General features: G+C 38.6%; 2 protein-coding genes and 2 long non-coding RNA genes across 4 annotated transcripts in view; all 4 read left to right on the top strand.

Annotated features, from left to right (window-relative positions):
- Positions 1-1,564, top strand: part of LOC127539104 (uncharacterized) — a 1,914-nt gene extending 350 nt beyond the window's left edge. Inside the window, exon 2 of the long non-coding RNA XR_007947831.1 lies at positions 929-1,564. This is a non-coding gene — a long non-coding RNA (uncharacterized LOC127539104). The remainder of the gene's footprint in view (positions 1-928) is intronic.
- Positions 1,565-47,850: 46,286 nt separating this feature from the next.
- CD163 (CD163 molecule) lies at positions 47,851-100,902 on the top strand. The gene is made up of 17 exons (XM_051963110.1): positions 47,851-48,164; positions 51,128-51,217; positions 54,535-54,855; positions 59,258-59,572; positions 67,716-68,036; positions 71,225-71,545; positions 74,112-74,426; positions 74,508-74,822; positions 75,125-75,187; positions 75,918-76,232; positions 81,279-81,599; positions 87,496-87,801; positions 88,125-88,160; positions 88,757-88,867; positions 89,438-89,524; positions 97,626-97,775; positions 100,177-100,902. Exons 1-17 carry the CDS (start codon positions 48,119-48,121, stop codon positions 100,215-100,217), a joined length of 3,474 nt encoding a protein of 1,157 aa, XP_051819070.1. The 5' UTR covers positions 47,851-48,118; the 3' UTR covers positions 100,218-100,902.
- Positions 100,903-111,272: 10,370 nt separating this feature from the next.
- Positions 111,273-114,448, top strand: LOC127537870 (uncharacterized). The gene is made up of 3 exons (XR_007947629.1): positions 111,273-111,517; positions 111,632-111,878; positions 113,593-114,448. It is a non-coding gene; the product is annotated as an uncharacterized LOC127537870 (long non-coding RNA).
- An 18,556-nt stretch (positions 114,449-133,004) lies between these two features.
- On the top strand, positions 133,005-133,955 carry LOC127538799 (olfactory receptor 1D2-like). Its single transcript, XM_051962540.1, has one exon. The coding sequence runs from the start codon at positions 133,005-133,007 to the stop codon at positions 133,953-133,955; it is 951 nt and encodes a 316-aa protein (XP_051818500.1).
- The last annotated feature ends 10,224 nt before the right edge of the window (positions 133,956-144,179 follow it).

Below are 144,179 nucleotides of genomic sequence, written 5' to 3'. Positions count from 1 at the left end.
TTTTACTGATTTATTGACGGATTGATTTTTTTTTTTTTTTTTTTTTAAGGGTAACAAGGGCCCGGGGGAGAGAGAGACACAGAGAAAGAGACAGAGAGAAAGGGGGAGTGTGTTTGGGGGGAGCGGATTAAAGGGAGTTTCGAACCCGGCTCCAGGTCCCAGAGAGTTTTGCAAAAGCCCCGCTGAAAAGGACCCAGCTTGGCCCACCCAGACACACCTGGCTTTCTTTCCATCCGGGTCCCTGGAAGCTCAGGAAGAGGCCTGGTGCTTTCTAGGGGTGTTGAGAAAGACAGGGGACCCCACTAGAGCTTTTTCCAAAGTTCTCCTCAGGGCCACAAACCTGATGACCGCCACATAGAGCCAGACCCTTGGCCTGTGTAGTTTTTTAAAATTTTACTGATTTATTGACGGATTGATTTTTTTTTTTTTTTTTAAGGGTAACAAGGGCCCGGGGGAGAGAGAGACACAGAGAAAGAGAGAGAGAGAAAGGGGGATTGTGTTTGGGGGGAGCGGATTAAAGGGAGTTTTGAACCCGGCTCCAGGTCCCAGAGAGTTTTGCAAAAGCCCCGCTGAAAAGGACCCAGCTTGGCCCACCCAGACACACCTGGCTTTCTTTCCATCCGGGTCCCTGGAAGCTCAGGAAGAGGCCTGGTGCTTTCTAGGGGTGTTGAGAAAGACAGGGGACCCCACTAGAGCTTTTCCAAAGTTCTCCTCAGGGCCACAAACCTGATGACCGCCACATAGAGCCAGACCCTTGGCCTGTGTAGTTTTTTAAAATTTTACTGATTTATTGACGGATTGATTTTTTTTTTTTTTTTTAAGGGTAACAAGGGCCCAGGGGAGAGAGAGACACAGAGAAAGAGAGAGAGAGAAAGGGGGATTGTGTTTGGGGGGAGCGGATTAAAGGGAGTTTCGAACCCGGCTCCAGGTCCCAGAGAGTTTTGCAAAAGCCCCGCTGAAAAGGACCCAGCTTGGCCCACCCAGACACACCTGGCTTTCTTTCCATCCGGGTCCCTGGAAGCTCAGGAAGAGGCCTGGTGCTTTCTAGGGGTGTTGAGAAAGACAGGGGACCCCACTAGAGCTTTTCCAAAGTTCTCCTCAGGGCCACAAACCTGATGACCGCCACATAGAGCCAGACCCTTGGCCTGTGTAGTTTTTTAAAATTTTACTGATTTATTGACGGATTGATTTTTTTTTTTTTTTTTTTTAAGGGTAACAAGGGCCCGGGGGAGAGAGAGACACAGAGAAAGAGACAGAGAGAAAGGGGGAGTGTGTTTGGGGGGAGCGGATTAAAGGGAGTTTTGAACCCGGCTCCAGGTCCCAGAGAGTTTTGCAAAAGCCCCGCTGAAAAGGACCCAGTTTGGCCCACCCAGACACACCTGGCTTTCTTTCCATCCGGGTCCCTGGAAGCTCAGGAAGAGGCCTGGTGCTTTCTAGGGGTGTTGAGAAAGACAGGGGACCCCACTAGAGCTTTTCCAAAGTTCTCCTCAGGGCCACAAACCTGATGACCGCCACATAGAGCCAGACCCTTGGCCTGCGTAATTTTTTTAAATTTTACTGATTTATTGACGGATTGATTTTTTTTTTTTTTTTTTAAGGGTAACAAGGGCCCGGGGGAGAGAGAGACACAGAGAAAGAGACAGAGAGAAAGGGGGAGTGTGTTTGAGGGGAGCGGATTAAAGGGAGTTTTGAACCCGGCTCCAGGTCCCAGAGAGTTTTGCAAAAGCCCCGCTGAAAAGGACCCAGCTTGGCCCACCCAGACACACCTGGCTTTCTTTCCATCCGGGTCCCTGGAAGCTCAGGAAGAGGCCTGGTGCTTTCTAGGGGTGTTGAGAAAGACAGGGGACCCCACTAGAGCTTTTCCAAAGTTCTCCTCAGGGCCACAAACTGATGACCGCCACATAGAGCCAGACCCTTGCCTGTGTAGTTTTTTAAAATTTTACTGATTTATTGACGGATTGATTTTTTTTTTTTTTTTTTTAAGGGTAACAAGGGCCCGGGGGAGAGAGAGACACAGAGAAAGAGACAGAGAGAAAGGGGGAGTGTATTTGGGGGGAGCGGATTAAAGGGAGTTTTGAACCGGCTCCAGGTCCCAGAGAGTTTACTGCCCCCCCCCCAATCCTTTTTTTTTTTTTAATCCCCTGCAGTCAGGCGCAGAAATAACTCTCTAACTAACACACACACACACACACACACACACACACACACACACACACACACACACACATCCGCCCTGGGGGGGAAAAATTGTAAGTTTACGGCCCCCCCCCCCCCCCCAGTCCTTTTTTTTTTTTTTTAATCCCCTGCAGTCAGGCGTAGAAATAACTCTCTAACTAACACACACACACATCCGCCCAGGGGGGAAAAAAAATTGTAAGTTTACTGATTCCCCCCCCCTCCCCCCCCCCCCCCCCCCCCCCCCCCCGCATCCTTTTTTGTTTTGGTTTTAACCGTGCAGTCAGGCACACAAATAATTTTCTACCCTCGGCCAGGAGGGAGAAAACACACACACACACACACACACACACACACACCAAAAAAAAAAAAAATACCTTGTAAGTTTACTTTCTTCCCTCACCGCCCCCCCAATCCTTTTTCTTTTTCTTCTTTTATTATTTTTTTTTAATCCCCTGCAGTCAGGCGCAGAAATAACTCTCTAACACACACACACACACACATACACACACACGCACACACACACGCACACACACACAACACACCCACACCCACACCCACACCCACGCACGCACGCATCCGCCCTGGGGGGGAAAAATTGTAAGTTTACTGAACTCACCCCACCCCTCATCCCACCAAGGTGAAACCTAAAACAAAATGCTATACAATGTTTCAAATTATGTATGCATGTTTTGAAAATTAAAAAAAAAAGTTTTAAAAATAAATTGAAAGCAAACGGGAAAAAAAATTATCCACCCTGTTTTCAGGAAAGAACCTGAAAAATTTATCTCCCACCCATTTTTAAATTTTTGGTAAATAGATTTCATCTTCCCCATTACATTTAAAGAGCTTTCCTCATTCATTTTCCGGACCTGTTTCAAAATTCTCCCACCCACAGTGTATCTACGTTCATTTGGCATTGCATGGGTATGCATTTACCTCCGTTTGCCCGTGTCTATATATACACGTGTGGGCTTGCAGCTCAGTGTTTGAGTGTGCATCTTCAGAAGTTTCCTCCGATGTAAGGTGTTGTCTTCAACGCTCGGTGGCAGCATTGTATAGAGAATAAAGGTATTCAGCCAAGACCAATTATCCAGAGTTGTAGCCTTAGACTCTAACTAGCTCTGTGAGGTATGGGGACTTATTTAAACATATTTCCTTCTGTTCCCTTGTCGACAACATGAATTGGAGCAACACACGGCATCCCTCTACATTACTTCGAGCAGAAAACCATAAATAGTGTCAGGAAGCATTCATTGGTAAAGGCGTGGACCTCTCTTTCTAGCAGGAGCAGGAACAGCAAAAATACCTTCTCGTCACTATACAAACCTAGAAAGCTTTCTTCTAGATTTTCTAATTTTTTCAGAATGTCTTGGACAGTTTGGAAAAGCAGGGAAGTACGTTTCAAGCAAGTCTTTCATTCCTGTCTCTTTCTTCCTACTAATAGTTAATTTTTTTCCCGTTCCTGGAGGAACCATTTGCTGTCAGCACTCTCTGCTCTTCTTTTAGAACCCTGTTCCATAATATGCTCATGGAAGAGCAGAATACAAAAACTAAAAGACTGAAAATTTTATTCAACTTTCATTTAGGGATCACTAGACAGCAGGTAGAGATAGGAGAGGGGATAAATCAGAAGCATATGGAGATGATCACTCGCCCTTGTGTATGTGTGTAACCTTTAGACACTGTTATATACTGATCTATTTTCCTATCAAGTGATGCCAGCAGGATGAAAAAAGGATGTCTTATCACCACTATTATATTATATTCCTATTAATAATATTAGTTTTAGAAATCAAAACTTTTTTCCCCTTTTTGATCTGTTTTTCTTATGCTGCATAATGTTTGTGGAAATATGTATAGAAGAATCAGATGTTTAACATATTAGTATCAAGGAGAGAAGGGTGAATTTGGAAGGCAAGGTTTTACAAGGGTGAATGTAGAAAATTATACATATATATTTGGAAAATAAAAAGCTTCAATTAAAAATGTTTTTTAAATTATCATTTACTTTTTCCTCATGGTTATCACAATCTCATTAGACACATCTAAGAAAACTCTCAAAGTAGTGTAGATTATTTTCCTATACTACAGGATAAATTAGACTCAAATGTCTTAAAAATGCGTCCAAACTCAATAAATATAATTCAATTAAAATACTATCAATATTTTGAGTATCTTTGACCACCACCAAATAAAAAGGCAATCTTTCTCATACTTAAAAAGGTAGCTTTCATGAGTTTTAATCATTCAAGTAATGTCTCTGGGAGCAATCTTTGATTTATGACCTTCTAACATGGAGGAGGCCATGCCTCAATCAACAATAGTTTGAATTTTCAGATGATGGAAATTTAAGTCATTTATAGTTCTTTGAAAAAATGCTCCAAATCACTATTATTTAGAGATATGAAAATTAAAACAAGATATGACCTCATACCTCTCAAATTGTCTAAGATGACAGGAAAGAATAATGATAAATGTTGGGGAGATGTGGGAAAATTGGGACAGAAATGCATTGTTGAAGTAGTGAAATGATTCAACCATTCTGGTAAGCAATGAGGAACTATGCTCCAAGGGTTACAAAACTGCATACCCTTTGATCCAGCAATGATATTATTGGGTCTGTATCCCAAGGATAAAGGAGAGAAAAGGACCCTCATGTTCCAAAATATTTATAGCAGCTCTTTCTATGGTAGCCAAGAATTAGAAAATGAATGGATGCCCATCACTTAGGGAATGGCTGAAGAAGTTGAATTGATGTGAGGATCATGGCATATTATCGCTCTATAACAAAAGATGAGTGAGCTGATTTTAGAAAGGCCTGGAAAGATTTCATTAATCAATGTTGAGTGAAACAAGCAGACCCAGAAATACATTGTACACAATAACAAAAATGTGTGATGATCAACTATGAAAGGCTTGGTTCTTCTCAGTAGTGCGGTGATGTAAACCAATTCCAATAGATTTGTGACCGAAAATACCATCTGCATTCATAAAAAAGAATTAAGGAGACAATGCAAATCAACACATCCTATGTTCACTTATTTTTCCTGTTTTTTTTTTTCCTCTTTCCCATGCTTTTCCCTTTCACTGTCTGTCACTTTCTGTCACAACATGATTCAGAGCAAAGTGTATTAAAAATAAATAAATTTACAAAGAGAAAAGAGAGGAAAAGAACATTAGGTATGATTGCATTAAAAAAAAGTAGTACTTTTTAAAATGCCCGAGATAAAAAAAGAGGCTTAATACAGTTTCCCTTTTAAGCAATATGTGAAAATAAAAAAGAATCAATACCCTATATATATTTCCCCCCGATGTCGGTCTCAGAAGTTTTTTATGGTCATCTTTCACTACATCATTAATTTAGCCATATAAAAAATCAGAGAAACCATCTAACCCAACACCCTGACTCACACAGAAGATTTTCAATTCACAGAAACTATAGGATCATCATGCAATCATTTCTCTGCTTCTCTTTACTCTATCATTGGAAGAAACAGAAAAAGTCAGTCAATTATTCTGTATTTTCTTATCTCTGGTTAAATTATATAGGCATGGAATTTAAATCTTTTGCCAAAAACAAGGTAGAAAATCATCCATCAACTCAGTCAGGTCATTTTCCCCCATTGTTTTATAAGATATTTTGGCAATTAAGAATGATAACTGTGCATTTAAGCTTATGAGAGTGCTAGGACTCTCTCACTGAGAAAATAAATTCTTTCATATAAGATTTAGCATTCTCTATCAAGTACACAGATCACTTAAGAGAAAACCAATGGACATTACTGCAGTTTACATAAAGAAGATTATTCAACTGGTTTCTATCAAGTAGTTTCTCTTTTTAGCTTGAAGTGACTGAGAAATATGAAGACTAACAAGATTGAGGGTAATCTTTCATTACAAATAGAGGTATAATTGTATCAAAAGAATATGCAAGAACTTGCAGAAAGCATAGACAAAGTAATGACGATTTTTAAAGAGGTTTCTATTGTGAAATGATATCTACATCTAAACAATCTTATACTGCTTCTTGTCATACAGGTAAATTCTAGTTCTCAAAAGTACTGCCAAATGAATTTGAGCTCTATTATTTTCAACCAGGCTTTTAAGCAGGGTCCCCAAAATTCTCAAGGGTTTTGAGGAATTCCTCAAAACATATACAAGTTGTTTACTTAAAGATGATTTTCTTTATAATATCAGTGGGATCAGGAATGACTATATTTTCCTCCCATTCATTATCACAGATACGGACTGTCCAGAGATATATTATCTCTCAAACTTACGTCACTTCCAAAATGAACCTTCTTTGTGCATGTTTAATAACTGTTTTTCCTTTTTTCCTTTTCTCACTGCCATTTTTACTTGCATCCATAGGACAATTTGGTCACAATTTAAAATTCTTTGTGCTATATTGCTGTAATTTCCTAGATAGTATTTTATTTAGGATTTTTATATCAATATTCATTTATGACATTAGCATATAGTCAAGAAGTTTCTTGACTGTCACATCCAACAGCCTGCATATAGACTGAATGCATATAGATAGCCTGTAATTTCCCCTAAATGTATTCAATTTTTAGACCTTTGAAGACAATGTTGATGTTTTCCCTTTAACAAATAGTCCCCCAGTTGACAAACTGTTGACATAAGTCTTTTTCCTTATTCTGAAGACATCCCATTTTCAAGAACATCCAGATGTCTCCTTTGAAGGAAGGCTGAAATTTCTCAGCAACTTTATTGTTTCCTTTTATTATTTTGCATCCTGATGGATTAGCATGAATTATTTTCCCTTATGTCACCATTCTGTTACAAACAGAAAAAAAAAATTAATTCTTCACTAATGAACTCAATCTTTCAGAGAAAGAAATGAACCCAATGAACATAAGGCTTCTTTTCAGTGCAAATCCTCTGATATGAAGAGATGCTCTCTTGCTGAAGCCCTTCCCATGTTATTTCTACATACATCTTATATGCCAAGTAAATTTTATGCTAAAAAATCCTGGACTCCATTTGAATGCCTTTCCTCATTCATGACAGTTGTAACATTTCTATCTACTATGAATTCTCTGATGGGAATTTAAAACTGACATTCACTTGAAGCTTTATCACACTGGTCACATTCATAAAGTTTCACTCCAGTATGGATTCTTTGATGGCAAGCAAGATCGGAGCTCTGTGTGAATGTCTTCCTGCATTGATTACGTTCATAAGGTTTCTTGGCAATGTGGATTCTCTGCTGTATAGTAACATTGGCGGCACCTGAAAGCTTTTCCACATTGGTTACATTTAGGAAGTTTTTGTCCATCGGAGATTTGCTCATGTAAAGCAAGATAGGAGCTCTGTGAGAAAGTTTTTTTGTTTGTTTTTTTAATTTATTATGTTCCTAAGGCTTCTCCTCAATGTCTATTGTGATAAGCAACACAGATTTCTATCCAAGTGAAATTACAAGGACCATCACTCATGAATCTTTGCTTGTGAGTTTCTAAAACAGCAAATCTTAGCTTTGGAGGAATCTTTCATTTTAAGCCTGATCTCTTTTTCTGAAAGAGATAGACAAAACATACACACATACATATGTACATAATACATACTGTTCTCTCCTCCTTCCCTTTCCTTTCATGGGCAGAATATAAATTGATTTATAGCCTATTTCCCTGTATAAAGAAAAAAGTCCTCAAACTGAAATGGATACAAAATCAATTATTTCAAAATTAGCTCACATGCCAATTTCAGACAAAATCACACTGAAGCCTCACATTGAACCTGTGACACATGGAAGGCCAGTATTCTCATTACATTCACAACTTGGGCAGACTGTGAACTCAGAAGGGTTCACAGTGACTTAACACAATTTCCAAGTGACTGGGAGTGTTCTGTCCATAGTACTATGCAAATTATCTTCACTTTCAATCTTTCCTTCTTTATCACTTTCCTTGACTGCACATTCAAATTTTTTTTCCCATCTTGTACCATTTGGGGAGTAAATTTTCATATTGGTTCAAGATCTTTAATACCTGTAAACACAATGTAATTTCCCTGAGGATCACTTTCTTTTTTTTTTTTTTTTAAATTTTAATATCTTTTTATTGATAGAACACATGTCAGGGTAATTTTTTACAGCATTATCCCTTTCATTCACTTCTGTTCCAATTTTTCCCCTCCCTCCACCCCTTCCCCCAGATGGCAAGCAGTCCTTTACATGTTGAATAGGTTACAGTATATTCTGGATACAATATATGTGTGCAGAACCGAATAGTTTTCTTGTTGCACAGGGAGAATTGAATTCAGAAGGTATAAATAACCCGGGAAGAAAAACAAAAATGCAAGCAGTTTATATTCATTTCCCAGTGTTCTTTCTCTGGGTGTAGCTGCTTCAGTCCATCTTTGATCAATTAAGGCTCTCTTTATCGAAGAGATCCACTTCCATCAGAATACATCCTCAAACAATATCGTTGTTGAGGTATATAATGATCTCCTGGTCCTGCTCATTTCACTCAGCATCAGTTCATGTAAGTCTCGCCAGTCCTCTCTGTATTCATCCTGCTGGTCATTCCTTACAGAACAATAATATTCCATTACATTTGAGGACCACTTTCAATCTTATTTTTTTTTCCTAATACAATATCTGAGATCACATGACTATTTGTTTCTTGGGACTTACCTGAGGCATAAGATATTTTGGTCCATTATTTTTAGGGGACAGCAATTATCTCTCTCTTTTTAAAAATACTTTATAATTACCCTACTCAATAAAATAAAAATAACATTTTTGTAATAAACACAATTTTAACAGCTTTTCCCATGTCTGAAAATGTGTCTCATACAAGAACTTGAGTTTGCAATCTTTTTTGTGAGGAAATAGCATGCTTCTCTATCAGCCCTCTTTGAGCACTTCCCCTTTATTTAGTCACTCGCAAACCCAATGGAACTTTGAGACAATGGGCCAAGAGATTCGAATTAAAACTTTCTTCATGGCACATTGACAAATAATTACTCAATTTGGTAACAAAAATATTTTCCCTACGGGACAACAAACATGTGCATATTTCAACTCTAACAAACAGGTTTCTTTCTGCAATGATTTCAAACTATCATCAGTTTGTATGATCAGGCATTGGGGACAAACTGTGTAATGATTACATCAAACTGACTGCTAATAAGTGCAACATTCTGTTTCTTGAATTGAAGTCAAATTGTTTCCAAAATTCCCAGAATGCTAAACATTCAATATATTCAACAAAAGTTCCAGAAGGCTACACATTAATCATGTGTGTAGACTCTCACTAACTCGCATTCCTGGGTTACTTTGTAATTGTGCCTCATCAGAGCTATAATCAATCACCAGAGTAAGCTGTTACTCTTGTAGCAGGGATAGCAGGTTCTTTACAAACTATTATCACTGGATATGCACAGTAGAGGCCAAATTCAAAACTATTTCATTAAACAGTTATCAAGTTGCCACTCATTGCAATGTGAAGATTATTTTCTTATTTGAAATTATTCTCCGTTTTGGCTACTATTTTATTTTGGAGACTTACAAAGGATTTGACTGACAATACAGGTTAATCATTCAGCACAATTTCAGTGAGAGTATGACCAGTTTTCTACTGGTACAAAAAAAGAAATTTCTGTTTAAGAAATACTATCATTACAAGGGTGGTTTTAGATATAAAGATTGCAACAATAACAACAAAATCCCAAATAGCCATGTGAGCAATTAACAAAATACATCTCTCATTTGTTACACTACCAATAGAAAAATCCATTTTCTACTTAATATATATGTGAACATTTCACATTATTCTGTTCAGAAATCAGAATACAGCTGATGGTACAAGTGGATAGAATGCTAGGCTTAAAGTTGGATTCACCTGAGTTCAAATCCTACTTCAGAAACATGTATACTGTGACTGGGAGCAAATCCCACTGTTTGCCTCAGCTTCTTACATCTGTAATGTGGCAATAATAATAGTACCTAACTGCTGGGATTCTTAAAAGGATCAAATGAAATCATATTTATATGTAAAGTGTGTGGCACATACTGTGTTCTATCAATGTCAGCTATAATTTTTATCATTATTACTTTGATTTTGTCTATTCCCTCCCCATTTCTGTTCTGCTTTTTAAACTTTTATTATTCTCTCTTTCTATTCCCTCATTGTTCTGTTGAACTAAACGTTTCCATTCCAAAACACAGTATTTTCACTATATCAGCTAAGAATAAGGTTTGACAACTGGGACTATCCTTGATCCTCCTGTATACCTTTAGAGTTTAGGACAGGTATTTAGTCTAACTAAAAAGGTGCTTATTCAATATTTCTTGGCCAACTAGGCCCAAGGCCCCAGCATCACTGTACTGCCTTCATTCTGGTATAGTTTCTAGTTGCAAGCAATCACTCATGTTAAAAATGTACAATTCTTCTAAACACATTTCTACTGCACAAGAAAAGATCAAAAAAGGTGAAAGGAAAAAAATAATAAAAGATGAAATGAAAATATTATGCTTTAAAAATCATCCTTCTATTTGCTAAAACAAATCCTTTTGGCTATGCAAATAATCCCATTCCATCCCCTTATCTATGTAATTATATCCTGGCCTCTGGTGTCCCTATTTTCCCCCACTAATTTTCATTCTCTCCTATACTAATAAATCCTTTCCTATTGCCACAAATAAGACCCTTTCTTTCTAATCCTCAAAACACCTTCATTTGATCCATGCATCCCCTTGAGATAGTATCCAATATCTATCTTTCCTTCTTTAAGGCTGAATAGCTAAAAATAGCCATTTACAACCAATACATTCATCCTTTCCCAGACTTTCTTTGAAACACTTCAGTCTGACTCCCAACTTCTTTGATCAACTGAAACTTTTCACAAAAATTACAAATAATCATGAAAATGCTTAATTTGATGGCCATTTCTTCATCCACATTCTTCTTGACTTCTCTGCAGGTGTTCATAGTGTTAATCAACCTCTTTTCTTCCTACTCTCCTCCCTAGGTTTTAATGACAGTATTCTCCTTTGGTTCTCCTTCTACTATATCCAAAAATAAATTCATTCTCTTTTCTTCATCTCCCCTGTCTTCTTACTTTCCTAACACTATCCGGGGCATTCTTTCAATAATACAGGTTCCTATATGAAGCACCATACCAACCTCACTGATTTTCACACATTCAACCTCCTGACCCCCAAGTTCGAGCTGTTGAAAAGTCCTGTTGGTTCCACTTTGGGGGCAGTTCTCACATACCTCCTTGTCAATTTCTTGGTTCAAACTTCAATTACCTCATGCCTAAACTATTCCAAGAGCCTGCTGGCTGGTTCAGATGCTTCAAATCTCTTCCCAGTACAGTCAGTCCCCCAACTAGCTGTCAAGTTCACCTTCATAAAGCTCTATCCAACCATGTCACCTATTCAACAACTTCATTACCTATCCCTCACTTTTTTTTTTTTCAGAGTACAGTATTGCCTTTATTTATCTGGGTCAGAATATTCTCAAACATCAAGATTTATTTGATTAAAATGATGAGGGAACTCAGAAGCTGCTAAATGAAAAATGAGAACTCCGCATGGGATAGATAACCAGCAGGATAGTCCATCCATCTTGAAGAATGCAGTATTTACATTTTTGCCTGCTGTATTGGGGAGGAGGGCAATAAAAGAAGGAAGAAGAAAAAAATTAGGACTCAAAATCTTACAAAAATGAATGTTGAAACTCATGTTTACTTGTTGTAGAATGTCAGAACTCTGAAAAGGCATACTTAAAACTCAGTATGATTGATGAGATAATGATTCTCTAGCTAAGCACATACTTAGTGTGGTACTTAATATGATGTAATGATGTAATATGCTCAAGTTGGTGTAATGATGTGATCATACTGAAGTATTTAAAGGCTGGGACAACTGGGAACTCTTTCTCATCGACAGACACAAGAGAAGACCCAGATTCCAGACTCCATCTTTGATCAGCCATGTGGTAGCTCTCCTGCCTCCTTCATTCCCTCATTAAGACCAAGGACTTGGGTTGATCTTGAGGTCCTCCAGAGAGTTAGTCCAGACTTTACAACTTGTAATTGGAAAAATAATATACCATTAAAATAAAATGTAAAGAGTACAAAAAAAGCTTAGAGAGATGCAGGATTCATGGTCCAGTTTTATGCTGATATTAATAATTCAAAGTACTTTCATGATGGCCTGACGCTATTTGGGGCTGAAAACATTTGTTGCATTTCAACTACTCAGAGCTAATGGAGCCACATTGATTCCATAGTGTTCTCTCCAGGTCATCATCAATCAATGCTGAAGCCATTGACTATATACCTCAGGTAGAAGTCAATCTTTGTTTAGACAGATTTCAAACTGAAGAAGAGGTTTTGAATATGATTAAGCTCCTTTTCTGTGACAAAGTATCTGGTACTGACTGCATTCTAGGAGAGTTTTACAAGATAGAAAGAAGGTTCCATTGCTTATACAAAAGGTTACTGAAATCTTCTGGGGAACATGGTAAGAGAAAATTGTCCTCCAGGAGTTCAGAAACACCTCAATTGTTCATCTCTGGAAGATGATCATCTATCTGAGAGTGAGTGTGATTTCTGAAAGAGTTGAGATATGGTTGATATGGTGCTGCTTGACAACTCCAAGAGAAATACCAGGAGATGAACTGATGCAAAATGAGCAGATGTTAAGTCCAGGCTAGCTCCCTGGAAGGCCTCAGAGTCAGCCAGAGTCAGGATAAGTAAAAGTCCTTGGTTTTTAGGAGGATAAGTGAAAGAAACAGGCAAACTGCCACGAGGCTTGCCAAAGATATATCCTCAATTCTTGAATCCCTACCTCTCACCTTTTATTCCACTCTTCTTTCACCATGTTTTTCTCTAGCCCCCACTTTACCCCCATACTCCACTAAATATGCTATAATCCAGTAATAAGGACTTCCTTTCTGTTCTGTGAATAGGACACTATCTCCTGACTGAATTTTCCTCACTATTCCTGTTGCTAGAATGCTCCCCCTGCCTTTCATGAAGCCACAGCTAAAATCCAGCTCCCACAATTAGGTTTTTCCAATCAGATTTAGTTTGACGGCTTTCAGCCTCTAAAAGAGCTACAAATTATCCTTTCTAGAGTATGTTTTTTAAAACATCAAGAGATGTAATCTTTAGCTAATTTAATTATTTTATTAATAAAGCCAGCATTTTTTTTAAATAAAAGGATGATCATTTGGCAGTCTCTTAGACCAAAGTTCCCACAATGAATTGGTCTCAGTTTATATACCCTTGGAAGAGCAGGTTTCTCAGAATAGCAATCAACACTAACTACATAAGAGATTACAGTGAGAAAGTAGGGTATATTACAATGAAGGTCTTGGGGTATTTTGAGTCACCAAATCTTCATCAAAGAGAATTATCAATCGCCATATCACCTGTGCGACAAAAGAAAGAATCAATACTTCACATCTGAGCAATGTCCAATGAGCAGTAATGCACTCATTAGCCTAACCTTAGAATTTTCTCTTAGAATTTGGAGAGATTTCCCACAACGATCAGTTTCTGGATGAGCAAGTAAAATGAAGCAAGATGGACCTAAAATTCCAAGAGAGAAATAATCACTTCTCACAATAGCATATTTCTGCATAGTTGATTTGCTATCTGTCCTACTGACTGTGAACTCCACAGGATCAGGGCAAGTCCATTACACCTCTTTATGTCTCTAGTGCTTAGCACAGGGTATGGCACATAGCAGATTTTTAAATATTTGTTGACTTGAAGGTCTAAGAAATATCTTGAAAAGCCTAACCACTTTTTACACTTCAAGAGAATTTCATGCACCCTAAATTACAAGCAATGACTCTTACAGGATTATAGATTGATCCCTGGAAGGGAGCTGACAGGCCCTGGAATCCAGCTCTCTCATTTTACATATGTTGAAACTGAGGCTCATTGATTCATCAATGTCTGGGTCAGAAAGCCATTGCAAATAATTATAAAAATAATAAATATTTTAGAAAATCAGAGAAAGAATTCAATCAGGTTTTCCTGACTCCAAAAGTAACACATGTTTTATCACAATATACAGAAGACTTATAATCACAGTTCTCATTTACCTGCTTTCACCTCAGTGACCTGGATAGCAGCTCCTTAGACCTTTTTGCTCCAGTTTCATGGTGTTTTTTTTGTTGTTGTTCAAAGTAAGATCACATCTTCTCTGGTAACTGGAAGTCCTGGCTTTGGGGAATTCGTAAGGAATGAGTTGGAAAGAAACGAATACAGATCTTGAGCTGTTTCATTTTGAGAATCACTCCATTATGGTTTATACATGAATCTATACTCACCCATCAATGCTTTGTAATGCAAGTAAGCCAAAATAAGCTGTGCCACATTATCTTCTTGTACAACCTCTGAGAAATGGCTAAACCTTCCTCCCCCAAGTCCAGACAATTTTCAAAGACATTAAAATCATTTCTAAGTCATATGAAAAATGTTCTAAAGCACTATTGAGTAGAATAAAGGCAAATTAAAACAACTCTAAGGTCAAACTTCTCACCTCTCAAATTAGCTAAGATGACATGAAAAAATATGTGGGGAAACTAGGACACTAATAAATTGTTAGTGGAGTTGTGAACTGATTCAACCATTCTGGAGAACAATTTGGAACTATCTTCAAAGGGCTATCAAATTGTTCATAGCCCTTCATCCAGCAGTGTCTCTACCGAGTCTGTATCCCAAAAAGATCATAAAAAAAGAGAAAAGTACTCATATGTGCCAAAACGTTTGTAGCAGCCCTCTTTGTAGTGGCAATGAAACAAGAAAATGAATGGATGTCCATCATTTGGAGAATGGCTGAATAAATAATGGCATATGAATGTTATGGAATATTATTTTCTATATGAAATTGTGAGGGATGTAGAAGACCCTTACAAAAAATGACTACTAAGATCACTCAGTGGAAAGCAGAAAAGTTGTTTATTAAAACCTCCAGAGGATGAGCCATCCCATCACGATATAAGAAAGAGAAAGCTTGTGGTAGGAGGGCTAAAGAAGTAGTAAAATACATAGCTTACACACAATAGATTACATCACAAGTATGAGAGCATTGAGAAGGGAAGAGGGAGGCATCTAATTGGTTGTTGCTACTCGGAGAGATTGGAATGGAAGGATTCTGTTTCCCCAAAATCAACCCGATTTCTAGGAAACAGAAAATCAGGCCTTCAGGTTTAATCAAGCAGATAGTGGTCAAGCTAATAGACTAACTATCAATAAATGTCAAGTACTGATCGTCAGCTCTGGTTAAGTAAATATGTTTATAACTGGCCAAGCTCAAGTAAATATGGGCCTGCACATATTATACAGGTCATAGGGGAAACACAAATAATAAAAATAAAATACAGAAAAAGAATTCATACATTCCTCTAAGTTTTTCCCCTAATCTCTCTATTCCACATAAAATGATCAGGTTGATAATTTCTAAGAGGCCTGGAGAGACTGATGTGAACTGATGCTAAGTGAAGTGAGTAGAACCAGAACATTGTAAACAGCAACAAGATTATGATAGTCAATTCTGATGGACTTAGCTCTTTTCAGCAATGAGGCGATTCGGGCCAATTCCAATAGTAGACTTGCGAAATAGAGAGCCTTCTGCAAGCAGAGAGAGGGCTATGAGAACTGAGTAGGGATCACAACATTGTATTTTCACTTTTTTTGGTGTTGTTTTTCTTGTCTCACATATCATTTTCCTTTCTTTTTGGATATGTCTCTTCTACAGCATAATCGTGCAAATACATATAGAATAATTACATATGTTTAATTTATGTTGGATTACTCACTGTCTAGGGGAGGGGAGGGGAGAAAGGAGGTAGAAAAAATTGCAACAAGGTTTTGCAAGGGTGAATGTTTAAAACTATTTGATATTATTAAATTAAAAAAAGAAAGAAAATTTGCTCTTAGTATACCTTCACAGGATGAACAAAGTTTCTATTATATAGAAATTAAAAGCAGCTGGTAGTGCAGTGGAGGGAGCCCTGGACCTAGAGGAGAGGGTGGGAAACATGCAGCCCTTGGGCTGTATAAATCTCATGAAATCATTTGGTTTGGCCCTACCATGGCAATTAGCAGGCAAAGAGATGATGAAAGCTAGTCAAAACAGCCTCCCACTGCTTGAGTTTAAGTTGTCCTTAAATGAGATTATAGATATCCAAAAGATCCTTGGTAGAAAAAGGATCGCCACCTCTGGCCTAGAATCAGCATTGCCCATGTTTAACATCTGTCCTCAAACAGTGACCAACTGTGTTGCTCTGGACAAGTTAACAGGGTTAACCTCCGTTTCCTTTATTTTCCTCAATTGTTAAATGGAGATAATAATATCACAGAACTTGGAAGGTGATTGTGAGAATAAAGTAACATAATATTGTAAAGCAAGTACTGAGCCCAGGACCTGGTAAATTGTAGGTAAAAGTAAAAGCTTATTCCCTTCCTTTCCTTTCCCATCATCTGTGCTAAAATTTTAGGGCAACAGGAAGGAAAATTAAGAACAAATGTACCACACCAAATGGGGACTACCAATTGATGTTTGTTAAAAAGAAAAATATTCCTTTGAGATTACTTTCACATCTGAAATGCTTCATTAATTTGATCTTTAACCTGAAGCTACCTGGAATGGTAAGAGACGGCTTCCGGAGCAAAAAAGAAAATCCTCAGGTTTCTATCATGCAGTGCCAAGGTCTTTCTAGGAAAGCCATGTGTCTTGGACAAAAGACACCAGCACTTTTCCCTTTCTATAAATTGGTAAGTCCTCCAAACTTTCTATAAATTGGTAAGTCAAGAATTACCAGGAAGAGCAGGTTCTAGGCATTTTCCAGCATGACCTCTTTGGACAACTCTTTCTGAAGATGGTCCAAGAGGGTCCGGTGCTCCTCCCAGCTGAACTCCACAGCCATGTCCTTGAATGTCACCATTTCCCAACTCACAGAATGTAGAACTAAAAAATACTTGCAAATTAAATATTCTAGCCATCATCAATTTACAAGGAGAAACTTAAGCACAGAGAAGGAATTTTTCCAAAGATCATAACCTTTATGAATGTCTTAAAACCATAATCAAGAACCCAAATGAGTTTTGAGAAAGGGACTTATATGATTTGTTATAATAATTCTGAAAAAAAAAAGGTTTCATTATGGAATATCTCCCTCTGTAATCAGGCATGAGATAGGAATATGTGTGAGGTAGGTGAATCTGTGGAGGAGATTGATATAAATTTTTTTTCCCTTATCAGAACTGTTATGAGTGATATGCGTTCAATAAAATTCTTTGCTGAGTTTCTGAGAAGCTGCCAAGGATATTCTAGAAAAAAAAGTTTAATGTTCTCTTTTAAGTGAACACAAAGTTAAGGATAAGATATAGTTTGTATCCTGAAATAAAATCTCATCTAGATGAAACAGCTATCTATCAGCATTTGGACTACATTGAATAGAATAGGACCGTTTCCATCGAAGTGAGGCATATTTGTTACACTGAGGGCTTGAGGTCACTCTGGAGATAGTGTGTCATAGCAATCATTAAACAAAGGCATAAGATGTTTTGACTTTCAGTTCTCTATGGCATATATTCCTTTATTATATTTCATTACATAGAAATAAAAATAAATACGGTGGAGAAAAGAGGGTTCTTTCATTGATTAAAAAAGCAACATTAATTACCATGGGGCTTGAGCTAATTAGTGAGGGGACTGTTGCCAGCTTCCTTATGAGAAATAAACAAGTTCCTAGAAATCTAAAAATTTGAGAGACCTTGAGTCAAGAGAATGAGTTAAGAGGCCTACTGATGGGCCATGTATAGAAATTGGCCAGATTTGAACACCCTAACGCTTGGGAGTAATCAATATTTCCAACCTGCTACATGCAAAATATGTGTCTGACCAAAGCACTTGGAATCTGATGATCTTCCATTTAATTTTTTTCCCCCATCTCTATCATAAGTGATGAGGTCTTCAGTGTTGGTTGTGGTTAGCAGAAGAATTGACAAAAATTATCCTTGAGGCAGGCTGGAAGAAGCCTCAGATAAATATCAATTTAGATTTTTAGTCCCACCCTCTGGGGATGTTGTGCAGTCAAAAATCCAAGTCAGTCCCAAAAGTTGGGGTTTGGTGATGTGAAGAATCTGCAATAGCCACTGTCTTTGGCAAAAGGTAGATTTGTTTAGGGAAATAGGTTACAGTCAAAATGAAAAGTAACAATAAACAGGAATAGTAAATATGAAATTGAGTGTGAGAGCATATGAAAGAGAACTCACAATTACCCAGTAGAAAGGGAGCACCCCATGAGATTGGGGCATGTCTTTGGCTAGCAGGCTAAATAATGACAGGGAATGAGTTAGTTGTAAGGAGAAGAGGGGTCAGAATTGATACCAGAAAGCATAGCCTGGATTAGGAGAGATCATGTGACATGAAGGGCTGAGGAAGGGTGGAGTGCCATGGCAGACTGACCCAAATGAGGGCCGCACTGAAGTCACGACCCATGTGTAAATTTTATAGGGAAAATTTAACCTCAGGGAAATGACTGGGACTTCTAAAAAGGTGAAGAGCTTGAGACCCCTACAGAAGGTGAGTGTCAGTGGATTGATGTACCTTGGATTTCTGACTGGATAAACTTCCCAGAGGGTGGGACCATTGAGTTCTATGACAGGCTTTTTATCAATTCCTCTGCTAACCACACCTAACTTCCAAGAATTCTCCACAATAACCCAACATTTGGTGCCTAATATCATTTGGAACCTATACCCAAATCAAGGAGCAAGCTCATCTTAAACATCTCATTTCTAACTAGGCTGAGAAGGCATTGTATTCTTAGCCAAACAAAAAATAAAGGAAGTTACAAAAATAAAACAGAAATGTTTGATTACTTGAAACTGAAAAACTTCTGCAGCGACAATATTAATACATCCAGGATAAGAAAAAATGGTTAAATGGGGAAAAGCCTTTGAGAGAAATGGTTTTCATTATATTAAGAATTAATTGTTCAATTAGGATTAAAGTTTTTTATTGTTCTTTATTTCATCATTTAGGAACCAGTCCTATAAGTCAGTCAGTCTCGGAAGAACAATGGCATTGCCAGATCCTCTGGGAACTTATTCCTCCAGGTGGAATTGATGTTGTGATTTTGAGGTCCCCTGACCTTGGAGCTTCTGTTCTGAGTCTTTAATGTTCTGGCTTTGGAATCTGCCTCAGGAAACTGATTACATTCAATCTATCTAAAAACCACTCAATTCATTTGGAGATTACTTCCTAGCCCTACCCTTGAGCTATAGACTTAACATGTGTGACTGAAAGCTGTTTATCTTCTTAGTACTGTCTCTTCACTGAATTTGCTTAGAATTCAGTCCGCTCAATAATGCCATCACATTGCTTTTAATCAGCTTTATCCCTTTGCTAAGAGTTAGGTTCAAGACTGCAAATTCTTTTGAAACACTTCTCGACACCATTCTGGGACTGTTGGGATCTCCCATCTCGAACTCAACAGAATCCCATCCAACCGGGAGAATTTTTTTCTGTTTAGGTTGTAAACAGAATCTAAGTGAATTCTAGTACCAAAAAAATGAGCCCAAGTCCCAGCACCCTTCCATTAAAGTCTAGGGTAATTCAACTCACTAACGAGTTAACCAAAATCAGCTGAGTTTCATGATCAAAGCCTATTCTGAGTACACCTCCTCCTTAATCATTTATCTACCAAAACACCCTAATATCCATGATCAGGTCTTTAATTACCAGGAGAGAACACTGACCTTTAATTTGTTGATTATCAGCTAAGTTAATAAATAAACTGATTATTAATTACCCGGAAACTGTCTGGTTTTTCACACTTCTCATCTTGACATCAAATTTTCCAGATCAGAGTTTGGTGTCAAAGGTATATAAACATAATTCAAAGATTATGAATAAAAAGTTCTCAAGAGATGCCAATTGTTCAAGTGCTCCAAAATACTAATACAAGAAATGCAACTCAAAACAACACTGAAGTTCCATCACAATCTGCAAATGGGCAAAAATGACAAAAAATAGCAATCGTTAATGTTGAATTGTGAGAAGATAGGCACACTAAAGGCGCTGTTGACGGAGCTAAGCAATTGTAGAATATGAAGATATGAGTTCAAATCCAACCTCAGAAATTTACTATGTGAGCCCAGAAAGTCATTTAACTTTTGTTTGCCTCAGTTTCCAGAATTGGGGAACAAAGATTAGATAAGAACACTTAACCCATAAGGGTTTTTGTAAAGATGGTTGAAATTGGATTTTTGAAAAACTTAAGTCACTCCATTGTGTCTGAATGATTTTAGAGTATGAAGCCTCTTTGACAAGTAGCAAATGCCTGCTTCAGTTCCTCCCTTTTTGAAAAAGCAAACACACATGCTAATCACCCATCTGTGGAATGCAAGTCACTGGTCTCCATCCCATACTCAGGACTTGTGTTGCTATCGGAGTGGATGCATCCTGCGCTACCTGACTCAGGTTACGACTAGCAAGAATCATAATTCTTGTAACAGGAGAAAATGAAACAAAATGTCTAAGATGCTTGGCAATGTGTAGGAGTGATAGGGTAAAGCTTCTAGGTGAAATATAGCAATAATTTTAAGATCCCCTGATCTTACAGTGCTTTTATTACCTCAAGTTTCAGCTAAAATTTCTACTTCTGAAATAATTGTTTTCCTGGTCCTTCAAATTGTTATATTTTCCCCGTGTACTGCAGAGAGCTTGTTGGGCACACTTGGTGACATGATGTTTCCCTGTTAGACTGGCAGTTCTTGGAAGGCAACAACTGTTTTCTCCTTACCTTATAGCCAGGAAAATTTTGAACAGCACTTGGCACAGAGTAGCTCCTTTCTAATTGCTTGTTATCTAAGAACTGGTAAAGGAAAGAGATTCCCAGACATCGGGGAAGACGTGATGAGCTGAGGCAGAACGTGAGCAGCACCTGACCTGCTCTCATGAAAACCTTGCAAAGGACAAGGCTCTTTGAAGGCTCTGCCCCAGACCTACCCAGACAACTCAGTGTGAAGGGGGCCCCAAGGGAGACCCTGGACACCCAACAAAGAGGAGGGGAGCAGTTATGTGGAGGGGTGTTAGGCAGACACAGAGAGCAAAAACATTATCCCCATGGAAGAGAAGCAGTCAGGAAGATGTAATGAGGAGGAACTTAAAAACAGGCGCAGCCTTTGGGAGGAGGGAGAGGCTTAATGACTGAAATGCCAAAATGACAATGAATCTGAAACAGAGGACAGGGCAATGTAATTAGTACTCTATTCAATTTCATGCCTATTGTTGTGAAGAAATGAGCTATAAATAATGTATTCCTAGCTTCACTGACAATCCTCCCTATGTCTATGGAAATAGCCTGGATGTTGGTGAAGTTTATGGACTGAGGGCTTTCACACCGGCTGGGGGGAAGTGCTGCTCGAGGGCTCGAGCTCGCGCTCTCTCTCTCTGTCTCTGTCTCTGTCTCTCTCTCTCTCTCTCTCTCTCTCTCTCTCTCTGTGTGTGTCTCTGTGTGTGTGTGTCTCTCTGTCTCTCTCTCTCTCTCTGTCTCTCTCTCTCTCTCTCTCTCTCTTCTCTCTCTCTCTCCTTGTCTGTGTGTGTGTGTGTCTGTCTCTGTCTCTGTCTTTCTCTCCTTGTCTCTGTCTCTGTCTGTCTGTCTTTCTCTCTCTCTCTCGGTCACACCCCCCCCCCCTCTCTGTCTCTGTCTCTGTCTCTGTCTCTGTCTCTCTCTCTGTGTCTCTCTTCTCTGTTTCTCTCTGTCTCTCTGTCTCTGTTTCTGTCTCTGTTTCTGTCTCTGTCTCTGTCTCTCTCTCTCTCTCGGTCTCCACCCCCATCTCGGTCTCTCTCTCTGTGTCCCCCCCACTCCCGCCCCGTCTCTCTCTCTCTCTCCTTCTCCTTGTGTGTGTGTGTGTGTGTGTGTCTGTGTGTGTGTTTCTCTCTCTCTCTGTGTCTCTCTCCCCTCTCTTCCCCCTTCTTTTCCCTCCTCTCCCTCCCCCACCCCGGAACCCAGACCCTGTATAGGTAACAAAGTAACCAAAACTCCATTTTCTAAAAATTCTATCTTAGCCGTGGGCCTTCTCTGCTTTTTCCACCTGAAATGTAAAAACAGGCAAGTTCTTGATAACAGAAGTCACAATTAAACATGGAATTCTTTAATTCTAGTTTTCTGATAACTATAAGATGGCCTGGAGCCAATGTCCCTCCTTTCTTTATCTCAGCACAGAAAAAACATCTCCCCCAACATGAAATTCAAGTGGATCGCCTTTGGGTTCATATTCTGTGTAATTGCTATTTATTGAATCTTGTAATGAAACTGTTCTAATTTTCTTCCAGCTTTGGTGTTTGACCTTATCCCTGCTTGGGCCAAGCCTTGGTCCTCAGCAGAGTGACCTGGAGAAGAGGACACCAAATGGGAAGAAGCTAGGCAGGAACTTGACCTAAGAGATTTACAAAAGTGGGGTCCCAAAGGGGTTACAAAGGCCCAGGCAGAGAAGAGAATCCAACATATACTGGGAGGGTCAGATTTGGAAGCGCAGAATTCTTCCCTCTTTCTTACTCTTTCTTCTGACCCACCTCCCCTTCCTCATTCTCCTAGAGAAACTGCAAAGGCAGAAGGCTTGGGACACCAAATAAGATGAGAGGCTCCTGGATCAGAACTCTCCCTCCCACTGGTGCTCTGCTCTTTCTGCATCCCTCCCTTCCCAACTAACACATATGTACTTTCTGAACAATAGACTGACTGCTTGTTCCGAATGGGAGAAAAGGTGACGACATGAAGGGCTCTGAAATGACCAGGGGAAACCTGAGATTGGAAGACAAAATTCAGACTGGGATTCAGTCCCTGGCATGGGATCTGAGAGCTCTGAAAGAAGAAGTGGGCAGGGAATGGGAGGGAGTATGGAGGAGGTATGGAAGGGGATCAGAAGGAGTGTCTGAGAAGGAAGACATCCTAAAAGCTGGTAGCAGAGAAGTTAGGGATGCTGGTGTGACAGAAATGCTCCAGGTGGATGCTGGGCCTGGAAAAGTGGGATAATTGTGTCCTGGTGTCTAACTAGATGCTCGGGAGGACTCCTGGGACTCTAGTACAGCTTGGAATCTTTCAGGAGAAAGTAGAGACAGGGAGCCCCAAAGCCACATAAATTCGATAAGAGAGACCAGGAAAGAGCTTTGGTTTCTGCATCCAAGATGGGGTCCTCAGAGCATGAAAAGAGAACTTATGAATACTTATATATGAAGGCATGAGAATCAAATTTCTAACAGGAGTTGGAGGCAGGGAGATGGGACAGACACCTGGGTCCCCATGAGAAGGTTAAAAGTGGAATTTCTGGATCCCTACGGGTAAAATTTGCCATCTGGGGAAGAATGACTCAGTGGTAAATGTGGGGAGAGGGACCCCATGTTTGGGAAGTGGGTGGAATTTGGAAAAGAATTAGAGGCAGGTAGCTCATCCATAAGGGAGGTATGCTCCTATCAGACCTGGAAAACATGTGCCATGCATTTAACAGACTAGATCCAATGGCAATAGCAGCCAGCAGAAGCCAGGGCCTGTTTGGGGGCCTGGCTTAAATATACCTGTGATCTGCACCCATAGAAATGTTTTCCAGAAGGCAGAGAGATGTCAAGTGAAGTAGCAGCGGATTGAGCTCAGTTTCAGTGGAAAGGGAGAATGATCTCAGCTTCAAGACTTCCCCTTACAAGCCACCCCATTCTGGGAGGGTCCTCCTAGCCTCTGGAGCACTGCCCTGTCCTGCCCTAAGGCCTGCTAGGATAAGCTCTTTTCTCCAATCACACCTAGGGCCAGAACCTTAGGATCTCATTTGCCTCTTCTTCTCCTCAGTCCCGTCTTCCATCCCATGGAACGCTTCCCTACTGTAGAAATTCCTATATCTGATCATCATTCTCCCAGGCCTCCAGTCTCCACGCCAGGCCCATATTCCACCTGGGTCATCATCTCTGGGAGCACCTCCTCCCCAATCACTCCAACTCCTCTGTCCCTTTTACTTTTAAAGTCCCTTGCTTTGAGACTCTTCTCCTTTCTGACTGCCAAGATTACATTTGGGTACCAGACAGCAAATAACTCTTGGAAAAATTCAGATTTTATGTAGTATTTGTAACTATAATTCAAGATTAGATTCACCCGAGTTTCTCCTAATCTAAGTTACAATGTGAACTCTGAAGTCAGCTGGGTTTTTCAACAGAAATGCTATTATTATCTGTCCTTTCTTCTCAAAGACAGCCATGACATTAGGGAGATAATGCCATGACATGCAAGTGAATTGGATTTAAGTGAGGGAGGAATGTGCAAGATCTAGATTCAGTGGTCAGATAAAGATGAAGATGACTGGAGAAGGCCATGGATGTAGTGGGAGACCTAGATGACTGGGATGTTTGATGCTCTACAAATATATCAGAACTTAATGGAAAATATACTTAAAGTTTGGCATTAAAGAGATAAGATTAGGAGTTTTAAGAATAAGAATCAAGTGAAATTGGATCATAATTACTCTATTCTATTCCAAATACAATCAGCCTAGTGTCAAATGGATAGATGCATTTAGTGATTTTTCTATGGAAGAAAATTCAGAAATGCAATGAATTGATGTCATCTGATCAATGATTATGTTATTATTATGTTTCTGATTTTTCTCATTGGGATTTTTGGGAAATCATTGGAAAAGAAATGCTGTTAGTTGGAAAAATAAAATGGATGCAACTGCATTCTTATAAAATGAATTCCTCTTTTGATATGAGGGCTGTAAAGTTATGAATTAATCTGTAAGAATTTGGTTACAAGGTTTGAAATGGCTACAGTTTTCTTTAAAATGAATAATAAGAAAAGTACAAAGGACCCTGTAACTTCTCCTTAGCTATGAAGTCGTTTGGAAACTTACAAAGTGAGTACCTTTGGACCTCCTTTTTGTACAAACTCATCAAATCTTATCAGTTCTGGGAAAGAAGATGCTTAAAGAAAGCTGTAGGGTTCTAAAGGGCTAAAGTGATTTCCTGAGTAACTAGAGACCTCTCACAGCTGCTGAAAGGAGTGATGGTGGTGGTGGTGGGAAGAGAGACACATTGGAAAGCTCAGTGAGTAGAAGCCAGGAACTATGTAAAAGTGGCTCAGGCCTATCTGGGACTTGTACCTGCAGAGTTGATTTCAAGAAGGCAGAGAGATCTCAGCTCTGAAGTGGTGTGGAGTGGTGAAGAAGGGGAAAGGGGAGGAGAAAGCTTTACAACTCTTTTTAAAGTGGTCATTCATTTTATAAATGAATAAAGTTAGAGTAAAGTCAGCCAAACCAGGAAGACAATTTATACAATACAAAAAATACAAATTCATATATAAAAACAAACTTTAAAAACCTTAAGTATTTTGATCAATATCATGGCCAACTATGCTTCCAGAGGACACCTGATGAAACCGACTGCCCACTTACTGACAAAGAGGTGATGGCCTTAGAATGAAGAAATAAGACATTTGGGGGCATACTCTATCTGTATTGTACAAAGGGCTTTTCCCCTTTCTGCTCCTCATGCTGTTTTCCTTCATTTCTTTCTCCTCATTTTAATTTTCTTCCTCCTCCACCTCCACTTACTGACCTCTTACTAGCCACCAAAGAGGTATGTGAAGTGAGCTGGGGTGGGAGCAAAGTCAGGAGACTTACCTGTGTAGTTGCTATTGTAAATGCCCAGGTTAAGGGCATAACCATCTTGAGGCTACAATGTCGGAAGCTGAAAGGAGAAATGAGAAGCTTACAAAGTCATAGAAGTCAGTAACAAGAAGAGACAGAGTGGGAGAATGTTTGGTAAGAAGAGGGGAAAGGATCAGGAATAAGGTAGAAACATGATTTCCAGTTTCCAGAATGGGAGCAACATTCCACCTTTCAGTGAAATATGCCTTGGTCATATCACAGCTTCTTATGAGCTGAAGTCCGGGGACTCTTCAATGCATGTTCATTCAAGAAGCATTTATCAGTCCATCAGTAAACGTTTATTAAGCATGTGTCAGGCAGTGTAGCTAAGCGTTAGGATGTAAAGAAAGATTCAACAGTCTCTCCCTTCCAGTAACTCGCATTCAAATGGCTTAAGTCGTTAAACCATCAAATCAACAGACACTTATGAAGCATCTCATAACCTGGGAAACAGGTGGGATATGGGGGGATCGAGATCAAAAAAATATATAATAAACAGGAGAAAACTGTCAAGCCATTGACTATACAAATACATGTCAATCCACACATTTCCATATCTGCTTTTGAGGTAATAGATCTTTAAAAAAGGCTTATTGAGAGGCATTATAAAGAGGTAAAGGCAAAAGTCAATATAGGCTCCTGCTCCCAGAGAATCTGAAATTCCCCCTAAAGAAAACAGTCAAATAGTCAGCTTAGAGGCAGTTTTCACATAGAGCACATAAACAGTCTCATCACACAAAGTTCTACCACTCAAGTTCACAACTTCACTCTCATTTCCATATGAAATCTTTGGATATACTAAAAGGTGTCTGGGGTCGCCATGACCTCTGTGACCTGATTAAACAACAAATTACACTCAAAGCATCAAACAAATTTCGTTTCTGCGCTATATGAAGTGATATTCAGACAATACAATCAAATATACTTACTAAATGTTCTAAATCACCAAGGCATCCAAGGAAAACTCCCCCAAAGTTTCTAGAGTAGCAAGTCAGGAAAAAAAAGAAGTTTTAGAGACTAGCATGTCCTTCCCATGATTTGAAATGGGTTTGGCCTCAGCCAGCTGATGTGAGGCTTAAATTAGGATCTTATTTGGAGAGTCTTTAAAGGGATTGGCTGAGAACTAAAGCTCTTTCTCAGGAACCACACCTGCTCTTCACACAAAGCAGAGCTTTCTTATGTCCCAATAAGGAGATACTCCCATACCAATGGGGTTTGGGACAGCGGTTAATTCATTGATCTTACTAATCACTCAAATTCACAAGCTCACTCTCACCTTCCTTAAGAAATCAGTTGTGAAGTCCTATTCTTTCTACCCTTGAAACAACTCTGATGTAGTAAAATACTTAGCATAATTCCTTAATAAGTGTTTGTTTCTTGTCTTCCTTGAAATCACACAGCCATCATCTGGTCCATCACCTCTTGCCTGGACAACTTCCATAGCCTCCTAACTGTCCAACTTCAGAGCTCTCCTTCCAATCTTTCTTTCACATTAAGCACAGATGTGACTATGTGGCTTCCCCACTGAAAAACTCTGGTGGTCCTAAGACAATCTATAAATTCTTCTGTTTGGCTTTCTAGCCTTTCACCACTCAGTTTCAATTTTTTCTTTCAAGTAACACTGTCCATTACTCCTTTCCCTATAATCTACTCTTCCCACTTCTCATTCTTATATTCTTCCACTTCCCCTCTTGAGGTCTTCCAGTGGGTGTCCTCAATGCCTGGAATGCACTTCCTCATTACATCCTCCTCAAGGAATCCCTCACTTCCTTAGCAACATAAGTGGGCACTTCTGGGTCATGTCAGTAACATTGGAGGAGTCTTTTTTTTTTTTTTTTTTGAATCATTCTTACCATAACTCTCACTCTCAAAAACTTTCACAAATACCAATTTTAAGTAACAGAGAAAGCAATTACAGCTCTCAATGGGCAAAAAACCAAAAACTGAAATTAATATAGATAGGACTTTAAGATTTGCAAAGTACTTTGCTATGTCCCAGGGTGCCACAACTAATATTGGGGACAAGAAGAAGCCATTGGGACAGTTAACTATGGGGGAAAAAAAAGACCTTTTTTTGGCCCAGTTTAACTCAGAGAAGAGAAGGATTTGACTTAACTCTCAGTGTCCTGGACAGTTTGGTAGATGATCTTGAAAAGTAGTGCATAAAAAAAAATGTATCTCTGTGGCAAATATGGTGATATTTTTCCAAATTTAGCTATACTGAGCTTTGAAAACACATGTATACTTAACTCATGAAGAAAAGCCATGCTAAGCAATTCTTGAATAAAAAAAAAAAGGGGTTTATTAGGTACCTCCTATATGCCAATCACTATGATGATAAGGAAGCATAATAATGCAAAAAGTCACATGCTAAAATGATGCATGCCATGGGATAGGTTAGTGGTATAACTTTTCCCCTCCCATATGCTTTATACAAAGGATACAAGAGAAGGATGAAAAGGTCCCTGCCCTCAGAAAGCTTGCATTCTATCAGGTGATACATCTACTTTGCTGACAGAGCTTCTGAGCATGCAGGATCAGAGCCCTCCCTTTCCCCAACTCCTTCCACATCTAAGCATCACAACTAGACATTTGGAGAGGATCTTATCCTCCAGGAACACAAGAAACAGGATTTTATTATAGGCACAGAATCAGTGTGTGCTCTCTACCATATCAGTGACTGAAAGATTAGGGTCCTATAAACTTGTGAGATGGTGAAGAGTGCCAGTCTGGAAGCCAGGAAGATCCAGATTAAGGTTCTGCTTCACAATTAAAATCTTGCTGCCTCAGATATGTTCCTAAAAGTGTCAACAATAAAGAGCTACCCATTGTATCTGGAGGAATTTTAAACACCTGGAGTTTTCCTCTTCCCCATTAAAGAAAGAGAGAAAGGGAAAAGATCTGCCATTTCTGCTTAGGTAAGGATACCCAGTATAGGTTCCAAAATTCCATTTTGTTTTACCATTATCATGGAGCACATTTTTGCCATTTGTCTAAAGTCTGCTTGTCTAAAGTTCTGGTGAATTTGGCAAATAATTAATAGATTGGGGTAGGAGCAAAAGCAGTATTTCACATTAAGATGATGTTAGGTTACCGTTTACAATGGGTAGTCAGAGCTAGAAAATTAGGTACTTAATCAGAAAGGTACAAAGTGGGCAGAAGGTTAGAAGTCAGCAAATGTTTTCAGGATTCATGGGAAAAGAATGTGGTTATTAGTTATGACTAGAATCCATCATCATATCTGTTTATTTGACAACTGCACTGCAGGCATGAAAAGACTGGACTTTTCATGCATTATTTATTCTCCTACCCTAGAAAGGATAAGCTCACAGGAAGCAAAGACTTCTCTACATAATCCTTTTCCCACCATTAAAGAGACCACTTGGGCATGAAACAGACTAAGGGGACTGTAAGACAAAATCTATTATCAGTGACCAATAAATAGGGTCAATCATTTCTCTTAATGACCAAAGACTCTGAAGTATGTTTACTAGCTTTCATATTACAGTCTATCCTAAATACAATATATGTTTGCAGAACCGAACAGTTTTCTTGTTGCACAGGGAGAATTGAATTCAGAAGGTATAAATAACCCAGGAAGAAAAACAAAAATGCAAGCAGTTTATATTCATCTCCCAGTGTTCTTTCTTTGGGTGTCACTGCTAGTGTAACTTGTAAACTTATCATGTTCAGACTATGGTCTCTGAGTGTACCTAACTTTTCTAATGTGATAATAGATTTTGTCTTACAGTCCCCTTAGTCTGTTTCATGCTCAAGTGGTCTCTTTAATGGTGGGAAAGAAACTGTCCAGGACACTGAGAGTTAAGTCAAATCCTTCTCTTCTCTGAGTTAAACTGGGCCAAAAAAAAGTCTTTTTTTTCCCCCATAGTTAACTGTCCCAATGGCTTCTTCTTGTCCCCAATATTAGTTGTGGCACCCTGGGACTAGCTTGAGAAGTACAAGACAACAAATAACAGAGTTAGGTAAGTATTTGCATTCTGGCCAACCAATATTATTGCTTTTCCTGAGACATGACATATTATCTTCTATTTCCTTTTGCGTATACTATCCATCCTGGATGGACTATACATCCATTGGAGAATGGTTGAGTAAATTGTGGTATATGAATGTTATGGAATATTATTGTTCTGTAAGAAATGACCAGCGGGATAAAGACAGAGAGGACTGGTGAGACTTACATGAAATGATGCTGAGTGAAATGAACAGAACCAGGAGATCATTATATACCTCAACAACGATACTGTCTGAGGTTGTATTCTGATGGAAGTGGATCTCTTCGATAAAGAGAGTTAATTCAGTTTCAACTGATCAAAGATGGACAGAAACAGCTACACCCAAAGAAAGAACACTGGGAGATGAATATAAACTGCTTGCATTTTTGTTTTTCTTCCCGGGTTATTTATACCTTCTGAATTCAATTCTCCCTGTGCATCAAGAAAACTGTTCGGTTCTGCACACATATATTGTATTTAGGATATACTGTAACCTATTCAACATGTAAAGGACTGTTTGCCATCTGGGAGAGGGGGTGGAGGGAGGGAGGGGAAAAATCGGAACAGAAGTGAGTGCAAAGGATAATGTTATAAAAAATTACCCTGGCATGGGTTCTATCAATAAAAAGTTATTTTAAAAAAAAAAAAAGAAGTGATAAAAATCAAGAGAAAATTTTAAAAAAAAGAATTTCTGATTTATAGGATCATAGTCTGGGAGACTCCTTAAGACATCTAGTTCAAACTCTTCATTTCACAATTGAGAAAGTAAGAGTCAGTGAGATTTCCTGATGTGATATGATCATCCAGCTAATAAGAGAAAGGTGGGTTTGAAGGCAGGACACCCCAACTAGAGCTTACATTGGGCCATATAAATTTATTATAATTGCTCATTTACATGTCTGTATGTTAAGGGATAGGTCAATTCTCCGAGAGCCTCCACATCTGCGGATCACAGCATCTTAAGGAGTTGCAGGGCAGCCTTTGCTGACACAGGTATTAGGGACTGGGAATGAGATAAATTGTAGGCAGAGGGAAGAGGAAGGGATTCAGACAACACAATGGCCTCTCATTCAGAGAGGTCAGAGAACAGCAACTGCCTGTCAGTCTCCTTATATCCTCTCACAAGAGGAGATCCATTCTGCAGGGCTGGATTGGATTTTCAGCAGTCACTGTCAGATGGCTCCCATGTATTCCAACAATTCCCATGTATTCCAGCATCTGTATCTGTATTATAATGACTCATTTACATATCTATGTACATGGTATCCCCCTCCACTACCCAGCAATTCCCAGGACAAAGCAAACAGCTTGAGGTCAGGAACTGTCTGTGTGCTGGCACAGTGATGGGCACATTTTGTCTCAGGTTTTGTTTATTTGCTTCTTGGACTTGCAGTTTCACGAGTTGTATACTCCTGAATGTGGAACTTTCTTTAACAATTGAGACAGGCAAATTAATTATAACTTAGTCTTAGGAACCTTAAAGAGTCCTTTGAGCTTAAGCAACACACCCAGCGATGCACAATCTATGGCAGAGATGGCATTGGAGCTGGGTCACACAGCACCCACTTTATGATTATAAGACTGGTTCTCTCAATGCTGAGATATTCTACCTCTGTTAGCACCATAACACGTCCTTAATAGTCACTTGCTGAATGAGTCAATGAACAAAAAGAGGGAAATGTGACTATCCATGTTGGATAGAAGGAAAGAAGGAACAAAAAAACAACCTGAAATATTTAAGGAAATTGCTGAGAATCATTGACATAATCTTGAATTCATGTTTTGGAGCCCAGTGATCTCAAATCTGCGTGTAGATCTTGATGGACATTTGAGTATGGGACCAAATCAATGAAATAATCTAATTCTCTGGAGACTATGATAGGTTGATTCACACATTTTCCTGCTGGAGATCAACAGAAGTCAGAGAGCTTAAAAGAAATTATTTGGCTACCTAGAAGAGACTGTCTTCTTCAAAATGATATGTGACAATATTTCACATTTATATAGTGCCTACTATATTCCAAGTACTGTGCTAAGTGCTTTGCAATTATTATCTAGGATATCTCAGGATAAATTATTGTCCCCTTCAGCTGGGGAAACCGAGGCAAACAGGATCTAATTTTATTGCACAAAGTCCCACAGCCAGTTAAGTGTCTGAGGTCCTATTTGAACTCAGATTTTCCTGACTTCAGACTTGGTGGTCTATCCTCTGTGCCACTAAGCTGGTTTGGGCAGTTATAAATAAAGAATCAACATGATTCAAACAGACAAATATATGGTTTGTAAATGCCTTGGCCCCTCCTTACACTTCACCCATCTTCTTATATTTTCCTCCATTTGTACTAGGATCTAGTGGCATTGGCTTTTTGCCCATGACGCTGTGTTTTCATTGGTCCTGCTTCATGTTGAGAATGCTGCCTCCCCTCCACCTCCTGCTCCAGCTCAAATCCCACCTTCCACATTTGAGTTAAAATCCAACCTCAGAAGCTTCCTAGCTGTGTGACCCAAGTCACTTAATCTCTGTCTGCCTCATTTTCTTCTTCTATAAAATGATCTAAAAAGGAAATAGCAAACTATTACAGTATCTTTGCCAAGAAAATTCCAAATATTGGGTGGAGCCAAAATGGCAGAGTTAAGATAAGAGAACCTCAAACAGGGTTACAAAGAATCACTCTTGCCTGAAGTGACTCAATCAGCACCACAAACAAGCATAGGCAGAAACACCTTGAGGACCACTCCCCGGACCCCTGAACCCATCTTCCGGAGAACAACAAGGATATCCATGGAAATTGAGACTTTCATCACTGCTGAAACAATGGAACCCCCCAATTCTCCTGCTTCCTGTTCATTGCTCAGGTGTGTCCTTTTGTTTCTAACAGTGATTTTCCCCCTCTTTTAAATCTGTATATCTGATTTTTTTTTAAATTTCAGTTACTTATCAAATGACAGACTTTCATCTGGAAGGAACATCAAAGGTCATCCAGTCCAACTTCTCATTTTTATGGAAAAGGAAACTGAGGCCCAAAGGAGCAGATTATGCTGGCCAAAAGTTCCTGCCAATTGGATCAGAACTGGACTCTAATCTGTGGTGGCTGGAGCCATACAAAGCAGGCTAGGAACGGGAAAGTCAGGACATAAATGGAAGTCTAATTAGTTTCACAGTGAGAAATACCACCTGCAGGCAGAAGCCCACCTCCTAAGAGGAGATCCTAGTACTACTTACATATGTGAAACGGATTGGCCCACAACACATTCATTCTTGGATCTTTAGATCGTTCTCATGTTTAGCATTTCTGGGGACAACACACAAATTTCTTGGTTCCAATGGGAACAGCTGTTGTCTCAAACTTTTTTTGGATTGTAGTTAGCTTATGAGACAGTTTTTTTGGGATTGTGTCATCTTGGTGTTTGGGGCAATTGCACCTACCCAAACTGACTACTCAGGAGTCACTCCAAATGATGTACAGAAAGAATTTATTAGAATCTCGAGAAGCGGACGGTCCTGGCCTGTGGGCCCGAAAGGACGGCAAGGATACCCACGGGAGGAGAGTCATTCACTTGAAGATGCTTACAGACAAAGAACCCCCAAAGTCCCACCCTCTACAGGCTGTGATTGGTCACATAAACCTTTATCTCCCTATTTGGTCAGTGGAATGCACTGAAAAAGGTGATCTACAGCTTCGGCCACGTAATTCCTTCTTTAGACAATGGAATGCAGTCCGGGGCTCATCTAAAATCACGTGACTGGGGCCTATAGGCCTGATCTACTTCAGTTAACAGTTTCTAATCAATATGTGCTTAGTCTGTAAGTTCTTCACCTTTCCACACATTGGGACACAGAACTAGAATTCTGTAATGGAAACAGGAGTGCAGTATTTGTCAGTGATAAGGAACAGGAAAAAAACAGGAAAAACCTGGGAAATAAGGGAGCTAAATCTCTCAGTTTACACTGGCTGATCCAAGCAATGTAATTTTTCAGAGGTTGATATTGATGCATAATTTTGGGTGAATTTGGAAACTCTCCTCTGACAGACACCCACCCTTCAGGACAGTTAAGTAGTTTCATTAAGAATAGCCCAGGACCACTCCCAATAGCTCGAATTTAAGTAATCTCATTCAGCTGCAGATCTAGATCTGATATTTCTATTGAGTGGATTAACCCAGGATCACTACTAGTAGCTCAAACTCCCTGTTACTGACTGGCTTGAAATTCCCAAGATAAGTACTTTCTTTTCAACTGGAAATCTAGGCGTGGGGGCATTGACAACAGAAGCCTCAGTCTCAGAATTCTTACACAATGACCATTCTGAACTCCAAATCTTTGCAGAAGTCTCAAATAGGAGTTATGCTTTGCCAACGGAGCTCTCTTCTTGGAAAAGCTGCCTGCTGTTAAGAGACCCTCGTTTCAGTGATAATCTTTTGTTATTTCTCTGCCAGGACCTCTTGCCGCTGAGGAGTCTGTCTTCCTAGCAAAGCTGGCTTCTCAGTGCTAATAAAAATCCCTTTTGCCATTCACACTTTTTGGGCTCGTGAATTCTTTCACATTGGACCTGCACTGACCAGAGGGGATTCCCACAATTCTCTACACTGACACTAACTGCATCAATATCATGTTGAGTGCAAAGGGGTATTGCCTTGCCAAATTTAGGACATAATCTGCTTGCTGGTCTTGGGAAACATGATACCTTCAAAATGTGGTGTTTTTCTTCTTTTAAAATAATAATGGTTCTTTCTGGGGGAGAGCAGGTTTCTCAGGGAGATTTTCTGGAGGCAGCCTTAGTTTTGGTTAAGAGTAATAATCACCCAAAATGCAGCCAGGTGGTAAAAATGCAAACGTTTATTTTCTCCTTCCAAAATTGCCCGGTTAGTTGAGGCCTATCTCTCTGCTTGGTTCCAAGAGCTCTTGCACATTGTCCTTTGCTTCTGCCTCTGCTTTCTTCAGCCTCCAGCCAGCCAAGTGGTACAGCCTAGAACTGAATCCTGGTCCTCTGCAGCGCTCTTTCAGTTCCACCACCCTGAACTGTCTCCCTCTTGGGTAATGACAGAATTCAAATTAAGTCGAATGAGCCCTAATGTGATTGCTTCCTTAAAGCTTATGGTCCTTCCTGGAGGAGACCCTGGTATTCCCTAGGGCTTCACACTAGACAGCATTATGGGTATGTTCAATCCTGAGGATGAATGGAGTCAAGAGATGGAGAGAGCAGCAGCAGCCCCCCCACTCCCAATTTGTTGGTTCCCATTGTTTAGTTCATTGTTTAATGAAAGTTTGAACTGCTTTGTTGCTTTCAGCAACCTGGTCATCACTAGCCACATTTTGTTACTGATGTGATGTAAGCACTGATCCTTGGCTTCTCTTCATAGTCATTTTTCTCCCTCACTGGACTTTGCATAGAATTTAAAAGTTGGATAGGAAACGATCTGGTACAGAGCAAAGCTCAGAGGGGCACTCTAGTTGTTACTCCCCTCCAGGTGTGATTTTTGAAGACTTAGCTTTGTAAACTGGATAGAAGAGAAAATAGGGACTCCCCTCTAGGATTTCAGTAGGGGTGAAAACTTCAGGATGAGAGAAATCCCTTGGCCTGAACAGGTCTATGCCTTCTGTACACTTTAGAGCCTTAGCTGCCTGACGCATCAGGAGAGGTTTCAGAGACTTCCTCTGCTTGTATCAGGTGAGGGCTTTGTATCAGGATGATCCAGCTAAGATGGGAGCCTGGTTGGTTGGGGAGAGGGGAAGGAAAGTCTTGAAAGGGGAGACTGTCAGAGTAATAGGTCCATGAAAGCTGGGCATGGATCAGCACTAAAAATAACATCTTTCATAGGTTCCTGGATTAAGAGCCAAAAGGTATCTCAGAAATCATTTAACTCAATCCCTTCATTTTGTACATAAGGAGAGGAGATTGGAGGCCAGAGCTGGGAAGTGACTTACCCACACAAGCAGAATGCAGCCTACCTGGAATTGGAATCCAGTGCTCTGACTCCAGTGTAAAAATATTTAATCAAGAGTATAATGCTGAAGAAACTGAGGCAAGATAGAGATTAGAGAGTTTTTAATATTTTATTAATTGGAGAGTATAATTGACTGGACAGGACTCTCATCTCAAAGTATCCAGTGATGAATATGAGAATCCCAAGTTTTTTTATATTATTTTCAAACAAAGAAAGAAAAGAGCGGGAAGCTTTTCAAAACCTTTTGATTCTGTCAGGATGGGGGGAGGCTATAAATTCTTACTAGAAGCCAGAGTCAGGATGTTTGAATAAACAAAAGTAAAGATGTCAATGAGGTCTTTGGGATAGTCTTATGTTTTGGAATATTTTAGAGGGGATAGTGTCATAAATTCTTGAGGGCAGAAGGAGTCAGGAGCCAGGAAGTCTGATCTCCCCCTCATCTTGAGTCTCACATTGACAATTTATAACCTTAGAGCAAATGGTCCTCAGTCTTAATGAACCAAAGGAGAAGTTTTACAACTAAGGGGATTGAGGCAGAACAGTTAAAGAAACTGAGGTAGAACACTTCAGGGAAACTCAGAACAATTAGGGAAACTAATGCAGAAAAACTGAGGTAGAACAGTTCAAGGAGACTGTGGCATAACAAAAGTATTAGCCTTGTTCCTTTCTCCTTTCCCCCACTCCTCTTAAAGCAGGGATTTAAAAAAAAACATATTTATACAGTGTATTATTTTATGATTTCCATAGTACTTTCAATGTGTTCTTTCATTAGTTCCTCATTTTCAGAAGAGAGAACTGAAATTCAAAAATGTTAAGTTATTGACTCATAGCTCAGTGTCAAAGGTTGGATTTGAACCATGGTCACTAATGATACCATGTCTCGGTCTACTATGCTTCCAAATATAGGTAGTACCAATGTAAATGTGGTTAGGTGAATTATATATTTGGAAATCTAATTATTTTTAACTGTTAACAGCTATGACTTTCTCAAATAAATAGTTTACTTTTATTTTGATTTTAATCCACAGAATTCAAACTAATACTTCCTTCCTGCTTGGGAGAGGTGGGTGGATGGTGGAAAAAAAATGATAAAATTTAAAAAGTGAGCAGCAGAGAGCAAAAGAATACCCTACAAGGAAGCAAAACAAAACAAAGTACATTCATGCATATCATTTCATCTACTATTATATATCCTTTCTTGAACTGGTGATTTATTGTTACATATTTTGAATTCTCCCTGATATTCTGTTGGGCACCTGACAATGTTGTTTGTTTTCCTTCTCTATTTTCCTTTTCTTTTCTTTCAATAAACAGAGAAAGAGGATTGCATATGAAATATTTATGTAACACACAAAAAAGTTTGATAATTGTAGTTTAATAGGATTGCTTTCCTTTGTAACTTCTGGACCTCAGCAAGTTCTACCCTTCCCAATGCTATATTTGGACAAAATGAATCCACACTGAGACCTCCATCTCTTCTCCTGAGGCCTCTTACTTGGGAGTCTATAGGAAAGTTCCTCCCAGACCCTCCATTGAAGGAGGATGTCCAGGACATTTATCTCTCCATTTTTCTCCTAGGAATCCTCCTTCTGACTTCTTAAACCAGGAACCCAGTCTCCTCCAGCCGACACATTTAAGCTTCTTGGTATGGGTTGTCTTCCCTATTGGATTGTGAGCTCCTTCTTTGCCTTTCTTTGTACCCTTCCCCCCACACTTAGCTCACATAGCATGTAGTAGTCACTTAATGTTTGTTAATATTTGTCTCCAAAACATTAACTTATCCACTCATCTGTTACCTCAGCAAATCAACTTCCTGAAAGATAAATTTGATGGGATCTGCAGGATGGGGGAAATGAGTTAGGAGGCTACTACAATATTACAAAAAATGAAGTGATGAATAGCTTCAATAGGAGCTAGAAGCAAGGAAGAGAAGCAGAAGAGAAAGGCCAAATGGGAGAGGTACTGTGTGCCGTCCCTCCAACAAGATATACTCCATCTCTCAGCCCTGGGCATTTTTCTGGTTGTTTCTCATATCTGAAACGCTCTCCTCCTTCTTCTCTGCCTCCTAGCTTCCTTCAAACACTAGAGGAAATCCGACCATCTAGCAGAAGCTCTTCTCCATCATTTTCTATTAATTATTTTCTGTAGAGCTATCCTGTCAATAGTGGGAGCTCCTTATAAGCAGTCTGTCTTCTGTCCTTTGGATCCCTGGTGTTTGGCCCACAGTGTTTCATTAATATTTATTGACTGACCAAAGTTCAGGCTACTTAAGCACTTAGTTGATTCCAGGTACTTGGTTATATCCAAATAATATCAACAATCCACATTGATCTTGTCTTCTGTCAGACTGCGGAAGAACACACAAGCAATCAGCTAATTGATTACTTAAAATACACCAGTAAGAGAATGTTCTGTGCCAATATTCAAGTTTACCAACAGTCTTTGACTTTTTTCCACATAGGCTGTAGTAACTCCATTGATCACCAAAGAGTCCTGCAAATTCTCTGCCCACAGCTCTTCCTCCCGCTGCCTAGACCTTTAAGAGATAGTGACGTGAAAGGGGTGCTGAGAGACCCAATCCTGCATTAACCTGGGTCTAAGCAAAATAAAAATCTCACTAATTAATTGGTCAATGATAGGGCATTTCTTCTGAGGTCATCATCACTCTATGTTTGGGAGATTTTAATTCAATCCAGCCAGCCTGTTGCATTTCTGTTCCCAGACACTCCCCATAATAGACATACACATATTCTTGGACATGACAGAGTTGGATGATTTCATCTGCTTCTATTCTCTAATTAGGGACCATGTGTTTGGAACCTTGGAATCATATTTGTGTATGGTGGAGACCCACAGCTCAGAGGCTAGGGGCTTAATTTCAATTTCTCAATCTGAACTCACTGGCAATGCCATGGCAATTGCCAAGCTGACTACTAAGTTCAACTTTGCCTTTGGGCACTGTTCCAATCACCATCTCAGCTGTGGGGCCCCTGATGACCAGCTCTTCTGGATCTACTGTAGCTTATTCTTTGCCACATAGTATAGCAGCAGTGATTGTGATGGTAGGTAGTGATTGCCCGAACCACCAGGAGTCCTTAACCATTGCTGAAGGAGTGAAATGTTATTATTTTCTTTTCTGGTATTTCTTGAGGATACTGGACTTCAGTGGCTTTCCTAGGGTCATACAGCTAGAAAGTATCTGAGACCAGATTTTAATTCAGGTTCCGGGGCCAGTACTTTATCCACTGCACCATATAGCTACACCAGAATGGGATCTTAAAAAATATATATTTTTTTTCCTAGTAAATTTATTTATTTTTAATACACATTGCTATATGAATCATGTTGGGAGAATAAAATCAGAGCAAAAGGGAAAAACCATGGGAGAGATAAGAAAATAGAAAAAAGAAGTGAATATAGCATGTGTTGATTTATATTCAAACTCCATAGTTCTTTTTCTGAATACAGATGGCATTTTCTGTCAAAAGTGTATTGTGATTGCCTTGGAACATGGAATCAAGGAGAGGAACCAAGTCTTTCATAATTGATCACCACACATTCTTCTTGTTATTGTGTACAATGTATTTCTGGTTCTGTTTGTTTCATTCAGCATCAGTTCACGTAAATTTTTCCAGGCCTTTCCAAAAGGCTTGTTCATCACCTTGTTCATTATTTTTTATAGAATGATAGTATTCCATTACCTTCATATACCACAATTTGTTCAGCCATTCCCCAAATCTGGGCATCTAATTCAGAATGGGATCTTGAACCCACAGTCCCCCAAGTCTATAGTCTTGATCTCATATCAGAAGGTGCTTCTGTTAGTGTCTTGCCAAACCAGTTTCCAAATCCAGTTTGTGTTGATAGTTGTAAAATAAATTCCCTGAGTATCCACTGCTTCATTTCAGGTTTTAGATCAATAGCCCTTAATAAAGTGCCTTATGTTTTTTCTTTAGTACTAGGTCAGAGATTTTATTGGTGCACTCAAGAATTTTTAGTCAATTCCCATCAAGAATATCTTTCGCCCAAAAAGTTATCAAACTGTGCATACCCTTTGATCCAGCAGTGCTACTTCTGGGCTTATACCCCAAAGAGATACTAAAGAAGGGAAAGGGACCTGTATGTGCCAAGATGTTTGTGGCAGCCCTGTTTGTGGTGGCTAGAAACTGAAAAATGAAGGGATGCCCATCCATTGGAGAATGGTTGGATAAATTATGGTATATGAATGTTATGGAATATTATTGTTCTGTAAGAAATGACCAGCAGGATGAAGACAGAGAGGACTGGCGAGACTAACATGAACTGATGCTGAGTGAAATGAGCAGAACCAGGAGATCATACTGTCTGAGGATGTATTCTGATGGAAGTGGATTTGTTCGACAAAGAGAAGCGCTTACTCAGTTCCGGTTGATCAATGATGGACAGAAGCAGCTACACCCAAAAGAAAGGACACTGGGAAATGAGTGTAAACCGTTTGCATTTTTGTTTTTCTTCCCGGGTTTTTTTGATCTTCTGAATCCAATTCTTCCTGTGCAACAAGAAAATGGTTCGGTTCTGCACACATATATTGTGTCTAGGATATACTTTGACACATTTAACATGTATAGGACTGCTTGCCATCTAGGGGAGGGGGTGGAGAGAGGGAGGGAGGGAGGGGAAAAGTCGGAATAGAAGTGAGTGCAAGGGATACTGTTGTAAAAAATTACCCTGGCATGGGTTCTGTCAATAAAAAGTTATTAAAAAAAAAAAAAAAAAAGAATATCTTTCTCCTACTGAAATTCCTAGCTTAATAGATTTTGGCTGAATTGCCTGGAACTTGATTGAAGGGCAGAGGCAGCTTCATTGTCTGCATTAACAGGAAGCAATTCTTTCTTTACAGCAGCTGTATCCTCTCAGGGTGCTGAACAGGCTAATTTTAAACTGTAGATTCAACTGGTTGGGCGATGACTCGCTTCCTGATTTGGAAACTTAAGACTTTTACTTGAGCAGAAAGGAGAGTAGAGATGGATCACCACGAATTTCCCCCTCCCATCTCCTGTTCCCACCTCAGTACCTCAAGGTATTCAACCTTGATTCTAGACATAAAATAGGAATGGAAGGAAAGGTAATTCCCAGTTCCCCTTCTAAGCCCAAGAAAAGGACACACTAAGGCAATTAACTAGCCTTGCCCATGAGTAACCACTTGGAACTTCCTTTCATTTGGACCCTAGAAATTGGAACAGCCGGGAATACAGATTTCTAATGCAAGCTACAAGCGTCACCAAATGGTGGATATTTTGTGTTGAAACAATGCTTTAGATTGCTTAAGCCTATTCAGAGGTGCAGCTTATATGAACATTTCTCAAGGGCTTAGGCAGCAGGATTGCTTCCTCTTTTGTTTTATCATCTGTTAGCAAACCACAGGAATCCTGTGTCTGTCTGTCAGCAAAAGCTGCTGTGCTCAATTTGCAATATACTTCAACACTCTAGAGAGAGGACAAAGAGAATAGGGACAATTCAGAGGAAGATATATCTCAGCCACCGGTACATTTTAATACTATTCAGTACTATTATCTTCTCTCTGTCAGGTTGGAGATGATATGAATTCTGGGCTAGGAATAAGAAGACCTGGGTCCTGCCTCTCATTTAATTGTGAAACAAGGGACCCAAATACTCAGATTTCTTTCTTTCTTATCTAAAAACGGGATGGAAATATATACTCTGCCTTCCTTGCTGGGTTTTTAGGGTTCCACTGAGCTCTGTTTATATTATGGATCTTGACTTCTATAAAGCAGTGCACTAATGGGAAGTATAAGAGTTCATTATTTCCAGCCTCACTCCTTCAGGAGAGCTTTGAGATTTTACTCTCTGACCTCCAGTCTGCTAATACAGGGCAAAATCCAGTAGCACCTCAGTAGATGGTTTTTTATTGATTAGGACAGAAAAAAAAGATCTTCACTTGATCACCTTTCTTAATGGAGTGGGCCACTGGCTGACTGCTCCAGTCTTTTCTAGCTTGTTTTCTGGTTATAGGATATATACTATATCTCTAAAGGCTTTTGATATGATTCAGTGATTTGGGAAAAGATATACACTAGGGCAGCAGAGGACAATCTATGAAAGGGAGGTGAGTTGTCACACTTTGGGGGGAGGAAGGGGAACATGATTAGGATCATCCCAGGGCAATTTCTGCTGTCCTTGTACTCCCCCAGAGCATGTCCCATATGGCTAATAACTATCTCTCTATAAACTAATCTGGTTGGACTATTTATACTTTCCTTGATCCCCAATTTTTCCTATTCTAAACTGAGAGGCATCATAAGTTAACAACACAGGCAGACCTCATTTCATTGTACTTTGCTGTATTGTGCTTCACTTTATTGCAATTCACAGATATTGCATTTAAAAAAAAATAAATTGAAGCTTTGTGGCAGTCCCGTATCCAGCAAATCTATCTGCATCTATTTTTTTCCCCAATAATATGTACTCACATCATGTCCTGTGTCACATTTGGTAATTCTCTTAATATTTCAAACATTTTCATGATTATTGTATCGATTATGGTGATCTGTGATCAGTGACCTTTAATATTACTGTTATAATTGTTTTGGAGCACCATGAACCACATCCATATCAGATGGCACGCTTAGTCTATTCTGACTGTTCCAATGACTAGCAGGTCCTCACCCCAATCTTCCCTCTACCTTCCTTATTCCCTGAGACACAGGATATTGAATTTAGACCAAGTAATAACCCAACAGTAGTACCTAAGTGTTCAAATGAAAAAAAGAGTGAAGGAAAGAAGACTCAAGTGATCCAACAAACTTCACTGAAGTCTTATTTTAAGTGCCAGTCACCCCATCTTCCACCACTCTGAGTACTCAGCAGCCATCCACACTGAAGCAAGACTTTCTACACAGGAAGATTACATCTCATTGAAAGCTCAGGTGATGGTTAACATTTTTAAACAATAAAATATTTTTTAACTAAGATGTGTACATTTTTTAGACACAATAGTCTTGTGTACTTAATAGATTACAATATAGTGTAAAGATAACTGTTATATGTACCGGGAAACCAAAAAGTTCATGTGACCTACTTGATTGTGATAGTTTCTATATTGCCTTATAGTATTTCATATGCCTATATAATTAGCTAACTCTGTATACCAGTCCCACTTTCTATTTTCAGGCTGATCAATAAGGCCTAGTAGCAATCCATTGCAATCCCTAGACCAATCAATAACCTTTCATCTCTGAAAGTGTCACTGTCAAGAAAGTTTGGAAAATTGCTTTTAGCGATACATTGATTCCTTTTCTTTTTCAATAAATAAGCATTTTATTTTCTATCCTTCTCATCTTCTTCCATTTTTTAAAAAGAATAAATAAATCCTTGTGTCACTGAACAAAGGGAAAAAATCCCCAAACTCTGCATTTCCCAAAATGTCTCCTTCTGCCTGCAAACCTTTCTGTCAGGTAGCAGAGGACTTCATCATCAGGCACTCTGACAGACATTATAATACAAAGAAATTCAAGGGAAGAGTAATAGCCCACACTGAAATAGCTTTTAATAAATTTTATTACTGCTCAAAAAGTGAGGAGAACCACTGCCAGTAGGGGCAATCTCAGCACTTCCATGCCTGCAGTGGGCATGCAAAAGTGAGGGGTATATAGAGGTGGAATAGGGTGTTAAGCTATGTTTTGGTCAAAGGTCCAGAAAGCATCAAGGCTCAAAATTATATAGCACTTTACACAAAGAGCCAATGATTGCCACTGAATTGGTCCCATCAAGTTCACATACAGACATGGCAAGACTGCAGCATACTCATCTCCCCTAGATTAGGTCTAAAAAAATCACTCTTTGCTCCTGAGACCCCCAATACTGAGCTGGCTACAGAAGCCAACATGCTGCATGATTTCTACAGTCTCGGTGTCCTGATCTTTGGAAACTGACACTATCAGTGCCTCCATGTTGTAATGCTGGAGAAACTGAGGCAAGATAGAGATTAGAGAGTATTTAATAACTTATTTAAAAGGGAGCGATATATTGGGACCAAATGGATCCATGGTTTGGTTTCAGGGCTGAATGAGACTATGGTCTCCAAGAATCCAGCAAACAATGTGAGTTCTCAATGACATATATACACATGGCTCAGATTCAGGGGGTAGACTGAGGAAGGGATGGAGTCAGAGTGCTGAGAGCTGAAAGGGGACTCTGACAGGGTGCGGTGACCCTCCAGAGATGGGATGACCTAATGGGGGGAGGAACCCCGGAGATGGGGAGAGGCATCTTGATAAGATGGTATCTGACATTCCGATAGCTTGGGATGGGGAGAGACATTCTGATGTTCTAAAACATAAGATCTTTTATCCTTATCAAATATTCTGTTAAAGAGGGAGGGGAGGTTTTGCAGGACTGAGCTTTGAGCTGACAATTATAAATTGAAGCAGAACGATGAGAGAAACTGAGTCAGGACTGGGTCAGAATAATTAGGGAAACTGAGTCAGGACAATAAAAGAGAACTGCAGCATAACACAGATTAACCTTCTTTACTTAGAAAAACAACAACCAAAAAAGGTCTAACTACTGAGTAAACTCCTGAGATGCACTTCAAAGGGGCCCATTTCTTTGGGAGTGAGGTGGGGAGGACATGATCTCTCCTCTTACAGCACTGTTCCTCCCTGGACACCAAAGGCAAAGGAACCAAACCACATAAGCAGTCGAAAGGAAAGAGCTGAGGCTCTAATGGCTTCAGTATTCCTACTTGATCAGCCTTCTTACAGCCACTAGGTTGGCAGGCAGACCAGAACCGATTACAGAATGTTTAAGCATGCTCCAGCATCATTATACATCATCATAAAGCTCTGAAAAGCACCCTTGCCAATCTCTCCAACATGGGGAATCCGCAAGAGCCGGGCACGCTTAATACCCTCTGCGGACATTCCAATCCTTATTGCATATTTAACAAAGAGGAAGGGAGTGGGGCAGCAAAGACACAATTGATAACATTTCTGAAAACATGCAATTTTACATACCCTTACCTTTTCAAAGGAATCACCATGGGGATGGAGGCCAGCAGACGCCTTCTATGTCTTGCTGGGGCCAAAATTGTTCTTTAAAATTTCATTTATTTATGATTGCTCTTTCCATTTACGATATATTTGTACCTTGTTAATTTGGTTCCATTTATTTCAATTTGAATCAGAGTAAGACTTTCTATGTTTTCATTATAATACAGCTCTCTTAGAAAATTTTTAGCTCCTCTGCAGAGGACACTGATTTTTGCTCAGGGAGTGTGTGGCAAGGAACTGATGACTGAATTTGATAGGTCTGTTTGAAGTCCTCAAAGAGCCTCTTTCTTTCCGCGTGGTTAGCTGAATGGAATCAGTAATAGAGTATCTACCCATGCATTGTCCACAGCCTTTCTCTCCAAGGCACTTCCTGTATTTATGATTCTCCCAGAAGCAGCTCCCTAGCATCCTCCACAGGGACAAATGCCATCTTCTCCTTCACAGCTTCCACCTGGAGATGCTACTAACAATCCTCTGGGAATACACCAGAGGCCAATGACACCATCAGGACTACTACTTTCTTCCCCTCTTGGAGATGGACTCAAATCTCAAGTCTTTGGATCGGAGCCTCTCATTTTAACTTTCTGTACTGGTTTCTCTTGTCTTTCCATTCCCATTATCCAGGGATGCAGGAGAACTTTATTTGGTGCTTTTCTTTCTTTTTTTTAAAAATTGCTTTGATGTTTTATTTTATTTTTTTACATGTATATTAACTTTCAAAATACACATTTCTTTATGAGTCATGTTGGAAAACTATATGATGATCAATTCTGATGGACATGGGTGTGTTCAACAATAAGACATTTCAAACCAATTCCAATTGGTCAGTGATGAAGAAAGCCTGTGGGAACACAAGATAGCATTTTCACATTTTCGGTTGATGTTTGCTTGCATTTTGTTTTCTTTCTAAGGTTTTTTTTTTTTGTTGTTGTTGTTTTGTTTTGTTTTTTTAGGTCCGATTTTTCTTGTGCATCAAGATAACTGTATAAATATGTATACATATATTGTATTTAACATATATTTTAACATATTTAACATGAATTGGACTACCTGCCATCTAGAGGAGGGGGTGGGGGAAAGAAGGGAAAGATTTGGAACAGAAAGTTTTGCAAGGGTCAATGTTGAAAAATTATCCATTCATATGTTTCATAAATAAAAAGCTTTAATAAAAAGAGTCATGTTAGGAAGGAAAAATCAGGACAAAAGGGAAAAAACACAACAGAAGGAAAAAAATACACAAAAAAAGGTGAACATAGCATGTGTTGATTTACATTCAATTTCCATAGTTCTCTCTCTGGATACAGATGGCATTTTCTATCATAAAGTTTATTGGGATTGCCTTAAATCATTGAATTGCTGAGAAGAACCAAGTCTTTCACAATTGATCATCACACATTCTTGCTGATATTATGTATAATGTATTCCTGGTTCTATTTGTTTTGCTCAGTGTTAGTTAATGGAAATCTTTTGAGACCTTTCCAAAATCAGCTTGTTCATCAATTTTTATAGAGGGATTATATTTTTTCATAAAAAAATCATTTTCATAGACTACAACTTCTTCAGCCATTCCCCAATGAATGGGCATCTATTCATTTTCCAATTCTTTGCTAACACAAAAAGAGCTGCTACAAATCTTTTTGCACATGTTCGTCCTTTCCCCTCCTTTATGATTTCCTTGGGATACAGACTCAGTAGTGGTACAGCTAGGTCAAAAGCTATGCCCTTTGTTTCTTGCTGTTTTGAATTGAAAAGGACAAGCCAGCCTCATATATAACACTCCACTCTGTCATATTTTGTCAGTCTTGTAAAGATCAGTCCAAATGTCACCAGATTCAATCCCGCCCCCGGGGGGGCAAACAACATTTTGTAAGCATGTATTTAAAACATTTTCCAGTTTTTTAAAAAAAGAAACAGAAGGCTGTAAATGTTTTCATATCTGTTTTGCCTACCTACTGTTACGCCACAGTTCTCTTTTATTGTCCTGACTCAGTTTCCCTAATTATCCTGACTCAGTCCTGCCTCGGTTTCCCTCCTACTCAGTTCTGCAAAACCTCCCCTCCCTCTTTATCAGAATGCTTGATAAGGATAAAAGATCTAATGTTTTAGAATATCAGAATGCCTTTCCCTATCCCAAGCTATTGGAATATCAGATACTATCTTATCAAGATGCCTCTCCCCACATCTGGGGTGCCTCCCCCTGATTATGTCATCCCATCTCAGGTGGCTCCCCACCCTGTCAGAGTCCCTTCCTGCTCTCAGTACCCTGACTCCGCCCGTGCCTCAGTTTACCCCTTCGGAGCCACCTGCATATATGTCATTGAGAACTCTTGATTGTTTGCTGGATTCTTGGAGCCATAATCTCATTCAGCCCTGGGACCAAACATGGATCCATTGGTCCCAGTATATTTCTCCATTTGGTAAATTATTAAATACTCCACATCATACTACTACTAGGTATGTTGTATTTCTCTAGCAGTATGCTAAGTATAAGTATCTATAATTTTCTAGAGACCCATTGTCCTTCCTGCATGAGTTGGGCATCAAGGAAAAAGCAAATAAAGGAAATCAAGACACTTATTGTCCTTGAGGAGTTTACTTTCTTTGTCAGAAGCAAAAAAGGTGGGAAAATGACAACATGGTTTGGACATGACCAGAAATCATGTCACTTGACTGGGGTCACAAGGTGAGTAGGTAACTGAGGTAGATCACGTTCATATCTATTGTGATACCAAGAGCAGCAGAATTTGTGCCACTTAGGCACCAAGTTGATTTTTTGGGGTTTCTTCGGATTTTCTTGATTTTTTTTTTATCTCCTCCTTAGGCTGAAAGATAATAAAAACCTCATTTTTTTGTAAGACTATATACATATAACAAAGTAAAAGTCAAAAACACACAAAAAATTGACAATTCATCAAAACCACTGTGTTATTTAAAGCATTCTGATTCTCTAAGAATTCTGGGGACCAAGTTTCTCAATTTCCTTTTATTGTTCCTTGTTCCCTGATAAGAACAACCAGAACAAACTAAACTCGTGAGTACACATGGGAATAGCAGTTCTTGGGTAGACTTCTCCTTCTTCTAAATTAACTCCACTTGCATTTTTCAACTCATGCTTTTCCAGCAGGGAAAGGTGACTGGCCAAGCTCAGATGGTCTTCTTTGGGTCAGCATCTTTAACAGAAGATAGAGAAGAACTTCAGCATCACTGACTTACTGACTTCTCAGGACACAGGCAGAGATGAGTAGAAACAGATGGACACCACCTGCTGATTCTCCCCACAAACGTGAGTTTCTCATCTTTGAGAGCGATGTAGGAGTCTTTCTGTGAATCAGTGAGCAAGAACTTGGGGATGAGAAGGCAGAGAGCAGATGTAGAAAGCATATGGGAATTGGTGGTGAGCTCTATATAGTCCTGGAGGCAAAATAAGGTTTCAAAGGAAAATAAGAACGGAGGATCAACATGATGAATACTGGAGCTAAGGGATGAAGGTCAACAAGGGTATCAGAATTGAAGAAGTATAAAGGAATTAATAGAAGGAAGAAAGGAAGGAAAAAAGGAAGGAGACAGATGAGAAGAGGAACATAGCCAAGAATGAGAAATTTAAGTTTAGAATTTCTGCTATAGAGGATTACATAAGGGCATTCTAGCAATGCAAATCAAGCAGTATTCACTGAATATTTCCTAGAGTCCAGGGGCTGGACTGGGAATTGTGAGCTTGGAATTAGTAGTAGGAAGGAAAAGGAAAGGGACAGAATCTCTGCCTTCATGAATCATAATGAAATAGTCTCAACTTCAAGAAAAGCAGGATAGACCCTGTAATGAAGAGTAATATAGCTTTTGTCCTCAGGAAAAACAGAATGTTAAGATACATGAATGTAGCTCCTAAATATACCACCATAATATCAATGAGTGATAGCACTGTAGGGCAGCACAGCTGTTAGACTCAGGGGAATTATTTCTTACATCCTCAAGACCAAGAAAATAACCCCTATCTTCAAGGAGAGTAATTCCATGTCCCTTCCCTTCAGAATAGAAATAGAATTTCCCCTATCATTCAAAACAATACTTGTTGGTATTTTGAGTGTTTTACACTTTGCGGAGCCCCACTCACTCCTCTGTCATTGAGTCTGGATGACTCTGGAAGATGACTTGTCATTGTGCTCATCCCTACTTTTGAGACCAGGAAAAGAGAAGCTCAGAGATGTGATCTGCTTTGTCCTTAGCTACCCAGTTACCTGCCAGGTCTAATTTTGGGGGAATCCAAAGGACTCAACAGTGCAACACCCACTTCTTAAAGCTTCCTTGCTCATTAGGAGATAAGAGATGCGTGCAAAAAGGGATGAGGGTATCAACAAGGGTATCCTGGACATATTAGTTGCTTAAATCTGCCTTGAATTATCTGAGTCAGATTGAAAGCTCTGGGTGAGCTGGAGAAGGAACTTTGAGCTGAAAGTAACTAGCTTTCAGTCCTATGCTTCCCCTTTGAGGCAACCACATCCTTCTTTTCAATCAACAAGTTAAAGAAGCTTTCTTAAGCATATAAATATTTATGCCAGACTTTGTGTTAAGACCTAGGGGTAGGAAGATAAGCAGTCAGACAGCCCCTACCTCCAGGTGCTTATATTCATGATGGAGAACAAAGATCAGAAAAAGAAGCCAAAAGCATTGGAACTGGGGAGAAAAGATACCTGCAAGGTCATGAAAATCCAGAGACAACAGAGGGGAGCATGAAGAGAACCAAAGGAAGACTTAGGCATCTGTTCCCCTTAAAATAGAGGTTCTGGGAAGAAAGAGTCCATCCAGGGAAGGGCCACAGGGCAGAGTGCACGTCCAGGCTAAAGAGGCTTTCATGGCAGAGTGGAGGAGTGGAGATGGGAGTAGCTGCTTCCCAATCCCTGTGGCCCACTTTCTGGGCACCGGTCTCTTGGAGGTTATGGAGACAAGAACTCCAGGAGCAGCATCTCCCAGAGCCCTGCCACAGATACTGCTACTCCCCTTAACTTTTGCCTCTGGGGAAACAAGGGTTTAGTTATGTCTCCAAATGCCAATGATGGAGAGCAATGACATACTCAGAGACTTGATAGCAAAGGAGGAGGTGAGGAACCCTCATCAATGTACCTGGATCGCTTCAATAATAACCGGTGAGCAACCAGTGATTTAGCAATTAAGGGGGGGCTGGAGAGGCAGCTAACCACTCACACCCCATCTGTGCAATACCGTGGCCATCCCTTAGTGCAGCTCCTCGCCATCAGCAGCTCTCCCCCAGGAACATCAGCTTTGCCTTGCTCAGCACCCACGTGGATTGCTGGTGGGTTCACAGGCAAGGCCGGAGCTAACCCAATGAAGCGAAAGGCTGGACTCAGCAAATCCCAGCCATACAGAATGTGTCTCCGAGCTCTGCAGCTTCTCTGTAAGAGGGAGAAGTGGGAGCAGGGACTGTTCTTGGTGGATTACCTCTACCCTGATCTCAGTTACCGATGGATTATAAACCCGGGGAAACAAAAAACAGGTAGAGAGCAAAGTCAAGGACTTGGGAACAAAAGTAGCAGCGCTGGGAAGAGATGGGCTTGGAGAAGGGGCAGAGAGACAGCGCTAGGGGCAGCAGCTATTGAGAAGAGACGGCATAGAGAAAGGCAAGGAGGCACTGGGACACAATAGAATAGGACAGCGTTCTCAAGAGACCCAAAGACAGACACTTAGGAAATCTTGACCCACATCAGCGCCCAGCAGAGGAGAGTTGCTCTAATGTAATCCGAGGCTTGATTTGTGGATGGGTTAGTGGGAAAGCCATCCCTAAAAGTCCCCCAGCCCCCTGGCAGCTGTGGCACTACCAGCACTTCCTCAGATCCTTGCAGACTGCTCTGAGCTTCTCCAGAACCAGCCCTGGGCTCCGGTTACAGCTTTGTTATCTGGCAGAAGTCATTCTGTGCTTGTTCACTTGTCTCTGAGGCTTCATGACCCCATTTGAGGTATTCTTAGCAAAGCTACAGGAGTGCTTTGTTATTTCTATTCCCAGCTCATTTTATAGGTGAAGAAACTGAGGCAAACGGGACTTAGTCAGGGTCACACAGCTAGGAACTATTTGAGGCTGGATTTGAACTCAGGAAGTTGAGTCTTCCAGCACTTCATCCACTGCAGCGCCCCCAAGCCGCCGCCCCGATAGAAAAGCCAATAGCTCCGCTATGTGGCCAGCCCACACTTCTGAGGTCCAGGGAGCTCATTCCTGGTGTTTTCATTTCCCCCCAGAGTTTAGAAGCCACTGGCTCCAGCTGATCCCCTGGATTTATGGGCTGCCCATCCTGTTCTTGACTGACTATTTAATTACCAGCTGCGAGGGTGAGTACTGGGTTGGCCCATTCCTGGAATAAACAATCACTTCTTGGCACCAGAGGAAAGACTTAGGAAGGCTGGATATAAGTTACAAAGGGAAAACCTTTGATTTGATATATAGGAACCAAAAGCAAAACACCTCTTGAGTTAATGTGTTGGGGAGTGGGAATAACTCTGAGAGAGCTCAGAATCCATGGAAGTGAAGGTGGCTGGTACCCAATGGTATTTAACCCTGGATGGTGACCAAGCCTTTCTCCAAGGGCAGAGAGTGCGTAAATCATTGCACTCGTCAGGGGGAGGAGGAAAAGGAGACTCCAGGAGGCTCCCTGCTTCGTTCATAGCGACTGGACCTCTAAATCGGGACATCTGGTTACAGATCCAGGACTTTGCCTAGGAAGCTGTGCCGCCTCTCTTACTCTCTGTAAGTTCAAGACATGATTATACTGTGGGCTAAAGTGCAGAGGGGCTCAGCCTCTGTGATCACCAGAAACACCAGTAGGCTGCTTTTTCATTTTATTGTGAACATAAGAATCATTAGGGGAGAGAGACAGAGAGAGACAGAGACAGAGACAGAGAGAGACAGAGACAGAGACAGAGAGAGACAGAGAGAGAGAGAGACAGAGACAGAGAGAGACAGAGATAGAGACAGAGAGAGAGACAGAGACAGAGAGAGAGACATAGAGAGAGAGAGAGACAGAGGCAGAGAGAGAGAGACCGAGAGAGACAGAGAGAGAGAGACAGAGACAGAGAGAGAGAGAGAAAGAGAGAGACACAGAGAGAGAGAGACAGAGACGGAGACAGAGAGAGAGAGAGAGAGAGATGAGACAGAGAGAGAGAGAGAGAGACAGAGAGAGACAGAGACAGAGACAGAGAGAGAGAGAGACAGAGAGAGAGAGAGATAGAGAGGGAGAGACAGAGAGAGAGAGAAAGACACAGAGAGAGAGAGAGAGAGACGGAGACAGAGAGAGAGAGAGAGAGACAGAGAGAGACAGAGACAGAGACAGAGAGAGAGAGAGACAGAGAGAGAAAGAGAGGGATAGAGAGGGAGAGACAGAGAGAGACAGAGACAGAGAGAGACAGAGACAGAGACAGAGAGAGACAGAGAGAGAGAGAAAGACACAGAGAGAGAGAGACAGAGACGGAGACAGAGAGAGAGAGAGACAGAGAGAGACAGAGACAGAGACAGAGAGAGACAGAGAGAGAGAGAGGGATAGAGAGGGAGAGGCAGAGACAGAGACAGAGAGAGAGAGAGAGAGGGATAGAGAGGGAGAGAGAGAGAGAGAGACAAGAGACAGAGAGAGACAGAGACAGAGAGAAAGAGAGAGAAAGAGAGAGAGAGAGAGAACAACAACAACAAAGAGGCTTTTATTAGAAACTGAGGTTTCCTTATATTCATTTTGGTTTTGGAATAGACAGATAAGCAGACAGATTGACAGAAAGATGGATATGTTTTGTATTTATCAAGATAATAACCAAAGTGCCATTTGGTGGCACCCCCTTATGGATGTTTTTCTGTCCATTGAGAAATGTTTCACTAATGTTCTTTTAGAAATTGTTTTGTATATCTGTCACAATGGTTCGAAAGGTAGCCCAGCAATAGAATGAAATGGCCCCAGAAACAGTGGCAAAATGTTGAGAAAGAGATGAGAATAAAACAAGAAACGTCCCAAACAAGACCATGTTGTTATTGATACTTTTCAGCATCAATTTTCAAAATGTCCTCTTTCCTAAAGATCAAGGAAAATGATTCCATCTAGTTTCTCCTATTTCTTATTTACTTCTATCAAGCGGTACACTCCATCAAGCGGTCATTGATGCTACTGAACCTACACACAGTCTAATCTCTGAAAACAAGGAAGAAACCAGATTCCTGAGGGCTTTCACTGGTGCTGCCCAAAACCTCAACCTGAAGGTCATATTGTTGCTTTCACTCCACTCGGAGCCAACATTGACCTTATTCTTAGCTAGTGGTCATGGGGCAAGTCATCTCATTTCTCTTCGTTCTCTGGCCCACTTGAGGGACATTTCTTGGATTCCTCCATGGGACTCATTATGGAATGAATTCTGTCTTTACATGAATATCCTAAAATTTACTAGTCTTTTACTAAAGACCACTTGATTTATTGCCAAATTTCTGTTATCACAATGTGTCTTTGAATTTTTTAGTTTTGCAAATGCAGATTTTTTTTTTTTTTCCATTCAAAAATGCCCTTGGTCAACTCTAGGTCAAGATACAATTTTTTTCATTTTTTATTTTTTATCATATGATATCCTTACTTATATATATTAAGTAATATTTTATATAATATCTAATTATTTTTCAAAATGCTCATATCAGTTCTGAGCTCTAGTAAGGAGTGCATTGATGTGCCTCTTTTCATATAATATCCCTTTTGATCTCCTCCCTTCATCTTTCAACCATCTTTCCTTATTTTATATCTGATATAAAAGAAGTTGATGCATTTTTATTAGTACATTTGTGTTGGCATATTTTGTTTTTATATCATTTGTGTTTTCCTCTTATCTCTCCACCTCTACTTTCCCAGGCACTCCATGAGGTTAATATTTTAAAAAATGTATTGAGGATTAAAATTTTGGCTGGGAGGAAACTTGATAGAAGTAAATAAGAAATAGGAGAAACTAGATGGAATCATTTTCCTTGATCTTTAGGAAAGAGGACGTTCTGAAAATTTTTATTCCTGAACATGACTGAAATAAACTAGGGCATATACTATAGTTTCATCTTCCTGGAAATACTTGTGAAATGTGTACTATAGTTGTTACTGCTTTCATATTTGCAAATGGGAAAAGTGATACTCAAAAAAGGGTAGGTGACTTGCTCTTGCTCACATGGCTAGTCCAAAGTCTTTCAATAATTAAATTCTTTCAATTATTTAAAGTACAGTATTATATTCAATATACCACACTGCCTCTCCATTCCAAGGTCCCCAAGATCACCCAAGATTACTAGGTCTTTGTGGGAAAAGTTTGGGGACCTGAAGTTTTAGAAATAAAAATTCCATGGAAGGATGTCATATCATGATGATGGTTGAGAGCAGCAGAAGAAAACAGAGGTCAAATAAATTACTGAATAGAAGCACTATTTGAAGGCTGTACTCAGGATTTTTCCTTGTCTCAATTTGAAGTTCACAATGCTTTTTGAAAGCAGGAATTGCTCTTCCTAGAGCTCACCAAGGATGGAGATGGAAAAACTTTGGAAATGGAAGGGGGAAAAAAGATAATAAAAGGGACCTCAAAGTATCATAGAATTTATGCTGAATTTCCTTGAATTCTCTAGTGACTCAAACCCGTGTTTATTGCAGGAGAGTCTAATTTGGAGTTGAGGCTGGCCAATGGGAGCAGCAGATGTGCTGGGACAGTGGAGGTGAAATTCCAGGATCAGTGGGGTTTAGTGTGCAATGATGGCTGGGGAAAAAATGAGATTTCTGTGGTCTGCAAGCAACTGGGATGTCCATCTACCTTCATCATCCCTGGGTGGAGGAATGTGACTGTGGCATCTGCACCTTTCTGGATGGCTGGTGTTTCCTGTGATGGGAGTGAATCTACACTTTGGGACTGCAGACACAATGGCTGGAGGGAGCATAATTGCACTCACAATCAAGATGCCCAAGTGACCTGCACAGGTAAGTCTTATTTGTACTTTCTCAAAACCTCCAATGAGAAATCTCTTAAAAACTGAATTTTGGGAATTAGGGCTAGAATTAGAATTGGCTTTCAGAAACTGAGTGAGTGGGAGTGGGGATAGTTCCTGAAGGAGTTGTCTCCTGAGGGTCTTTCTTTCAAGCCCACTAGGCCCACTGGACTCCACACTTGTCCCAGATGGTTGGCACCCTTCATTACATTGAGGTTTTTTAAATCCTGGATCCAGCGAGGAGTCCTGAGTGGCAGGTATTGCTCGACCCGTCCCATCCCATCTTTCTGCCCTTTTCCAGGGTTACAGCTGGGGAGAGTGGGATGAAGCTTCCCTCTGCAGCTTGGCAGTTTAAGGTGTGAGCACCATGGAGGCTGAACCACTAGGTTCCTCCTAGCCTTCCTACTACCCTCCAGAACAGACTTGGGCAAGGTCTTTGCTCCACTCTCATGCTACAGGAAGAGTTGATGAGCAGAAATTTCCCCAAGCCAGCCAGGGTCTTACCAGGGGTGACCAGAGCTCCTGACAGGACACCTCTCAAATGGGCAGGGCACCTCCTAGATGGGACTAGTACAAAACTGGTATTTGGTGTTTGGGGCTGGCCAACAAGGCCCTTTTCCTATCTTCTGCCACTGTGTCTGGGTGAGTGAGGGGCATAAGGCCCTCTCAGATTAGCTAGGCCACCTCACCCATGTCCCCTCGGGAGTTGGGCTGCCATTCCCTGCAGAGTTTTTGTCTTTGTTGCTGCTTGGTGGCCATTAGCTCCCTGCTTGATCCATCCGGAGGACCTGTTTTATCTTGCCTGGACCCTGGCTCATGAATTCAGCAAAGATTTCCTTAACCCTTCAGGGCTAGTGATTCATGGCGGAGGAGACACCAAGCACCCCATCCCTGGGTTCCCTACCTGGAGAATTCCCTTCAAGACAGGGAGGTCTCATTGAACTGGAGGTGGACTGGACTCTGGTCTGATGTGATGTCTGGTCTTTTCTCGGCCATACTTGGGGGCTCATTTCCCTTGGGGAACCTGGTTCTTCCCCCTCCCTTCCAAGCCAGCCCAGAAACTCTTCTTCAGGAAGCTCTGTAGCCATCTTTTTTCTGGGTGCACCTCCTCAGGGTGGTGAGGGCAGGGAGTGGAATTCTCATTCTCTGCTTCTTCAGGTGGTCTCGCCCGTGCTCAAGACCGCTTCTTGTGACTCAAGGTCTGGCAACCACTGTGAGCACATTCCATTCCTGATATCTTTGGCCCGGCAAGCTGGTGCAAATGGTCTTTCACTTCAGGAATTTTGGGGTCCAACTTTGTCTGCCTCTCTTCTTTGGGAGACATCTCACTGGCTCTTCAATGCCTGCTTTTCTATCTGTGCTCTGTGTGTGTGTCTATGTGTGTATGATTCTGCTTGTTGAGATCTTATTTCCAATTTTTTTTTTTGAAACCTCTGGGAGTTTCTTGCTATTTCATGATCTATAAGGAAGTCTCAGAAGTCTCAATTTCATTGGATAATCTTAGTTCCTTTGTCTTCATAGTGGCCAGCTTTCTTGCAGATCATGTAATCTCACATCCTTTTTTGTTCTTATTTATTCATTCATTCCTTTATTTCTTAATCACATTTACCAGTTTTTTAAAAACTATTTTTTAAATCACATTTATCAGTGCCCATCAATTTTCTACACTAGAAGAAGGTGAAAGGGATAGTTAAAAGCCAATTAAAGTCAGAATGCAAAAATATCTTGAGAAATATTTTTGTGAGAGATTCAAACAAGGAATGATATCTCTAAGAGGTCATTTTGTGTAACTTTAATTTTACATATGAAGAAATTAAGATTAGGTTATGTTGGGTGTTGTCCAAAGGCAAACTAGCAGTAAATGGCAGGGCCAAATTTTCCAATGCAAGTCATTTGGCTGTACATTTGGTGCAATTAGAATCTGGCTCCTTCTCTCCTCACAGTTCTATGAATAGCCCTAAATAGTCTAAGTTCTGGGTTTATGAATAGCCGAGTGTAGCTATACTCCCATTATTAGCTGATATCAATGAGCCAGCCAGATTTGGTTTACTTTGAGAAATAAGTATTTACTAAGGTGACATAGTAAAAACTTTTTTAAATTAAAAAAAAATTCTTTCTTTTTAATATATGTTGCTTTATGAATCATATTGAGAGAGAAAAATCAGAACAAAAGGGGAAAACCATGAGAAAGGGGGAAAAAAAAAAGAAGTGAATATAGCATGTGTTGATTTATATTCAATCTCCATAGTTCTTTTTCTGGATGCAGATGGTGTTTTCCATGCAAAGTTTATTGGGATTGCCTCGGAAGTAAGAACTCTTCCCCCACCCGGAGGCAATTGGAGTTAAATGACTTGCCCAGGGTCCCACAGCTAGGAAGTATTAAGTGTCTGAGGGTAGATTTTAACTCAGATTCTCCTAACTTCAGGGCCCTCACTCGATGCACTTCGCCATCTAGCTGCCTCCAGAAGCAAGAACTCTTAAGATGAATAAACCCCTCAAAAATTTGTGATACTTTCCCCCACAAGTACTCATAGAATTTGAAAAGTGGGTTCAAGTTTAGAAGTCTTCTTCATTGGCAATACTTTTCTCACTTTGCAGAGTCTTCCTGAGTTTCCCCTAAAGCTGGTGCAGCTTTGTTCAGTGCTCACTGGGGAGACCTCGGGCTACTATGAGTCTGGTCTATCCTTAGCTCCTGATGCAGACTCAACAAACAGCCAATGCTTTGACTGGTTTACTCCAAATAGAGCATGGGCCAACTCATCTAATGATCTCAGTCCAGTTCCTGTGGAGCTTCATTCCAGTCCTTTGTATTTACTGCACTAAAATATACCTTTTCTTGAGCACTTTGCTGATGAAATAAAATAAAATTAACTATCTGGTATCTATATGGCACTTTAAGATTTGCAAAGCACTTTATATGTATGATTTCACTTGATCTTCCCATGAATTATTGTATGTGGGTGCTATTATGACTCCCATTTTATATTAGGAGAAACTGAAGCAGGGATTGCTAGGAGATAAAGTGGATAGAATACTAGACCTACAGTTGGGAAGACTTCTCTTCCTGAGTTCAAATATGATCTCAGAAACTCATCAGTTGTATGACCGGATGAGTCACTTTTCCTGTTTGCTTCATCTGTCAAAATAAACTGGAGAAGGAAATAATAAATCATTCTAATATCCTTGCCAGGAAAACACCAAATGGGGTCACAAATAGTCATATGAAAGTAGAACAACTAGACAACAACTAGAAGAATGTAGTCTCTAATACCCCTCTTCTTTCCCACCAATCCCGGCACTACCATTGTAGAAGTGAATGAGGTCTCCACAAGATGGGTAACTACTTCATCATATTTTGTGTTCTGCCAAGGTCAAAAAAAGTCTTATCAACTGTCTACCTTTCTAATAGCAAGCTCAAATTTTCATACTTAATCAGATTGGTTATCAGACAGTGGGCAAACTCTGTAACTGATACCACATTTAAGCCTTTTTCAGATAAGGAGGAGAGAGCCAAAACTGCTCCTGGTGGTAATATTTTTCCTTTATCAGTTTGTATATAATATTCTAGTGTGAATTTATCAACACTTTTACAACAGTTTGATAGATGAAATCAAGTTTTACAAATGGGGAATAAATCAAGAAAGTGGAATTCTCTCTGAAGAATGTCATATATAGATACTTCAAGAGGCTACCTTGAACATCCAGAAGACAATAGGAACGCCTGATGTTCATGTGGAACACATGGGCATGTGCAGGTGGAGAAAAACACAAGCAGTTTCTGAAGTGCAGACACCAATTTCTCCTTTAACTTTTTATTCAATGGTAACTATGTGCCAAGTGCTCTCAATTAAATAGAAGGCTCCATTGGTATTCAAGGTTTTTTAAAAATCTCCTGAGAGAGAGATGTTAATTACTAACTTTGAAGGCAGTAGCAGTGATGATTCTTGATGATGGTGGCTGATCTTTGTAGTAGATTTTAAAGTTTCAACAAGGCTTCACATATATTGATTGTCAATTTGAATCTTTACAGCATCTTTATGAGGTAATTCCTGCAATTATTATAATTCTATTTTTACAGATGAGGAAACTGAGGCTCAAAATTATTGAAAGACTTGTCCAGGATCACAAAACTGATAAATGCTAGAAGAAGAATTCAGATTCAAGCTTTTCACTGACCAGAGTCAAAAGGTCTTTCCACTGGACTCCCAAATTACTCCCCATAAACACAGCCACACGGCTGTTCAGATTCTTTCTAAGCTTCATCTTTTGGGATTCCATTTCCCTTTTCACCCCTCTTCCCAGTTCTCTCTGTAAGTGGGCACATACTCCTAAATACCTTGGGAAATAAACTCAGTGAAATTTCTTTTCTGATTATATCTTTTCCTTTGTTGCAGGTGAAGAAGACTTGGAACTGAGGCTAGCAGATGGGTCTAATCGCTGTGAAGGCAGAGTGGAGATAAAAGTCAAAGGACAGTGGGGGACTGTATGTGATGACAGTTGGACCAATATGGAGGCTTCCATAGTGTGTAAACAGCTGGGATGTGGATCAGTTCTTCATTTCCTTGGGGAGGCTAAAAATGGATCTGGACCCATTTGGCTTGATGAAGTTTCTTGCCGTGGTAATGAATCAGCTCTCTGGAACTGCCAACACAGTGGATGGGGGGAACATAACTGTCATCATGATGAGGATGTATCTGTCCTCTGCTCAAGTAAGTTTTGGATCCCAAATAGAAATTCCTTTATACACAACATCATGTCCCCAAACAGAAATCTCTGGACTCTGACATGTATGGTTTTGACCTTTGAAGCATTCTTACTACTTCTTTCAAGTGTGACAAAATCCTGAAAGTCTGTCAATTTATGCAATGATTTTTTTTTTTCCATTCCGGAATATACTTAACTTTACTGGGTAGGTTACACATCTCCAGTTCTTTGGTACTTTGATATATGGTGTTACAAGACTTGTGGTCTTTTAGTGTAGCAGCTGCTAGATCTTGTGTAATTTTAATTGTGATTTTGCCATATTTGAATTTATTTTTCTTGTTGCTCATAATATTTCTTCTTAATCTGAGGATTTTGAAATTTGGTTATAATATTCCTATAAATTTTAATCATGAAAACTGTTTCAGATGCTGATAAATGGATTTTTTTTTTCTATTCTTACTTTCCCCTCTTGTTCTAACAATTCAGGACAGTTTACTTTAATTATTTCTTGTAATATTGTATCAAGATTCCTTTTCTTAATCTGTTTTTTGATTCTCTTCTTGATGTTTTCCAGATGGGCTGTTTTTCTCATGAGATGTTTCACATTTTTTTTTTCATTCTTTTTATTTTGTTTTATTATTGCTTGGTGTCCTATGTCACAACTCACCACCTCTTGCACATTTCTTTTTTTTTTTTTTTTTAATAACTTTTTATTGATAGAACCCATACCAGGGTAATTTTTTTAAAATAACTTTTTATTGATAGAACTCATGCCAGGGTAATTTTTTACAGCATTATCCCTTGCACTCACTTCTGTTCCGATTTTTCCCCTCCCTCCCTCCCTTCACCCCCTCCCCCAGATGACAAGCAGTCCTTTACATGTTAAATAGGTTACAGTATATCCTAGATACAATATATGTGGACAGAACCGAACAGTTTTCTTGTTGCACAGGAAGAATTGAATTCAGAAGGTATAAATAACCTGGGAAGAAAAACAAAAATGCAAGCAGTTTATATTCATTTCCCAGTGTTCTTTCCTTGGGTGTAGTGCTTCTGTCCATCTTTGATCTATTGAAACTGAATTAGCTCTTTGTCAACGAAATCCACTTCCATTAGAATACATCCTCATACAATATCGTTGTGGAAGTGTAAAGTGATCTCCTCGTTCTGCTCATTTCACTTAGCATCAGTTCATGTAAGTCTCTCCAAGCCTCTCTGTATTCATCCTGCTGGTCATTTCTTACAGAACAATAATATTTCATAACATTCATATACCACAATTGACTCAACCATTCTCCAATTGATGGGCATCCATTCATTTTCCAGCTTCTAGCCACTACAAACAGGGCTGCCACAAACATTCATGCACATACAGGTCCCTTTCCTTTCTTTAGTATCTCTTTGGGGTAAAAGCCCATTAGAAACACTGCTGGATCAAAGGGTATGCACAGTTTGATAACTTTTTGAGCATAATTCCAGATTGCTCTCCAGAATGGCTGGATGTGTTCACAATTCCACCAACAATGCATCAGTGTCCCTGTTTTCCCACATCCCCTCCAACATTCCACATTATCTTTCCCTGTCACTCTAGCCAATCTGACAGGTGCTCTTGCACATTTCTAATTTTGAAGGAGTTGTTTTTATTAAGGATGATTTTTTTAGTTGGTAAACTTTCTTTTCATAATTTTCTTGGTTTTCTTAGATTCTTCTTATTTTTTGTCTATCTCTCCCTCACTTTCTATTATTTGATATTTAAAGTCCTTTAAAAGTTCTTCCAATGTCTCTTTTTTGAGCAGGTGACCACACTTTTTAAGATAAGAGAAATTATTTTTTGCTTCAGTAGCCTCTCCTGAAAAGGAACCTCCATCTTCTGTATTTCTATAGTAGCTGTTTTTAACTGGGTTCTTTCTCCTGTGATTGTTCATTTTCATTTTTATTTTTAGTAGTTTTTTATTATAATAACCTCTAGGATGTGGGGGTGACTGGACTCAGCTCATTCTTACTGTTATTTTTGGAGCTTTGTCCAGGACTCAACCTCAGCAGTTCTTTTTCCTTCGAAGTCATAGATAGGGCCCTAAGCATACTATGTTGGAAATGTTCTTGTTCCCTTAGGACCCTCTGGTGACTATCTGGCTTCCCTCAGAAGCCACCTTCAATCTTCCTCAGTTTAGACATGTGAAACTCATCCCTTCCCCCTCCCTCCCCACCCAATTTATGAGGTGAGAATTCCTCCCAACCCATCTCTCCCCAGGTCTCATTTGTTTCAGCAAAGATAGCCTAGCTGAATCTCCATCCTGGGGATCTTTTTTTGTTTTTGTTTTTGGTTATTATTGTTTTGCTTTGGTTTTTCGATTGTCCCTGGAGAACTACTGCTCTATTCCCAAATCTTGATTATTTTAGCTACTTTATGTTCATCCTCAGGCTCCATTTCATCTTGTTTGTGGAGGAAATCTGGAGAGCGTGGAATTTTCTGACTGACTCTATTATCTTCCCAGAATCCCCAAGATCCAAGTCTAATGAGGGAGATAACATGCAAGCAACTATACCTATACAATTTATAGACCAAAGAGAATGGAGATAATCTTAGAGGGAAAGTGTATGTATTAAGGAGAAACAAAATTGGTTTTATCTTCACTAGGGGAATCGGTGAAAAGCTACTACATTTTATAAAATACAGGCGGCATGGTCAGATATATACTTTAGGAAGATCAATTTAATAGCTGAGTGAAGGATGGAGTGGAGAAAGACTTAATACAGGAAGATCAACCATCAGGTGGTTGATCTTCCATCAGGCTATGGTAACAGAATAAATATGAGCTAATAAGTGCCAGGAGCACAAGAGAGAATGGGCATATACAAGAGATATCATGAAAGTAGGATAAACAAAATTTGATAATGAATTGGATATGGGGGGAAGAGAGTTGAGGATGATATCTAAGGTGTGAGCCTGGGTGATGGAAGGATGGTGGTATCCTCCACATTAATACAGAAATTACAAAGAGGTGAATATTGTTGTGGGGGAGATGATGAGTTCATTTATGGACCCTGTTGAGTTTAAGATACCTATGGGATATATAGTTCAAGATGTCCAGTAGGCTATAATAGACAGATGATTAGAAATCACAGGACAGTGATTCGGACTAGACACACAAATCTGAGAGTTATCTGCAAAAAAGATGATAACTGAAATCAATCAATGAGATCACCAAGTGAAATTGTATAGAAAAAGAAGAAAAGAGGACACAGGACAGAACTTTAGGGGATTCTACAAGAAGATGTAGCTAAGGAGATTAAGGAGCAGTCATGCTAAACTAGACAACCATCGTCTCTATCAATTCCACTGATTTAGCATCTTGTAAGAATCCTTTGTTTCAAGTTCAGAGTTCTGGCCCATAACAACTATTCTCTTCTCTGTTCCATGAATAAGTGATTCTATTTTTCAGTTCCAGGCATTTTCATAAATATGGTTGCTTCCTAAACCAGGGAGAGCAAAAAAAGAGAAAGAAAACTATAGATCAATTTTTCTAAAATTGTTCAGATTCTTAAACTGAGGATCACGTCCCTATGTAGGGTATTTAAATTTTTTTTTTACATTTTTAAAATTATAACTTTTCATTGACAAAACATATGCATAGGTAATTTTCCAACATTGACCCTTGCAAAAACTTCTGTTCCAATTTTTCCCCTTCTTCCCGCCACCCCTTCCCCTAGATGGCAGGTAGTCCCATACATGTTAATTATGTTAAAGTATATGTTAAATACAATCATGTAAGGTATTGTAACTGAATGTGGGGGTAATGAATTTGTGATTTAGTTTCAGTAAATATTTGATTTATATAACTAGTTTATCTATACACATACATACATGTATATATATATATGTGTGTGTGTGTGTATGTGTGTTTACATACACACACTTGAGGTCATATAAAAATTTCTCAGGCAAAAAGGATGGTGAATGGAAAAAATTTAAAAATCTTGCTGTAATGAATATTAGTGCAAAAATTAATAAAATGATAGCAAGAAAACTATAGAAATATATCACAAAGATTATATAACATGATCAGACAGGATTTATACAAGAAGTGTAGGATTGACTCAATATCAAGAAAACTTCACATAGAAAGAGATCATATTAATAACAGAAATTATATGATTATGTTTTATGCAGAAAAAGCTTTTGACAAAATTAAAAAACCCATTCCAATTAAAATTATCAGAAAACATAGAAATAAATGGTGCTTTTAAAAAATGCTAAGTAGTATCTATCTGAAACGAAAAACAAATATTTTCTTTAATGGGAATAAACTAGAAATCCTCCCAGTACTATCCTGGGTGAAGTAAGGATGTCCACTTTTTGATGTCCAATATTTGATATTTACCAGAAATGCCAGCAATAGAAATAAGATAAGAAAAATAAAGTGAACTAGTTAGAATAGGCAATAAGGAAACAATATTATCCTTTTTGCCAATGGTATGATGATATATTTAGAAAACCCAAGATAAAAAAAAAAGTAATCCAAACAATGAACAACTTTATGAAAGTTACAGAATCCAAGATAAACACAAATAAATTGTCAGCATGTCTGTATATAATCAACAAAACCCAGAAAGAAGAGATAGAAAAAGAGATTTCATTTAAAATAACTAGAAAACACTTTTCGCACAAAGTGTGTGAGGTGACTCTCATGGGTAGACCGGGACAACATAATAAAACTGACAATACTACCTAAATTAATTTATTCAGTACCATAACAATTAATTTCAAAAGAATTAGCACAATGCCTAAGATATAGTAGATACTTAATAAATGTTTATTTGATAGAACTAAAAACAAAACAAAACAAAATGCAAAAAGTGTCTGGAAGCACAAAAGGTCACAAATATCAAGAGAAGTGAAAAACAAGTGTAAGAAGGTGGCCTAACCATGCCAGATGTCAAACAGTACTATAAAGTGGTAATCCTCAAAACAATCTGGGATTAGCCAAGAAACAGAGTGGTGGATCAGTGGAAAAGAGTAGTAGCTACACAAAACAGTAGTAAATAACCATAGTAATATAGTGTTTGATAAACCCAAAGAACCAAGATTTAGGGGGAAGAACCCCATATTTGACAAAAATTGCTAGAATACTGTAGAGTCTGGCAGAAGTGAACCATAGACTAACATCTCATGAATATTGTAATAGGTAGAAGGTGTGGTAACAATGGGTCTGAATTTAAAGACATTTAAAAATGTTTTTAAATTAATTATTTAAATTCATTAAACTTATTTTAACTAATTAAGATGAATTTAAATTTATTGATGCCTTTGTTTTAATATCATAATTTTTTCTTTTTCCCTTTCTACTTCATTTTTAATGTTTTTATTTCCTCCAGTTACATGTAAAACAAGTTTTATAATTGTTTTTTTTTTAATTTTGAGTTCCATATTCTCTCTCTTCCTCCCCATCTCCACTCCCTCATTAAGAAGGCATATGTGAAGTTATACAAAACACTTTCATAAAAGCCTTATTGTGAAAGAAAACATAGATCTCCCCTCCAAAAAAGAAAAAAGAAAAAACCCTCAAGAAAAATAAAGTAAAAAAAAATTAAAAAGAGTATTCTTCAATCTGTATTAAGACATAATCAGTTTTTTGGGAATGGATAGTATTTTTCATCACAAGTCCTTCCAAGTAGTTCTGAATCACTGTATTGCTGATAATAGTAAAGTCATTTTAATCATTCCACAACATTGCTATTACTTTATATATAGTACACGGCACTTTTCTGGAGTTCATGGAGAACTTTCCAGGTTTTTCTGAGAGGATCCTGTTCATCATTCCCCATAAAACAGTAATATTCCATCATAATTATATACCACAATTTATTCAGCATTTCCTCAATTGATGGGCCTCCCCTCAATTTCCAATTTTTTGCCCTGAGAAGAGAGTTGCTATAAATATTTTTGTATGCATAGGTAAAAGGTGATATTAACAAATTAGGGAAATATGCATATTCAGATTTAGGTCTCTGCCCTAATTTAAGATGTGTCTATTTCTAGCTAATTCCTGGATTCTTCCATTCCTGCTTCCCTCCATGAACTGAATATATAGAATAGTCCTTACAGTAGAGTAAGATTCTGTTTCATTCATGTTCCATAGCTAATTTACCTTCCTAACTGAGTCATTCATCACTTTTCAGTCCTCTATTATGAAATACTGCAAAATGTGCTACCATAAATACGTTTTTCTATAAGAGCCTTTTTTTGGGATTTTTAATAATGAATATACTCCATTATATCCTGAATAGTGAACTCTTTTGAGTCAAAGAATATGAACTTGGTAGTCACTTTCTTTGTATAATTCTTTGCTTTTCAGACTGGTTAGTTCAATTCACAAATCTTGCAGTAGTTCATTACTATTTCCACAACTCCTCCAACATGGATGAATCCTATCTTTTTACCATTTGTGTCATATTTGTTTATTAGGTTACTCTTATAATTAGTGGTTTGGGATATTCTTCCATATTCACAATTCTTTTGAAGATTGTTTTTCTATATTTCTCATTTATTTATCGGTCATCTATTAGAATATATAGGTATCCATCTAAATGTATGTATATCCATATGTGTTGTTAATTCCTTTTATTTCTTGGCCATCAGAACTTAGTCAATGACATGTGATATAAAAATTTCCCCCAACTGATACTGTGCCTTCCAATTAGCATTTGATTTCATTCATGGAAAAGCTTAATTTCATGTAATTGAATCTGTTTATTATGTCTTTCAAAATCTCCTCTATCCCTTTTTTCGTTAATAATTCTACACCTACCTAAAATTATATAAGGTAATTTTTTCCCTATTTATTCTGATTTTTATCACTTAAAACTAAAAGTGCATCCAAATCACTCCAAATACCTTATACATATTTATATGTGTACATTTTTTCTCATATACCCATTTTCTTGAAAGAAAGGACAATTTTATTTTTTTTATTTATAAGCCCAGAGACTAGCATTGTTCCTGAAACAGTGTTTAAAAAAAACCTAATAATTGTTTATTAATTGATTAGGATATGTATCCATTTGGAACTTGTGTGTGTGTGTGTGTGTGTGTGTGTGTGTGTGTGTGTGTGTGTCTAAGGGGATGTGTGTGCCAAACTCTGTTCCTATTTTTCCAAACATTCTTGTTAAGGGGGAATTTTTCTCCCAAGTTTTTTGCATGTTTCTTTTTTTTTTTTTTTTTTTTTAATTTTTATTTAATAATTACTTTATATTGACACTCGTTTCTGTTCCAATTTTTTTTCCCTCCCTCCCTCCACCCCCTCCCCTAGATGGCAAGCAGTCCTTTATATGTTGGATATGTTGCAGTATATCCTAGATACAATATATGTTTGCAGAACCGAACAGTTCTCTTGTTTTGCATGTTTCTTTATTGAACACTGACCTAATGAGTTCACTTATTTCTGATCAAGGCACATTTTTTCCTATGGCAGGATTCTATTAATACTGGAATACTTATGAATTTGGTTTTATAAGTATTTTGATAATTATTTAAATATAGTGGGTTTCCTTTACGATGCTATTATTTTATTTTGTGTACTTAAAACATAATTCTATTTTTTTTTAAATTTTTATTTAATAATTACTTTATATTGACAGAATCCATGCCAGGGTAATTTTTTTTTTTTAACAACATTATCCTTTGCACTCGTTTCTGTAAAACATAATTCTAAAAAGAATGTTGTTACTTTCAATATGGCCAGGAGGTTCATGACACAAAGATGCTTAGGAATTTCTGCTTTATCAACACCCATATTTCCATATAACAGATTTGTGACCAGTGAAAATGAAATACAGTCCAGAACAGGAGATTGGTTCATAGAAGAAAGTTGGTGAGAACAGAGGCATGATATTCAGAGACTCCAGGACAAGTCTTTCCTTGGCTTTTGACCTTACTCATATAATGATGTAGCTTTCCACTGTACTTTGGTGGAAGACTATTGAAAAACTAAATCAGGGATTCAAAGGTTAACTAATTTTGCCTTACTCCTGTGCTTTTCACCTGGCTCTTCTCTTTAATTTAGGTCCTTCTCCTCAATAGAACAGTTCCATTCATTTCTGTCTCCAAATTTCCGCCATCACCGACATGTTTGTGCATTTCTGTTGCAGAGGGAGCAGAACTAGCCCTGAGACTGGGAAGTGGAACGAACACCTGTTCAGGGCGAGTGGAGGTGAGAGTAAATAACCAGTGGGGAACAGTCTGTGATGACAACTGGAACAAGAATGCTGGGGCTGTGGTGTGCAAGCAAGCAGGATGCCCTTCTGCATTTAGTGCCCTGATAAAAGTTAATGCTAGTGATGACATTGAAAACATTTGGTTTGATGATGTTTCCTGCAATGGGAATGAGTCAACTCTATGGGACTGCAAACACAGAGGATGGAAAAACCATGACTGTGGACACCATGAGGATGCTGGAGTGTTATGTTCAGGCAAGGCCTCAGATCAGGGGTACAACACAGAAGGAAGGGAGTTGTTTGGGGAAATAATTTGTTGGGAGATGATTTATTCTTTCTCATAGGAAGGAAAGAGGGGAGGAAGGAAGGAAGGGAAGGAGGGAGGGAGGAAGGAAGAAAGAAAGGGAGGGAGGAAGGGAGAGAGGGAAGAACGGAGGGAGGGAGGAAGGAAAGAAGGAAGGGAGAAAGGAAGGAAGGAAGGAGAAAAGGAAGACAGAAACAAAGAAAGAGGGAAGGAAGGAGAGAAGGAAGAAAGAAACAAAGAAGGAGGGAAGGAAGGAGAGAAGGAAAGAAAGAAGGAGGGAAGGAAAGAAAGAAGGAAGAAAAAAGAAGGAAGAAGGGAAAGGAGGGAAGGAGAGAGGAAAGGAGGGAGAGAGGAAGAGAGGGAGAGAAGGAGAAAGGGAGGGAGGGAGAAAGGGAAGAAGGGAAGGAGTGAAAGAAGGATTTAGCAAATGTTTTTTTCACCCTTTTGGGCCAGGAGGCCTGGCCCTGACCCACAAGCAGGTAATTCTTGCTAATGGAGGGATGATTTTGGCCATCAAATTCAGGATCAGGTACAGTCTGCCCATACTAATCAGGATTATGGAAATAGAGAATTTGACCTATACATGTATCCCACAACCCAGGTATTTAATCTCCTTTTATGAACAGATGAATAATTTTATGAATAGATGAATGCTGTGAAGAAATATGGAGAGACACCCAAGGAGTAAATCTCAAAGGAAACATAATTCCACAATTAATCCAAGTAGAGCTTCAGAGAAAAAAAATGTTCTAACCACAAAAATTATGAAAGAAACAATAGGAGAAATTAAACAAGAAATTAAAAAATGGAATACTTAGGGAAATAATAATAGAATAAGCTACTGATAGCACACTGAGAAAATTTACCCAACTACTTAATGCCTTGAAAATTAGAACAGCCCAAACAATTAAAAACTGACTTAGCAAAACAATAAACATTCAATCAGAATCAAAAAAGAGCAAAATATGATCAAGAAGTGACCTGTGAAACACGTCAAGATGGGATAATCTAAGAGTTATCAGATCTCCTGAAAACCATGATTAAAAAAACAAAAAACTTAGATCACATATTTTAAGTTATCATAAATATCTTAAAACTTTCCCAGAATTCTTGGAATCAGAGGTCAAAATGAAAATAGTTTTCTATTTTCTTTAATTCTTTAATCCACTTATCTTCTGAAAGAAACCTCAAATGAAAACTTCTTAAAACACAATAGCCAAAATGCAGAGTTTTCAAGTCAAATAAAAAAAAATACTAATAACATAGAAAAAGAATTCAAGTATCAGTTTAAAATAACAAGACTTAGCAACTACCATTAAAAATGAGAGCAGAATTTGGTGTACTAAAGGCTTACAACTAAGAACAACTTATCTCACTAAACTAAGTAAATCCTGAGAGAGACCTTTAATGAGACATCGAATTTGTAAGCATTCCTAATTAAAAGGTCAAAAAGGAGTAGATTTAAAAATATGAATATGTAGAAGCAAGAAACATCAAAAGATAGATCCAACTGTTTAGCTGAAAGACTTTATGTGAAGATGATTTTAATTCCATGTTAACGGGAGAATAAGAAACAAATATCTTCTCAAAATCCTAATGTATTCAAGGGTCATAGAGCAAATTAATATGACAGAGAATCAGTGAGAGACTTTAATCTATTCCAACGGCCTCAGATAAAGATAGACAATGTGAGAGATAGGGGACTATCCTGGAGATACAAGGGGGAAGGAAGAGAAAGAGGCACCTGAAGGGAATAAATATGGAAGAAGGAGCTGGGCTGAGGAGATAGTCAGGAATCCCTTGAAATTCACCTTTATCTGAACCAAACATAGGAATACTGAAGCCAACACACATAATCACCTACAGATATAAAGATTGAGGTATAGAAATGCTCAGAAAAAACTCAGAAAAGAAAGACCGGACAAGAAAAAGGGAGGAGAAAGGGGTTCAGTCATATGCAAAACAAGATTCATTGTCAGAGAGATGAATGAAGGGGGATTAAAAGGAAAGGCATAAACATGACAATTGTATAAATATGTATAGAAGAATCTCTCTTGTTTAACATATACTGGATTACTTGATGTCTTTGGGAGGGTGGTGGGAGAAAGGAAAGGAGAAAAATTTGGAACACAAGGTTTTGCAAAGGTGAATGTTGAAAATTATCTTTACTTGTATTTTAAAAATAAAAGGCTATTATTTTAAAAGAAGAAAAGGTCTAATAGATAAAGAAAACAAACAAAAAACTGAGGTTGGAGTGGGGAAAGAAAAAGGAAGGAAGCAAGAGAGGGAGAAAGGGAGGGAGGGAGGGAAAAAGGAAGGGAGAGAGAGAGAGAGGGAGGGAATGGGCCATTGAAGTCAGAATAGTGAGAAAATTTACCCAAATACTGAATGCCTTGAAAATTGTTTGGTGTATTCTAATTCTCAAGGCAGTCAGTCTTTGGGTAAATTTTCTCACTGTTCTATAGCAGGGCAGAGGAAAAAGCCACTTCATTCATTTATAGATCATAAGTGTTGGACAAACTTCTTCACTTTTACTTTTTATTTTTATTTGTATGGTTGAAGTCTCTAGGGTAGGGGTGCCAGGGTTTTGCATATTCTGTAGGGACTGGTTTCCTCACAGTCATGGGGTTGAGGTCTAGCTTTGGAGTACCTAAAGGAAATTAGGGTTAAGGTCACTGCCACTAGGCAAGTTTGGGGTACAGATTTGGTGCAAGGGGATCTAGTAGCGGCGCGAGTTCCCAATAAAAACATTTATTGGCCCGGAGAGCTAGATTGATAAAGATTGATAAGAGGTTTATTATTAGGTGAAGATAGAGATAAGGAGGGCACTGGACAGAGGGTCCTCACACGGCAACCATGTTTGGAATCTCTGCAAAGAGGGGTTCCCAGCGTGGCCTTTTTATAATAGGAGACTTAGCTCGAGGGGCTTTCGGGTGTAGTCCCAAAGTTGGCTCAGATCCGGGTGGGGCTGGGAACTGCTCAGATCTTCTACTGGAATTCAAAGGGACCAGGATTTGTGAGTTAAAGGGCAGTTTACATTATTAACTAGGAGAGGATGGGAATTTAGAAAGGAATCTTTCCCACATCAATGGCATGTCTCATGGCTTGCTTATGCTTGAAATTGCTGTCTTTTTTACAGACTCATCTGCCCTGGAGCTGAGGCTTCTTGGGGGAAGCAGCCAGTGTGCAGGGGTAGTGGAGATAAGAGTCCGTGAGGAGGTGGGAATTGTGTGCAGAAGAAGCTGGTCACTGGATGAAGCCACCATGGTTTGCAGGCAGCTGGGTTGTGGAACTGCTGTCAGCATCGCCTTGGAGTACAATTTTGAAGACATCCCTGAGCACACCTGGATCAATGGAATTAAATGCTCTGGAAAAGAGGAATCTTTTTGGGACTGTGGGAATTGGGAATGGGGAAAGCTTTCCTGTCAGGAGGATGAAAAAGCTGCTGTCATCTGCTCAGGTGAGTTTTGATCCCAGAAACCTTCCCCACGGGAGGAAATCTGACTTCTAAGAGGCTTAAGATCTCCACTGGCAAATGGGCAAGGATCCTGTCAGGACCTCAGCCGATTCCAGTCATCATGATTCTGAGCAACTCTGAATAATCTGTGGACCTGCTCCGCTCCCCCCCCCCCCCCCCCCCAATGCTGTACCTTATTCTCCAACCTATACTCATAGATAGTCACCATCTCCTTGACAGCTTCAGCAGCAGAACCAGACTGAGCCCTAAATCTTACCTACACAGAGGTGTTAGCCAGGTTGTGAGTTGTTAGGGGCCAAGAAGTCATTTAATAAAAGTGACATGTTTGTTTTCCCAATGAGAATACAGGAAATATCAGAGTAGGGAAAAAGCAGGGGATTTTGGGGGGTGGGGCCACAGCAACAAGAACTCTCTGCTAAGGAATGTACTCAAAGCTCTTCCTGAGAACTGCCTCAGGACTCCTTCCTGAATAGGAAACCAGTCATTTCTGCCCTCCTGGCCCCTGCACTTCTAGTCATTTCAGACCCAATCAGGCTCAAATTGCGAAGCCCCGTCTTTTCTGGAAAGACCATTTTCCCAAGCAGACTTTTCTTCCTCTATATCCTACTCTTAACTTGTGGAGGAAGGAATTATATTTGCACTACTCTTTTGAATGGTTTCACAATTAGAAAGACTCAGCACCAATATGTCAAGGCATGATCAATCCAGACCATGCTTCAGCCCTTGCTCCACCTAGCTTCCTTTCCTCCATTTTGCTCTATTTTCAGTTACCCAGAGAAATAGATTTTCCCCATCCCCAGAAAGGAAGTACACAGACTTACACAAGACAGAAGGATCAGGAGTCTTAGCAGAGACCCTTCCCCTCATTCACAGATGTACACATCCACTGTCAGTGTTGTGATGCCAGTGCCAGCAACAAGGATATGTCTACATTTTCCAGTCAGTGATTCTAATGGATTTCTTTTTTGCACTCCTTCCTTCTTTTCTTCCTCCCCCCTTCCTTCCCTTCCTCTCTTCTTTCTTCTTTTCTTCCTTCTGTCATTTCTTTCTTTTCTTTTTTTCTTTCTTTCTCTATCTACCTATTTATAGTACACATTGCTTCGTGAATCACGTCAGAAGAGAGAAATCAGAACAAAAGAGAAAAACCAGGAGAGAGGGGAAAAAAAAAAACAGAAAAAAGAAGTGAATATAGCTTGTGCTGACTTAGCTTTAATCTCCCTATTTCTTTTTCTGGATGTGGCTGGTATTTTCTATGCAAAGTCTATCTGGATTGCCTTGGATAATGAACCTCTTTTAACTATGTTTCAAACCTCATTCCATAAGTGCCAATAACAGATGGACAGGACTGTTTCATTTCATGCAATAATCATTGATCCGTACACATCGAGTTCTTTGGAATCCCTGGGTCAACAGTGCCTAGAAAATCAGAGGAAAAACAGGGATCAGGTGCTAAATGAAGACTTGGGGAGTGACACTGACCTCATGATAACAGAAAAATACCTTCTATCTCTGTTGGTCCTAAGTCTTAGTCAGAACAATTACTTAGGGTAGTTTTGAGGCTCCAGTGAGATTTTACATATTGAGATCACTTGTCCAACTTCAAATACTACTTAAATGCCCATTATTAAAACTAAAATTATTACCAATAATAATATTTAGACATTATAAAAGTATAAACCAGCTATCTCCAAAGGATAAAGCATATGCGGTGGCCTGTCATCATGCCAAAAATTCACTGGTCACTTTATAATCGGGCAAGATGGTCAGTAAGTCCCCTTTTGGATAAAGAGCTAGACTTAGTCCCTCAAAACTCAAACCCACTGATCACTTTGACAATTGAGGTAGGAGATGGATCCCTTCAAAGATCACTGGATGGTGGCTGGGAGGCTAGATGTGAAGTAAAAAGGGGACTATGGTCATTGACTGCAGATATTAAACAGCTGTGTGACTTGGAAAAGTCATTCCACTCCTCTCTACCTCACCTTCCTGTAAAATGGCAGTCAAAATATATCTCAGACTGCACAGGGTTGCTATGAAGATGGCATTAGACATTCTACTATGCAAACCAGTGCTGATAATTAGTATCACTATACTTGTTATAATTAAAATATGGGCTGGAACCAGGCTATGGAGTTCCTTCAAATTTGGGGAAAAGAATTCCTAAGCAAAGTGGTTAATTTTTATTTCTATTCTTCCATTCCAATGGATTTCTTGTGTCAGGAGCTCCGTGAACGGCACAATTGGTGTCAGTCTATAGAACAGCCAGCACCTTGAGATCCCATGCCAAGTGTACTCCGTGATTGTAGCATAGCCGGTGCTTGTGTGTGTGTGGACAAGAAATAGGCTTTCCAAGAAGGCTTCAGTGCAGTGGCCAGGCTCTCAGAGCAATTGTTCCCAGGGGAGCAGCAGCTCCTGGGGCCGAGGAGAGGAGGACTTCCTGGTGGAAACCCGCTGGGCGTGGAAGATCAGGGTGGGGCTCAGGAAAAACATGAGTGCTCTTTCCCAGCAACACAAGCTGAGGTCCTGACTGGGGCTTTCTCTCTCACAGACCACATGCAGCCCCGGCTGAGTGGGGGAGATTTTCCCTGCTCCGGGAGAGTGGAAGTGAAGCACCAGGGCAGCTGGGTCTCCGTCTGCAGTCCTGATTTCCCGCTTCAGACGGCCAGCGTGCTGTGCCGGGAGCTGCAGTGTGGCACCCTCGTCTCCGTCCTCGATGGGACGCACTTTGGAGAAGGAGGTGGCCAGGTTCTGCCTGAGGAACTGCAGTGTGACGGCAGCGAGAACCATATCACCTTGTGTCCCACAAGCTCCGCTCATGGCAGGAAGTGCAGCTCCGACAGAACCATTGGCATCGTCTGTTCAAGTGAGAGTCAGAACAATTTGCCTGGCCCTCCCCTGCTTCCAGGCTCACAGGCTCTTCTCTAAGGTTCTATCTTCTTCCCAGGGTACAGAGACTTCCGGCTGGTGGATGGCCACTCCAGGTGTGAGGGGCGTGTTGAGATGCAAGTGCAAGGGGTCTGGGGAGCCCTCTGTGGCTCCCACTGGGATCTGCCCAATGCCCATGTTCTCTGCAAGCAGCTGGACTGTGGAGTTGCTGTCCCAGTACCCACAGGAGCGCATTTTGGGAAAGCCAGAGGCCCTGTGTGGGGGCACAGGTTCCATTGCTCAGGGACTGAACTCAGCCTGGATAGTTGTCCAATGACTGCCTTGGGAGCCCCACTTTGTTCCCCCACAAATATTGCTTCCGTGAACTGCTCAGGTAAGAGAAGATAACCTTCCATTTAGGATCCAGGGGCAAAGGGAGACCAGGTCTCCTTGGGAGACCTTTCCTTGAGAGCAGGCAAACCTGACCAGAAGGTTTGTAGTCACAGAGGTCCATGGCGGGGAGTGTCAAAACAAAGACAGCGCTATTCCCTTCCTTTCTGGGGCAATCATCCTTTAGAGGGACCCCAGAGGGATTTGTCTTTGGAGCTGGGTCTCTCTCTCTTCTCACACACACACACACACTCCACCTGATCTGTCCCCTGCCTGGAGCTGAACTGAGCTGATTTGTGTTTTCAGGAAACCAGTGGGATACTCAATTCCAGTGCCAAAGTGCCCATCCTCAGTCCCCGTTGTGTTCAGGTGAGAACTGCAAGCAGCAGCTGGAAACTTTTCAGTCTATGCCAGTGGAATCTAGATTCATAAGCATCGAGGTTCACAACCTCGAACTCGCCCTCTTCCCTCTGCCTACTCCCAGTCCCGATCCTCTTCACAGACAAATAATTGCTGAGTGTTGCAGATTTTTCTTTAGCTCCCTTCTGTCTTCTTTCCATTATGGAGGACACCTCCTCAATTCAGGCTCATTTGTCACCTCTCCTGTGGTCTCCAGCAGCTTTCTGTCTTTCTCCTCTCCAGCACATCCTCACAGCTGCCCAGATCATCTTCCTAAGGCACAGGCCTGACTCTTTTACTCCCTGCTCAGAAATGCTCAGGGAGCCATTGGATTAAAAGACAAACTCCTCAGCGCCTTTCTTGAACCGCCAAGTCCTACTTAGTAGTTCTCATTTTCCTTCCTGTGTCTTTCCCTCTGGTCTCCATGCCTTTTCACAAGCTGGATCAAACCTGGAATGTTCTGCCTCATCCCCTCCACTTCTTACAATCTTTAGCTTCCTTCAAAGCAAATTTCTTATATTACTTTGGACAGGATGCCTAATTTCTGACACCCAACCCCAGTGTCTGACTTATTGTCGGTTCCCCTGCTCCCTCAGTAGAAGAGAAACTCCTTGAAGGCAGTTTTGTGCACTATGGCACAATGTCATCACTTAATAAAGCTTGGACTGGATTGCTTATTAACAGATATTTTTCCCTGCAGAGCTGAGAAACATAAACCTTGCAGATGGGGGAGATCGCTGTGCTGGAAGAGTTGAGGTTTACCATGCGGGTTCCTGGGGCACCATCTGCGACGACTCCTGGGATCTAAATGATGCCCAAGTGGTGTGCAGACAGCTGGGCTGTGGAGTGGCCCTCAATGCCACTGTTCGTGCTCACTTTGGAGCAGGAACTGGACCCATCTGGCTGGATGATATGAACTGCTCTGGGAATGAATCCTCAGTGTGGCAATGTCCCTCCAAAGACTGGGGTCAGCATGAATGCAGGCACAAGGAAGATGCGGGAGTGCTCTGCTCAGGTCTGTTCTGAATCTATCTAATGAATATCCAATTAAAGGGGGAAGGCAGTGGGAGGGTGGAGGGGGAAGGAGGGGAATGAAGCAAGTGAGAGAGATCACCAGAGAGAAGCTCTTGGATAAGGTTAACATAGGGCTGACCAGATAAGGGCTTCTTGAGCAATACAGAGATTTATTAAGATGTGGCATTGCCTTGTGTCTCCTGTGATGTACAGTGACCCAAGACCGATGACATTTGTCCCAGAAGGATCAAACTTGAGAATTGTGCTTTATAAAAGACACAGGACACCAAAGCATTTTAAAAGTTAATTCATTTTCCCACAATTATCCGTAAAAACAATTTTTAACATTAGTTTTTCTTTAAAGTTTTGAGTTCCAAATTTACCTCTATTCTCTTACTCCTCCCTGAGATGTTAGTTAATCAGATATAGGTTTAATTATGTGAAACACTTCCATATTAGTCATTTTGTGCAAGAAAATAGATGAGACATATTTTTACCATGTTCAACATATATTGGATTACTTGCTATCTCAGGGAGGGGGTGGAAAGAAGGCGGGGCAAAGTTGGAACACAAGGGTTTTCAAGAGTCAATGTTGAAAAATTACCTTGCATATATTTTGAAAATTAAAAGCTTCTAAAAAAAAAAAAAAACCAGATGAGAAGGAAGAAAGAAAAGAAAAAAAGAAAGAGGAAAAATAATGTGCCCAATCTGTATTCAGAAAACATCAGTTCTTTGAAGGTGGATAGCATTTCTCATCATGAATCCTTTGACACTGGCTTGGATCATTATATTGCTGAGAATAACTAAGCCATACAATATTGCTGTTACTGTCTATGATGTTCTTCTCTTTTTTGCTCATTTCACTTTGTTTCAGTTTCTACATGTCTTTCCAAGCTTTCCTGAAATCATCCTGCTTGTGATTTTTTTATAGCACAACAATATTCCATTACAATCATATACCACAACTTGTTTAGTCTTTCTTCAATTAATGGACATCTCTTTGATTTCTAGTTCTTAATTACCACAAAAAGGATGGCTATAAATATTTTCATTCTTTCTTTCAAAGTCTTCCTTTTTAAAAAATCTCTTTGGGATATAGAAGTAGCTGTGGTATTTCTGGATCAAAGGGTATGCTTGAGCATAGTTCCAAATTGCTCTCCAGAATGCTTGAATCAGTTCATAATTCTACCAACAGTGCAGTAATGTCCCAGTTTTCCCACATTTCTTCAAATGGTTCTCTTTTTTTTTTGGGTCATCTTAGCTAATCTGATAGGTTATGAGCTGGTACCTCAGAGTTGTATTAATTTGCATTTATCTAATCAATAGTGATTTAGAGCATTTTTATATGACCATAGATAGCTTTAATTTTTTCATCTGGATATCCTTTAACTGTCATTCACATCAAAACATTTTGGGACAAATATAAAATCATCACAGAATGAGTTAAGATGTGAATGGAATCCAAACAGGAAACCAGAGAAATTTACACATTCAAATTGTCTTTTCTAGTTGATGACTTTCAGGATGTTTAAGCCCCAGTTAACCACTGCAATGATGGAGCAACTTTATAGGAAAGGAGTCATAAGAGGTTAAGAATGACACAGCTTTTAGACCAACAACTATCGTGACCACTGATTTAACCAAGTGTAAGACTCCAAACACTCCTAATGGATCTAGATCTCCATCCATATTGGCATTCTCATTAGGAACTCAATCAGAAGACATAAAGGAAGCTGTAATAATATATAAAGTCCATTCTACTTTAAGGGAATGGCCTGAATGATCTTTATTCAGGACTAGGAAGTGAGAGGAATCATTATTTTATGAGATCTTTGGTCCTCGAGCAGATATGCAGGGGTCCAGTGTAAGCAAATTCACCACTGTGAAGTAACTCAAAGCTCTACACACTAATAAACTGTAGAAGATAAAGTAGGAAGATCATATGACCAGATGCCAAATCCTGTCTTAACAATGTCAACATAAACTTGAATATTTTACAGTTTCATTGAAAGGCGGACATAGGGCTGGGCTTCAAAAACTTTGTTGGAAAGTGAAGTTCTAGATTTGGAAAATTCAATACAAAAATTGTTTACAGATTAGAAGGAAACAGAATGAAGTCACAGAGAGTCAGATACAACTGAAAAATGATTTAACATCATATGAAAAGTTAGGGATACTACTATAATAGCTAATAGTTCCTAATTAGGGAAATTCCTAACTTTAAGGCAGAACTTTGGCTCTCTAACATAATTTAATTTTGTGTTTATCTTAGCTAGCCTCTGCCCCCTTTTGTTACTGAGACTACAAGTGGGATAAAGGAAATGTTTAAGTTGTTTTTTTTTTAAAAGCAAGCAGAAAATATTACAATATATAAAGAATGGAACTGGAGGAGAGGGCAGTCTCTTCCATGCTATATATAAGTGGAGAGTAACCAATACTTTTGAAATGAAACACACTTTTCAATGTTTTAATAACAACCCTTTCTCATCATTGCAATAGAACTATCACTTATGAGCTCTGCAATTTAAGTATCTGTGAGGAAGGGACAGAGTGGGTGGCCTTACTCAAATATTTGTAAGTGAGAATTGAAAATCCTTCCAGCAGTGGGTTTTGCCATTGTTTCTTCTTTCTGGGTTTTTCTAACTCCTTTTTCTCTTGATTTTCTCCTACAATATTCATTCTCAGTGTCCTTTTCTTGATCATCTCCCATTCATCTACATGAATGCATGAAAGAGACTTGGACTTTGAAAACTGGAGAACACTGAATTCAGAGATATTTGATAGTCATTGGAAAAATAACCATAAGCACCATAAGAAAATGTATGTGGGGCATTTTGGGTCTCTTTGTGAGCAATTTTCTCCAAGCATATAAAGCGGTAAATGAAAAAGGGGAAGAAAAGAAAAAAAAAGTTAGCTTGGATAACAAGCTAGTAATAATTTAGAAGTCATGAGATGGTTGGCGTTTCAGCAAAGAACACTGAGAATGACGGCTTAGATAGATGGGATGAAAGCAGTGTCAAAAAACCCCAGAAAGAAAAGAGTATCTGGGTCAGCAGTGAGATCAGGAAGCTTGGAAACGAGCCTGCCATGTCTGCTGGTGAAGAGCTCAGTGGCCTCTTCTGGGAGTGATAAAGTCCAATCCAGAGTGGAAGGTGCTGAGAAGAAAGGAATTGGGGACAGATGGTAGGGTTCTCCTGAATGTGGCCAACTAAAGAAAGTGAGATAAGAATTAGGATGACATCTGAAAGACATTTTAGGGTCTAGGGAAAAACTAAAAGATGGAGTAGACTTGGGTAAGACTACAGAAAACAAGAATGGAAGTGATAATTAAAGGAGATGTTAGTAATAAAGAAGGGAGGAAAGGGGATAAACATTTATATAGCAACTACTATGTGTCAGAAACCAAGCTAAGCCCTTTTTTTCTTTTTAAAAATATCTTTTCATTTTATTTTTACAACCACCTTGTAAGTTAGGTTCTGTTGTTACCTCCATTTTACAGGTGAGAAAACCAAGGCAAATAGAGGTCAAGTTAAGTGCTCAGGATTGTAAGTAGCTGAGGTCAAATTGAACCTGGGTCTTCCTGATTCCAGGCCCAACAGTTAATCAATCATATTACCTCATATGCCTCTATAGCAAGGAGTTGAGAAGCTCTAAAGGAGAGAGAGGAAATGATTGTAGGGTATTCTTGTAGAGAAGATGGGAAAAGATCCATCAAAAGTATGTGTAGAAGAGTTGGGCCATTTTCTTAACGACCTTTTCTTCATGATGCCTTCATGATTCTGATTTTACACAAAGCCACACGCACAGTATGACACACAAGCATAATATACACACATACACATATGTGCACATATTTATGGAGAGAAAACCCACCCTCATGTATAGTACAAACACATATACACATGTGTGTATACATATACAAACATAAACAATACCATTTGTGCAATATAGATATGCATATTGAAGTCTGAATTGAATTAGAATGATCATATGCTTACATATTGACATGTAAACTTGGCTAACACAGAAAAAAGAAATAAGCACGTTCAATGGTTGTTTGACACAAAGCCACTGAAGTGAGAAACATTTCATCAAATTATCTCCCACTTTGTCTCCCTCCTTCTTAGCCACATAGGATTTACTGCTATAATAGAAAGAATTAATAAAGTAAGAACCAGGAATCCTGTTCCCATTTATGCCATTAATAATCTGTAACCTTGGAACAAGTTCTTGAAAAGGAACAGCTTCCTTAAGAAACACCTGTGTCAAATTGGTGATACACTGGTAAGGAACAGAGAGGGACCCTGCACCCCCTCTTTTAGCAAGAGAAATCCCATCTTAGGAATAGTCTTGCTTCTACTCAAAGTCCAGCTATTTCTCGTGGACTAGTTTGTGGATCTTTTCCCAGTCTCTATTTTTGCTACGTGGGTTAAAGATCAGAATTATCAGTGATACAGTTTTGCAGTAAGTCCACAAGCAAGGTTAATGCAAATTAGAAACTAGTTTGGGGAGGCAGGTGTCACTCAGGGTATAAACTACCTCTCCAAATTCTCTCTGTGTGTCTCTGTCTCTCTCTTTCTCTGTATCTCCCCTCCATGAGTTATGGCTTCTAATTTTTAAAAGGTACTCCCACGTTGCATGTATTTTTTGTTTGTGATTCAAGCTTCTCCTGACATTGTATATGTGCAAACAAGTTTTTGCCATGATAGTAGTAAGTGAAAAGTCTTATTTTTTCACATGCCTGTGGCTTATTGCTGTCCCACTTTGAGTCTAGCTGACTTTGGTTCCTATGACAAACACAAGGGTACACAATCTCCAGTAACTTATGCCTGAACACTAATCCCAAGTCAAATAGACATTGAAAACCCTGCAGAGGAGGATTTGGTGCTGATGCTGTTTTGGCTTTGGTAACCTCTCCTGCAATCCCAGGAAGAGTATATTCAAAAGGAGTCTGGGAGGAACCTGTTCTGTGGACCCCAAAGAATCAAAGGGAGGGAATCTCCTAACATTTTATGTATCAAGAAACTTAAACCCCATTTCTCTGTAGAGGTCATGTCTCTGAGGCTACAAAGTGAGACCAACACCCAGGCCTGTGCAGGACGACTGGAAGTCTTTTACAATGGGACCTGGGGCAGTGTTGGCCGACACAACATGACTGCAGTCACTGTGGGAGTGGTCTGCAGGCATTTAGGCTGTGGGGACAATGGGATTCTTGACCCTGCTCCTACAAACAAGGCAAGTTCCAGAACCATGTGGGTCAAGGGTGTTCAGTGTCCTAAGGGGCCCACCTCGCTGTGGCAGTGTTCATCAGATCCATGGGAGAAGACACCATCCAGTGCAAGAGAGGAGGCCTGGATTACATGTATTGGTGAGTGTCTCTTGATCTGTTCAAAGGTTTCATGAAATCTATTCTCTTGCGTATCTCATTTGATGTACTTCAACAAACACTGAACATGTATTGTCAGTCACACAACCAGACAGCATTTATTATGAGCTTTCTATGGGCCAGATACAGTGCTAAGGAACTTGCAATACAGAGAAAGATAAAAAAATAGTTTCCATCCTGAAGGACATTCTAATGGGAGAGATAGCACTTATCAGTTAGATAAGACAAAATAATGATAGACTGGATGGCAATCAGAAATGGAATTTGCAGCTGGGCACTTGAGCTAAATCTTCAGTTTACAGATTTTAAGAGTCAAAGTTTGGGAGGGAAAGCAAGCTGGGCTTGGGGAACAATCAGTGCAAAGGTGGGAGAGGGGAGTAAGAAGGAAAGGGTGAGTCAGTCAGTAGACTGGAACGTAGAATGAGTAGAGAGGAATCAAACATTAAAAGATGAGGAAGGTAGAAAAGCACCACAAAGGGAGTTTCTTTAGATATCAAAGGACCTGGACATAAAAAGGAGACATGCTACTTTACTGAGCAGCAAAAAAAAAAAAAAAAAAAAAAGTTTGACATGATCAGACCTACACTGTGGAAAAATCATTTTGGCAACTGATTGGAGGGTGAATTAGGACTTGAAAGCAATTAGAAGATTGTTATAATAGACCAGGGATAGGTGATGAAGACCTGAATTAGATACTAATTGTATCGGCGGAGAGAAGGGACATAACTGATTATAATATTTGGTAAGTAATTGGCTAAATGGTGTGTGTGTGTGAGAGAGAGACAGACAGACAGAGCCTAGGAGAGAGACTGGGTCTATATAGATAGATCTGGTAATCATTTGCATAAAGAAAGTCACTGAACTCATGGAAGCTGATGAGGTCAGCAAATGAGAAATACATATATAGAGAGAGAGAAATAAAGAGAGGAGGAATCAGGGTCTTGGGGAACACCTACTGTGATTGAATAGACTGTCAACCATACTGGTCTCTAACCTGTGGGTGGCCAAAGCCAAACAAAGTAGCCGGAAAGGGTTAGGATTAGTGAGCAGCATTAGGATCCCCTATCTTCAGTGAGAGTCTAGGGGAGATTTATGCTATTAAGCTGGCATAAATTTGTGGTAAGACCAGTGTCATGAATGTCTCATTTCATCCAGTAGTGTGTGAGTAATAGTTAAGAAAATGAATCCAAAGTGGTTATGTGGCAAGCTGGGATGGATGACAGGATAAGTGAGGGAGGGATTCAAGTACAGGAGATAGGGCAGTTGAACTGAGTTATTAAGAGGTGAAAATTGGGAAAGGGGGAGAGTATCATCATAAGAGAGTTCTTAATTGAGATAATCCTACTGATTGGTGGTATTGGAGGTTACAGTGGGGATGAAGAAAAGGTTTAGTAGAAATAATGCACAGGGTGAGATGGAAAGATAAAGGAAATTAATTATTCTCAAACACAATCATGAAATGCTTAGGGATGATAGTGAGATGAAAGATCTGATCATCTTTGTGTTGTAACTGAAAGAGTAAAGTAAAAGAGTAGAAATTCATGGGAGTTGTGTAAATTGAGAAATTTGAAATTTAGGGTCTTTGAGGGAATATCAATATGTTAATGAAGAAGAGAGAGATTATGAGCCAGGCAATGAAGTTGTGAGAAAGATGAATATTCAAGGATTCAGAGTATATAACAGCTATAAGAATCTGAAGAGGGGAATGATGGCAAACTAGGATTACTCAGCAGGTAGGATAAGGAGGTTGACAGGACCTCTATCCAGTGACTTGGGGGAGATGGGTGACAGATCTGTGACAACATAGAGAGTACATTAATTTGCCCCTTTCCATGTTAGGTGAGCTCAGGAGAAGAAATGCACTTTAAAAAAATAGGATTAAGAGTATATAAAACTAAGAACAAATCTTATATGCATTATATAAATAAAGAAATGATGGTGATATTTCCAGTAAGATCAGAGGTAAAGGTGTGACCAAACCTGGTCACAAAAAAGAGATTGGAAATTCCCCTTCTTGTCTTGTGTGGAATGATCCAGGTGGAATACTATATGTAACTTCAAAGTTTTCCAATGTGTTGGTTCATTTTTGCTGAACTTTTCTTAATTAAAAAAAAAACTGCTTCTTATGTGGAATTACTCTCTAGAAAAGGAAGCTGAAGATGGAAGACATCTGGGTGAAGGGCAAATGGGAAAATGAAAGTGATAAAAACAAGAATAAATTTTTTTATTTTAAACATTTACATGTTCCCACCCCACCCCACCCCACCCCCCAAAAAAGAATCTGAATTTTAGCCTAGAAAAACTGAAGCTCTTCAGTATGCCTTACTGAGTATGAAGGGTGGCAAGTAAGAAATATTTGCTGAATTTCTCAATCAAAAAGTTCTAGGCGATTTTGAAGCGAGCAGTTTCCATTTAATGGCAGGGAAGAAAGCAAGGTTGCAGGAGGATGAGGCTATGGAAGACTAGATGGGGAAGAAGTGGCGGCAGCAAATAACTGACAACATTTTTTATATGATTAACTGTGAATGAAGAGGCTTTCTTTTGGAATAAGGGACACTTTGCATCAAAGAAGGAACCGAGAACGGAGACATTGTATATGTGTTATTGGATATGAAGAAGGAAAGGGAATGTCATCAGTGAGCAAGGGAGTTACAGGGGAATAGGAGCAAAACACAAAGGGGAAGGAAAGGTTGGCTTTGACTGCTAGCCAAGCCACCTAATCTTTTCAGGCTACAACAAAGTTGAGGAGAAAGAATACTATTGAAAAATACTTTCAATTCCATTTTCCTTTTTACCTAACACTGATGGCCTTAGGATCTATGATCAGCTTAAGATCTTTCTTTAAAAAAAGCTAGGAGTTTGTTCATTTAAAAAAATCTGCCTGATTAGCCAGAATAGGTTAAAATAAGAAGCTACTAGGCTATCTGCATTGTTAACGACACATATCTACAAGTCACTAGAAAAGCTGATTCCTCTCTTGAATTTATTTTAATTTATTTTAATTGCTTCTTATATTATAGTGATAACATTCATTAGTATTTGATCAGAAGCTACATTTCCCACCACTTATAGTTATAGCTTGGGAGTAACTGGGAGAGGGGAAGGGGCTATTTGTGCTGTTTACACATCAGGTTGGGATGACCCTAGTATTTCATTCTATACTGGCTATCCGGTTACTTAAATGAGAAATTTATGAGTCTATACTTCCCAGTCACTGGTTTCTTGCTTCCAGATTTCTTTCCACTTGTCCCCAGAACATGGGCACTAGGATAAGAAATGTGGCCCTCAGGACCTCAAGGAAATCTGGGCATATATAGCTCATATGAACCCAGACTCAGGAAAATTTATGGGAACTTGAAGTTCAATAACTTTTTTTTTTTTTAATTCCCATCTAGTTCACAAGTGGAAATATTTAAAGTAAACCAGAACCAGGAAGTTTGCTATTCACCATTCTAACTGACCTAGGAAAAGAATAAGAAAAGGAACAGTAAAACATGTCATTAAAATGAAAAAAAATATATAGTAAATTAATAAGGAATCACTAATTACACACAAGCCTAAATATGTCATTCTTCTTTCTGATTGGTTTGGGAAATAGGAGCCTACAAATTCTATGTCCCTGTAAGGAAGCCAATTTCTTAAACAATCTCCTAAAACTTAATTGAACGGCAAAAACTTCATCTAAATAAGGCTTATATCTGTGCTGGAGTCATAGCTAGTCTCAGCATCCAAAACACTGTTTCAATGTGGTTTTTTTTTTTTTTTTTTTTTGAGTCTTGTGGATAATTAGGCATATCTCTGATGCCAAAGTGGCCTTTAGTGTATCCTGGGTCTTTATACATGAAAATAAAAATCATCAGAAATCTCTTTTCCCTTCAACATTTGTATAAGTGCTGCTTTCAATCCTGGGCAAAATTAGCACACACTGCCTTCATGGCATACAATATAATTGGAGCATAGTAACTGCCAGAGCCCAAACTTAAAATTCTGCTATCAGAGCAAATTTACTCAAATGGGATCAGGATGGGGAATGATGATAATGGTGATGATGCTGATAATGTGTGTGTTTGTTGTGGTTTCTCCTGTGCATCCTTGAAATCGATTGGAGAAAAAGGTTGTAGAAGTAGAGAAGACTGAAAAAACAGAAAGCCAATGCAATCGAAGAGCCAGGGTAAGGAAGAACAAGAGTTGATACTGAGCAGAACCAGAAAAACAATGTGTACAGCAATAACATTGTCAAGACCGTTAACTCTGAAAAGAACTAAAAACTCTAATAAATGCAGTGACTTACTATGATTCTAGAACAGCCATGATAAAAACCTACTAGCCTCTGGACATAGAAGGGATATCCTCAAAATGAAGAGTGAGAGATGTGTGTGCATGTGTGTGCATGTGTGTGTGTGTGTGTGTGTGTGTATGCGTGTACATGTACAGATGTGACCAAGGTTAGAATTTATTTTGTTTGACCACACATGTTTGTAGCAGGTAGTTTTTTCCTTTCTTTCATTTTGGGTTCCTATTAGGAAAGGTGAGGTTAAAGAGAGGAAAAATAAGTGTTTGTTCATTTTTTTAAAATTACTTTAATTTTTTTTTTTTAAATCAAAGAGATCCAAGAGATATGGTGTTTTCAGAAGGAAGTTCAGTTTCAGTGAGTATAGAAGATAAAAGGAACCTGAGAGGTGGATATCTATAGGATCATCTGTAACATCTGGTTCAGTAGCTTCTTCCACTAAAAAATGTAACAACTGTTACTGTATCTTTAAGAGGAAATGGAATTTTAGAAAGATAGCAGTCATTTCTGAGGAAACTGTGAGGAAATGAAATTTAATTGCCATTCTGGAGAAATTGTTAATGTGATAGCTCAAGAAAGGAATAAGTGAAAGGATTAAGAGAACTTATTTCCTTAGAGGAGTATATTTAATGCTTTTCTTGCAAGGAAGTATAAAGAATATTCTTGACAAGTATCATCAGTTGATATCCTGAGAGAAGTGAATAATGGGAGTGTCTTCCCAGAATTGAGAAGTCAGATGTAATGATGCTTAAAGGTGTCATCAGCTGTGTTCTTTTTTTTTTTTTTATAGATAACTATATTATACACTATTATTTATGGTTTTATTTCATTTTTGTTACATTGTTAATAATCAGTATAATCAATAATCCTGTGCTTATTTAAATTTAGGGCGGGACACAGAGAGTTTCTAGATTTTATAGGGTTAAGAGTTAATCATTTAGTTAAAGAAATATTCAATTTTTCATTAATAGCATAACAGATACCTTGATTAGAATCTGGGATGAGGATAAATCAGGAAAGCATCTTGGAATTCATTCAGTACAACCCTCTCATTTTTCATATGAGGAAAAAGGCTCAGAAAAGTTCCTTTGTGGTTGACTCTACAAAGAATCAAACCACCAAATTAGGTGTAGATTGCTTTCTTTTACCCCAAATTAGAGCTCATCGTTGGAAACCGTGTAATTTCCCCATAGATGAGAAAAATCCAGGTATATTTGGATATGTACATGCTACAAAGAGAGGGAACATGCTATCACCACTCAAGCCCACCAAGGGAAGGTTTGCTTGCAGAGGACCTGCATCAGCCACCAGAGGAAGAGAGGGTTTCTCTCAGGGGCTAAGCAGCTTCTGTGTGGTGGAGGCTCACCTTCCTTCCATCCTTTTTATTCAGTGCATGCCAAAGAAGGAAGCAGGCTGTGTCTTTTATATGTGTTCTTATTCCAAATGTCCAAAGTCAGGAGCCTTGGCTATAATTGTGTCTTTTTTGTCCCAATGGCTTCTCCTCTGATTTGGGATTTGGGAATTAGGGAACTTTTTTTTTTTTTTAATCATATTGAATGTGGAAAGAGCAATGCTTTGCATTTCCAGGCAAGCTGCGGCTCCAAGGAGGAGACAAATGTTCAGGGCGTGTGGAGGTCTGGCACGAAGGCTCTTGGGGTACAGTGTGTGATGATTCCTGGGATCTGGCTGATGCTGAAGTGGTCTGTCGACAACTGGGCTGCGGTTCAGCCTTGGGTGCATCCGTGGAAGCTGCATTCGGCAGAGGAACTGGACCCATCTGGCTGAATAATGTTCATTGTAAAGGGAATGAGTCCTCTCTGTGGGATTGCACTGCTGATCGATGGGGGAAGGCAGACTGTGGGCACAAAGAAGATGCTGGTGTGAGATGCTCAGGTAAAGGTCGGAAAGACCAGAAGCCTCAGCACTGGGGGTCATGTCAGAATGGCTTGGGGTGGCAGGGAGGGAAGCAGGTAGAAGGCATGAAAGGCATCTTTTACTGCTACCAGAGATTGTAGTCATATCTGGACACTCTGACTTTGACCCTGTTTTCTTCAAACTTCCCACTCTTGATAGAAGGAGATGAAAAGATTCTGAGACGGGCAGAAAGAGACTCAGGAAATATAGTTAAGTGATGGTGGGACTGTAACAAGCAGGAAGCAGCATAGAATCTTGTTTTCTGCCCTCAAGATACAGTTGTCACCTCCTTCTTTCTGCAGGTGTTCCCATGACTACAGAACCTCAGGAATTCTCAGGTACATCTCCCTTATCATGAAGTCACTGTGATGGAGTTAAAAGGCTAGTGGGGGTTCCAATAACTAGCATGGGAGCAGCTCTGTGAAAAGCAAATCAGGCCCTCTCCTGTGTGCCTGCTCACACACACCCCACCAACTTCTGAGTCTGTTTCCCTGTTGGGATTTGTCTCTGATAAATCCCATTCAGTTGTTGAGGATATGGAAACATTCTTTGGATACACATCCATTTGGAAAGAAGTTGCTTCTCACTGTCTGACCAGCTATAGTTCTTCTGATGACTCTTCCATAAAGGACAGGACCTAATCCCCATTGCTGGGTTATTGGTATTTCCCTGAAATAGGCTCCATTTCCAACCCCTACCATGTGCTTCTATGTTTTTAAAGGACTCAGTGCCTTGGAGAGATAGGGGATTTAGATATTGGTGGTCTACATTTATAAAATAATGAGCCAAAAAGCGCCTTTGGAATTTACACAAGAAACCCAATGTTTTTATATGGATGTACTGGTAGACCTTTAGCTACTTGAATACCATAAGATATAGATAGGATCCATGGCATTTCATTAGGAAAACAAGTCATGGTGTATCTCTTTCATAGGTCACAAAACCTTCAAGCTGTTCTGGATCCTTGGGGTCATCTTGATAGTACTGTTCCTGCTTGCTCTCTTCCTCTGGGCAAAGGCTAGAAGATGGACTCATCTAGTCAGAGGTGAGAACCCCATTAGACTGCAGCTTAAGAGATCCACTAGTAGGAATTTTCTACGATAGGACATTCATATTCAGATGATCTGGGGCTGAAGACAGAGGTTCAGTCTGAAGGTGAGAAAGTTTTCATGGTGGTGAAATCTTCCAGGACAGAATGACCATTTAGGGGATCGCTATACCAGAACTAAGGGAAGGGCACTGGAGAGAGCCAATGTATCAGTTCAGTTGTTTCGATATACAAAATTGACAGAAGTCAGCATGAATATATGACCTGTTGACATATCTTGGGTGTTCTAAGATAGGCCAATAAAAGACAGGTAGCCAAGAGAGGTTTTGCACATAAGAGGGAGAGGACAAATGTACAATTTTAAGGAAGTAAAATATGTGGGAAAGGAAACTAGAAAATGGACCATGAGGATGATCAAAAAATGCCATGGGGTGTGAATATACGTCCAGCTATGGGAAAAGGAGTCTTTTCATTCACTGAGAGAACAATTTATTCAATCCATAATGAGCATGGCAAGAGTTAGACAGCTTGATATCCCAAGTCTTCCATTCTCATGCTTTTCCCAAGTAGGAAATATTCTTCAGAATGCTGTTTACAAGAAGATGGAGGTTCACCAGAAGGAGCATGAAGACCTGCATCTATTCAGTCACCCAGGTTTGTGGGGCTCAGAGATATTTTGCTTAATTGGAGGGGACTCCCATTATGAGAATAGCCCCTATCCACAAGAAGGAGTAAATCCCTGAGTAAAACCTGTTTTAAATGACTAAAACCCAAGAATAGCCAACCTCTGGGTAAGCCCACAGTTCATTTGGCTCCATATTTCTGAGTTCAGTGAAGCTTTGATGACCTTGTAGGAAGCCATGGAATAAAACTATCTTTTCTCCCAAGAATAGTTAATTTTCATAGGATCTTAGATTTAGAGCTTTTTACAAAAGAATACACTGAGCCACAGACAGGTTAAGTGGTTTGCCCAGAGTAACACAGCTGGTAGGTGTCTGAAATGGGATTTGAATCAAGGTATTTTTAGCCCAAGCACAGGGTCCTATCCTTTGTACTATGCTGACATATTTATAGAATTCTTTAAGGATTACAAAGTGCTTCACATAAAATATTTCATTCACATATCATGTGACAAAGCCTGAAAAGTGCTTTGCTAATCTTAATGCCCTAGAGAAATGGTAATTATCTCATCCCTTCTCTGTATCCTCCTAATTCCTGCCCCTGCCCTCTCAGCTGAGAAACTTGCTTTATCAAAGACTCTTGAGATAATTCAAGACTATCTCCCACTCTCCTTCTGCTCTTATTATTACTATTGCTCATATCAAAATAAGGCTCTTCTCTTGGCTGAGGGAAATTGTTCTTTATGGATCCTTGAAAGGCCAAATTACAAGTTCTCATTCTATGTTTTTCATATTTTTGACAATATTGTAATTTTACTTAATATTAATTTTCCCCCTAGTTATTTGAAAAAAATTTTCATATTAATTTTTAAAAACAGAATTTCAAATTTTCTCCTTCCCCCTTTTCCCTCCCCAGTTCATTGGGAAGACAAGCAATCCTATCTAGATTATACATGTGAAGTTATGCAAAATATATTTTCATGTTGGTCACATTGTGAAGGAAAACAAAGACAAAAAAGCCCCAAGAGAAATAAGAGAAGTGAAAGGTTTGCTTATTCTGTATTCAGACTCATTAGTTCTTTCTCTGGAAGTGGATAACATTTTCACCGTAAATCTTTCACAAGTGTCTTGGATCACTGTATTGAAGAGAACAGCTAAGTCATTCATAATTCATCATGAAATATTGCTATTACTATATACAGTTGCTGTCAACTGTATACAATACTGCTGCTTCAGCTGATTTTACTTTACATCCGTTCACATAAATCTTTCCAGGTTTTTTCTGAAGGCATCCTGCTCATCAGCCCTTGCAGCACAATATTCATTCTTTATTATATATAGCTTGTTCAGCCATTCCCCAATTAATGACCATACCCTCAATTTCCTACTCTTTTCCACCACTAAAAAAAAAGACTATAAATAGTTTTGTACAGCTAGTTCCTTTTCTTTTCCTTCCTTCCTTCCTTTCTTTTTTAATCTCTTTGGGATACAGACCTCATAATGATATTGTTTGGTCAAAAGGTATGCATGTTTTTGTAACACTTTGGGCATAGTACTAAATTGCTCTACAGAATGAGTGAATCAGTATACAAGTTCAATAGTGCATTAATGTCTCAATTTTCCCACATCCCACATCCCCTTCAGTATTTGTCATTTCCCTTTCCTGTCATATTAACTATTCTGATAGATGTGGGATGGTACTTCAGAATTGTTTTAATTTGCATTTCTCTAATCAATGGTTATTTAAAACATTTTTTATATCACTATAGATGGTTTTGGTAACTTTTTCTGAAAATTGCCTGTTCATATAACTGTAAATATTTTTCTCCATTATGATTACTATGTACTTTTCTCCATTCTTTCCTTGTCTCTCTCTCCCTGTCTCTGTTTCTCTGTGTCTATTTCTGTGTCTGTCTCTTTCCTTTCACCCTAACCATCCTCAAAAGCATTTTGATTCTGACTTTTACCTCCTGCAATCCACCCTCTCTTCTATGTCACTCTCCTTTCCCAACTACTTTCCTGTATGTAAGATAGATTTCTGTACTCTCCTGAGTGTGTATGTTATTCCGTCTTTGAGTTAATTCCAATAAGAGAAAGGTTCACTTACTACCCTCACCAATTCTTCCATCTTCCCCTCCACTGTAAAAGTTCTTTCAAACCTTTTTTATCAGATAATTTATCCTATTCTATCTCTACCTTTCCCCTTTTTTTCCCAATGCATTGCTCATTCTCACACCTTAATGTTAATTTTAATGCCCTTTCTCTATACAGACTCCCTCTAACTACCCTAATAATAAGAAAGTTTTTAGATCTTATAACTATTATTTTCCCATGTAGGAATGTAGAAAGTTAGTCTTTATGTATCCATTAGGATTTTTCTTTCCTACTTAACTTTTTGTACTTCTCTTGAGTCTTGTGTTTGAAAGTCAGATTTTCTTTTCAGCCCTGATTTTTTTTCAACAGGAATGCTTCAAAGTCCTCTTTTTCATTAAATATTCATTTCTCCCCCTGAAGAATTATATCTGTTTTGCTTGGCAGTAATTCTTGGTTGTAATCATAGTTTCCCACCCTCACCCCTTCCCTCTGGAGTATGCTTTTAGAGGATTTCTTTTCTTCAGTGAATATTTGTACTCCTTCTTTTGGGGATTCTGCCACTTAGAATTTGCTGAGTCATTTAAAGTTATTGTTTTGGGGGGCAGTTCAGGTGAGTCCCTGCCTTTTTTTTTTTTAAGGTATTATTTTCTCCTTTTAATTTATTTATTTTGGTATCTCCTTTACCAAGCTGTGGACTATTTTTTTTTTTATGGTTTTCTTAGATCACTCTCATTTTTCTTTCTAATTTTTCCGTATTTCTATTAATTGATTTTTAAAGTTCTTTTTGAGCTTTTCCATGACTTGAGAACTATTTATATTTTTCTTTGAGGCTTTGGATGTAGCAGTTTTGACTTTGTCATTTTCTGAGTTTGTGTTTTGATCTTTCCTGTCATTATTATAACTTTCTATAGTCAGGATCATTTTCTGTTGTTTGCTCATTTATTCCCCATTCTATTTCTCTTTCTCTCTCTCTCTCTCTCTCTCTCTCTCTCTCTCTCTCTCTCTCTCTCTCTCTCTTCTCTCTCTCTCTCTCTTTTTTAGAAAAATGACACTGTTTTTCAGTCATATAATTATTATTTGATTTTGGCAATTCATTTTTATAATTACTGACATTCATTTTTATAAAATTTTGAGTTCCAAATTTTCCTTTCTCCCTTCCTTCTTTCCCTGCTCCTCAAGATAGCAAGCATTATGATATAGGTCACACATTTACAATCATGTTAAACACATTCCTGCATTAGTATTTTGCTTTAGGAGTGTTGGACTTGTCTTGGATCATTGTATTGTTGAGATGAGTTAAATCTATCATAGTTGATTCACACAATGTTGTTGTTGCATACAGTGTTCTGGTTTTGCTCACTCAGCATCAGTTCATGTAAGTCTTTCCAGGTTTTTCTGAAATCTGCCTGCTTATTTCTTATAATACAATAGTATTCCATTATGTTAGGATTCTTACAAGGTGCTAAGTAAGTGAAATTGAGGAGACAGTGCTTAAATCTAGTTTAGCACTGATTTAATCATACAACAAATAATGGTTTCCTACTGATATAATGATTGGTGTATACTCAGTGTGGGATATATAAGGAGGAACTGTCAGGGCCAGAAAGGACAAGCCCACTAGAAGCTTTCTGAGGCTGAGACAGATTCATTCCATTTTCCACCTTTGTTGTGGCTGGAGGCTGAAGTATAAACCTTTGGATTTGGAGACATTTGGAGGAAGCTGGAGGCAGAAGCTGGCAGAGGCAAAGGACTAGCTTCAGGAGCTCTTGGAACTAAGGAGAGAGATAGGCCTCTATGAAAGCTAACTGGGCCCCAGGAAAAGAGACAAAACTTTGAAGGAAATAATAAAAGATTTGGATTTTAATCCCTGGCTGCACTTGTGATTATTGAACTGAAAGGAAGGCCCCCAAGAAACCTGCTCCCAGAGAATATTACAATTTAGAGAAAAATATTACATTTTGGCACCCAAACATGAGAGCAAGAACCTTCATCTGTGAGCCAGAAATTAGGGTGAGTACCACAAGGAAGTTTTGTTAAAAGGGCTAAAATAGTATTTCAGCTAAAATGGGACAGATGTTTAGAAAACAGCCTTCTTTTCCTCTTCAAAGAAAATGTATCGAAAGCTTGATCAAACTGATAAAAAATCAAGGTTTAATTTTAACTTGGGAGCAGCTCACTGAACTTTTAAAAACTGTACAGTACACATCTCCTTGGTTCTCTAAGGAAAAAGAGTTGGATCCAAATGAGTGGAAATTAGTAGGAGAGCAACTATGTCAACTCTACGATGAAAATGGACCTGACTCAATTTCCAAAGATATACTTTATACATACAATTTAATACAACTGGCTTTAGGAAATTATATAAGTTATGGAATAAGGGAAAAGAAGAAAGAGCAGGAGAGGGAGGATCAAGATAAATTAGGTGAAAAGGATGAAGAATCAGATAAGAATGGAATTAAGTACAATTCTGAGTATTGCACTTCACAGCAGAAGAAATTAGGTCATTCCACATTCCCTGACCTACTTCTCTCAATTAACCCTTCATGGGTAGAGGGAGAAGGAGGAGGGGGAGAGGCAGCAACACATTCAGCACCACCTGTGAAGCAGCCTATAACAAGATTGCAAAAAACACTAGTTAAGGCAAAAAATGAAGCACAGGATGTATCTGTTTTAATAAATGCATATCCTATGATTGAAGAACTTGACTCTTCAGATCAAGAAAGGAGAAGATCCACTCCTTTTGATTTGGAAAAAAATTAAGGATTTGTGAACACTGGGAAATGAATGTAAACTGCTTGCATTTTTGCTTTTCTTCCCGGATTATTTATATCTTCTGAATCCAATTCTCCCTGTGCAACAAGAGAACTGTTTGGTTCTGCACACATATATTGTGTCTAGGATATACTGTAACCTATTTAACATGTATAGAACTGCTTACCATCTGGGGGAGGGGGTGGAGGGAGGAAGGGGAAAAATCAGAACAGAAGTGAGTGCAAGGGATAATGTTGTAAAAAATTAACCTGGTATGGGTTCTGTCAATAAAAAGGTATTTAAAAAAAAAAAAGAAAATTAGGAACAACAATATATTATTATATTGATTCAACAAAATGAAAAAATATATATCATTTATTGTATGGGATGGCTCTCTGATAGCAGAAAGGACATAGGGAGATGTTGGCAATATTTTAAAAATCAATAAAGTCATTTTGAAAAAAAATAAGGATTTGAAAAAAGATTGCACTCTTTATAGGGCTATAACATCTTATATTAAGATGTTACTAGAGAGTTTGGCTTATGAAATCTTAACCCCTTGTGATTGGAAATCCATAGCAAGGACATGTTTAGATCCTGGACAAAACTTGTGGTGTTCGGAGTATCATGAATTATGTAGGTTTCAAGCTCAATGAAATAGGCAAACAGGAATTAATACTCCAATCACCTTTGACTAACTAGCAGATGAAGGTCAGTATGCAGAGAATTCAGCATAGATTAACTACCCCATAGGGGCATGTGAACAAATTGCTACTGCTGCAACAAAAGCTTATGGTTCCCTGGATGGGCAGGGGGAAGCCTTCACAAAAATAGAGCAAGGTCCCAATGAATCCTTTGTGGATTTTGTGGGACGTTTGCAAACAGCTGTCACAAGAACCATTGGAGAAAATGCAGCTATAGAAATAATAAGACAACTGGCTAAGGAAAATGCTAATGAGATTTGCAAAATAATTATATGGGGACTACACAAAGATGCTCCTTTAGAGGAGATCATAAGATGCTGTGCTACAGTGGGAACAAGTGCATGATGAACATGGGAAGACAGGGGCCCTCTTGGCAAGGGACTTCTAGAGAAAATCGTTGATGTTTTCAGTGTGGAAAAATAGGACATTTGAAAGGTATGGAGATAGAGTGAGAAGACAGGGTGAGAGAAGACCTAAAATCCTATGTCCAAAATGCTACAAGGGCTTCCACTGGGTCTCAGAATGTAGACTGACCCAGAGGCAGGGCCCAGCCCCAAGATATCATACAAAAGACAGGTGGGGCATGATGGCAGCTGAATTTACACCCAGAGAGTCTTTAGAAGGTGTGTGATGTAATTAAGGTGATGTGAGACTATTGAAGGACTTTAAAAGTTGCAGGAATTATTGGATTCCTGGCACACGAACTAATGGACAATAGATTCTTTTTGGACTATTTCTAGGACTTATGGACATGTATAATTCCTCATGTTGATTCATGTCATTTGTTACATCACTACTAGCCTGTGTTACTATGTGCTTATGTAATTTATGTAATTATGTGTAATACCTCCCATATTGATGGATTTATGTATACCTGTTTCAAGTGAGCCCCTTGAGAAACCCCGCTAATCTAATTTGATTTCCCATTTCCTTTGGTGTTTTCATCTCCCTGAGATGTCAGGGAGGGTGTGATCACCTCCTTTTATGGTGTTTTCACCCCTTTTTTGAGCAGTCAGGGAAGGCATGATCACCTTTTTTTTGGGGGGGGTTCTCACCTTCTTGAGAAGTTAGGGAGGTCATGACCACTTATGTTCCAACCAAAAAAAAGCGGGAGATGTTAGGATTCTTACAAGGTGCTAAGTAAGTGGAATCGAGGGGACAATGGTTAAATCTAGTTTAGCACTGATTTAATCCTACAATAAATAATGGTTTCCTAGTGATATAATGATTGGAGTATACTCAGCGTGGAATATATAAGGAGGAGCTGTCAGGGCCAGAAAGGACAAGTCCACTAGAAGCTCTCGGAGCCTCACCCAGGATTCAGTCAAGGAGATGATTCACAAGCCAGAGAAGGCAATTTAAGCTCTCAGAACCAAGACTACAGAAGGCCTCTAAGAAAAACTAGCCAAGCTCCAAGTGAAGGAGATAAGACTTTGAAGGAGACAATAAAGGATGTGGACTTTAACTCCTGGCTGCAATTGGGGGGCTTACTGAACTGAAATGAAGGCTGCTCCCAGAAGCCCCCCAAGAAATATTGCATTTTAGAGAAGAATATTATACCATTACATTCATATACCACAACTTATTCAGTCTTTCTCCAACTGATGGACATTCCCTGAATTTCCAGTTCTTTGCCACCACAAAATATAAATATTTTTGTACATGAAGGTTATTTCCACTTTTTTATGATCTTATTGGGATACAGAACTAGTAGTAGTATTACTGGATCAAATGATATGCACTTCTAACAATATATTTAAATGAGACTCTGCTTCTGAAATGAAGGAAGCACTTCAGGTTTCAATTGTTTTCAAAGAAAATTCTTAGGACTTGTAAGTTTTCAGTTTTTCCAATGTGGTGTGCTCTAAGAAGAGAAGTGCTTACCTTCTCCTGGTCTGTATTCTTGTCTGTGATTTACCACAAATACTCTTTTCTGCTTTAGTAATTTTGAGCAGGGTCCTAGTTCTCTTGCAGCCACAAACTCAGTGCTAGTACTGCTCCTCATTCTGGGATTGAGACCCTGGCCTGGGTCCCAGGTCCAAATATGAGCAATAGAACAGAGCCCTGCTCCCACGCAAAAAGACCCCATAATTTTCTTCTCATCAGTTGTTTGAATCCCTTATCATCTGCAGGCTGTGAAGTTTGGAAACCACCTTTGCTATCACTGATTCAGTTGACCCCAACATAGAGCTAAAAGCTCATGAATTGACCTGAGTATCCCTGAACCTACTTTAAGGAAATTGCATAGTCAACCACTAAGATGTGAGTAAGGGAAATGAGGATATCAGTTTGACAGAGATATTTAGGGAATTCATCTAAGGGAGCCATTTATAATGAAGCCATCAAGCATCTTTTGGGGTCTTTGAGTAAACTTTTGATCCAGGGACACCTCTCTATCTCATTATCTTATCTAATCTTATTCCAACCTCTTCCTAGCCTATCAGTGAGCCTCCTTGCATTCACCTTTGTGGGATTAGACTCTCATTAGAACCTATGATTGAAGACTTCCCTGGTTCAGACTCACTCACTTTACAGGGAACTAAGTAGGCTTTTCATCATTCTCATTAAAAATTTTAAACATTTCAGAAGCTCCTAATGGCATAAGTGGTATCCCAAGATCTGATTCTGAAGTTGCTGCAGAAGTCTCTGAGCCTGAACCACATTCCATTTCCTGGATTAACAAAAGGGATGCCATGGCAATTCCAGAAGAAAGGAGCAGGAACAGAAACTCTACAAGTGAGTGGGCAGCAATAAAAATTATAAAATTTGATGGAGGGAAATCCTAGAAGTTCTTTGTGTAGTTTTCAGATCCTCTTAACAATTTGGAGTGATTTGTCTTTCAAAGTTCTAAATTTTCAACTCTCTTATACAACACTATTATTTCTTTCTTGATGCCTCTGATTTCTAACCAAATTTCAATTTCTCATTTCCATTCTTTGTTTTTGTTCCATGATGATTTGGGGATCCCATAGAACCTAATGTTTTGCTTTACCATTCAGTGAGGATGTTCGTGTCACTATACTTTGGCTTTACATTTGTTCATTGTATTATGTCCTTTACCATATTCTTTTATTATTTCTGTCTAAGTCTAGTGGTTGGTTACTGGGAAGCAGGAGGGCTAAGCTATCTTAGTCTTTTTGCAGGTGTGCTTTCCTTTGTTTGAGAATTTTGTTGTTATTTTATCAAGCTTTGCTATGTTAGGACCTTTCCCATGCATTGTTTCTGATTTTCTCCTATTCACACAACTAGAATTAAATGAGTTTAAGGAACTCTTTCCATTACAGAGTGAGATTCTGATGGGAAACACCACAATGAGAGGCTTGTATCTCATTTCTCCCTCAGGATTCTTGCCACAAGTCTTTTCATTTCTGTTTTATGTGATGTCAAAACAGGCTCTATATTACTGGTACCAACCTCACTTTTGTCTCTTCAGTTTGCTGAACCTGGCAAAGGGCTATGCTTTTCCCCAATTGTGAGGGTCAAACAAAGTTACTGCCAAGGAAACACTTTGAGGGTTAGCAGAGGAAAAGGAGAATTATCACTTCGTTTATGTTAAGCTCGATGTGAAGGTCTTTTGAAGTCAGTCAGAAGTAATCTATATAAAAAGGAGGTGGGTTACTAATGTGACCTTTTGAGTTTTTATTTGTTTTAATAGAAGTTTACTTATGGGGAAATATTTCCTTCTCAAAATTTTTATTTTATTTTTCAAATTTCTTATTGTTTTGAGATAGTAAGAGTGGAAGCTAGATTCCTACCTTATAACCTATCACTCTTCTTTTTTCTCTAGAAGTCTTTTTTCAGCTCACAATGAAAGAATCACTAAATAGCAGGAGTTATCATAAAGAATTTTGCATATAAAAAGCATTTGTCTAGAAAATAATTAACTTCCAAATAATATGCTGCTCTAAAAATATCCCAACTCAGACATTTTTGATGAAAGCCTTGGGTATAGCTTTCTTTATGGTGAGAATCCAACTAAAGAATTAGGTCAGAACATTATCTAAACCCAATTAACTTCATTGAGAAATGTCATATATATATATATATTTTTTTTCTTTCACAAATACACATATATATTTCCTTTGGACCATTCTCTACCTCCCATTAGTATGTAACTTTTTTTTTTTTTTTTAACCATAACGAGAAGATGAATGGCATAATAGATAGAGAACTGGCTTCTGAATCAGGAACACTTGAGTTTGGGGTTGATCTCAGATTTGAACACAGAATCCTAGCTGTGTGATTATGGACAAGTCACAACCTCTCATTACTCTAAGACTGTTCCAGGCAAGGTCCTTAGATCTAAACTGGTAGAGATAAATTTCCTCCCTTTAAAGTTCATCAATCAAATTAATTCTACTAATTAAATGATATGTTCTGTTCCTGTTTATCCTTTCTCTTCTAATTATTTATCCAGTCTAACAGTTCATGACCATCATCATCACCACTGCCACCACCTTTACGTATATGGTATTTGTCTTTTTCTGTCTTGTTCACTTTCTCCTAGACACTATGTACTCAGGAATAGTTTTCTATAATATGGAATTAATGTCTATTTCTGTTGGTTTCCTGCTACTTAGTGCCCACTCCTTATCTATTCCTGTTGGGTAGTTTTTAGATTTAGGCTTATTATTGCTGTTGTTGGTCATTTTTAATGTGTATTCTCATCCAATTAAATACTATTAATATATTATCATTTGGACATTTTTCCCCCTTGTGCCTAACATTGCCCAAATCCTCATATTCTAGTTAGTAGACCTTTAAGTGACATATTGGAGTCTTGACTTGAATGGAGGCAAGAACATATGAGTTCTGCTTTGCTTTAGACATTTACTAGTTGTGCAGTGTAGACAAGATCTTTGTATGCCCCAGTATCATCATCTATAAAACAGGGAAAATAATATCACTTACTTTACAGGGTTGTTGTGAAGGTTAAATATGACAAAATAAAGGACTTGCAAATTTAAAGCATTATATAAAGATGACCTATTGTTAATATTACTTTTGATGATGATGATGATAATTATATGCAAAATGGGACCTTATGTGTGAACCCCTTTTTAAAACCCTAACAACATAGTATGAATAGATGAATTGGTAATATATTGTCCCTTTTTTTTTTTTTTTTTTTTTTAAGGTCAACATTTACAATTCCTTGAAAGAGACACAATCTTTTGAATAGAAGTTGGATAAAATCATCTGTTGGATAAACACTATTGTGATGTAGAGCTCAACTTCTCTGATTAGAACTATAAGAACAACTAAGTTTAGAAGGAAGTAGTGACTAAGATGTTGAGAAGTATGTATATCCTCCCTTGGGAATGATATTGATTGAGATTTACATCGTCCTGTTGTTTTTCCAAGACTTTTTGATTGCTTTATTCCTAGGGTATTTGAATCTAATCCAGGACAATTTTATCAATCTCTGGCTTGTGCCTACTTGTCAGAGTGATAGGTTGTGTCCAAAATCATAAAGTTTGATACTGAACTCAAGTTTTTTTCACAGGACAGTAAAGATAACCTACTAGTCTGTGATTGTTCTACTACAGGAATTACAATGAAGAGATTTAGTGAATAAAGTCATATTCCAGGGAAAATATGGCTTGGGAAAAGAAAGCAAGAATTTTTAATGGGATACAAAAAGATTTTGGAGAAAGAACAAAGTGTCCAGACATTCATGATTTTTTTTTCAGATTTTTGCTTGTCCTGAGCATGCTTGTCTACTGTGACTCTCCAGATCACATATATATTTTTAGACTGATTCTGATTGCTTCATGACACCAATTTATATGGTCATTTCATATCTCTCATCTTTAGATATTGGTTATTTCTAATAGCACATTAAATTTCTATTCATATGTCACTTATTTTGCTATTTTCTGATCAATGGACATTTGCTTTTATTGCCAGTTTTTGCTCATTTCAGGAAGCATTGATGTCAAGTCAATCGACGAGCATTTTATTATGCATCCACTCTGTATCAATCACTGTGCTAAGTGCTGGAGATAGGGAAAAAAAAGGCAAAAACAGTTCCTTTCCTTAAGAAGGTCATAGTTTAATGGGAGAGACAACATTGGGGATAATCTTAGGAGGCACCAGCATTAAGGAAGGTTGGGAATGGCTTCTTTCAAAAAGTCAAAAGTTTAGTTGCGATTTGAGTAATGCCAGGGAATCCAGGATAGAATGATCAGCATGGAGAATAGTTAGTGAAACTGTATAATCATGAGATGAAATGTTTTGTGCAAGAACAGTAAAAAGGTCAGTTCCACATATTGAACTGAAGAATGCCAGGCGAAGCATAAGTGGTTAAAAAAAAAAAAAGTAGAAACATAGGAAGGACACAGTTCTGAAGGACTTTAAAAGCTGAACAGAGAGTTTTGTATACTTTCCCCTTGTGTTTACATCCTCCTTTTGACACGAGCAAAGACATAATTAAATCAAAGAGAATAACATAAGTAAATACTTTAAGACTCATCCATTTCCTGATCTTGCTGCCTGGTGAAGGCCAGAACCACAGTGAAGATTTTGATCAAAATTGAAGAATAACCATGGTGAAAACAATCCCAAATATAGTTTGTTGAAGGATGCTGCTTGATTAGGGTGGATGATCAATGAAGATCAGAGGAGAGGAAGCAGAGGATCAAAGAAATGAGGAGCATATGGCAGAGTTCAAATATTGGTTTAAATATAGGATTATCTCAATTCTTCACAAAGATTATTAGAATTGGAGTTTTGAGTAGTGAAAAGGAAAAAGCCACAGAGGTCAGAGTGATGAAGAATATTACTTTGAAGAAGCAATAATCTCTTTGTTATTGACATAATGATCTTGGCACATCACACAGTCATCCATATCTATAAAAAACAAAGAGATTCTCAGAATTTCCATGTCCAACAACATTCTTACACATATTCTCTTCCATATTGAAGAAAGCTATAATTGCTTTAGTTTTAATTTTTTTTTTTTATCAAGCTTGGCAACATCAATCACATGAATATTTAAATATATGAAGAACAAGAAAAGGATCCTACATGAAACATGGACTTTCATTATATAGTTCTGAATATTAAATTGAAAAAAAAATTAAGCAAAGCATCTTGCTTGTGTCTGTTCCCTTTTAAATTTCCTTCTCTTTCCTCTGTGTATTTCACTTTTAAAATAAATGCCTCCTTCTTCTCCTCCTCTTCCTCCCCCTCCTTCACTTCCTTTCTTCTGTCATCTTTCTTTTTCTCCTCCTCCATTATTTTCTGTTCCTTCTCCTTCTACTCTTCCTTATTCTTCTCTTCTTCCTCTCCTTTCTCCTCTATGCTATAAAATAAGAACTTAGCTTAGACGCTGCTGAGCCCCTTCCATCTCTAAATCTCTGGTGTTGTAATAGTGATTTGCCTTTTGAGTTTGTTGATGAGGCACATTCCTAAGGAATCTGGAGAGGACAGATTTCAAAGGAAAACTTGCTTTATTCTCTAGGTCACTTTCAAACTTGCATTTCTGTAGAGGGCTGAAACTCTGAATCAGACAAGAGAGCACTTAAGGCTACCTATTCTATGTGGGACAATGGCTCTAATAGCATATATTTGGATGATAGCTCTCATCACCATTGGGGCTTGTTGAATGTTTAATAGTAAGATAATTGTAGGTATGGATTTGAGAGCAAGGGAAGAGACGTCAGAGTCACTTGGTGGCAGGATAAGGAGAGAGGCTGGAGGCTCAGGACTCAGAATCCAGGATACATCTTTGGCAAGCCATGTGGTAGCTTGCCTGCCTCCTTCACCTCTCCCCCTAAAGACCAAGTATTTTGATTTATCCTGACCCTGGCCAATCCTGAGGCTCTCCAGGGAGCTAGCCCATACTTTACACTTTTCCACTCCAATCTCTTTGTTTCCACATCACAGTGTCACATTAACACCACCAAGCACAAATCAATTCTTGGCCATAGACTAAGGAAAATTCACTTAGTTTTACAGTAATGACATGAGTAGAAGCACAAAGCCAGACGACCCTGCCCAGGAGATGAGTCTGCAGATATTGAGGTTAACAGGTGTAAAAGGGATAGCATTAATTGAAAAATGTGGCCCAACCTAGAAACCTATTTTATTTGCATGGTTTGTCCAATGACTCACCCATTTCTAGAACAGCAGTGAGGATTCATAGCACAATAATTACCCACCGAATCAAATAACTCAATGGCTGTAACTCAACCTCTCCAGACATTATAAATCAAATCACTTCTATAAACAAAGTCAACAACAACATACTAAAAGCCACTAAATTACCCACCCAACTCTCAGGGTATTCCTCAGTAGCTATAGCTGCAGTATAACCAAACACCACCAATATACCCCCTAAGTAAAACCAAAAACACAACCAGACCCAAAAAAGTACTATTTAAACTCACAATAATAGCACAACCCAAACCCCCACTAGCTACAAGATTCAAACCCCCATATACAGGAGAAGGCTTAGAAGCAAAAGCTACAAACCCAAAATTAATAACAAAGACAATAAGAAAATTATCATCATTTCCATAGTAGTTTCAATATGGACTCTAACCATAATCTATGGCATGAAAAACCATTGTTGTACTTCAACTACAGAAACTAATGACTAATCTACGTAAAACCCACCCACTAATAAAAATCATTAATCACTCGTTCATTGACCTACCTGCCCTTCCAATATCTCTGCTTGATGGAACTTTGGGTTTCTTCTAGGAGTAACTCTTCTAGTTATCCAAATTCTAACAGGCTTCTTTCTCACAATACACTACACCTCCGACACACTCACTGCTTTCTTCTTGGTAGCCCACATTTGCCGAGACGTCAATTATGGATGACTAATCCGCAACCTCCATGCCAACGGAGCTTCAATATTCTTCATAGAATCTCTTCAGATCTGGCCACACTCACCTGGAGTGACTCAGCATACTCTCAGAATCTCAGAACGCAGATGCAGCTCAGCCATTGCTGTCCTGCTAGTGCCTCACTACAGCCCCTGCAGTCGGTAGAGGAAGCTCAGTAATACTATCCAGTGTCTCTCTCCCCCCTCCCCCCCCCAAAAAAAAAGGAGACTGCATTTTTTATTTTTGTTATTTGTTTTCTTTTATTCTTCTTTGACAAAATGAGCAAAAAATTTAAATGGGCTCTAACTATTGACAGCTTCTATATGGATAGACAGCAGACCTTAAACCCTGAGGAGACTAAAAACAGACTGTCTTCAGATGAATCCCCAAAGGAGGATATGATCTGGTCCTCAATACACAAAACGCTCATAGAAGAAATTAAAAAGGCTCTCACAAGAGAACTAGAAGAAAAATGGGCAAAGGAAAGGGATGTTTGGCAAGAGGGTCTGGATAAGTTATCCCACTCATTTTAAGATACAGTGGATAAAGAAATCAAATCCTTGAAAAACAGAATTAGTGAAATGGAAAAGGTAAACAACTCCAAAGAAAACAGAATTAATGAATTGGAAAAAGAAAATAGCTCTCTAAAAAATAAAATTGTCAAAATGGAAAAAAAAAATCCAGAGGACAAAACAACTCACTTAAAAACTCAATTGGACAATTAGAAAAAGATATAAAAAAAGTGAGTGAAGAAAATAATTCCTTAAAAATCAGAATTGAATAAATGGAATTGAATGACTTGAGGAGACACCAAGAATCAGTCAAGTAAAACCAAAGAAATGAAACAATGGGAAAAAAAATGTCAAATACCTTCTTGGAAAAACAGCAGACCTAAAAAATAGATATAGGTGAGATAATCTGAGAATTATTGGACTTCCTGAAAAATATGTGAGAAAAAGAGCCTAGACACTATTTCCCAGGAAACTGTCAAAGAGAACTGCCCACATGTTATAGAAACAGAGGGTAAAATAGATATTGAAAGAATTCAATGATTTACTAAAAGGGACCCTAAAATCGAAACTCCAAGAAACATAGTGGCTAAATTCCAGAACTATCAGATGAAGGAAAAAAAAATACTACAAGCTGCTACAAAAAATCAATTCAAATATAGAGGAGCCACAATAAGGATTACTCAGGATCTAGCAGTGTCCACAATAAAGGATTGAAGGGTCTGGAATCTGATATTCTGAAAGGCTAAGGAACTTGGTATGCAGCCAAAAATAACTTATCCAGCTAAAATGAGCATTTTTTTTCCCCAGGGAAGAAGATGGACATTCAATGAAATAAATGAATTTCATCTATTTCTGATGAAAAAACTGGAACTAAACAAAAAGCTTGCTCTCCAAATATAGGACTCAAGAGAAACCTAAAAAGATAAAAAGAAATGTTGGAACCATATTTCTGTTATAAAGATATATAAAGAACACATGTATAATTTGTTCTAGAAACTCGAGGTGGAAAGGAAATTGTACCAGAAAAAGGGTAAAGTGGGGGTATTACATCTCACAAAGAGACAAAGTAAACCTATTATATCTGAGAGAAAGAGTGGAGGGAGATGAACATAGTGTGTATCTTACTCTCATCAGAATTGGCTTAAAGAGAAAAATATTAGACATATTCAATTTATGGTGAAACTTCTCTGCTTCATTCAATCAATTGAAAAGTGGGAGGGGAAAAGTGAAAAGGGAAGGAGTAAACTAAGCAGAAAGAAATACAGAAATTGTGAGGAAAAGAGGTAAGATAAGAGGAGGAACTCTAAGATAGGGGGAGGGATACTAAAAAGGGAGGGTTGTGAGAAGCAAGTGGTGCTCACACATTTAATACTGGGGAGGGGGGGGAGAGGGAAAGAAAGGAGAATAGCATAAGCAGGGCTTAACAAGATGGCAAGCAATACAGAATTAGTCATTTTAATCATAAATGTGAATGGGGTAAACTCCCCATAAAGAGGGATTAAATAGACTATTAAAAGCCAGAATCCTACAATATGTTGTTTACAGGAAACACACCTGAAACAGGGAGATACATAGAGAGTAAAGGTAAAAGGTTGGAGCAGAATCTACTATGCTTCAGGTGAAGTCTAAAAAGTAGGGGTAGCCATCCTGATCTCAGATCAAGCAAAAGCAAAAATTGATCTAATTAAAAGAGATAAGGAAGGACACTATATCTTGCTAAAGGGTAGCATAGATAATGAAGCAATATCAATATTAAACATATATGCACCAAGTGGTGTAGTTTCTAAATTCTTAAAAGAGAAATTTAGAGAGCTGCAAGAAGAAACAGACAGCAAAACTATAATAGTGAGAGATCTCAACCTTGTACTCTCAGAATTAGATAACTCAAACCACAAAATAAATAAGAAAGAAGTCAAAGAGGTAAATAGAATACTAGAAAAGTTAGATATGATGAATCTTTGGAGAAAACTAAATGGAGACAGAAAGGAGTACACTTTCTCAGCAGTTCATGGAACCTATACAAAAATTGACCATATATTAGGACATAAAAATTCAAATTCAAATACAGTAAGGCAGAAATAGTAAATGCATTGTTTTGAGATCACAATGCAATGAAAATTACATTCAATAAAAAGCCAGGGGAAAATAGACCAAAAAATAATTGGAAACTAAATAATCTCATACTAAAGAATGATTGGGTGAAACAGCAAATCATAGACATAATTAATAACTTCACCCAAGAAAATGACCATAATGATGTCATACCAAAATGTGTGGGACAAAGTCAAAGTGGTAGGGGAAATGTCATATGTCTAAAAACCTACTTGCATAAAATAGAACAAGAGAAGGTCAATGTTACAACTAAAAATACTAGAAAAGGAACAAATTAAAAACCCCCAGTCAAACACTAAACTTGAAATTCTAAAAATAAAAGGAGAGATTAATAAAATTGAAAGTAAAAAAAAAAAAACTATTGAATTAATTAATAAAACTAAGAGTTGATTCTATGAAAAAACCAACAAAGTAGATAAACTCTTAGCAAATCTGATTAAAAAAAGGAAAGAGGAAAATCAAATTGTTAGTCTTAAAAATGAAAAGGGGAACTCACCACCAAGGAAGAGGAAATTAGAGCAATAATTAGGAGTTACTTTGCCCAACTTTATGCCAATAAATTCGATAACTTAAATGAAATGGAAGAATACCTTCAAAAATGTAGTTTACTCAGATGAACAGAAGAAGAAGTAAATTGGTTAAACAGTCCCATCTTAGAAAAAGAAATAGAACAAGCTATCAATCAACTCCCTAAGAAAAAATCCCCAGGACCAGATGGATTTACATGTGAATCCTACAAATATTTAAAGAACAATTAACTCCAATGCCATTTAAACTATTTGAAAAAATAGGGATTGAAGGGGTCCTACCAAATTCCTTTCATGTCACAGAGATGGTAGTGATATCTAAACCAGGTAGGTTGAAAACAAGAAAAAAAATTATAGACCAATCTCCCTAATGAACATTGATGCAAAAATCTTAAAGAAAATATTAGCAAAAAGATTGCCAAGTAGGATTTATACCAGGAATGCAGGGCTGGTTCACTATTAGGAAAACTATTAGCATAATTGACTATCTCAATGACCAAATTAACAAAACCATATGATCATCTCAATAGATGCAGAAAAAGCATTTGATAAAATCCAACATCCTTCTCTAATAAAAACACTTGAGAGTATAGGAATAAATGGACTTTCCCCTAAAATAGTGAGGAGCATCTATTTAAAACCATCTGTAAGCATCATATACAATGGAGATAAACTTGAACGATTTCCAGTAAGATCAGGAATGAAGCAAGGTTGCCCACTATCACCATTATTATTTAATATTGTATTAGAAATGCTAGCCTTGGCAATAAGAGTTGAGAAAGAGATGAAAAGAATTAGAGTAGGTAATGAGGAAATCAAATTATCACTATGATGGTATACTTAGACAACCCCAGAGATTCTACTAAAAAAGCTATTAGAAATAATTCACAACTTTAGCAAAGTTGCAGGATACAAAATAAATTTACATAAATCCTCAGCATTTTTATACATCACCAACAAAATCCAACAGCAAGAGACACAAAGAGAAATTCCATTCAAACTAACTGTCAATAGCATAAAATATTTGGGAATCTATCTACCAAAGGAAAGTTGGGAATTATATGAGCAAAATTATAAAACACTTTCCACACAAATAAAGTCAGATTTAAATAACTGGAAAAATATTAAGTGCTCTTGAATAGGCCGAGCAAATATAATAAAGAGGACAATACTCCCTAAACTAATCTATTTATTTAGTGCTATACCAATCAGACTCCCAAGAAACTGTTTTAATGACCTAGAAAAAAATAACAACAAAATTCATATGGAAGAACAAAAGATCAAGAATTTCAAGGGAAATAATGAAAAAAAAAAATCAAATGAAGGTGGCGTAGCTGTACCTGATGTAAAACTATATTATAAAGCAGCAGTCACCAAAACCATTTGGTATTGGCTAAGAAATAGATTAGTTGATCATTGGAATAGGTTAGGTTCACAAGACAAAATAGTCAATAACTATAGCAATCTAGTGTTTGACAAAACCAAAGAACCCCACTTTTGGGATAAGAATTCATTATTTGACAAAAACTGATGGGAAAATTGAAATTAGTGTGGCAGAAATTAGTCATGGACCCACACTTAACAGTGTACACCAAGATAAGATCAAAAGGGTCCATGATTTAGGCATAAAGATCGAAATAATAAATAAATTAGAGGAAGATTGGATACTTTACCTCTCAGACTTGTGGAGGAGGAAGGAATTTGTAACCAAAGAAGAACTAGAGATCGTTATTGATAACAAAATAGAAAATTTTGATTATATCAAATTAAAAAGCCTTTGTCCAAACAAAACTAATGCCAACAAGATTAGAAGGGAAGCAACAAACTGGGAAAATATTTTTAAAGTTAAAGGTTCTGATAAAGGCTCCATTTCCAAAATATAGAGAGAATTGACTCTAATTTATAAGAAATCAAGCCATTCTCCAATTGATAAATGGTCAAAGGATATGAACAGACGATTCAGATGATGAAATTGAAACTCTACCCATATGAAAAGGTGTTCCAAATCACCATTGATCAGAGAAATGCTAATTAAGACAACTCTGAGATACCACTACACACCTGTCAGATTGGCTAAGATGACAGGAAAAAATTAATGATGAATTTTGGAGGGGATGCGGGAAAACTGGGACATTGATGCATTGTTGCTGGAGTTGTGAAGGAATCCAACCATTTTGGAGAGCAATCTGCAATTATGCCTAAAAAGTTATGAAATTGTGCATACCCTGTGATCAGCAGTGCTACGACTGGGCTTATATCCCAAAGAGATACTAAAGAAGAGAAAGGGACCCGTATGTGCCAAAATGTTTGTGGCAGCTCTTTTTGTGGTGGCTAAAAACTGGAAAATGAATGGATGCCCATCAATTGGAGAATGGTTGGGTAAATTATGGTATATGAATATGTTATGGAATATTATTGTTCTGTAAGGAATGACCAGCAGGATGAATATAGAGAGACGTGGGAAGACTTACATGAATTGATGTTGAGTGAAATGAGCATAACTAGGAGATCATTACACACTTCAACATCAATACTGTATGAGCATGTATTCTGATGAAAGTGGATATCTTTGACAAAGAGACCTAACTCCGTTTCAATGGATAAATGATGGACAGAAGCAGCTACACCCAAAGAAAGAACACTGGGGAATGAATGTATACTATTTGCATTTTTGTTTTTCTTCCTGGGTTATTTTTACCTTCTGAATCCAATTTTCCCTGTGCAACAAAAGAACTGTTCGGTTCTGCAAACATATATTGGATCTAGGAATACTGCAACATATTTAACATATATAGGACTGCTTGCTATCTAGGGGAGGGGGTGGAGGGAAGGAGGGGAAAAATTGGAACAGAACTGAGTACAAGGGATAATGCTGTAAAAAAATTACCCTGGCATGGGTTCTGTCGATAAAAAATTATATATTAAAAAAAAAAAAGAAAGTGGATATCTTTGACAAAGAAAAAATCTAATTCAGTTTCAATTGATCAATGATGGATAGAATCAGCTACACCCACAGAAGGAACACTGGGAAATGAGCGTGAACTGTTTGCAGTTTTTGTTTTTCTTCCCAAATTATTTTTACCTTTTGAATACAATTCTTCTTGTGCCCCAAGAGAACTGTATAGTTCTGCACACATTCATTGTATCTAGGATATACTATAATATAATTAACATGTATAAAACTGCCTGCCAGCTAGGGGAGGGAGTGGAGAGAGGGAAGGAAAAAGTTGGAACAGAAGTGAGTGCAAGGGATAATTTGTAAAAAATTACCCATGCACATGTTTTGTCAATAAAAATATAATAATTTTTTTTAAAAAAGATAACAATATTTTAAAAAAAATTATTAGACCTTTGCTTCCCTCATTGAGTTTAACAAGCAAAGGCTAGAGAGATATCTAGTAGGTGCAGCTTCTTTTCCAGGCACTAATTGCATAGGATAGACTAGGGTCCCTTCCACCTCAGATATTCCATGCTTCTGAAAAGTGGTTAAACATCTCTCTGCCAGTTTTTACACCGGAATAATTTTTGACCACAGTAGAAATTTGTTGGACAAATATAAATCCTTCAGCAAGGAATGTGTGAGTTCTTGCTGGGAATTGTGAGAACACGTGTGAACTCCCAGGACAGGTGATGACAATTCCCTGGGGAGCAATTTTCAAATGGGATAGTTACCTTGTGGTCTTAACAAGATAGAGGATCCAAAATAGACAAGTTGAGAGATAAAGGAAAGGAACTTCTATTAAAGTTTCCCAGTCAAAGTCCAAAGAGGATGATAGCATGTCAGACATAGAAGGCCTCATCTAAGTGGAAGGGAGTGGGGGGTGAAGGGGTGGGGAGTTGAATGCTTAGAGAGGGAGTCATTTGACCTAAGAGAATAGAGCTTACAAGAGATGCAGGAGGCATTTCTACTGGATGAAAGCCATTTGAATCTTTCTTTCCATTATTAATACTGTAGACATTGTTAGAAGATCAAATTCCCTAAGTGTGGAGCAGAGCAGACAATTGAGACAGGTTTGAGAGCCAGATCTTTCCTTGACTTGCCCATGAGATCTTGACTACATTTTCCTTGGAAGAACCTTAGGAAAGAAAATCTTGGGTCTTAATCCAGAAATTCAACTAATAGGACTTACAAAGTTAAGTATTGAACATATATATATATATATATATATATATATATTTTTTTTTTTTTTTTGCTGGTTTTTTTTTTTTTTTTTAATTCTTCTGTGATAAACAGGGAAGCAGAAACCCAGGCAAGAAAGGATGTTTGATTTGGTTTAATTTCAGAACAATGAACCATACTTCACTTTGTTCATTTTTTCACATAAAGGATATATCACAAGTCTTACTAGGATTCATGATTCCCGAGGTCAGAGAGCCATCTGTATCTCTTTAAGAAGCAAGAAGAGTAATGCAAGGCAGATACCATGAAGATCAGGTCATGAATCCTAATATGAAGATTTCAGAGGCTTTTGTGAAATCAAGAAACTGTGGTAAACATTGGCTTTTTTGATGTCATTTACACATGTCTTCGCTTGCAATATTTCTTCTCTGCCTAACCTTGCTGAATTTCTGCCCAACCTTCTTTGCATTGACTTCCCTTGCAGACTGCTGCATACCAGAACAAGAGATGCAACTCACCAGAGGCTGCACACCCACACCTGAGAAGGATGAGAAAGAATGTGGTACAAAGAGAAAGTGGGAATGGGATGAAGAAGGAGTCTTGAAGAAACGTCCCGTCAGCAAAACCCTCCCAGCCCAATTGAGCTTTGGGCTCAATTTAAGTTGAACAAATATGTCAGGTGCGAGGATATCAACATGTTCTCCTTTGAGTTCAACTTAACCCATGCACAGGTGAGAAAAAGCTCAGCCATTACTTTATTTCTTTTTTTTTTTTTTCATTACTTTCAATACAACAAATTGGTTATGCTGTGAGAACAACTGTCAGCACCACCTTTCTTGAAAGGGAAATAAATCAGTTGCTATGTGGCTCTGTCTTCCCAAGCCAAAACAACTTTCTCTAGCTATCGTTTCCCCATACATGTCATATCCCCTTTTAGATTGTAAGCTCTTTTGAGAAAACAGACTGATCCTTTCGTGAAAAGCGTGGGCAAAGCCATTAGAAAAAAAGGAGTTATGTACTATTACGAACAAAACATGATTCCCAGTTTTTCAGTGATTCAAAGCAATCCCAACAGACTTTGGACAGAAAATGCCATCTGCAGCAGAAAAAAGAACAATGGAGATTGGATGTCAATCAACATATGCTATGCTATGTTCACTTCTTTTTTTTCCCCTCTTCAATGGCTTTTGTTCTGATTTTTCTCTCCCAACATGACTCATAAAGTAATGTGTATTAGAAGTCACCATTAGTAAGAATGAGTATTCAAGGCACCGAGAATGATTCAAATGCAAACTATGTCTTGGGAGAAACCTGTTCTTCAGCTCATTCTAGGGAGAAGGACCATTAAAAAACCCTCTACCTCTTTCCTTCCCTTTCTTATTTAAAACCTCATGTTCCCTTTGGCATTGGGGAGGATGAACCTTTATTCTAAATATTTGTTTTGGTTCTTAAGCCATCAGATATATAAATGTGTAAAATGAATGAAGGACAGAAACCCAAGATTTGTGTTGCACTTTTGTTAATGTTTGTAGATTCAGTGTATGTGTGTGTGTGTGTGTGTGTGTGTGTGTGTGTGTGTGAGAGAGAGAGAGAGAGAGAGAGAGAGAGAGAGAGAGAGAGAGAGAGAGAGAGAGGTGGTGAATGGATATGCCTTTCCACAAAACTAAAGACATCTTGGGGAAATAAGATTGTCTTGGTCCTTGGATGTCATTTCTTAGAGTTTTTATGGCAAGTGGGGAAGAGGCTGGTATTAGACTGTTTCAAGTTTGGCAAAGAATCCAGAATCTTGATATCTAGACTAAAAATTTAAAACTGGTAAGCTATTAAAATTGCAAAGGAAGATAAATATCAATGGTTTTTACTTTCATATGTATAAATAAGTGTATATTTATATTTTACAAATACATGCTACATATATATGCATTATATCTATATATATGTATACATATGTATGTATGTATATATATATATATATATATATATATATATATATATGCATGTGTATGTGTATTTGAATATTGAGGGGTTTTTGGAGGGTAAAACATACCCTCATGAATGAAAGGGATATCAATTATTTGGAATATCCCTGAAAGAAAGTAAGCCAAGAAATCTCCACCTACATGACAGCAGAGAAAGTGAGCTGCCCAATAATATGTAAGACCATTCTTGGCTAAGGAGAAAGTCATAGCCTACCTAGTTCTCATTGTTAGCTACTTTTTTGTTTACTTACTTTCTTCCTTTTTCTACATTCTAGTCATTATAGACATAGGAATTCTGTTATCCTCCTTGTATTTTCAGTGCCTAGCAGAATGACCTATATAGGAATGGTGTGACTTGGATTATGATAGTTTCTGAAAGCTGATAACTGTTTCTTCTGTTTATGATGATAATAGTGAAAGAATTCATGGGTTAACTTAATTCCCATTTTTCATTTCATTCCCATAGATTGAAGAGTGGTTCCTTAAACACAGAAAAAAATTGTATGGAAAAAATGTTCTTTGAATACAATGATGGTCAGAATAAATGAACTCAATCAAATTTGTAAATATGGGTATATATGCTTCTACAAATCATGAGTATAAGGAAGAAGAATGAAAACAATGAAGAATAAATAAAGTTGACTCCCAAAGATTTTTTAGACAAAGAGTACATCCTGATCTACTTTCTTTTTTTTCTGAAACATGGGATGCACAAAGTTAGAGAAGCCACCCCAAATGTTCATGGGGACTATTTGTGTCCCCTCTGTGGCAGAACACTGCAAGCTCATATTGGCGTGATCAGCCACAGTCAGACACAATAACTTGATTCTAACATAATGATGTCCCTCGAGAATGAAAGACAACAACCAACCGTTTTCAATGAGACTCCTGGGTATGAGATGTCATGCCATCATTTTGATTTTCAAATACATCATGCATGCCTAGAATAGTCACACTGGAGAAACCCTAAAGGCACATGTATGGTAGAGTTCATCTCTTTAATATTAAGTGTGTTCTGTATCCCCAGTCTTGCTCTCATTGGGAGAAGTCTTGCTCCTCTCCCATGTCTGGAGTGCCTCCCCCCATTATGTCATCCCCATCTCTGGTGGCTCCCCCCACCCTGTCAGAGTGTTCCCCCTCTCAGACCCTGACTCTACCCCTGCCTTGGTCCACCCCCTGTGTCTGAGCTACCTGTATATATGTCATTGAGAACTCACATTGTTTGCTGGATTCTTGGAGACAACAGTGTCATTCAGCCCTGGGACCAAACCATGGATCTAGTTGGTCCTAGTAAATCTCTTTCTTTCAAATAAAATAGTAATAACTCTGTAATCTCTATTTTGCCTCACTTTCTGCGGCATTAAACTACTGGATCTACCCTAAGAACACACAGACAGCAGACTTGAAAAAATAGTCACTGAGTTGGTGCTGGTATTTTATTGTCTTCTGACCTGATCTTGGCCTCTAATGAGAAGCAGAGTTTCATGGAATGATCATTGTTCTGCTAGTGAAAATCCCTGATTTCCCCTGATGTTAATGTGGTCATTTCAAGTGACCATTGCCATGCCTCTATACTAATTTGGACCTCAATTTCCCTATTTGCAAATTAGTATAATAATGCTTTTGCTCCTTTTTATACCAGACTGCTGTGAATAAAGTATTTTGTAGACTATAAAACTATAAAAGGGCAAACTTCTTATTTAGCATGGAAAAATGACCCCATAACAAACATTTATATCCATTCATCATTCTGTTTCTAAGCTATTCTAATGCTTTCCATTTTTAATGCATCCTTACAATATAAAAATGACAGTTCATGTAAGTCCAGGATTTTGTGAAATCAGTCTGCTCATCATTTCTAGTAGAAGAGTAGTATGCCATTACATTCACATACTATAACTTAATCAGCCCTTCACTAATTAATTGACATCTACTCAATTTCCAATTCCTTGCCACCACAAAAACAATTACTACAAACTTGTGGGTCCTTTCTGCTCTTTTAGTGTCTCTTCGGGTTACAGTCCAAGTAGTGACACTGCTGAATCAGAGGGTAAGCAAATTTTTATAGTCCATTGGGCATAGTTCTAAATCGCTCTCTGGAATGGTTGGATAATTTCACAACTTCACCAACAAGGCATTAGTGTCCCAGATGTCCCACATGCCCTGTAACATTTATCATTATCTTTTCCCTGTAATCTTCATCAATCTGAGAGATTTGAGGTTGTACCTCAGAATTCTTATAATTTGAATTTTTCTAATCAATAGTGATTTAGTGCATTTTTTCATATGGTTATAGGTGGTTTCAATTTCTTCATCTGTAAATTGTCTATTCATATCCTTTGACCATTTGTCAATTGGTGAATGACTTGTATTCTTATAAATTTGATTCAGTTTTCTTTATATAAGGACTTTATCAAAAACACTGCCTGTAAAAATGTTTTCCCATCTTTCTGCTTCCTTCCCTTGGTTATGTTGGTTTTGTTTTTGCAAAAACTTTGCTTTCTTTTCTTCAGCTAAATAGATTTTGTTCTAGCTTTTCCCTTTACTCTGTATGTATCTCTCTGCTTCAAATGTGTTTCTTATAATCAGCATATTGTAGTATTCTAGCTTTTTATCCATGCTGATATTTGCTTCCATTTTATAGGAGAGTTCATCCTTTTCACATTCACAGTAGTGATTTTTTTTCTATTTCCTTCCATACTATTTCCCCCCATTAATATTTCTCTCTCCTTTCACCTTTTCCCTTCTCACTAGTGTTTTGTTTCTGACTCCCACCTCACTCAATTTGCCCTCCTTCCTATCAGTTCTCCTATTTATCCTCCCTTTTTTTCTTCTCCCAGTATAAATCCTTTTCCACTTCTCATTTAGCTTTTATATCATCACATCAGCTTATGTTATGTTAATTTATACCCATCCCCTCTTTCTAGGACTACTCCTTTTAATGTTGTGCCACAATTCTCTTTTATTATGCTGACTCATTTTCCCTAATTATCCTGACTCAGTTTCCCTAACTTGTCCTGCCTAGGTTTCCCTCAATTGTTCTGTTTCAGTTCTGTTCAGTTCTGTTTCTAATTATTCTGGTCAATCCTGCAACACCACCTCTCCCTCCTAATCATGATGATCCAGATAAAGAAAAAGACCTTCTATCTTAGGCATCATCAGAATTTTGGGTGCCTCTCCCCATTCTGCAATCCCAATTTATCAGATGTCCCCCATACCTCCCCCCATCCTGTCAGAACCAGATTGATAGTCCCTTCTGCTTTGACTCCACTCCTGCCTCAGTTCACCTGTTGTTGCACAGTTCTCTTTTATTGTCCTGACTCAGTTTCCCTAAATTGTCCTGCCTCGATTTCCCTAAATTGTGACCTAATTGTTCCGGTCAGTCCTGCAACCACCCCTCTCTCTTAATCATCAGAATATTTGATAAGGATAAAAGATCTTATATTTTAGAATATCAGAATGCCTCTCTCCATCCCAATCACATACTGTCTTATCAAGATGCCTCTCCCAGAGGCTTGGAGAGACTTACATGGAGTGATGCTAAGTGAAATGAGCAGAACCAGGAGATCATTATACACTTCGACAACGATAATATATGAGGATGTATTCTGATGGAAGTGGATTTCTTTGACAAAGAGATCTGAGTTTCAATTGATAAATGATGGACAGAAGCAGCTACACCCAAAGAAAGAACACTGGGAAACGAATGTGAACTATCTGCATTTTTGTTTTTCTTCCCGGGTTATTTCTACCTTCTGAATCCAATTCTCCCTGTGCAACAAGAGAACTGTTTGGTTCTAGAAACATATATTGTATCTAGGATATACTGCAACATATCTAACATATATAGGACTGCTTGCCATCTAGGGGAGGGGGTGGAAGGAGGGAGGGGAAAAAATCGGAATAGAAGCAAGTGCAAGGGATAATGTTGTAAAAAAATTACCCTGGCATGGATTCTGTCAATATAAAGTTATTATTAAAAAAAAAAAAAGATGCCTCTCCCATCTCTGGGGTGCCTCCCCAATTATATCATCACCATCTCCGGTACTTTCCCCTCACCTTATCAGAATCCCATTCCTGCTCTCAGCACCCTGACTCTACTCCTGCCTTAGTCTACCCCCTGTGTCTGAGCCACATGTATATATGTCATTGAGAACTCACATTGTTTGATGGATTCTTGGAGAGGGTAGTCTCCTTCAGTCCTGGGACCAAATCATGTATCCATTTGGTCCCAGAAAATCTCTCCCTTTCAAATAAATTATTAAAAACTCTCTAATTTCTATTTTGCCTCAATTTCTCTGGCATTACACTAAGAGCCCTAAGAATGATGCAATTCTCAAGAATTATGAATATCATTTTCCTGTATTGGGATAAATAACATTTTTTGTTTACTGTTTTATGCTTCTTGAGTCTTGTATTTGCAAATCAAATAGTCTTTTCATGAGAAACTATTAGAAATCCTCTAATTCAATTAAATTTTTTTCTCCTGAAAGATAATGCTCAATTTTGCTGAATAGTTGATTGTTATTTGTAATCCAAATTCCTTTGCCTTATGAATGGCATATTCCAAGCTCTCTGATTCTTTAATATGGAGCTGTTAGATCCTGGCTAATTTTGATTGTGTTTCCTCGATATTTGAATTGTTTCTTTCTGGCTGCCTGAAGTAATTCCTCCTTGATTTGATAACTCTATAATTTAGCTACCACATTGTTTGGAGTTTTCATTATGAGATCTTTTTCAAAAAATGATGGGTGGATTCTGTCAATGATTGTTGTGGAATAAGCTCCAGCATTGCCTTTGTCAGGGAACAGAAAAAGAGGATGTAATTGCCCAATCATCCAGGTGCAGGGGCTTGCGATGTTGTGGTGGAGCTGCCCACTTAGTCAAATGCAGGAAGTTTGGTACTGTAAAATGTTTTGAAATGTAGGGCTCTGAAAAAGTCTTATTCTCAGTCTTGATAAGTCCCAACCAAAAGTTGAAGAGTATTAAGGATCTGCACACATATATTGTATTGTATCCAGGATATACTGTAACCTATTCAACATGTAAAGGACTGCTTGCCTTCTGGGGGAGGGGGTGGAGGGAGGGAAGAGAAAAATCGGAACAGAAATGAATGCAAGGGATAATGCTGTAAAAAATTACCCTGGCCTGAGTTCTATCAATAAAAAGTTATTAAAAAAATAAAATAAACTGAAAAAAAAAGAGTATTAAGGAGATAATCATTACATTATTCTTACTGTCCAGGGGGGGAGGAGGAGAAATTCAAAACACAAGGTTTTGCAAGAGTGAATGTTAAAATGTATCTTGAAGGTAAAAAGCTATTAATTAAAAAAAAAAGTAACAGATTCCACAACAACATTAGTGATTTGAGACTAGTTGGATGGGTGCTAGCTGAATTCAAATCAGGGTTATTAAATATAGAAGTTAACTCAACAGCTATAATTTAAACACGACTCCTCCCTACTGAGTTCAAGATGTATTCCCAAAGTGCTTTTTTAAAAACAATATCTCCAAAGACCCCCAAAGTATTCATTTTAGCAACATGACACAAGGGCAGCTAGGATATGCCATAATACATGGAGCGCCATTGGAAACTAGTATGGCAGGAAGTAGGCATAAACCACACCTAATACTGTATGCCAAGATAAGCTCGAAATGGGTTCATGATCTAGACATAAAGAATGATATTATAAGTAAATTGGAAGAACATGAGATAGTTTACTTCTCAGATCTGTGGAGGAAAAAGTCCTCATCTCTAAAATATAGAGAGAATTGACTCAAATGTAATACCCTTTGATCCAGCATTTTTTCTACTGGACTTATATCCCAAAGAGATTTTAAAGGAGGGAAAGGGATCCATGTGTGCAAAAATGTTTGTGGCAGCCCTGTTTGTAGTGGCAAGAAACTGGAAACTGAGTGGATGCCCGTCAATTGGAGAATGGCTGAATGAATTGTGGTATATGAATGCTATGGAATACTATTGTTCTTTAAGAAGCAATCAGCAGGATGATTTCAGAGATGCTTGGAGAGAACTACATTTACTGATGCTGAGTGAAATGAGTAGAACCAAGAGATCATTATACCCGGCAACAAGAAGACTATATGATGATCAATTCTGATGGACATGGCTTTCTTCAACAATGAGATGATTCAAACCAGTTCCATTTGTTCAGTGATGAAGAGAACCATTTACACCCAGAGAGAGGGAACTGAGTGTGGAACACAACATAGCATTCTCACTCTCTCTGTTGTTCTTTGCTTGCATTTTGTTTTCTTTCTCAGTTTTTCCTTTTTCTTCCTTCTTGATCTGATTTTTCTTGTGCAACAAGATAACTGTATAAATATGCATACATATATTGGATCTAACATATATTTCAACATGTTGAACATATATTGGACTACCTGCTAGCTAGGGGAGGAGGTGGGGGGAAGGAGGGGAAAATTTGGAACAAAAGGTTTTTGCAAGGGTTCATGTTGGAAAAACTATCCATGCATATGTTTTGTAAATAAAAATCTTTAAAAAAAAAAAACAAAAAAACATGGAGTATCAGGTCTGGAGTTAAAAAGACTGCTCTTCTGAATTCAAATTTGGCCTCAGACCCTTCCTAGCTGTGTGACACTGGACAAGTCACTTCCCCCCATATATCTCAGTTTCCTCCTCTATAAAATGAACTGGAAAAAGATATGAGAAACCATTCCAGTACTTAGCCAAGGAAACCACAAATGGAGTCACAAAGTTTTGCACATAACTGAAACAACTACAGTTTACATAACACACATGACTTTTATTTAATATTGACATTTTCCTGGTGATGTTATATGACTACCAAAAACAACAACCACCAAAAAACCCTACAGACAAATTTCCAAAGAATAAAGATGCAATTGATCTAAAGACCAATGGAAAGACTCATAGTGGATACAGATGTAGAGTGCAATAAGCTAACCAGGATAATTGAGACAGGGAGGTAATGCTAACATTACCTGACATTTCCAGAGAGTTATAAAGTTTACAAAGAATTTTACATTATTTATTTAATTTGATCTTTATAGCAACCCCATGAAATAAGTAACATATGAGGAAAATGAAGTATTTCCAAGAATAAGAGACAATTTGAGGTCAGCCAGTTAGTAAATGTCAGAGATGATATCTGAACTCATACTTTCTGGAATCCAAGTCTAGCCCTCTATTCACTACTTTACGTTATCTTGTACATTTTTAAAGGCAAATATGATTGCCCAGAAAGGCAGCAAGTTCAGTAATATAGTGAGAACAAGAAGAAATGAATAATAATAATAATAATGGTTCCAATAATAATAATGCCAATAAGAATTATTTATTTAGTTCTTTACCCTTTTGATATACAATTACATTTTGTATTCACAACTATCTTTGATGGAGGGGCTCAGAAGAAGTTTTCTCAGGCATTGAGAAAGACCCTTACAGAATGATATGGACCATAATTATAGAGGGTAAGACAGCACTTTGATTTGTAATCAGTACGATGGAAGGACTACCACTCTGATGAGTGCCCATTCAAGTGCTTAGACTCTCTAAACATCTGTGTCCCCCAGGTTTTTCATCCCTTTCAGTCTTTTCTAGGATTGTGACACTTCAGGGATCTATCTGTGGTGCCTAAGGGACTGAGGAGCCAGGAGCCAATTCTCCAGGCCCCTCATTTCATCTTCTCTGCTCCTGAGAATGGATGTATTATTGACATTTAAGCTCCTGGCTTCAAATTATCTTTCTTCTAGAGGAGAGAAAGGGAAGAAATCGAATTTAAGGTCCTCAGTACTACCATCTATACATCTGCATAAGGATTGTGTGAATGAGAAAAAGCAATTTTCGTTGTTTTTACCCAGGCTATTTAGGGGTGTTGAATGTGTGTGTGTGTGTGTGTGTGTGTGTGTGTGTGTGTGTGTGTGTATCTCTGTGTGTGTGATATCTCCATTTCCTTCTTAACCTATGGTGTCCAGAAGCCAACATAGTATTTCAAAATGGTCAGACCAGCATAATACAGAGAGAATATAACTTCCTTATGCTGAGTTCTCTCTCGAGAAGAAGGAAAAAGAATATGTGGAATGCTGGATTTGGAACTATGAAGACATGGATAAAAATCTTGCCTTCTACACTTATTAACTAGATGAGTTTCACTTTCTAGGTTAGTTTTTTCCATTAGTAAAATGATGGGTATGGACTCAGCAACTTTTGAGGTAGCTTCCTTCCCTGAATATATGATCCAATGATCTTAGGATAGCACAAAATTATATTAGCTGAGTTTGGCTGTCACAATACACTGATGATTAATGCGCTTACTATCCCCTTAAACTTCCAGAGTATTGGAAAACATACTATGGTCTAGCTACCTCTCTTCTACCAAGTACTTGCCAAATTTATTTTTAGAATTTGTGTATTTTACTTTACGCATATTCTTGTTTGATTCAGATAAGAAAAACAGCTTAATAGAAAATGAGCTAATTTCAAATATTGGAAGACTTGGAATCAAGTCCTGCCTTAGACACAGCCTGGCTAGATGATGTTGAATCACTTTTAAGATGAGAGATTTCAGAGAAAGTGCCAATCTGCAATGGAAAGGAAATCCTCTCACCACCAAGTCCCCTATATCAGTGAAATCATAAGTCTAAACTACGTACTTCAGTATACCTTCAAGAGCTAAGATATCAAGATCTTTTGATATGTTGACTGTCATACATTACTTTAGCCATTCCTTTCAGCTTTTTTATCCTTTGAAAATGCACTAGTTATGCCAGGTTTGTATTTCTCCAAGTCACTGATGAATATGGGAAAAAACCAAGGCATATCTCTATCTCTAGTATTTTTCCAGCTCCTCTCAATTCTACTTCAAGGGCTTTTACTTACAATGCCTCTCCTTATTCACATAGTCACCAAACTCTGTAGGTCCTGGTCTTTCTGATCCTGCCTAGCATCATCACTTGCTAATTGGCTAACTCTGCCCCCACGCAGCTGACAAAAGAAAGTCTCATTGTCTACAGGAAGAAATACAATTTCTGATCCTAGACTGTAAGGCTCTGTAAACTTGGTTCCAATCTACCTCTCCAGTGTGATTTTCCTCTATTATTCTCCTTTGTCCACTCTATATTATAGACAACCTGGACTATTAGATCAGTATTTCTTCACCTGTCTCCATGTTTTCACTGAATACACTCACAAACATGCACCCTTCCTAGAAGGCATAGAATAGGTGCTGCCTATCATTATTATTAAGGCAAATTTTCATTTAAATGTGAGACAGACCATATTCAGACATGTACAAGTATAAGGGGAATAAGGGAAGGCTCCATAAAGAAAATAGCACCTGAATTAATTTCTGGTAGGTGAAGACAAAGGAGTCCTCATTTTCCATTGAGAACATTGAGACAAAGTGCCTGAGGCCACACAATTAGAAAATGTCAGAGTTCAGATTTGAACACAGGTCTTTTAACCAAGGTCACAAAAATATTCTCTTGTTTTTATTATATTTATATTATTGCAAATGTTGGCCCCTTAATATATCTTTGTTAAATAAAATGGCATTGACTTTGATGTTCTTAACTAAGGTCACTAAAAAAATTCCCCTTTCCCCTCAAAAAACAATGGCTTCTTTTTGGTCAATATCCCTTTGATCTTGGTACAGCCCTCTTGCCATCTTGTCCCTTGGATTCCATGTAAATATCTTTATCCTGCTTCTCACGTCACATACTCTTAGGACTTGCTGCCAGAATCTCTTCTTTTTCTCCCTCTCCAAAAAATAAGCATTATGATAATGATGAGAAATAAGAAAGCATTTCCATAGCGCCCAGTGTGTGCCTTGTCCCTCAGTCCTTCTGTTGAAGTCTGTGAACTTATTACATCACCATACTAAGTATATATGTGAACTATTCTCTAGTTATCTCCATTATCTCATGAATTCCACTGAGTTAACACCTTGTTTCAAACAAACTTCTTTCAAGTATACTTCTCCAAAGTTCCGCCCTCTACACAGGCCATCTTTTAAATTTTTAAAGGTATATCATATATACCTAGAATAGTCATACAGGAGATACTCTAAAGGCACATGTATGGTAGAGTTCATTTCTTTGATCTTAGGTGTGTTATGAATCCCCAATCTTGTGAAATGAGGTCTTCCCAAAATACAGTTTCATCTTTAGATGTAGCAGTCATTCACAGTAAGATCAACTTTAAGAATACTCAGTTAGTAGACTTGAAAAAGCAGTCACTGAATTCGTGCTGGTAGTTTATCTTTTGTCCTGATCTCGGCCTCTAGTGAGAAAGAGAGTTTCATGGAATGAGTTTTTGGCTGTCAGTGAAAATCCCTGATTTCCTCTGATCTTAATCTGGTCATTTCAAGTGACCATCGGCATGCCTCTTTACTTGTTTGGACCTCATCTTCCCTATTTGCATATTAGCATAATTGTGCTTTTGCTCCTTCCTTTACTAAGCTGCTATGAATTTTGTAGAGTATAAAACTATAGAAATGTAAGCATGGAAAAATGACTCCATAACTAGCATCAACGTGCATTCATCATTCTGCTTCTAAGCCACTTCAGTGTTTTTCATTTTTAATACATCCTTAAAATATAAAAATGACAGTTCATGTAAATTCAGGTTTTTATGAAATCATACTGTTCATAATTTCTTATAGGACAGTAGTATTTCATTACATTCACATACTATAACTTACTCAGCCATTCACCAATTGACATCCATTCAATTTCCAATTCCTTGCCACCACAAAAATAGCTGCTACAAACATATGGGTCCTTTCCCCTCATTTAAGATCTCTTTAGGTTACAGTCCCAATAGTGACACTGCTGAATCAAAGGGTAAACAAAGTTTTACAGCCCTTTAGGAGTGGTTCCAAATTGCTCTCCAGAATGGTTGGATCATTTCACAATTCCACCAATGATGCTTTAGTGTTCCAGATTTCCCACATCCCCTATGCCATTTATCATTAAATTTTCCTGTAATCTTTGTCAGTTTGAGAGGGTTGAGGTTGCACCTCAGAGTTCTTGTAATGTGAATTTCTCTAATCCATAGTGATTTAGCACATTTTTTACATGATTATAAGTGGTTTAGTTTCTTCATCTGTAAATTGTCTATTCAAATCCTTTGACCACTTATCAATTGGTGAATGACTTGTATTCTTATAAATTTGATACAGTTCTCTGTATATGAGCACTTTGTCAGAAAAATGTTTTCCCATCTTTCTGCTTCCCTCCTTTGGCTAAATTGGTTTTAATTTTGCTTTCTTTGCTTCAGCTGAATGGATTCTGCTCTAGCCTTTTCCCTTTAATCTGTGTGTATTTCTCTGCTTCATATTTGTTTCTTTAAATCAACATATCATAGTATTCTAGCTTTTCATTCATGCTGATATTTGCTTCCGTTTTATGGGAGAGTTCATCCTATTCACATTCATAATAGTGATTACTAACTCTTTATTTCCTTCCATACTACTTCCCCCCATTAATACTTCTCTCTCCTTTCACCTTTTCCCTTCTCACCAAAGTTTTATTTCTGACTCCCACTTCCCTCAATCTGCCCTCCTTTCTATAAGTTCTCCCCCTTTTTATTCTCCCCTTTCTTCTTCTCCCAGTGTAATCCCTTTTCCACCTCTTGGTTTCTTTTTTATATCATCATATCAACTTATGTTATGTCATTTTATACCTACCCCCTCTTTCTAGGAATACTACTAAGTGCCCTATGAAAGATACAGTTCTCAAGAGTTATGACTATCATTTTCCTGTGTTGGGATAAACAGATTTTTTTTTCTTATTTACCTTTTAATGCTTTTCTTGAATCTTATATTTGCACTTCAAATAGTCTTTTTATGAGGAATTATTGGAAATCCTCTAATTTAATAAAAGTCCATCTTTTCCCAGAAAGATAACACTCAATTTTGCTGAATAGTTGACTCTTGGTTGTAATCCAAGTTCCTTTGCCTTCTGCACGGCATATTCCAGGCTCTCTGATTCTTTAATATGGAAGCTGTTAGACCCTAGCTAATTCTAGTTGTAATTCCTCAGTATTTGAATTGTTTCTTTCTGGCTGCCTAAAGTATTTCCTCCTTGATCTGATAACTCTGGAATTTAGGTATCACATTGCTTTGAGTTTTCATTATGTGATCTTTTTCAAGAAGTGATTGGCAGATTTTGTCAATGATTGTTGTGGAATAGGTACCAGCAGGGCCTTTGTTAAGGAAGAGAAAAACAAGATGTAGTTGCCCAATCATCCAAGTGCAGGGGCTTGGGATATTGTTAACAAGGTGAAGCTGCCCACCTAAGTGCAGGAAGTTTGGGTCACATAAAAATTCAAAATTGAGGGCCCCAGAAGAGCCTTATTCTTCTCAGTCTTGATAAGTCCCAATCAAAGTTTGAAGAAGGAGATAGCCATTACCTTATTAGGTAACGATTGCTGTCTAGGGGAGGGTTGGGGAAGGGAGGGAGAAAAAATTTGGAATACAAGGTTTTGCAAGGGTTAATGTTGAACTCTATCTTTGCATATGTATTGAAAGTGAATAGCTATTTAAAAAAAGTAACCCATTCCAAAACAACATTAGTGATTTGAGACTAGTTAGAGATTTGGACTAGTTGGATGATTGCCAACTGGATTCAAATCAGGGTCATTAAAAGTAAGAGAAGTTAACTCAATAGCTACAATGTAAACATACTTCCTCCCTATTGAGTTCAAGATGTATTCCCAAAGTAACTTGTTAGAGACAATGTCTCCCTAAACTCCCCAATTACACATTTTAGTAACATGACACATGGGCAGCTTGAGTATGCCATAATGAATGGAATTTCACGCTTGGAGTAAAGAAGACTGCTCTTCCTGAATTCAAATATGGCCTCAGATCCTTCCTAACTGTATGATGTTGAACAGCTCACTTCCCCCCAAATACCTCAGTTTCCTTGTCTATAAAATGAACTGGAAAAGGATATGACAAACCATTCCAGTACCTTAGCCAAGGAAACCACAAATGGGGTCACAAAGGCTTATACACTGAAACAATTACAATTCAGACAACACACATGACTTTTATTTAATATTGACATTTTCCTGGTGATGTTATATGGCTACCAAAAAAAAAAAAACCTACAGACAAATTTCCAAAGAATAAAGATGCAATTGATCTAAAGAGCAATGGAAAGACTCATAGTGGATACAGATGTAGAGGGCAATAAGCTAACCAGGATAATTGAGACAGGGAGGTAATGCTAACATTAGCTGGCATTTCCAGAGAGTTATAAAGTTTACAAAACATTTTACATTATTTATCTAATTTGACCTTTATAGCAACCCCATTAAATAAGTAATATATGAGGAAAATGAAATAATCTCCAAGAATAAGAGACAATGTGAGATCCCCCAGTTAGTAAATATCAAAAATAATATATGAACTCATACTTTCTGGAATCCAAGTCTAGCCCTCTATTCACTACTCTACATTATCTTGTACGTTGTTAGAGGAAAATATGATTGCTCATAAAATCAGCAAGTTCAGTAATGTAGTGAGAACAAGGAAGAAGAAATGAATAATATCAATCTACCAATAATAATAATTCTAATAAAATTATTTATATAGAGCTTTGATTTTTTTTGATATATTATCACATTTTGTTCTCACAACTCTCTTTGATGGAAGGGCTCAGAAGAAGGTCTCCAGGAGATTGAGGGAGATGATTACTGAATGACACAGACCCTAATTATAACGGATAAGACAGCACTTTGATTTGTAATCAACAGCATGGAAGGACAAGCAAATGAGCTCATGTGCCCATTCAAGCACTCAGACTTTCTAAACACCTGTGTCCCCCAAGTTTTTCATCCCTCCCAGTCTTTTCTTGTCCCCTGACACTCCAGTGATCTAACTGTGGTGCCCAAGGGACTTGAGGAGCCAGGAGCCAATCCTCCAGGGCCCTCATTTTGTCTCCTCTGCTCTTGGGAATGAATGTATTTGTGACATTTAAGCTCCTAGCTTCAAATTTTCCATCTTCTAGAGGAGAGATAAGGAAGAAATCAAATTTAAGGTACTATCTAAATATCTGTGTAAGGACTTTGTGAGTGAGGAAAAGTAATTTTCTTTGTTTTTACTATTTAGGGTTTGTGTGTGTGTGTGTACATTTGTGTGTGTAAATATGTACTTGGGTGTAATCGATAGACAAAGTGAGAGGCAGATAATAAATCTAGATACATATCCACATGTGTAGCTATAGCTAAATATTACAGAATCACAAAATCTTAAATTTGATGGTAAACATCAAGTCCAACATATACCTGAAAGGAATTCTCACATACATGAACAAATGGTCATCCCAGTTTTTGATTGAAGACTTCTAATAAGGAGAAATCCACTACTATGAGAGCCTATCTATTCTACTTGGGAAGGAGTACGATTGTCAGAAAGTTTTTTCTTAGGATCAAATCTAAATTTATTTCTTTAGAAAACCACCCATTGCTTTTGCTTCTGCCCTCTTTAACGTAACAGAGGATCATAGATTTCTCTTTCTCACATCAACCCTTGTAAGAATTTCAGATGATTATTATGTCCCTTTCAGTCTTCTCCAGTGTAAACATTTCCAGTTCCTTCAACTGATATATGGATTTTAAAACCCTTCTCTGTTTCCCTCTCCAGACATTCTCCAACTTCTCCATTTCCTCCTTAAACTATAGTGTCCAGAACCCAACATAATATTCCAATATGGTCTGACTAGCATAATACAGAGAGAATATAAGCTGCTTATTGTGAGACGTTTTCTCTCTTTCTTGAGAAGGAGGAAGAAAGAATAGTTGGAGTGCTGGATTTGTAACTATGAAGACATGGATAAAAATCTTGCCTCCTACACTTACTAACGAGATGAATTTTGCTTTTTTGGCCAGTTTTTTCATTAGTAAAATGATGGGTATGGACTCAATGACCTTTGAGGTAGCTTCCTTCTCTGAATATATGATCCAGTGATCTTAAAGCCTGGATTAGCTTAGTTTGGCTACTACAATACAATAATAATTCATGAGCTTACTTACTGCCAGAGCATTTAAAAAACATACTACAGTCTAGCTACCTACCCCTCTTCTACCATGAACTTGTGAAATTTATTTTTAGAATCTGTGTATTTGATTTTACATATATCCTTATTAGATTCAAATAAGGAGAGCAGCTTAAAGGATAGTGAACTGATTTCAAATATTGGAAGAGCTGGAGTCAAATCCTGCCTTAGACACAGCCTGGTGAAGTGACTTTGAGTCACTCTTTAGGACTAGAGATTTCAGAGAAATTGACAATCTGCATTAGAAAGAAAATGTTCTCACTAGGACATGCCCTGTATCAGTGAAATCCCAAGTGTAAACTATGGACTTCAGTTAACCTTCAAGCAATAAGATAACAAAGTCTTTCGGTATATTGACTGTCATACATTGCTTTAGCTATTCCTTCTAGTTTTTTTGTTCTTTGAAAATGCAATATTCATGTCATTTCTGTGTTTATCAAAATCATTGATGTATAGTGGAAAAAATCAAGGGATATTGCTGATCAGGCCTCTGGATCCTTCCTTTAAGGCAATACCAAATACCAAATTGCCCATGAGTTCTCATTTCTCCTCTTTTTTTAGGAGACTCCTATGAGGTACTTTCTGAAATACCTTGCAAAAACTGAAGTAAATGCTTTCTGCAGACACATTGGCTTAACCAAATAGGAGCAACTCAGTAGACCTGTCTAAAGTAGAAGATGGTTCACATGGCATGATCACTTCCTTTAATGCTACCTTGTAGAATTTTGTCAGAAAGGGAAACCAAGATCTCTGGTCTACAATATGGAGATTTGAGTCATTCCTCCTCCCCCGCCCCCATTTCTCCAAGGTCTCTATTGTTTCTGAGCCAGCTGTAGGTGACTAGCAATCCCACCCTCCAGTTCTTTCAGAATCCAAGAAGATTGTTGTTCTTTTTAATCTGGTACAAGTGAGAACAACTTGACTTTTTACAATCCTCAAGTAACAACTTTCTTGGATATTTTTGTCTTATCCTTTCTCCTTGGCAAAAAGAAGTCATATCAAAATTGTTTCATTCTTTTGCCAAGGATCATCACCCACCATATCCTAACAACTATCTTTACTTTTGGGTCTCCTCTTTCCTCAATATAGAGTTTAAAAAGCCAACTATTTTATTGTTCTTTATCTTCAGTCAGTAGCTTCTGTTTCTTCTGGGCTTTAACACTCCTGACATTAATGTTATAGGACTATACCATATTATTATACTCACTTTTGTTACCTGCCACGATTTCCATTGTTTAGCATCTATCTTATAAAAATGTAAGGTATTTGGTGATTTCCCTAGACAGCCATATAAGTCACAAAATTACAAAAAGTCAGAGTAGGAAGGGACCTCAGTCAATAACAAAAACACAATAAGAACCCCCATCTCCTCAGACAAATTCCATTGTTGTTTTTCATAAAAGAAGTCAGTTGTACTTATGTTTTTCAGAATGTCAGTTTTGAGATTTTCCCATTTCTCCTTAGGTGGCAATCTTTGTGGATATTTATACCAAAGGATCTCTGGCATATCCTTCTTGGCAGACTTTTATATTTGATCACCCCAATTCTAGTCTACATATTTAACTCTGCCTAGTCCTATGCCCCTGTATCACAGACTTTACCTGGAATTATTACCTTGAATTTTTTTGTATTTGAGTATAGGATTACAATTTAATTGGTTTCCTTTGAAATCTTGAAAACTAATTTGTGTTGTGCATTTAAAAATCATGCTCTGGGGGAAAAAAACTTGCCTTGCTCAGGCAAGGGATCGATGGGCTTCTCCAGATTTTCAAAGGGCTTAGATGACAAAAAGAATTTAAGAACATCTGTTTTAGGAGGAAGTGGTTACTTCCTTACAATGTTCTAAGAATTTCTACTCTAGCAAACAATTCCCCCATATTAGTGGGACTCAGATCTGCAGTAGAATCACCTTTTGTTGATAATTCCACATTTAGAAAGATGAAATTCTTATTAAGGGAAGGCAAGGCAAGATTCACAGTAATAGAAATGAGCAAGATAGATGCACAGATGTGAGAACAGAGCAGTTTTAGTGATGTGAAAAAAAAAAAACCCTACAAATTGATTTTAGGCATATAAGTTTAATAATTTAATGCTTCAGATTTGTGATTTTTAAAAAAATATTAGTACTTTCTCCAGTGATATAAAACAATATTCTCTATATCTTAGCACAGGTTTTAAGAAAGTTTCAGTGACTGAAAAATGAATCATCCTGTGTTCCAGATGGTAATAAACCATATTAACCTTTAAGTGACAGGCCTGTGGTTAGGGTTAACCCTAATCTACCTCCACATATATACTCAGAAACTTTCCAGTCTGATAGAACACATTCATTTTTCACTGATTTTGTTGTCATTAATGGTCATGTATCTGCTGAATCAGAAGACCTCATCTCCATTTCTGTTCCCTTGACCTCTTTCTAGATTCTTACACTGTAAAGCTTCTTTTTTCTATTGGTTTTCATGATGCTCACCTTTCCTGGTTCTCATTCTATCTGTCTGCTTTCTGTCAATTCCTTTTTGTGACTCACAATCTATCTGCTTAAGTGGAGGTTTCCCCATGTCCTCAATGTTGGGCCAGTTTACCTTTCTTCTCAATACTTGCTCCCTTGCTATATTCCAATGAGTTCAATTATTTCACCTATATAGATGATCACCAAATCACTAGGTAGAGTCTGCTAGTTTTTGTGAACTCCAATGTCATTTTAACAACTGTTCATTGGACTCCTCCACTTGGATATCCATATTAAATCATAGATTTGCTATTTCCTAAGTGAAATTTGTCATAGCTCCTTTCTCACTCAAATCTCCTCAAAACTTTCCTACTTTTGTAGAGGGAATCATCATCCTTCTAGCCTTCAAGGTTCCTAGTTTTATATTTCTCCTAAATCCTATTTTTCCTCTTTCTACATATCTCTAATAAGTTTCCAGCTCCTATCAATCCTACTTTAAGGTCTTTTGCTTCCACCCCCCTTTCTTCATTCACATAGTCACCAATGCTTCCTAGGCCCTGGTCACTCGATCTTTGACTACTATAATCACTTACTAATTGGCTACTCTGCTTTAGGCCTCTTCTCTTTCCAATCTAGCCTCAAGACAGCTGCCAAAAGAACTTTCCTAAGGCTTAGATCTGAAAGTCTCATTGCCTCCAAGAGCAAATACAATTTCTGAGCCTGGACAGTAAAGCTCTCTAAACTTGGTTCCAATCTACCTTTCCAGTGTGAGTCTCCATTTTTCTTCTTTGTCCCCTCTATGTTCTAGCCAACCTGGACTACTAGATCAGCATTTCATCTCCTCCCTCCATGTTTTTCTCACTACACTTACAAATACTCACCATTCCTAGAAGGCACAGAGTAAGTGCTGTTTATCATTATCATTAAGGGAAATTTTCATCTAAATGTGAGATAGAGAATATTCAGACATGTAAGTATGAGAGTTTTTGAAGAGGAGGAGAAAACTCATATCCAAGAAGGCTTCCTGAAGGAGAGAGCACTTTAATTACTTTCTGACAGGTGGAGACAAAGGAGTCCCCATTTTCCCATGGAGAAAATTGAGACAGACATAAAGTGACTTGCCTAGGGTCTCACAATTAGAAAATGTAAGAAACCAAATTTGAACACAGATCTTCCTGACTCCAGACCTAGCACTCCACCCACTGTTCCTTCTATCTGCAAATGTTGTTCCTCTTAATATATCCTTGTTAAATAAAATGGCATTGACTTTGACATTTTTAACTAAAGTCACCAAAAATATTCTCTTCAAAAAACAACGGCTTCTTTTTGGTCAATATCCCTTTGATCTCGGTACAACCGTCTTGCCATCTTGTCCCTTGGATTCCCATGTAAATATTATCATCCTGCTTCTCAGGTCACATACTCTTAGGACTTGCTGCCAGAATCTCTTTTCTCTCCCTCTCCAAAAAACAAACATCATGATAATAATGAGAAATAGAAAGCATTTCCATAGCACCCAGTGTGTGCCTCGTCCCTCAGTCCTTCTGTTGAAGTCTCACCTCTCTTTTGCATCTAAACATTGTCTCATGTTGCCCTTCTTGGGTTCCTCAAACTCTATGCCCAGCCCAACTTCACTCATGATACAGTCCTGCATTTTCAATTCTATGCTGCATCTGGATATCCTTCTAATAACTCAAACTCAATAATGAACTGATAGAAATAACCAGCTTCTTCTCCAAGGTTTCCTATTTCTGTTGGTAAAACCACCAACATCTCTTTTGCAAAGGACCATAACTTCAGATTGATGTTTGACTCTTTTTTCTCTCGATACCCTAGTGGAATCAGTGATCAAGGAAGCTTTTCTTCCATGACCATTGTCACAGTCAAAGTCATTTTTGGGTTTGCAAAGTTCTAGGAGAATGGATTGCAACTATTCTCATTTTACAAAATGAGACAGAGAGTAAATCATTTGCTTATTCTCACATAACTAGTATCTGAGGAGATCAAGTTATTATCCCCATTCTTCACATGAGAAAACTGAGGCAGACAGAAATTAAATGATTTGCCAGAGTCCTTTAGTTCATAAGGGTCTCAGGCAGAATTTAATTCACATCTTCCTGAGTCTAAGTCCAATACTCTATCCATTGGGTGAACATAGATATAAGTGTATTGGGCATTGAAAGTCACCAAATAGAAATAAGCCAATCTGTAACTATGACCTTAGACCCACTTGTGTTTAGGACATTGCTGATGCATCAACAGTCATTCCTAACTATCTAGCCTCTTTCTTTAGGAGTCACACTTTTTCCCAAAGCATCCATCTATTTCCAAACAAGCTCTTTTTCTGAAGACATACCAGGGCTATGGATGGAAGAAACCAAACCAGCGTCTCTGAATTCCTCCTTCTTGGATTTTCTGACCAACCAGAACAGCACAACTTGCTCTTTGGACTCTTCCTGTGGATGTACATGGTCACCATGGTTGGGAATCTGCTCATTGTCCTGGCCGTTATCTCTGACTCTCACCTCCACACTCCCATGTACCTCTTTATCGCCAACCTCTCATTCAATGATATGTGTTTCATTTCTACTTCCATTCCCAAGATGCTGGTAAATATCCATAGACAAAATAAAGCCATCTCCTATGCTGGATGTCTCACACAAATCTATTTTTTGTTTCTCTTTGCCACCCTGGATAATTTCATCCTCGCCATGATGGCGTACGACCGCTACGTAGCCATCTGTTTTCCACTCCACTACTCCACCATCATGAGCCCTCGGCTCTGCCTCCTGATGTTTATCGCGGCCTTCCTCGTCACTCAGTTTTATTCATTATTGCACACCCTTCTCCTTCATCAGTTGTTCTTCTGTGCCGACAATAGAATCTCTCACATTTTCTGTGAGATTTATGCCCTCCTTACTCTCTCCTGTTCTCCCACCCACCTTAATGAGATCATTATTTACACACTGGGAACAGTATTATTCCTCTCTCCCCTTTCATTTATCTTGGTGTCCTATGTGCACATCATCTCAGCAGTCCTCAAGGTCCCGTCAGCCAGTGGGAGGTGGAAGGCCTTCTCCACCTGTGGCTCCCACCTTTCTGTAGTGACTTTATTCTATGGGACTCTGGTTGCAGTCTACTTGCGGCCCTCATCGACACATACAGCCAAGGACTCTGCAGCCACTGTGATGTACGCTGTGGTGACCCCCATGCTCAACCCATTCATCTACAGTTTCAAGAACCAGGACATAAAGGGAGCCCTCAGCAGAATCGTGTGGAACATGAGATCTTCGTTAGGTGTCAGAGGGCTATAGAAACGATGAGGAAAACGGGACAGGGGACAGGCATCTCTTGTCCTTGTAGAGAAGGATTCGGTCCCAAACTCTAAAGCTTAGACATGGTCTCAAACTGTGGAGCAGGTGACCCCTTCCTTTGTGCTGCTCCCTGGCCTCCAGTGACTAGGCCAGCCTAAGACAAAGGGATTCATTTATCATGACATGGCAAAGTGACCTTGAGATGGCAGAGACACTGGAAGCCCCAAAGACCAGTTTTCTAGCCTAGGTAACAGATGGGTGACCTTCAGAAACTGGTCTCTTTGTCTCCAATCTTTCCCCTTCCCCAGTGAACTGACTCCCAGGTGCCCAATCACATGCCTAAAATATGCCTCCCTGCACCGGAGGCTTCAGTGATTCCCCTCTTGTCTCTGGGACAAAAATGAAAACTCCCTCCTCTGGTTTTTAAAGACTTTCTCTGCGGGGCCTCAGGCTCCTTTTCGGGATGATTGTGAGTGATTCCCTCCACTTACTCTTCAAACTGACCCCCTTGTCCTTCCTCACACAATAATGGCTCTCTCGTCTCCACGCTTTTCCACTTGCTGCCTCCTCCTTGGAACACTCCTCCTCCTGCTCTCCACTTCCCAGAAAATTCCTCTCCCTTTAAAATACAGATCAGATGCCACTTTCCTGACCTTGCTCTGGCTTCCTGCCCCTCCCCTGCCAGGGGGATGGCAGCCCCTTCCCCCATAGAATCACAGATATCTATCTGTCTAGATATTTTAAATGGTCTAATACTTTGCAAAATGAAGAGATGGTTATAAGAAAGGGGGAAAAGAGCTCAGTCACACATTGGGCTTAACCCTGATGCTTCCCTATCACCTCAGCAGGATGTCTTCGAGGGCTGGCCCTGGGATCCTGGCTTAGATCTGGGGTGTTCACTGTGGTTTTGGTGATGTTGCTCTTTTGTTTTGTTTTCATCAATAGCCTGGAGAAAGGCATAAATGGCATCCTAACCTCATTTGTAGAAGACACAGATCTTGGAGGAATATGTAACACAGTGGATGATGACAATCAGAATGGAAACAAATCTGGAAAGACTAGAGAAATAGACTGAATCTCAGATGGATTCACCAAGATTAATTTTATCAGTGAATCATTTATCCAGCACTTTACGTGAAGCAGCAGTCTCAGCGTGGTATCACAGAGTAAGGTAAGATACCCCTGCTCTCACAGCCTTACATTCTAATAGTCAGAGAAGACACACAAAATCTGCGTGGTAGAGGAAAGGATCCCATGGTGCTTAGGATGCAGCCGCAAAGCAGCCAGTAAAATGTCATTTGTAAATATGAGGTCTTCAATGGGTGGGAAAAATTCTATTTCAAAAGTGTAGCCAGATGACTCTGAGCCCCACTTCTTGATTTGAGCCAGGTACATCAGCCCCTCACAGTTCAGGGGGATACTTTTGAGGGGCTGTGAGCTCTCTATCAAAGTATCAGCTTGACGCAATATTCCATTGTCTCCCACATTGTAAGTGGAAGATGATTAAAATATGAGTTCCATTTGCCCAGTTACCTTTGATGAATTGAGATTTACTGTCATGATAAATATCTCTGCTACCTCACATCTAAAGGCAGGGGTAGGATTCATTATCCCCCAAAGCATCCCGGTCAGTGGAGAGATACCTGTGACGTAATTTACTTTGTACATGGTGTGAATCCAACCATATTCAATTCTAAATGCAGCATACCACTGGCTATGGCCACGTCTCAGTTACTTATGGGCTGAGGCTTAAAGATCAATCCTCTGGGCCCTCAGCGTTGGCCTGCCTGACAACCAAACTGGGCCCAAAGTGCTCCACCAGACGATGGGTGCTTTTCCCTCATAATTTTTCAAGCTTCCAAATCTCCCCCCAGAAGTAGGAAAGAATGGACACACCAGACAAGAAGCAAAGCAGGACCATGGATTCTTGGTTTTTATCTTGGTTCCAGGTGAAAGAGGGACCTCCCTCACTTTTTTCTCCTGTGAGACATCCTTGTGACCCAGCTTTGACACCGCGAGGGAAGCAAAAGAGAACAGTATCCCTCTGAATAAGTAAATTAAATCTTCCTGGATCCTATTTACAATGAAGTAAACTTCTCTTTCTTTCATATTTCAAGGCCCCTGAGCCTTGTTCTCTAGTCTTAAGCCTGAATTACTGGGCTAACTTAAACCAAGCATGGTCTAGGAAAATCTCTCACTCCACAGCCCACTGTACACCTCCACCTGGCATCTCCTGCCCCAATATCATATGCTAGAACTATCCCATGCCAGGTCTATCTGCCACTGCCATGTCTGGAATTCCTGCTCCACACTTAACAAGAGTGCTTTCATCCATCATCTTTTCCTTCCTTGCTCGCTACATCTTCTGATGCTCATTGAGACCTGATTCTCTCTTGTACAGACAACCTTCTCTTTGCTCCCTTCCCTTCCAGGACTGATTTGACTTTCTCTAATCCTCCCTTCTTATAGTAATGCTCCATCCACACTCACTGGGTCAGGCAGAGAAATGACACTATTTCATGCCTCCCATTATCACCGCAGTACCTTCTTCATCATCAGCATTAATCAGAAATCTCTTCTTCAGGTTCCTGCAAACAAAACTGATCACTGATATTTATCAACCTCAGGACACTCTTAGTACCTCACTCACAGTCTCTTTCCTCTTCAGTGTTTATGTTCATGTATTTATTTTTTGTAAATTAAAAACATTTAAACAAATACAAAATGAGAAAAGAAAAAAATTGCTATTGTGAAAAGAATTAATTTTCATATTAATTGATATGATGTGTGTGAAATGGACAAATAGCCCTTCTGTCCACCTGGGGCCAGCAGAAGAAAGTTTGCTCCGCTAAATTGGGGGATTTCTTCTGCATTCCAAAAGGCCGGCTCAACAATACCCTTAAGGGTATCTGTTCCGGGTGGGCGGTACTCGAAACCAGATGTGTTAAAAAAAAAATCTGCCCCGGCGCAAAACCCCCATCCTCCTGTTGTAAAATGCAAATCACAGATTAAAATGTAACAAGCCGAACAGAAATGCTTATAAGGCTGTCTTTAGTTCTGTAAGGCACGGAATTCAATCAAAATTCCGTCCCGAGCTCGGTACCAAATAAATTCTAAATCTTCCTCATTGCGGCTGTCTTGAATTTTATTGCCTGGGCTATTTCAGTGTGTAATGAATATATAAATAATTTTGATTTTTCTAAATTACCACATTCCCAGCAGATTCTGATTGTGAACAGTGTATCCCCAATGCAGCTTGAAATGATCAATCAACAGAAGCAGCTACACTCAAAGAAAGAACTCTGGGAAATGAATATAAACTGCTTGCATTTCTGTTTTTCTTCTTGGGTTATTTCTACCTTCTGAATCCAATTCTCCCTGTGCAACAAGAGAACTTCGGTTCTGCACACATACATTGTATCTAGGATATACTGTAAGCTATTTAACACATAAAGGACTGCTTGTCATCTGGGGGAGGGGGTAAAGGGAGGGAGGGGAAAAATCGGAACAGAAGTGAATGCAAGGGATAATGCTGTAAAAAATTACCCTGGCATGGGTTCTGTCAATAAAAAGTTAAAAAAAAAAACAATATTTACCAAAAAAAAAAAAAAAAAAAAGAGAGAGAGAGAGAGAAGTCAATCCAAGATTGTAGCACGTGATACAATCATAAAACTCTGATCCTATATCCCACCAAATAAGGACTCCCAAAATTTGAAACAATTACTTAAGAACTGTTTCCACAGGACTCAAGAACACCCATACTGTCCTGCATTCTCTGGCTTGTCATGGGAAACCACTCAGACCCTGAAAATTATTATGTTGTAATTCATCTTCCCTCACCCTTCCCACTTGTTTCCGATGTCTATCAAAAGTGCCTTTATTCTAACAAGAGGAGATTCCCCTCAGGAGAATTCAAAAAATCTGCAGCACAATCCCCAACATTGAAAGGAATCAATTAAAGCACTGGTTTCCCCCCTCTCTCCCTTCCTCCCCCATCACTACCATAAAGAAGGCTTTTATTAAGTGTGGATACATTTCTATAAACATACAAATATGCACTCATACTCATATCTGTAAGACTGTATTATGTTTATTTTCTTTTATCCTTCTCTAGGTGGATAGCATCTTCTTTCAAAAGTCCAAATCTTTTCATGTTTTTCTAAATCAACCAGTTCATCCTTTCCTACACCATAGCAATATTCCAACCCACTCACATCCTGAGAGACTGTCTATGAAAGTGTTTATCCCAGTGTTCTGTACTCTTTCTATTCTTAACTACATAGATTTTATTTATGCAAGAAATATTTAATTTAAAGTAATTGATATCATTCTTTTTACACTTCAAAGATGTGCTCACTTGGTAATATAGTTTAAGGTCTGATATTACTAAATCTACTTCCTCACTGTTTTTCCCCTAGTTTCTCTGAAGTTACAACTTAGTAAAATACTTTTTTAGCAACAGAGTTGGGATGACATTGAATGAATACAATAGTTAGGTAAAATTGTCATTTTAAAAATTATGCTGGCTTTATATGAACAATAAATATTATTTCAATTATTTTGATTTGATTTGATTGGTATAAAAAATGTTTTTGTGTGTCCACTCATATAGTTCCTGTGTCTTGTTGGCAGGTATATGCTCATAAATTTATACTGTCTAGATATTTTAAATGGTCTAAAACAATATGAACATTACTGATACACAGTGCAGCTTCTCCCTTTTTTACTTTTGATTAAATCTATCAACTTTAACTTCATCTTACATCGTGATTCCTATACCTGCTTTTTGAACATACCAAACTCTTTTCCTGGCCTTGATATTATCTTTGTGAGTATCTCTCATTTTGAGGTTTCCTGAACACAACATATCATCGAATTCAGATTTCTAATTTGTCATCTGCTTCCGTTTTATGGCTAAGTACATTCCATTCACATGTTAAACTACAATTACTTGCTGTGTAGTTTTCTTCTCCCTATTTTTCCTCATTATCCTTCTTATCCTATTCATTCTATCCCTAATTCACTCCTCTATTTTACTTTTCCCTGCCACCGTGGCCTCCTGTTCTTTAACCTAGCTACCCCTCTAACAGTTCCTCCCTTATCCTCTTCCCCTACCCTATCCCCTTGCCCTCCTATTTCTTTCTGACTTGAGAAGACTTTTATACCCTTCTGAATATGTTATTCTCTATTTAACACAGGGCCAATGAGAGCAAAGTTTAAGTACTACTCACTCTCCCACTAGTTTCTTCTATATCAATTTTTCCTTTCATGCTGTATTTTTATCAGATTTTCATCTCTCTCTACAATTTTGTTTTTTAGAATTAACACATCACACTGAGCTCAACCAGCATATTTCTTTCAAACTACACAAATACTGATGATAATCATAAGAATACTGCTAATATTTTCACACATACAATGTTAATAATTGACCTTGAGTTCCCTCATAATTGGTCTTTAAAGCTTACCTTGTATTTTTCTTGGATGTTATATGTCAGATTTTCCCTTATGTTCTGGGAGTTTTGTGACAAAAATCTGAAAGTTTCTGAGTTCATTAAATGTCCTTCTCCCCCTCTCCCCCATTCAGGGACATAATTAATTTTTACTGGGTAAATTACCCTTGAGTGCAACCCCAGTTCTTTTAGTCTATGAAAAACTGTATTTCCAGATCTACTTATTTTCAATATAGTATCTGCTAAGTCTTGGGTAATTCCTCTTGTTGGTTCATGATATTTAAAATGTTTTTTTTTTTCACTTGTTGCTTCCAATATTTTCTCCTTAACCTGGGAGCTTTGAAATTTGGCTATGAATCCTGGAAATTTTACTCCTGGGATCTCTTTCAGGTGATGATTGGTAGAATTTTTTGGTCCTATTTCAAATTTGCCTTCACATCCTCAAACGTAGGGCAATTTTCCTTGATAATTTCTTGTAATGTTGTATCAACATTCTTTTTTTTTTTTAAATCCTAATTTATAGATAGTCTGATTATTAACATATTATTTCTCCTCCATCTGTTCTCCAAGACTGGCTGATTTTCTGAGTAGATGGTTCAGAATTTCTCCAATTTTTTATTCTTTTGATTTGTTTTATGATTTCTTGGGGTCTTAAAATGCCACAACTTCTCCTTGCCTAATTCTGGTTTTCAAGGAATTATTTTCTTAATTTTTTTTCCTCTTTCCACTTGATTGACTTTTCATAATTTTTTTGATTTGCATTGCTCTATTGTTTTCCCTAATTTTTTCCTTGATCTCTCTCAATTGATTTTTAAGTTTTTTCAAGAACTCTTTGTACTTGGGACCATTTGAGATTTTCCTTTGAAAGAATAGAATAGTTTTTGTTTTGTTTTGTTTTGTTTTAGTTCCATTAGTAGCATTTAGTTGCACCTTTTTCAGAGGATGACCCCAGATCACCTTCTATGATTGGGTTTCTTCTTCCTTTGCTCATGCATTATTATACATCTTTTTGTTTGTTTTACTTCGTTTTTAGCAGCTATTCCTGTAATCAAGTTGTAGTCTTGAGGGATGGGGAATGATGCCCTAAGACTCAGATCCTTCCTACTATTTCCTGAAGTTTGTCTTGGGGACCCACCTGAACCTCTCCTCTTCAATCGTAAGCCAGAGGTAGGACCCCAAAATCATACTGTTCTGCAAATGATCTTGCTCTGGTTGCTCTGATGGCTGCAAACTATATCTGTCTTCTCTGCTCCAGAAATGAAACCAGGGACTCTACTCTTCTGCAAGTGCCTGTGCTCGACAGGGTCCCTGACCCTTGTTACTGCACTCACCAGGGCTAGCTACTTCATGCCTGCAGCCACAGCCTGCTATGCATCCGGTCAGGGTGGTATGGATCCTTCAGCAAGGGAAAATTCTTCAGTCTTGTCCTACTCAAGCATCAAATTCCCGGACTCATTGTAAAAGGAAAGTTTCTAAGGCTGAGATTCATTCTCAACCAAAGTGCCCCGAGGATTTGGTGTTGGTTGATTCTGCAGTCTGTTTGCAGGTGTTTGCACTTCACTCAGGGGGCAAACCTTCATCTGTGAAGGTTGGGTCTTTCCAGGAGTTTTCTCAAATTTTCTGGGCAAGACAACTGATTTATTCCATGTTTAACTTCTGCTCTTCTGAGGTAAATATTCTGTCCTTTTTATGGTGAAAATTTGGAGAGCTGAAAGTTTTGACCTATTCTGCCATCTTCACTGAATCCTCTCTTGGTGTTTATATTATGAGGACATTCACAATATATGTTGATTCTCTCTTGAAGACCTTCACTTTCCTGTTATTTACTCCTCCATTCCACAGCAACTGAGATCATCATATTCTAGGTCTTGCCATTACATACAAATATTGTTTCCATATTCATCACTTCTTAAATAACCGAAAAAGTTTTTTAAACCTTTTCTTCAAATGAGATCATTCAAGGAAAATATCCCCCTTTTTTCCTTTTCCTTATTTCACATCATTCAAACATCTCCCTCCCATCTTTTGCTTCACCTCAGTCTCTTACGAGGAAATTGCTGCTCTCTCCTTGCCAAGCAGTAAGTGGATTCTCAACACCATTCCTTCCTTTTTCAGAAGAGTACTCCTATATGGTCCTCACTTTAATTTTGTCTCTCTACTGATGAATCTATCTCTGCTGCCTATGGATAACTCATCTGCCCCATCCTAAAAACAAAGAAACAAACAAAAATCCTCTGCATAAGACCTTATCATCCACCCTATTATAGCCTAAATCTCACTGCCTCTTCTCAGCTGAATTCATTAAAGGCATCTGATCAGTGCCTCCACCTCTTTTACTCGGTTAGTTCTAAAACCCTCTGCAATATGGCTTTTGATCTCATCATTTCCTGCCTGGATTCTTGAAAGTTACTAATGATCTGTTTTTTGTTTTCTCTCTCTCTTTCTCTCTCTCTCTTTTTTTTTCTTTTCTTTTTTTTCTCCCGAGGCAATTGGGGTTAAGTGACTTGCCCAGGATCACACAGCTAGGAAGTATTAAGTGTCTGAAGTCGGATTTGAACTCAGGTCCTCCTGACTTCAGGGCTGGTGCTCTATCCACTGCACCACCCAGCTGCCCCTTCTCTCTTTTTTTTAATGACTTTTTATTGACAGAACCCATGCCAGGGTAATTTTTAACAGCATTATCCCTTGCACTCACTTCTGTTCCGATTTTTCCCCTCCTTCTCTCCATCCCCTCCCCTAGATGACAAGCAGTCTTTTACATGTTGAATAGGTTACAGTATATCCTGGATACAATATATGTTTGCAGAACCGAACAGTTTTCTTGTTGCACAGGGAGAATTGGATTTAGAAGGTAGAAATAACCCGGGCAGAACAAAAATGGAAGCAGTTTATATTCATTTCCCAGTGTTCTTTCTCTGGGTGTAGCTGCTTCTGTCCATCCTTGATCAACTGAAACTGTATTAGCTCTCTTTATCGAAGAGATCCACTTCCATCAGAATACATCCTCAAACAGTATCGTTGTTGACGTATATGATGATCTCCTGGTTCTGCTCATTTCACTCAGCATCAGTTCATGTAAGTCTCTCCAAGCCTCTCTGTATTCATCCTGCTGGTCATTCCTTACAGAACAATAATATTCCATAACATTCATATACCACAATTTACCCAGCCATTCTCCAATGGATGGGCATCCATTCATTTTCCAGTTTCTAGCCACTACAAACAGGGCTGCCACAAACATTTTGGCACATACAGGTCCCTTTCCCTTCTTTAGTATGTCTTTGGGGCATAAGCCCACAGTAAAAACACTGCTATGATCTGTTTTTAAATTTGTTTTTATGTTACTCCCCAATTACATGTGAAATTACTTTTGACATTTGCTTTTCTTTCTTTCTTTCTTTTTTTTTTTTTTTTTAACTATGTTGAGTTTCAAACTTTCACTCTCTGCTTACTGTCTGAAAAAGAGGGGAAGCTAATCAGATATGGTTATACATGTTCTATCAAATAAAAAAGTCATTTTGTACAAGACTTGGAAAGAAAGAAGAAAAAGGAAGGAAGAAGGGAGGAAAGGAAGAAAGAAAAGAAGGATAGAAATAAGGAAAGAAAGAAAGGCTTGGAGAGGGGAGGGTCCCTTCCCTTCTCCAGTCTCACACTTTTCATCTTGATCTCCAAAATTCATTCCCTTAAGTAATAAAAGAATTGAGTTTACCCAGAACACCAACAGGTAGAAAAGAGCTGATGTCACACATGGGTATGATCACTTAGAGGAAGAGTCAAAAGACCAACATGGTGGGCTGTGTAAGCAGACACTATACCAGTAATGGGACCTTCTGCTATGGCTTAGTGTGGTGGTTTGATGTAAGAATTACTCTGTTGGGATCTGCTTCCTTTTTGTTCCTCCATTGTGGCTGAGCTGGGCCATGATTCTGCCACTTTCCTGATATTCGGGGATGGTGAGAAGAAGCTGAGCTTTGTGGTAACTTTTCCACTTGCCACCTAGAGGACCGGGGCAGTGAGGTTGGGGTGGGTTGGAGCCCATGTTCAGTGAGTGACTCCTGCCCTCTCAAAAGTCTCTTAGCTGCAACACCTGTGGCTTCCTTCAATCTACAGAATCACCTCCCTTTCCGGCATTTCGGGTTAGAGTGGGGAGGCGGGAGGCATTTACACACCCACAAAAGCCCGTGTGTCCTGTTATAGAACAGGCGCACACTAGGAGAGAGGAGGATCAAGCACCCTGTCCTTCTTCCTGGCCACGAGGTCCCTCCCATCCCCCCTTTGCTGTCTGCTCCAGAACATACACCTTCCTGCTTCATCTCACACCTACTTACCCCTCCATATGTCCCCCTCCCACCACATCTATCACAGGATCATGAAGATGAGCCTAAGCTCCTCCTGGGGAGAAATTAATATCCATAAAGAAATTAAGCATGTGACCCACAGCTAAGCTACAAAAAAACAAGTAATAATAAATGAATTATGACTGTTTTTTTTTTTTGTTTTTTTTTAACCATATAAAGTGGAAGTAAAGAAAGTCTCTAGCACATCTAGGTAGACATCCATGGTAAATGTATTAAAATATATGGACAAGAGTTATGTAGGGTAGATAAACATGAAGGGGTTGTAATCTGCATCACTGGAAGGAACTCTAGAATTATTAAGATCACAAATCCAATTCAGTCTTGAAATAAGGTGAATACTTTATGAATGACATTCATGTAAAATAATATCTTAAAGCTGCTCAATCAAAAAGTTAAAAGATTCAACTTCTAGA

This window comes from Antechinus flavipes, chromosome 5, assembly GCF_016432865.1.
Source record: "Antechinus flavipes isolate AdamAnt ecotype Samford, QLD, Australia chromosome 5, AdamAnt_v2, whole genome shotgun sequence".
Taxonomy (NCBI): Eukaryota; Metazoa; Chordata; class Mammalia; order Dasyuromorphia; family Dasyuridae; genus Antechinus; species Antechinus flavipes.
This window is presented reverse-complemented; position numbering and strand designations above follow the sequence as displayed.

What these genes read in the sequence shown, in the direction of transcription:
- CD163 (XM_051963110.1), top strand. Translation starts at nt 48,119, where the DNA reads ATGAGTAGAAACAGATGGACACCACCTGCTGATTCTCCCCACAAAC. An exon ending in TGCTGATTCTCCCCACAAAC is followed by an intron (nt 48,165 to 51,127) that starts GTGAGTTTCTCA and finishes ATTTCCCCCCAG; the next exon opens with AGTTTAGAAGCCACTGGCTC. An exon ending in GCATCTATTCAGTCACCCAG is followed by an intron (nt 89,525 to 97,625) that starts GTTTGTGGGGCT and finishes TAAACATTTCAG; the next exon opens with AAGCTCCTAATGGCATAAGT.
- LOC127538799 (XM_051962540.1), top strand. Translation starts at nt 133,005, where the DNA reads ATGGATGGAAGAAACCAAACCAGCGTCTCTGAATTCCTCCTTCTTGGA.